Genomic DNA, 144,179 nt, shown 5'->3' on the forward strand with positions numbered 1-144,179 from the left:
GTGTAGTCGGAAGATGAGGTGCTGTCTCTCCAGTTTGCGTTCAGCTTCACTGGAACATTGCAGCAGGCCAAGGACAGACATGTGGGCATGAGAGCAGGATGGTGTGTTGAAATGGCAAGTAACAGGGAGGTCTGGTTCATGCTTGTGGACAGACCGAAGGTGATAATCTGGACATCAACTGAGACATTGGAACCGCAACGGGGAAGACAAGCAAAGATCTAGAGACAGAGATCCCTGTTGACATGGAATAGTTAATATGGCCTAAAGAATAAGGAAACATTTTAAACGATCGAGACAATAGAGAAACTGACCTCAAGAGAATTTTAGAATAATCGTGGTCAGGAGAAAAAAATCTTAGTGGTAAAAATATTTGGAATATGTAGTTGAGGCAATCAAAGGGTAAGGAGAAATAATACTTAACAACAATTTACCACAAGATGGATACAGGTAAAGGGAAAGCTGGGAAAAAGCTAAATCAATGTATTACTGACTATAGTAATGTGCCTGCGAGCTACAAAGAGTAAGACCACAGGATTAATACCTTGATGATAGGCAGTGTTAAGTGACTTCCAGAGAGAACTGCTGATGGAAGTGAAGATAGTGAGCCATTGAAAGATAGGATAAGAAGGTGCATTGTAGAGGTGTGTAGGCAGCTTAAGGAATTGAGGTCCGACATGAGACAGCAGCAGGAGACAGCAGGAAGGAGTGGGAGTGCCTACCCAGATGGATTCAGATCGGGGAACTCATTTCACAAGGAGAGTCATTAAAGAAATGTGTAAACTTATGGAGATTAAACAGAAATTCCATATTCTTTACCACCCCCAGAGTTCAGGGATGGTGGAAAGGATGAACTGAACTTTAAAAACATCTATAGCCAAGGCAATTCAGGAGACAGGGAATAGCTGGGCCACCGTATTGCCCAGCATTCTGATGCACCTTAGGGCACCAAATAGCACCACCAGGTTCACCCCATTGAATTGATAACAGGAAGGGCCATGCAATTACCTGAAGGCATTATAGTAGGAGGAGGAGGAGGTGTAGGGCCACTGAAAGGAAGAATACGGGAAAATGTGAGGGAATTAAGTAAGCAATTACATGAGTTGAGAGAGGAAGTTGGAGGCTGACAGATGTTTAAGGATATGGAAACAGGCAAATCCAAAGAGCAACAATGGACCCCCTAAGTGAAGAATAAGATGATGGTCAAGGTGAGCCCTGAGTGAACAGGGTTTGGCCCAGGTGGCATGAACCATACGAGGTAATTATGGCAGGTGATATGTGCACACTTGTAGAAATGAAAATGGGAAATAAATGGAGTCATTACACACAGTTAAACACATATAATAAATCACCAAGCGGTAACCTGGACAATGGGAGCCAATGTTAATGTTTCCACAGGTCCCTGATCCTGGCTATGGGCGTGTCAGCACTGGCATGGGAAGCACCAATGGTCAAAGTCAATAATGACACCTGCCTTCACCCTGGGTAGTACGTATTACTTCCCCAAGGAGGACGTGGGGAATGGATAAGAAAGCCCAACGCCTGGATTACGGATCAAGTCACTGCACGGACACATCAAACGAACAATTGGGAACAGGACCCCCACGTGTGATCACACAAAGAGTTGCAAGAGTACTTTACATTTAACAACACCAGGGCAGCCAGTCCAGCTAACACCACTCGAGTGTAACAACGAGAACTGGATTAGGTTGGTGGTATGGGGGATGTAGAACGTGCACGTCCCCCACCAGTTTTTCAACAAGCATTTGGATGTTCAAGAGATTAATGTGACCGCCGGATGGACAGATCTACCTCCCTTTGTTTGGGAAGTGGATCTTGAGGGACAATATTGTCAAGAAACATGTAAGTATGTAATAGGTAGGCATGATTGTTATGATACACAATGTTTCACTTTGACAACGTGTGGATATCAAAGACCCACTCAATGTCCAGATGTAGTAAGTCCTCCCACAGATGCAATAGGCAGGATAGGAAAGTCGAAACCACTATTACATGAAGTAACTATGGTCTTCTTGGAAGTAACATGTAATATCTCGGGACTACTGTCAGTATTGCATGTGACTTGTTACAGCCACCAGAATTCCATAAAATGGGCTAGAAGCCAACTGAAGAGGATAATCAGTGACCATAAATTTCGAATCGTTCCAGGAATTATAGCAAAAGCACAGGTTATGTTAAAAAGAAGAATGTTAGGAGGCATTGGAGGGCTATTTGGAAGTGCCAATTCCATACTTAAATTCAGTCAGGTCTATGACTTAAATAATTATGCCTCCTTGGTGGCTGTTGAGATTGCCTGAGGACTGCATTACAGTGTACATGGGACAGGATATACCCTGACATCCATGGAGCTACAAGGAGAACTGCTTAGGCTACGGATTCTTAGTCAGACTGCATATGGGATAATAGACACAGCTGAATCACAAGCCACAGGGAGGGCATGTGATATGCTAGCACGAGATCTAAGTGATGAGGTAAAATCCGACATTGAAGAAATCAGGTTCAGAACAATTCCTGAACACATGCTCGAGTCAGTTTACCAATTAAATCTCATAAATTTACGCAAGGAGCGGCAGGAATTGGTGGTTACGCAACCTTAAGGTGGAGGAGAGGATGGAGTTATAAAATTTATCATGGCCATTCCCCAAGAACATCATCCAAATGGGGCTTTCCTGAACAGATATAGGTTCGAGTCCCCAGGAGTAGATAAAGGGGGGGGATGGTATTCCTCATAGGGCCACATGGATATATATCCTATGTAAAAGGCATGGTACTGATGAGTACTAGAGACTGTTGTTCAGAATCAAGAAATTACATTCTATGCTCATGCCAAATGCTGGAGGTATTTACAAACACAAGCAAAGTTACATTCACTGCTTTACCGATTCAGGAAGCATTTAAGGTGATTTAGGTATCCTCAACTCAATGGTGCTTCATGACCGGCGAGGCTGAGTTCCTTTACAGGAACTTACTTAGTGCTAGCAACTCGAGTTTCTGCCAATGTGTGATCAATCCATTTACTGTAGGGGACTGCCATTGGCCAGGCAGAACCACAGGATACTTGTTCAGCCCTTGGTGGGATGACACATTGTTCATTGATCAAACTCAGAATAGCATGCTTATCCATGCAAGAAGCCATAAGAATAGCTCAATCGTACGTAGAAGCTTCTTGAGAGCAAATCGAGAGGGGGCAAGTGGATTTAGCCGCCCAATCGGCCAGGAGGTTAGCCCAATCAGCTACTTCCTATGCTACGGCCGGAAGATTGATGAATTCATGGGAGATTGTTAGAATGGTTATGACGATAGTCACAGGAATTATGCTCTTATTGGCTATCAGACTCTGCTGCTACCAATATAAAACTTGGAAAGGGACTCTCCAGGCACAGACAGTAACAAACCAAAGGTGCACATAAGTTGCCTGACCTATGCATACTCCAAGTGGGAGGACAGGGAAAGGGAAAGTTATATTGTATTGTACCATCAGGTGGTTTAGGATTCCTCTGGTGTTCTGGACGACTGGCCACCCAAAGGACCAGTAGAGGAATTCACAACTTAAGGTGTGGCAGGCTTGGGCTTTGCCAAGGGCCAAGAGGGGGGTCTGTTAGGGGGAAATTAAATATATTTATTAAAAAAGGAGAACACAGTAAGAATCTGCTGAACATACTTAAAATCTCCAGGCGGCCATTGATACTAAACATGTTAACAGTTGAGGATAAGCAGATGGACATTGCACACAAAGAGGCTTTGAGTTTTTGTGTGATTTACACAGAAGTCAAGAGATGAGCTAATGTCCAGTAACAGGGAGGACAATGCAAGTGGTTCAATGATGCGGTGAATCCTTGAGATCTAGACTGGAAATAAAGCATTACATAAAGTTAGATTAAGTGTACTCCTCTCTCAGAAAGGGAAGGGGCAGGTGGTTTTAGCTTAGATTTGGGAGGACATACAATAGACAAAGACGGGGCTTTGATGAAAAACAGACTTGAGTTATGAGAACCAAGGTCTTTGCATACATGTTTTAATTTTGATTGGATGTTATTATTATGTATACCACCTTTAGAGTAATTGGTTAGCAAAATCACGTTTATGTACTCAGTAGGATAGTGTTAACATGGGACCTGTGTGTCGGTTACTGATTGGAGGTATTCAAATATATTATGATGAGAAAAAGTACAAAAGTAATGAAATGTCATCAGTCTGGGAGCTGGGTTTTCATTCTTAGGAATGATTATGGCTCCCTTGCATATGTTTGAATAAACCTGGTTAAAGGAAGCCTGTGTCTTTGTGGTCGCTGTGTGATCGGGGATTGTAACTTCTCCTCTTCAACTGGCCTAGGTGGTAGTTGCTGGATTGGAGGGAGTACCCGCTTCACAACCAATTTAAGATAATCAATTGGGTTCATAACATGGCTCATTTACACTTGTGCGAAGTGTAAATTCGTATGTGGGGACCCATTCTCTGCAAACAAAAGGAATATGTTCAAGCCTTATGTCTTTTTTGAATTACCCAGGAGTTTGGGGAGCCTATAATTCCCCATTGCTTTCTCCAAGGCTTCAGCCAATCAGCATCGACTTGCAAACCAGTTAGCACCCTTATCTCCTGTAGTGTAAATTGTGATCGTTCGAAATTGTCATTCTTGCATTTGCCCTGATGAATGCAAGATGAAAAGCTTCATGAACATGTCTCTCTTTTCAGCTATATGTATATAATAATAAGTTGCACATCAATATTGGAGATGGGTTACGATAAATGCGGGAAATACTCAGCAGGTCTGGCAGCAATTTGCAAAGAGAAACAGAGTTAAGGGTAGGTCCACTCTGTTGCCTTCTCCATAGACACCAGACCTGCTGAGTAACTCCAGCATTTTCTGTTTTGCGGGAGCAGAGGTTATTTCCTACTCCTCCAGCCTCATCAGCTAATAGTAAAGTCAGGAATTGTCCCTGCCACCTTTACGACTATTTACAATGTAATACTCCAATAAAACTTGAGAGGAACGTGGGTCTCATGCTCTCCCACGCCGCTTACCAACGCCTATGACTGAGCGCGTGCAATAATGCACGATTCCAGGTCCAGGATAATGAATGGAACAGCTCTCTGATACCGTAATCCATCAAAACAAATGGCCCATCTATAGTACGACCTGATTTCTGTTTTTAAAGTATAGCAGCAAGAGACAGGGTAGAGAACCTGCAGGTGCGGAGAAGCATTTTTTCCCCCACAAAGGCTCAGTTTAATTTTTTTTCTGAATTCTAATAGCTTTAGGGCAAACTTGGAAAACATATGTGGTCTGAGAGAACAGCCAGAAACATTTTCCTGTATTTATTTCTAATTGTGTTGTGGGATATTTCTGCGTTCAATCTGGAAAAGTATCGAATATTCTATTTAAGAAAAAAAAATCAGTTACGCTCTGCCTGAATCGGGTCATAGAATAAAATTTGCAAACTTTAGCCTGGTTCTCATTACCTAGAGCCCCCGGGGTGTTTCCTACTTGCCAATGGTCCCTGAAGGTTTCAGCTGAATTGAAAGGCGGTGTTTTTAGGAGAGATATGGCTTTCGGGGGCCGATCACTACGTGGCAGCAGAGAGAGATTTCAGATTCTGGAAATCAGAAGCAGAAAAGCTAGGGAGAGAGGGGGAGAGAGAGAGGAACAACAAACTACCACGGATCAACAAGCGGAGTGCACCTTCCTCTTGGAGGTAAGATATCCCTTGGGTTGAGGGGTGGCTGGGCTGTCTTGAGATCTTGGTCGTGCAGAGAGAGGGACAGCGCTACTGATTGAAGAATCAGCCTGAAATCTCTGCAGCAATCAGAAATCAGGCAGAGACACCGATCGCGGTGAATGGATCTAGTCTGTAGCTCTCTCTCTCTCTCTCTCTCTTGTCCTTTGGCCGCCGTCTCGTGTACAGCGTGTTTTCAGGAGCTCTGTAGCTTCTAGAAACCTCACTACTCTCTGCCCGCAGCTCCTCGTTGAGTTGTGCTTGAAGTTAATGGGAGAGTGTCCGATCCTCTTATATAAGCAATGTTTTGGTCAGAATGTTCCTTAAATTCCCCCCATGGCCACGTTTAGTTACAAAGTGTAAGTTTGTAAACATCCCTGGCTTTGGAAATACATGTTTAATGTTCTTCTCACTGAATCTAATGATACTTGTTTGTTTTTTTGGAAAAGAAGGACCAGGAAAATTCAACTCCAGTGTTAAAAACGGTTAGTTACACCGATTTTGCTTTTATCTTGTTACATTGTTGCTTGGGTCGGTCTGGTCGTGTTTGTTTTTTTTAACCCCGTTAGCCTTTTAGCGACCTTTTTTTCTGCTGTAGCACATACAGCATTTCGTCACTTTCAGCCCAGAATGAGGTCTACACAGCAGAGATGGTTTTGCTCCAACACTTGTCCAAGCTGTTTTCAGCCGGTGAGTGGGCAAGTCTCTAGGCTACAAACACTAACATGCCCTGCTGGCGACGTTTCACTGCGCTGAACTCTCTCTCCCTCTCCCCATCCCCACCCATCTCTCTCTCCCCACCCCTCTCTCCAGGTACCATGCCCCGAGAGCAAGTTAGTGACCATGGGCTTCCATGTGTTGGGCTATGGTTCTGCTTGGCGAGGTGTTGCAGTGGTTTGCCGTTGCTCTCTGCAGATTCTGGTCGACCGGGAGACTCTCCCGCTCTTACCACCTTCCACAAGGAGTATTGGAAGGATTTGCAGGTTGGTAATCGACCTGTTTGGCCACATTATAAACGCACCTTCTGTGGCCTCCAAGTCCCAGAGCGGGAACTGGAACCTAGAGTTTCTGGCTCGGAGGTATGAAATACAGGCAGAGAAATCATCGAATGCAGCACAGCAGGACGCCATTCGGTTTCTCGAGTCTGTACTCTTTTTTTCTAAGGACAATTAGTCACACTTGCTTGTCCTTTCCCCACACCCTTGCAGTTTTCAGATTCGAAGTTGCCTCACTGTCACCCGGGCCCCGCTTTTTTTTTAAATTAGCGAACATTATCAAGTACTGCTACCAAATGGAAGACCAAATTTAGCATCACCAGTGATTTCAAATGCGCTTTTGCTTGAAGGTAGAGAGGCGGGTGGGGTGAAGTGCATGGAAGTTCCCTCGACCCAAAACAGCAGGGATCTACTCAGGCAGCACCCCTTAAAAAGATTGGATTGTTTCGGCTGCTCTGGTACCCCCTTCAACTGAGTTGGTGTCACATACGTTGATTTTGCTTTTTTTTATTTAAAGAGGTGATAGCAGAGGGCGGGGAAATGTGAGGGGAAGTCACTCTGGGCAGCTGGGTCCATATTCTTTGGGATTTCCTCCCAAAAATCTCATCTGCAACATTCCAAAACATCCTAACAACCTTGTACGAAAACACTTTTGTCCCGCGACCAATTTTTATGCCTTATTCTTTCTCTCCTCAGTGCCTTCCCCTCCGGGTGCTGTGAATATCTGTTCTATGTTTAACAAGCTTCCTTCTAAATTAGGGAGAATTTTAACCTGTAACGAGGAAGGGCTTTAGCTGTTGCCAGGGAGCGAGTGATTAAATACAGGAAATTAAAGAAAGAAATGAAGCGATTCATTTTGGTAGGAAGAACGTGGAGAGACAATATAAAACAAAGGGTGCAGCTCTAAAGGGGGTGTAGGAGCAGGGGGACCTGGATGTACATGTGCACAAATCATTGCAGGACAGGTTGAGAGCGCAGTTAGCAAGGCATATTGTGTCCTGGGCTTTATTAATTGGAGTGTAGTGTATAACAGCAAGGAAGTTATGTTAAACTTGCATAGATCACTGGTTTGACCTCAACTGGAGTATTGCGCCCAGTTCTGGGCACCACATGTTAGGAAGGATGTTAAGGCATTAGAGAGAGTGCAGAAAAGATTCACAAGAATGGTTCCAAGGGTAAGGAACTTCAGTTATGAAGGTGGATTGGAGAAGTTGGGGCTGTTTTCCTTGGGGGAAAGAATGTTGAGAGGAGATTTGATAGAGGTATTCAAAATTATGAGGGGTCTGGACAGAGTAGACGGAGAAACTTTTCCCACTGGTGGAAGGATCGAGAACAAGAGGGCATGGATTTAAGGTAATTGGCAAACGAAGCAATGGTGACATGAGGAAAACCTTCGCACAGCGAGTGGTTACGATTTGGAATGTACTGCCTAGAGTATGGTGGAGGCAGGGTCAATCGAGAGATTCAAGAGGGAGTTGGACTATTATCTGAAAAAGAATAATGTACAGGACTACAGGGAGAAGGTGGGGAAGTGGCAACAGATGAATTGCTCCTTTGGAGAGCCATCATGCCATCATGGAGATGACGGGCCGAATGGCCTCCTGCTGCATGGTGACCATCCTGTGACTCTGAAAGGAAGACTTGCCTTTATATAGCATCTTTCACAACCTTAGGACGGCTAAATTTAAGTGTCTTTTGAAGTGTAGTAATGTAGGAATTGTCACCAGCAATTTGTACACTGCAAGTCCCCATGAACAGCAATTGACTGAAAGCTGAATATTGGCTAGGAAACTGGGGAGAACTTCACTGCTGTATGTCAGATAATGCCATGTGCTCTTTTACATCCACCTGAGAGGGCAGACAGGACTTCAGTTTAACACCTCATCTAAAAGGCAGCACGTCTAGTGCACCACTCTGTCATTATTGCACTGGGAGTGTCTGCTCAAAGCCTATGGAGTGGGTCCGGAGCCCAATACTCTCTGAGTGAGAGGTGAGAGAGCTACCTAATGAGCTGAGAGTGAGCAAGAAGCTGTGAGATTGTCCTTAGTCTGCAATAGATGTAGTAGATGTAGGTTCCCTGAGTTCCTGCAACATTACATATTTTGCCCCTCAGGCTCTACTGTCTCCTATTTTCTTTCCATGTCCAAAGACAACGGCCAGGATTTTCCAGTCCAGCCCACAGTGGGAATCGTCCTGGGTGGGATAGAAAATTTGATGGACCAACCAAAGGTCCGTTGACTTCGGAGGGGAATTTCTGGTCTTACCGGAAAATCCAGGCCAATGTTCTCATTTCATTCCCTTGGCAAGACGCAAGTGCAAAGTTAACCTTATCCTTCCTGGTATTGAATCAACTGAAGAGCTTGACCTCAACAAACAGAAGAACTGCCTTTTCTTTAGACTCATTGGTGCCACCGGATTGTGCCACGAATACATGATATTTCAGATCTAGCTATGTGTTTTGATGCAGCTTCTATCAATACAGTGTGCATGTGTTTGGCAAACAAAATGGCTCCTGGAACATTTTTGCAGAAGGACACCTCTGAAGTAGAAAAATATGCTCTGTGGGTGTACACTGCAGTGGAGTAGACTATAAAAGAAGTGACCTAAAGTTTTGAGGCACTTGAAAAGAAATCACAGCTTATAAAGAAAACTGAAATGCAGCAACCCTGGCACTGTTTGCTGTAGAATAGTTATAACTGTGCCAAGCGTTGGCTGTCTCGAACTGAGAGGTGTGGCAACTGAGTTGCATTTTTGTAAAGAGGCAAGACTGAAAAGGTTGCACACAGCTTTAGAGCACACTTCAGCCAAAAGTTCCAAAACACAGCCAGGTAATTTTTGTGATCTCACTGAAACTCTTTTGAGAACTGCAATCACGTTTTAGCTCAAAATGTGGGCTATTAGAATGTTACATTTCAGTTAAAGGTGTCTATAATTAATTAACACAGATCATCAGAAGCTGGAGACTCTTGCGTACAATTGCAGATTGCAGAATATTCCCTCTCAGTTTATTTCCCATTTCTTGAAAGCGCCCTGGTGCTTGATAAAAAGAAAAGAAAAACTTGCATTTATATAGCAACATACTCAACCTCCTCAGACCATCGCAAAGCACTTTACAGCCAACAAAGTGTTCTCTCGAAGTGCAGTAACTGTTGTAGTGTAGGTGGGTGTACCTACATTATGTGGACAGCAGCGTTTCAAAAAGGCAGTTCACCACCACCTTCTCAAGGGCAATTAGGGATGGGCAATAAAAATGCTGGCCTAGCCAGCCAGGCCCATATCCCATGAAAGAATAAAACAAGGCAGCCAGTTTGTACGTAACAAGCTCCCACAAACTGCAATGTGATAATGACCAGAAAATCTCTCGTTTTTCCAAATGATGTTGGTTGAGGATAAGTTTTGGCTTGGAAACCCCCATGCACTTCTTTGAAATAGTGCCATGGAATCTTTTACTTCCAACTGCATGGTCAGATGGTGCCTTGGTTTGGCATCCTAACTTTCCGCAGGCGCGCTGCTGCCCCTCGTCAACATCATCCGAAAACACGTACGCTGATCCTACCAAAATCTACCTCACCGCTACCTCTCTCAGCTGTCCACTGCCTATAAATTACTAGTTTACTTGTCTGACATTCAACACTGGATGAGCAGGAATTTTCTTCAACTAAGTAGTGTGAAGTCTGAAGCACTGACTTCAACCCCCCCCACAAATTCTGCTCCTTAGATATCTACTCCTCTCTACTAGCAACTGTCTGAGACTCAAGCAGACTATTTGCAACTTTGGTTGTCATATTTGACCCTAGGGTGTGTTTCAGACCATACACGTGCCATCATGCAGACCACCTATTTCCAAAGCTAGGTGGGAATGTAAGCAATGAGGAGGACACAAAGAGGCTGAAAAGAGATATAGGTGGGTTAAGCGAGTGGGCAGCAAGTTGGCAGACGCAGTATAACATGGGAAAGTGTGACATTATTCACATTGGTAGTAAGTAAAGAAAAGCAGAATTTTTTTTTGAAGGCATGAAACTTTTAAATGTTAATGTTCAGAGAGGCTTGAGTGTACTTGTAAAATAAACATGAAATTAACATGCAGATACAGCCAGCAATTAGGAAGACAAATCGCACATTGGCTTTTACTGCAAGGGAGTTAGAATGCAAGAATTAAAAGTCTTGTTACAATTGTACAGGGCTTCGGTGAGACCATACCTGGGGAACTTTTTGCAGCTCTGTATCTAAGGAAGGATATACTTGCCTTGGAGGAGATACAGTGCAGGTACGTTAGATTGATTCTTGGGATGTTCTGTGATAAGAGGTTAAGTAAGTTGGGCCTGTACTCTATGGAGTTTTAAAGAATGAGAGGTGATCTCATTGAAACATACGAAGTTCAGAAGTGACGACAGGATAGACACTGAGAGGTTGTTGTTTCCCCTGGCTGGGGAATTCTTGAGTGTGGGGGCATGGCCTCAGGATAAGGGGTCGATCATTTAGGACTGAGACAAGGAGAAATTTCCTCACTCAAATTTCTGAATCTTTGGAATTTTGGTGTATAACTTCAACGCGAAGATGCACTGGAGAACCCACCCCCAAGTCTCCTGGAAGCCCCCAGATAAGAATTACACAGCTGTACTTCAAACTTCTATTGGGCAGTTGCCTTGCAGTTGGAACCATCTGAAAGTGTGATATAAATTGCAAAACTTTGGATAGTTCAGACTGTCTTATCGGAATAGTTACCCAAGAAAAGTTAGAAGAATTAAAACCACTTCTAACTCCTGGGTAACGATAATATTGTCCTCATCACCCCCCACCTCATCCCCTGACCACCCAATCCCCATCCTACTACTGACCACCCGACACCGTCACCCCCTGCCCCAACCAACTACCATCTGTCCCCCCACCACCCCTCAATCCTACTCGCTTACCTTACAAACCTACTTTCTCCCTGGCTTCTGAAAGTGGATGGACCTTCATGCTTTATGACAGCTAGTTCTGTAAAAAAAAAAGGGGGCGTGACTTCCTTACATCTGACTCTCCAACCCTTGACACAAATCCTCAGGAATGTGCTGCACTGGACAGTTGTTGCCCAGTCTGAGTTGGAAGGTCAGGCAAGAAAGGAGCGGCCGGATCTCCAGGTGAGAAACTAGGAGCGAAGTGGCAATCCGACTCTGATTGCCATTCCATGGAAGTTCAGGCCTTTTATATCCTGAGGGTTGTGAATGCTCCATCATAGTGTTTATTCAAGGCTGGGCTAGACAGATAGATAGATCGATCATCTCTCATCTTTTGGGGAACCAAGGGAGATGGGGAGTAGGTGGGGAAGTGGAGTTGAGGCAGAAGACAAGATCCTTAAAATTTACCTCTTTGACCAAGCTTTTGGTTATCTGCCTTATTACCTCCTTATTTCCTCACTTATATTTTTGTTTTATAATGCCTTTTTGAAGCACCTTTGGAAAATTTATTGCGGTAACGGCACTACATAAATACAAGTTGATGTTGATTGTACCTTCAATAGTGCGGCGCTCTCATTACTTAATTGAAAGAGACAGCCTGCGTTGTTTACAGTGGTGGTTCCTGATTGATTTTAGGGAGTGTGATTCAGCAGTACCCCACTTAAAGTCTGCCAAATGAGCTGAAATGCAGGTATTAAACTTGCAGTTTTGTTGCTATAAGTGGCTCAAGGGCAGTGTGTAACACACACAACCCTCAGTCCTGTCCATTTGACAATGGGTGGATTAGGGTGAAGTGGTCTCCATGATTCCAAAGGAAGGGAATTACATTTCCACAACTTGTACCATTCCAACAGGAGGGAGAATTGTGAAGACAGAATCACAGGAAATCACTTGCATTACAGAATTGTTGGAACCAGATGCTGGATTTAGACTGATAGGCCTTGTACATGGCAGAGCCTTTAATATAATGAGCTGCAGGCCTGAGCATGGACAGTTGGCTTGGAGCCAGTATGTGCATGCGTGGCACAATTAAAACTTCAAACCAATTGCAAGTTGCGAGAATCTACAATGCTCTACAGTTTCTTCCTGACCATTTATTGTACAAAGTTTATTGGACTTTCTGTACGTATTTTATTTTCTCTTCCCTGTCTTTAATTGGGCCCAGCTTTTCGTTCTATTGCATTCGTAACGTGGCCAAACAGGTTGAGTATCGACCTACAGATCCTTCCAACACACTAATGGCAGGGGTTAAAAGTGGGAGAGATTCCTGCTCAGCTATGTGATGGAAAGAATGATGGAGCCCCTACCATCACTATGGATAGCTCCAGGCTATAACATGCGTGTGAAAGTACAAGTTGCCACAACAAGTGTACTGAGTGAACTGTAGGACACCATTCTCACTTTGTTTTGTAGTGCAGGGGATTCTACTAAGATTTAATCACTAGTGCTGGAAATTTTCTCTGGGGTTCTCCCAATCGACTGTGGAAGCGTTATTTGGGTAGCTGAATAAAAATGTGAGATACCACATGTATCAAAGGCTGAAATGACAGATCCCCACTCAATTTTATTTTGGTTTTGTTGAGCTGATTTCCATTGATGCTTCCAAACCCGAGGGCAGAATTTTCTGCTTGGCGTGTTTTGGGGGGGGGGGGGTGCAGTGATGGTGGTGTTGGGGGTGGGGTGGGGGGGGGGGGTGGCGGGGTGGGGGCGGGGTGCAGTGATGGTGGTGTTGGGGGTGGGGTGGGGGGGGGGGGTGCGAGCCCCACCCATCAGTGTATAAAATAATGTGCGGTGATGTCAGGTGAGCGTCCCGATGTCACGGCACACCATCGCGATATTTTGCTGGGCGGGCGCGTGATGAAGTTCGACGTGCGCCCGCCATTAATTAACGGGCTAGTTAAGGCCCTTAAATCGTCAATCAGTGGTGGTTTTCAGGCGTCCGTGCGATCTTCGGGTCAACGCACGGGCGCAACGGGCAGGCGGGTGAGAGACTTTTTTATGAACCTCATCCTCGGGTGGGATAAGAGGGCTCAGTGGGGCCGTCAATCTGCTTTGTGGAGTATTTATTGGAGAAAGTATTTTAAACTTGCCTGTGTGATCTGCAGCAGTTCAGAACGAATTCCTACAGCTTTCTATATACTTTGAACCTTCAGGTCAGCACTCTGCAGTCAGTAATCTTTACCGGGCCTGCAGCTTTCCGGAGGTCTCCATTTAGCCTGGGTATGGATTCTGACATGTCCACTGGAGGCAGCTCCTCTAAGGAGGAAGGGAGGGCTAGAATAAGGAGGAGGCCAGGACTGGACATTCAGCCTCCAGGGGAGCCATCTTTGGGAGGACAGGCACATGCACAAGGGGTGCAGGGCCAAGAGGTAGTCCAAGGTGGAAGGGGCCGCAGGAGACGCCACTATTCTGCTGCTAGGGTATACAGGCAGCAAAGCAGCTACCTCAGTATTACTGAGGTGCAGTGCCGAAGGAGGCTCCAACTGTCAAGGGAGACAGTCAACCATATCTGTCAGATGATTGGCCCTGAGATCTCTCCTAACTGTGTAGGCGGACACCCCATGCCAGTGTCTCTGAAGGTCACAGTTGCCCTCAACTTCTATGCCTTTGGCTCCTTCCAGAGCTCGGTGGGTGACCTTTGCGGTGTCTCCCTTTCAGCTGTCCACACTTGTATCAAGCAGGTTACAGACGCTCTGTTCAGACGGGCATTGACCTTCATCCACTTCCGTTAGGACCAGGCAAGTCAGGCACAGCGAGCCAGAGGCTTCACAGCCATTGCTGGCTTCCCCCACGTCCAGAGTACAATAGACTGTACACATGTGGCCATCAAGGCGCCAGCAGGTGAGCCCAGCGCCTTCATCAACAGGAAGGGCTTCCACTCCATGAACGTGCAGATAATGTGTGACCACAGGATGCTAATTCTACAAGTAGAATCTGTGCAAGGTACCCAGGCAACTCCCATGACGCCTACATTCTCAGACGTTCCCAGGTGCTGGGGCTCTTCAGTGCTCCAGCCCGGCTGGATGGTTGGCTGCTGGGTGACAAGGGCTATCCCCTCAGAAGGTGGCTCATGACGCCTCTCCACCATCCAATATCAGAAGCTGAGCGGCGGTACAATAGGAACCACGCTTCCACAAGGGCTGTGGTGGAGAGAGCCATTGGTCTTCTCAAGATATGCTTTTGATGCCTGGACCGCTCAGGGAGTGCACTCCAGTACCCCTCAGATCATGTGTCACTGATAGTGGTTGTATGCTGCGCTCTCCACAATCTTGTGCTGGAAAGAGGGGACGCAGTGGACGATGAAGACATTGATGCAGTGGATGTGGCTGCACATGATGTGTCCAGCACTGTTTCTGAGGATGAGGAAGCGCAGGGGAATGCTGAGGGGCTAAATGCTGACCCGGGTCTACACCAAAGAGGCAGGGATACCCGAGAGACTTTAATCCAACAATCCTTCAGCTAATCCAACACCTCCCGCCGTGCTGCCACCTGCTCAAGGAGGGCAGCAAGGCATTCATCTGAAAAGCAAGGGGTGCATTGGCCCCCTCGCTGGCCTACACTGCAGCCTGCCCTGCTCCTGGGGCAGACCCTGCAGCCTGGCCTGCTCCTCTGCCCTTCCCTCCAGCGTGCCCTCCTCAGATGTCCCCTGGGGTGTGACGTGGAAGCGGCCATTGTCAGCAGCCTACAGTAGGCTGCCAGGCCTTCCTCTAAACAGGCTGCCGGGTCGCTATTGGACCCACTGGTCTGTGCACACCTGCTGCAGCCCGCAAACTCCCACTATTCATGGGAGTCAGCAAATGCGCTGGGCGGGCCTTAATTGGCTCGCCCGCGTAAAATGGCGGCGCGGACCCGATCGCGGGCGCCGACCAGACCCATACCTGCTGCAGCTCCGCACTCCCGACAGTTAGAAAATTCTGCCCGCATTAATACTCTTAGTGCCTAAATGCTATGGAGACTGTTGATGTTACTGAGCCATTGTGTGTGTTTTAAATGTACCATAGAAATAGGAGTAGGCCATTCAGCCTGTCGAACTTGCTCCACTATTCAATTATCGTGACTGATCACCTACCTCAATGCCACTTTCCTGCACTATTTCCATATCCTATGACGCCATTTCTCTTCAGAAATCTATCGATTTCAGTCTTGAGCGTGCTCAAGGATTCAGCCCCCACACCCCTCTGGGATAGGGAATTCCAAAGATTCAGCACCATCAGTGAAGAAATTCCTCCTCATCTCAGTCTTAAATGGCCTACCCCTTACGCTGAGATTATGTCCCCTAGTTTTAGACTCACCATTCAGGGGAAGCATCTGATCTACCTCTACCCTGTCACACCCTGTAAGAATTTTGCAAGTTTCAGTAAGGTCACCCCTCGTTCTTCGATACCCCAGGGAATACAGAAGTAGTCTCCTTAGTCTCTCCTCGTAAGACAGCCCTGCCATCCCAGGGATTAATCTGATGAATCTCTGTCACACCAGCAATTGAAATGACCCTAACATCAACCCTAGAAAGGACAGCAAATTGTTCAAAGATTTTTGCTTACTTCTGCAAATTTACTTGTCTTTCTGGCAATGTTGTCATTAAGTTCTACTACACAGTACTGAATCTAAACTGCAAAAGCTACACTTACAGTGTTATGTTGTATTTACAGCATAGAAACATTTGATCCAACAAGCTTATGCTGGTGTTTATGTGCTTCTTCCCAACTTGCCTCATTCCGCTCCATCAGCATAACTTTTTGTTCCTTCCTTCTTCATGTATTTATCTAGCTTTTCCTTAAAGCCTCAGCTACCCCATGTTGTAGGAAGTTCGACATTCTATCTACCCTCTGGATGAAGATATTTCTCCTGAATTCCTCCGTGGATTCATTTGCAACTATCTTGTATTTATGTCCCACAGTATATTTGGTTGTGAAACCAGCAGCTTCTGGCAATCTCCAGTGTGGGGCAACTGAGCTGAAACTATTTACATACAAACTTCAGGAGTGCAGCCCTCCGCCAGGAATTTCCTTGTCAAGGGCTGGGAGCTGGGAATGGTTCTCCTAACTGGTATTTAGAAGATTGGCCCAAACTCCATTTATGCCCATCCTCCAAAGTTACAGTAGCTGACCTGGAGAACTGGCAAGGACAATCCTGATGTTTGTGTCTTTAAATCCAGATAAAATCCACTGAACAATTAAAGAGGGTAGGGGGTTCAGTGGCAGAGCTGAGGGGGGAAGGGGGTTAGTATTGGTGGTGTCCTCATTTCACAGATCAGCTTGCTAAACCTTGAATTCCAATTGGGAACCATCTGTACTGAGGAGATTCAGCAACAGCTGGGGTATGCAAAACATTTCCCCATGATTAATCCATTTGTTTAAAGTTGGATCTGATTGCTGTTTGCCTGTGACTAGTGTGAACCAGAGGAAAGGCATGGATCATGAACAACCAGGAGGAAGAACGAATCCAATCTGAGGTTTATAGCTCTCTAGTCCCTCGTGATTTTGCCGTGTGTGCATTTGAGGAAGCTCAGCTATTCTGATTTTGATCCGCGGGTGTTTTATAAACTCAAATGGGAGAAATATCAGAGAGCCTCTTACACTGAAGTCTTCTGGTGCTGATCCTCGAAAACTTCAAACAATAGCCTTTTTTTTTGTCTGATTATGCTTCTGTGAGACGTTTTGAGATAATTTTTCTGTGTGAAGACACTATATGACAGCAAGTTATATAAAGGTTTGGTTAAAAGCAGTAAGTTTGTCCCCGTGCTGAGGTACAGCGAGGGCTCCTTTGCTGAAGTGAACATTTTTTGTGCCAAAAGGAAAATTACGTTGTGAAAAAAATGTATTAATAGGCAGGTATGCTGCAGTTCAGAAGCTACTGAACAGAACTGCCACAGTGTGGTAGAACTTGGGAATTCATCACACAGAACCGATCCTGTCCTTAAATGTAATAATTGTAATGTTTGATGTAGCAGGTGGTATTACCTCAGCGTATTCATTTGAGTTATAGTGAACGATACAAGCCGTGTACTTTGATCTGTTCACGAAACAGTTGTCCTCAGTAAATGCTGCTGCAGTGGGCATGACTGTGTACTTTGTTAATGTTTGTCCTGTTAGTTTTGGAATGTTGGATATTTCTGTAGTGAAAGAATGCGGTAACTTGTCTGAACTGGACAAACTAAATTGTACAAATGTCTGCACTTTCCATAGGCTGAAGCAAGATGAGCCAAGCAAAATTAACCAGGGTGGTAGGGGAACAAATCATTAGTTTCAAGGCTGAGCAAATTGCTTGCTGAGTGTAGGAGATGCTACTTTGTTCCGTGCTTTGAGGTATGGTTCTGCATTTAAAGTCTGATATTCTACAATGATATATTTCTTGTTGAGTAAGGAAAGGTGTCCTGAACACTTTTTGGGCTTGATGCCATTTGATGTTTTGTGTGGATCAAGGGTTACATTCCTCAGATGTTGGAGCTACTATTTAATGACATACTAATTAAGGAATGTGCTGTTATTTCTGCACTGAGCCCTCACTTTGAGAGCTGAGTTGGATGGGATACAATTATTAAAATCCAGTCTGTCGTACTGTTTGTGCAAGTTCAGGTTGATTTTGGCCACTTGCATGATGAGGGATATTCAAGCTGTCCATTCAACAAGGTTTATTTATCCAACCACCGCAAACAAGGATTCATGTCTCCTGATGGAAAAGTTGAATGAAAGAAAAGGTGGTTGTTTTGCTACTTAAAAAATTCTAAATTACAAGTTCTTAATGAATGGGAATAGAAAACTTGGATTTTTAAAAGCATTTTAATTTTAAGACAAAGTTCTGCCTCAGTGGATATAAGTTGGATAAATTATGACTTTTAATTTTACTTCCGCCTATTTCCTTCCGCGATTAAAATATTTTCGGATTAAAATTTGGTTTGAAAAGTCATGACCGGTGTCAGCTATAGCTCAGTTGTTTGAACTCTTCCCTCTGATTGCGATGGTTGTGGTTGATTCCCAAACCAGGGAATCAGACCTGGATTTTCGCAGAGTTGGGCTGACTGCAGAGGCAAATGGCAGGCAGGACCGGTAATTGTTACGCCCGGGGATAAGGGTGCAGTGAGTGAGCCCACACTCTGTACTCCTAACCTGGCCGGTTCCTTTGCGAGGAAAGGCAAGTCAAACTATCTCACAGTTTTCCTGGAGTCCGGCCAGCTTCTTGAGGAATCATGATTATCGGCCCCTCAGAGGAGTTGCGAACCATAGTCTGTATTCATAAACCTTTTGAAAGGTAAGTTCAAAAGCTTTTACCTGTGCCCCCTCTTATTTCCCATGCCCCCCCCTTCATACCTACCATATGCTTTTCACATGCCTTCCTGTAAGGAAGTGCCTAGAGGGGCCATTCATATGGGGATGAGTCTGCAGAGCCTTGAAATTTCCCAACTCGTTTCCTGCCTTGTTAGTGCAAATCCAGCCAAGCACGCAGCCCTTTGTTGCTTCAAGCTGCTCATCCTGGACCAGTTGACTGCCCTGGTGGCCAAGGAATTGCTGTGGCTGGCTGCCGGTGAGACCTGTGGGCTGCCGGTGAGACCTGTGGGCTGCCGGTGAGACCTGTGGGCTGCCGGTGAGACCTGTGGGCTGCCGGTGAGACCTGTGGGCTGCCGGTGAGACCTGTGGGCTGCCGGTGAGACCTGTGGGCTGCCGGTGAGACCTGTGGGCCGTCGGTGAGACCTGTGAGCTGCATGGTGCGGCGTTCCATCCGAATGTTGAGGGCCGCAATGTTTGCCAGGAAATGGATTGGATCGTGGTGGACAGCAGTCCTCTGCCCACCTTCTGAGTTCACCCTGGTGCTGAGATTAGAAGCAGGTTTGTGGTCCAAAATCCAGGACCCCTTAAGTTCAGTTACCTCATTCGGCCTCGAGTACAGAAAAGCAATTCGACTCAGTGCATGATTTAGCATCATTGATTACACAACCTAAGCTTCTACGCCAGTACAGAATGCTGTACTGGCAGAGGTACCGGCTTTCAAATAACATGTTAAATTAAGGACCCGTCTTCCCTTTCGAGTAGGGTGTAAAAGATACCACTGTGCTCCTTTGAAGAAGAGCAGGGTACCTCTCCCTAGTGTCCTGGCCAACAATTATCCCCTATACCAGCATTACTAAAGCAGATTATCTGATTGCTGTGTGCAAATTCACTGACTCATTTTGTACATTACAAAATTGACTGTGTTTCAAAAGCATTTCATTGGCTGCAGATTGCTTTGGGACGCCCTGAGGTTATGAAAGACACTTCTTTAACCACAGTCCTCAAATGTTTAAAGCAACCGTGGCTAGTCTAATCCATTTGATCCAGTCAGTTCCCAGAGTCTCCAGTGTGCAGCCTGAAAATGTCAGCTCTGTCCTTAAACCATTGTGCACAATGGGTCACAGGTCTTGGTTTCACGCTGATTTGGCTTGTGGCCCAGCCATACTTAAAGGGTTTCACCCTGCTGTATCTAAAAATGTCACATCTGAAAGTCAACGAATGGAAACCTGATCTGCTAAGTAACTAAGTTGGATACAGTGACTGTTGTTGGTGAGTTCAACGTCAGTATTTATTTTCAGGTCAATTTTTAACCAGGTAGTTGTGAGTTTGAGTAACAGGAGCTGCAATGACAGTGTTGCCACAGATTATAGCTCAAATCCTGGGACTAGGCACAAGCCAATAACCTTCTAACGCTGAGGCAGGACTGCTGCTAACTACGCAAGCTGACACCAGACCTAACACTGAGTTCTCCAGTCCATATGCCCCCTTTCTATCCTGTCTTTCCAACTGCAATATACTTCATGATGGCAAATCACTTTAGGGTGGGCCACTAGGAAAAGCATAAAAATAAAAGTTTAATTTTATTTTCTAATACACTAATAACAGAGTCTCACATTTTTGTTACTGAGTTGGCTGATCAGGTTGGCTGAAAGGAACTGAGCATCTGAATTTGGTCTTGTATCCTGCTACATTGTCAGTGCTACTCTTTTGCACGTTGGAACAGATATAGTCGTATATTCTACTCCAACCCTGTTTCCCAAAGCATTATGCCAAAGGATACAAATGTGATGTTATTATATCTTTTACTTCACTGAATAGGAAATGAGAGATTTAGGAAGGCATGTAATGCATACAGATTCATTCCAGCATCTTCCTTGGCAATGTATTGAGGGGCAAAGCAGGATATGGACCACTGCTCACTCAAGAATGGTTTCTGTTCAGGGAACTGAAAGCGACTTGCTTAGTATCTGCAACATTGGTGTGTGGCTTTGAGTATCAAGGACTCTTAACCATGGGTGAGGGGGGGTGGGGGTGGGGGGGTAGGGGGTGGGGGGCAAGGTGTACAACAACAATAACTTACAGTTATGTAACATCTTTTATTATGTGACCCTGCACAAGAACATTATCGAACAAAATTGTGCTGAACTACAATTTGTTAGTTTGACCTTTGAGAATTGATTGCCTTCTTATTCAATATAAGATATAGTTTTTAAAAGAAGTAGCCTCAGAATAAGAGTGCAATTATTAAATTATGTTAAATTTATTATTTTTTTTAGAACAGCTTTACTTTAAATTATTTGACTAAATCGTATGTGCGGAGCAAGCTTGTGGCCTAGCTGTGACAGAATAACTTGTTGGAACAAGTTTAGCTTCAGTAGTGGTGAAAGCATTCCAGTCCAGTCTAAGGTTACTGTTGGTAATGCTGCACAGTGATTTAGCTGAGGTAATGGCAAGGTTATTCCGAGTGCTCCAATACACCAGGGATCAGCGAAGATTTACTGGGAACTACTTGTTTTTATGCAATTTAGCTCATAGGTACTTGGAATAAAATCCAGGGACCACTTACAGCCCTACAAATTGTGAAATGTGACTCTTAGCAAATCATATTCCCACAAGCTCATTTTCAGTACAAATTCACAATCCACCAATTCAGTTCTGGCATTAAAGCGAGTGAGTTTTTTTTTAAAGACCGTGGAAGTAAGCCCGTACGTAGTATTGCTTTGTGGCAGAGCTACAAGAATGTTCCTCACATCAAATCACTGCTCAGGGTGAAATCCCTTTGTGGCCCTTGAATACAAGTTAGGGAGTCCTCTTGATCACAATCTGTTCCATGTTCAGTGATACTTTGCCCTTTCTTACAACCCCAGCCCACAAAATCTGCATGCCAGTCGCTGTGTCAAATATTTCATGTTCCGCCTTGCACATCCATTCATGTTCAATGTTGTGAATGTTGTTGGGTTTAGTTATGTTCCACCCAAGAGCTTTAGAATATTACAATTCAAGAAGGCCCCATTTCATCTTGTACTGAGGCGGGGTGAATGAAACTATTTATATCATGGGTCGCTAATCCAACGAACAGCAATGTAATATGTAATGAGGCAGACAGTGTCAATAAAATATTGAGTCAACCAATTCCTCAAGCATCCATTTTAAGCCACTGAACAGCTCATGCATTTTTCTCAGATTAAAAGGCAATGGTGCAATAGAGCTTAGTTTTGTTCTCTCTCTCTCCCTCTCTCCCTTCCCCCTTCTCCCCTGCCACCCCCCCCCCCCCCCCCCCCCCCCGCCACGACCACTCTCTCTATCTCTCTCCAGCATTTTAATCCTTTCTTGAAACAATTAGCTCGGTGGAACACCAAGGGTGCCAGTTATTCTATTGCCATCTGTGGACATTGATGACGAGTTATTCGTGGGCATATTAACTGCAGAGGACATCAACACTGGGCCTGATCCTAATCTTGCCGCTTATAAGCACAGCAAGGGCTGCTGATGGTGCTCAAGGTCCTGACCTCTTTTTAAATTCACAACCACAGCGTAAGGATTGAATCTGGGACCTTCTGAGAGTTCAGAGAAGTTGACATTTCTTCAAACAATCGGAAAAGCTCCAGTTTTAGCTTAATAGGTTCCGCTAATGCCCTTTAGGGAAGGAACTCTGCTGTCCTTACCTGGTCTGGCCTACATGTGACTCCAGACCCACAGCAATGTGGTTGACTGTTGGCGACCCTCTGAAATGGTCTAGCAAGGTCAGTTCAAGGGAAATTAGGGATAGGCAACAAATTCTGACCTTGCCAGTGATACCCACATCCCATAAAAGAATAAAGGAAAAAAAGACAGTTAGCTTCTGGTTGGAGGGAGGGTAGTGGCAGCAGGAGTAAATAGGGAAGAAGGCCATTGCATAAGGGATTACATTCGGGTCTCAGTTTTACTTGAAGATTTGGATATGTAAACAAAACAAAACTCCTGCTTGGAAATCGAGTTAGCAACAAGTGAACCATTATGGTAGAGAAGTGAACCTATTAAAAACCTGCTTCTGCTATGGTTGTGTCAGCATCACAGACCAACATTTACGAATGTGGTTAGCAGTGTGATAATGTGAACATAATCTGTGATATTATAATGTTGATTGACAGACAGATACTGGCTAGGATACTGAGGATAACTTCCCTCTCTCTTCTTTGAGATAGTGCCATGGGATCATTTACATCCACCTGAGCAGGCAGATGACATCTCAGTTTAAAGTCTTCTCTGAAAGATGGCACCTCCAACAGTGCAGTGCTCCCTCTGTACAGCATTGGAGTCTCAGCCTTGATTTTTTTTTTTATATGCTCAAACCCTGGAGTGGGACTTGAACCCAGAACCTTGTGGTTCAGAGGTTCAGCTGAGCTACAGCTTTACGTGCACAATATCTAGCTGAGAGATCAAATACACAATTCTCTGACAAAAGCTTTTGGACATTAATGGAATTAAGGAATAGGGGCATAGGGTGGAAAAGTAGAGTTGGGACAGATGCTCCTCCACGACCTTATTGAATGATGGAGCAGACTCGATGTATGGCCCACCCATTTTGTTTTTATGTTCTTATGTCTTAGTTACTCAATGCGAGGACATGTATCATGTGATATAATCTTTGTAGACTTTGGAAGCTCCACAATAAACTTTTTGGTTGCTCATAGCCCAAGTTACAGTCTAGTAAACAGATTTACCAACTGCTAATAAATCTTCTATTTATTGAACAGCCTTAATGACATGATATAGATTTATATTCTGTCAAGGGATAGAGAATCACAAACAATTGTGGCTGCTTATATTTAAAGCCAATCATGAAAGGAAATTACAACATGCTTGGGAGTGCAACTGTCTATAATTCTATGCTGAGCATAATTACAGGCATCTGGTATAAATTTAGCACTGCAGCCCAGTCTCTTGTCTGCTTTTTAGATGGATGTGAAATGGTGAGAAATTCAGGGGGATTTATTAACCTAAAAATAGGGTCAATTTTGTGTTCTACAAGGACTGGGAGTGGAACACATAGAATCATAGGGCCAGGGGTGGGAAGCTTGAGTTGGGAAATTTCATGACTCAGCAGACCTATCTCCTTTAAAAGGGCCCCCGCTCACCATATTTTTGTTCAGGGGAGGCAGGGGCAGGATGGAGTCAGGCTGCTGCCTCTGGATAAGTTCATCAGTTTGTAAGAATTAGAGTAGGCCATTTGGCCCATTCAATGGGTCTGTTCCACCATTCGATAAGATCATGGCTGATCTGATTGTGGCCTTAACTCCACTTTCCTGCCCATTCCCCATAACCTTTAACTCCCTTTTCAGTCAAAAATCTGTCTAATTCAGCCTTATATATATACAACGATTGGCTTCCCCTGCTCACAGCCAAGCATTCATAATGAGGCCATCTGTGAACGGTATCAACAGAAACAGATAGCCAGGCATCTGTTTCTCCAGATGGCCTTATTATGAAGGCTTGGCTGAGCTCCAAGATTCACTGATGGATTAGCTTAGCAGGGGTCTGTTTAGACAGGTGGAAGGGGTGTATTTGCTTTGATTGCTTAACATCTTTATGAAGTGATGATAAATTGTTTCTTTGAACACACTCTTTCAATGTCTTTAGGTTTATTTGGACAAGATTAAGAGGTGTGAAGTAAAGTAAACCTCAGTTATTGATATTATAATGGCTCTGTCTGACCCTTTTGTAGGGTTGTAAGAACAGCAGTCTTTTTCAAAGCAGATTTCTGAATGGATGTTTTTTATCATGAGCATTTCAAGACTTGCCTTTGTTATGAAATGGTTCATGGGTTCTATATTGGGTGAGTTGGCATAGAGCCAACTATGGTGGGAGTGAGCATGGGTATGACCTTCTTAATGTACTTTTCAAAAGGTTCGCGAATCCAGACTATGGTTCAGAATTCTCTGAGAGGCCGTGAAACATGTGCCATCGAGATGCTGGTCTGACTCGACAAAAATGGCTGGCTGGGGGTTGTGTGTGTGGGGGGGTGGGGTTGGTGGTGGGGAGTGGGTGTGCTTGGGTGGTAGGTGTGAGGTACCTACTGCCACAATGGAGCTGGCCAGGTCAGGAGTGCAGTGTGCGGACTCGCTAACTGCACCCTTATCCAATGCTGGCGAAAATTGCCAGCGCTGGGAATGGGGACAGGAGACTATTTGCCCCTTCATGCCTGTGCTGGCTTTTTGAAAGAGAAATCTAATTTTTCCTACTCTTCTTTTTCCAATAGTCATATATTTATTTCCCTTTTTGAAGTATTTATTCAATTCCCTTTTTGAAAGTTATTATTGAACCTGCTTCCAACAACCTTTCAGACAGTGCATTCCAGATCATAACAAGTAAAAACAACTAATTCCCTTCATTTGACACACACGGCTGAATTATACAAGGCCCCAAATATCCCCCCAGTCTCACCCATGGCTAAAAATTCAGTGGGGTGGGGAGGGGCCTGCATTATCATCAATCATCAGCTGTCCCGCAGCCATTTGACAGCTAGTTGGCTTTTAGTAGGCTGAAGGTGGGACTTGCACCATTCTGGATCAGGAAATCCTGCCTTGGAGAGCTGCTGGCCAATCAGAGGCCAGTGGTTCTCCAGCACAGTATCCGTGCGGTGTTGGATCACGTGCGTATGGTCGGGAGCCAACTGGGCACCAGCTTTCAGGGCCCGGTGAAGTGGGTTGGGTGGGGGGGGGGGGGGGGGGGGGGGGGGGGGGGGGCGGGGTGGGGCTGGGGTTTGAAAGACCATGGGGAGGCGTGCAACCTGAGAATGGGGTAGCACCTTAGGGGAGGGTCCAGACTATCCCCCCACCCCACCCCCACCGCCTGCCAGCCACCCTCCCTCCTGTGCAGAGAGGGTGGCCATTTGGCACGGGCCTCTCCCGGCACCTGTTAAATGCCAGTGGCGGCAGGTTGAGGCCCTTAAATGGGCATTAATTGGCCACTTAAGAGCCTCAATCGGCCCACTGGCAGTATAATTGCAGTTGGGTGGGAAGGTGGCAGATCAGCTGCCTGCTGGATTTTAGCAAGCCCCCCCCCCGCCCATCCTCCACCACTTCAAACCCATCAGCTGGGAGCATAAAATCCAGCCCACAGAGTTAGGGTTTAAAATCTCAGGCCAGACCTGACACAGTCAGCAGGTCATTTTACTGTAAATAGCTGAAATCTGAAAGTAAAAAACAAGAATGTTACAAACACCCAGCAAGCCTGCTGGCATCTGTGGAGAGAATAGATAAGTTGACATTTTGGGTTCAGACGAAGTGTCTGAAGTAGGTTTTGACAAAGGCTCCAAACCCAAGCATCAGGCTCAACACTGGCCTCAAGAAAAGCCCCTGCAAAAGATGTAACAATCCCTTTGGCATAGATTTCCCTTTCCTGATGACGGTTTTAATCTGTTGACAAGTCAAGGAGATCCCTAGGCATCCAGCAGCAATGGTGTCAGCTAGAAAGGTGAGCAACCCGTCACATTGACGTATTCTGCAGATGGCAAACCAGGAAGTTAAATTATCATTCCCTTTTCATTTAAATTTTCAAATAGTGTAATAAATTATTATAGTCGGATATAGAGGCTAAAATATCATACCTTCAAATACATTTTCTTTCAAAAAAATTCTACAGAAACCTTATCATGGAGAAATTCCACAGATTTGACATTCCACAAATATAAATGAGCTTTTCAGGGTTAGTGAGGGTGTTAAGCAGAAATTATGAAGTTGGTACGCTGGAAAAAACTCAGTTCCACCTCATTCAACAAGATGTAACATTTTCAAGGGCTTTTACGTGAAATTTTTTCAGTTCGTTATTTGCTAAGAGATTGCACCCTTTGGAGGAAAATCACTGACAGCAACGTCTGGCTCTCTGTGTTATTCTGCAAATGTGCAGACTCTGAAAGTTGCTGTCAGTTTCAAGGGAATAATGACAGTGAATGCTGAAAGGTTCGCTGCCGTTGCTGCAGCAAAAATCTGGGCCATCAGAACTCGCAAATTTATTTCCCAAGGAGCTCCTAAAGCCAAAAGAAAGAGAAGACATTAATCTGATTAGGATTGTTAAAAAAGTTCCAGGGATCAAAGTTTAACCCTTGCTGCCACCCAAAATTACTGAACTGACAAATGAAAATGCCAGTTTTGTAAATCGACAACAAGGTATTTTGTTGTTATCCCAATTTAACTGTTACAATGTCATAAATTAATGTGAATAAGGAATGTTATAAAGCCTTTTCGCTGTGAATGTAAAGGAGCAATATAAATGCAAGGATCAATTTCCCAGGCCCCTGTGTTGGGCAGGAGCAAGTGTGTTGTACATCAGTTGATGAAGAATATAACTAGAGCCAACCTTTGCATACTTTTATAAGAATTTATTTACGCGGCTACAGGTGACAAGCAAGCACCTCCAAAAACCGAAAAGCCACAATTGCAGTCTATGCGTTTCTATACCCATGTTGAACCAACCTTTCAGGTTGTCAGTCAAGAGGAACCAAGTGCCCTTTTCAAAAGGGGTAGCACTAACTTCTGTAGCAGAAAATTCAAAACTTGAACCAAATTAAAATAACATTCCCAGGGATGATGATGCACGCCTTGGCGCCCACTGGCCCTAGAAGGCCTTGAGTACTGGTGGAAACTTTGTGCTCCCTCTCCAGGGGCACCCAGGTATGGAGATAGCTGTGGCAGAGAGACAGGCAGTGGGCCTGAATGGCCCCTCTGTGTGTTTATTAAATCATTCATATGGTTGAGTTAAATGAAATTGGTGCACTTGGTGATCGCTTTCATGCCTTTGAAGACGGTGTGTTTGGCCAGATCCTTGGCAGCATGAGGCGGACGGCGCCCTGAATCTCCCTGGCCTAGATTATGTGGCCCTTGTTGTAGTGAATCAGGTGCGAGGCCTCTGAGGCGATGCGCTCAAAAATGTCGCCACCGAAGGAGCCCATTGCATCTTTGGACGAGATCCTGATGGAAAGGTGGACCTGGGTCAGCACCCTGTACACGTAAGTGGAATAGCTCTGCTTGTGAGATTTCCTCTGCTTCTTGGGCAGCTTCTTGGTGACTTTAGTCAGCGACTGCTTCGACATCGTCCTTAACTGCAGTCACCACCTCAGGCCTTCCACTCAACTTAGACCAACTCGAAGGGCACAAGTGAATCCCCGATTAATGCCCATCACCTGTATACACAATTAATGCACAATTTACACAGTGCATCAATAAGTCAAATGCAATGCCTGAAGTGGCGGCTGCAGCTAAGGGTGATGCAAGGCAGTGAAGCAGCCGCTGACTAAAGTCACGAAGAAGTCGCCCAGGAAGTGGAGGAAATCTCACAAGCAGAGCTATTCCACTTACGTGTACAGGGTGCTGACCCAGGTGGACCTTTCCACCAGGATCTCGTCCAAGGCAATGAGTGTTATGAATTCCTTCATTGCCAACATTTTCGAGCGCATTGCCTCTGAGGTCTCCCACTTGATTCACTACAAGAGCCATACCATCTCGGCCAGGGAGACCCAGAGCACCGTCCGCCTCATGCTGCTTGATGTTTATTTTGAGGCAAATTAACTTGCAACCATGTTGAAATGAGAGCAGCTTTACTAGCTATCTGCAGACCTGCAACACATACATTGGTTAAGAATCTAATCGCTTCTGATCTTGCTTGTCTAAGAACACCTGGGCCCAGAGCCATTGGTTATTGTGGGGTGGCTCATGTTTAATGAGAGGAAGCAAAAGGATAATGTTAACATTTCTCAGTCTGTGGCAGAGCTGAGGAAATGGCTCAAAACGTATGACTTTAGCGGGCATCTGGATGATGCAATAAGGGTGCCTGTGGTTGAAAGAAAATGTCAGTGCAGAGGAAGCTGTTGAGTGAAGCCAGACCCATGTGTGCTAGAGCTCTCAAAATAGCACTTGGAATGGAGACTGCTGCCAGCTAGCAAAATTTACCTCCGAGTCCAACAGTTCCATATTGAGAAGAATTGGTCGACCATGGTGTAGGTGTTATAAAAATAAGCATCTTCCAGACTAATATTTATGCGAGAAGATTACATACCATATTTGCATGTAAACTAGTGAGGGCTGCCAGAGAGGATGCAGGAGGATTTAAAAAAAAGGCCTGAGCTTATGTAATAGAACTGTGAGAATTCAACAAAAGACAATAGCCCAGTGTCCACAGTGTCAATTTTGACAAGGAACCTTAAGAAGAAACTATAAAGTGATACAGCTGAAGTGCAGTTGCCTGTTTTCTGTATATATCGATAGCAGAAAAGGGAAAAGTGCAAAGATTTAAAAACCCCACCTGGATAGAAGGTACAATGTTAGATTTTGGTTTGGGCACTAGGGCTATGGAACTGTTATACTACCAAAAATATATGAGCATAAATTTGGGAAACTTTCCCTGCAAAAAAAGAACTGACATTTTTCTGAAAATTTACTCTGGACACCTTGTGAAAATAAACTACTAAGAAAGGTATGAAAATCAGAAAACAATGGTCAGCATTTGTAATTAAAGGTAAAGGTGCCTCATTGCAAGGCTGAGATTAGTTCTGTACTAAAGTGGATGGTTAAGCAGTTAGGATTGGCATTACATATATTTATTTAAAAATCTGTATATTCATGCACTTTGATGACCTCAGAGTATACTCGGGGGCAGGATGGGATACTTGACAACCTGGAACTGTTCATAGCCCTGTGCAAACGTGAAGGAGATAAAGGAAAACAAAAACAGAATTACCTGGAAAAACTCAGCAGGTCTGGCAGCATCGACGGAGAAGAAAAGAGTTGACATTTTGAGTCCTCGTGACTCTTCAACAGAACTGAGTTATTTTCTTCTCCGCCGATGCTGCCAGACCTGCTGAGTTTTTCCAGATAATTCTGTTTTTGTTTTGGATTTCCAGCATCCGCAGTTTTTTGTTTTTATCTCTGAGATAAAGGGAATTCAATTCCAGACAGGGGAGGCCATGTATTGTCTAGCTCATTGGTCAGTTCAAAGATGGTGAATGTATCAGAATGACTAGAAATTAGTGGTTGTTTAATGAGATCTTGTAGCCTTAAGTAGTAATTTAGTAAGATCCTGTAGCCACCAGCAACTGCTAATGAAGCCTAGTAGTAATGTCTGGAAATAAGAATTATAAAAGGTGCTGTACCACTCTGATATTTTGAGGAGCTTTCCCTTACCTGACCAAGGGAGTTTCTCTCAGGCATGCTTGAATAAAGATTTTTACTCACTTGGATCTTATGGACTTCAGAATGGCTTTTCGCCACAACAGTACCCTGTTGTTAAAATGGGCAAATACTAAGATGTTCACCTGTCAAGGACTTATGGAGATACAAGCCCTTACTCAGCTTGACAAGTTCAACAAACGGCATCCAAGTAATTTAATGCGAAGGAGGCTGATTTTTTAAGATCAGAGTAGCACGCTATAAAGAACTAGATCGCATGAAGACAAGGGTATCATTCAAAGCAACTGTACAAGTCTGACTGTTCCTGCAGTAAGACTTATGATGATTTAAGGGTTTGTGGCGACTATTGAATAGTTTGGCTGTTCATGATATCCTCTGCCCAGGGCCAAAAAGTTGTTTGCCAGTCTTGTTGGAGGTTAACAACTTTCTAAATTAGAGCTTTGCCAGGCTTACTTGCAATTGGAGATTACTTCTTCTCCACTTGGACACTTACAGTCAACAGAGGAACTTGAGAGGATTGTACCTAAGTTCAAAACTTCTCTAAAGATGGCACAAGATCTTGCCAACATACTTTGGGAATTAACTGTATTTCTTTTGAGTTATCAGGCAAGCATCATACCATTATTGGTGTGCTAACTGCTGAGCTATTCACAGGAATGAATAACAAACTAGTTTGGCATTTTAAACTTGACTTGGAAACATCAGTGTCAAGAAGAAAATGTCATAATACTGGGTCACCAATTTTGAAACGATGTAATGTGGGAGTAAGAGCATTATGGCTTCAGTTTAGTGGGAATATGAGAAAATGGAGTGTTGATAATGAATAGAAGATTGGAGCTATTATGTTTTTGGTGGATAGTTTGTTTTGGAGGCACCTTGAGGACCAATTACCAGTCCTGCATTAATCTACCGTCTTCCATGTATCAAATTATTCTGCTGCGTCTGACCTACTGCCAGTGCCTCTTGCACCTAGGGAAGTAGCTGTTATCACTTCTCATATGTAGTAAACCAACAGACTCCCAGAAAATCTTCATAGTCCTCATATTGGTGTCAACACTTCAGGACAGTCTCCAAATAAGACTCCATCCTGAATGTGTTGAAACTGAGATTTTTTTAGACTATTACCTATTATATTTGACTGATTTTTTTTTAACTCAAATCAGCAATGCTTTGTAAAAGACTCAATAAACTATTTTGGTTCATACAAGACAACCAACTAAGGCAAAAGGTATATGGTAAATTTCAAAAGAAGTTTATTAAAAGTAAAAGGAATACTTATCAACTCGAGACAAACTTCTACAACTTCTTGCAGTCTGTAGAAGTGTAACCTTTGCAAGCTCCTCCTTTGACAATTGTTCCTTAGGAATGCTGCTTTGAGAGTCTTCAACTCCATCTACAACAACTGTTCACTAGGAACTCTGCCTCAGGAGATCTTCAGTATGTGGCTAGCAAGGTAGACCTACAGAACCTCTACATTTATTCCCAAAATGACCATTACTTTACACCAGAGTTGGTCCTGTTGTAACATGACACTTGGTCAATTTCTTCTAAGATTTATTTAATTGGATCCTAATTACTTACACCACCTCCTCAGATCATCTTAAGCAGGAATGCAAGAGAACTGTTTCACACTATCCCTTTATCTGGTTCTATACAATCCGCTATTCATAGAGTCTCAAATGTTCATTACTTCAGTTCTTCATAAGGTCATGTTAAACTTTTGAGGCTAATTAGAGCTTGAAGATATCTCTTATGAGTATATCCTAATTGCACTTCCTTCACACAGCAAAAAAGCTTTTACGTTTTTAAAATAAAACTCAGTCTTTCTAACATACTGATGCATTTTTAATTCGTTAATTGAGACTCAGTTAAGGTTCACTACTTATTCAATCTGTTGCCAACTGGTAGCTAATTAATACAATACTCTTTAATTAATACGTTTGCTTAATACTAGACAATAGCCTTCTTATTCAGTAATCTTGATTGAATTAAACACCACGCCTTATTCTTGAGCTAGATTTTGGCAGAATACGATGTTCTGTGACTTATCAAAATTGGCAGAGAAACAATTCTGCCTGCTCTGCAGTTTCTAGAAGCATCAGCTTTATAAAGTATTAATCTGGTCTTTAATAATTATCTATTACATCAAGACCATAAGACATAGGAGCATAAATTAGGCCATTTGGCCCATCGAGTCTGTACCACCATTCAATCATGGCTGATAAGTTTCTCAACCCCATTCTCTCGCCTTCTCCCCGTAACCTTTGATCTCCTTATCAATCAAGAACCTATCTATCTCGGTCTTAAATACACTCAGTGACCTGGCCTCCACAGCCTTCTGTGGCAATGAATCCCATAGATTCACCACTCTCTGGCTAAAGAAGTTTCTCCTCATCTCTGTTCTAAAAGGTCTTCCCTTTACTCTGAGGCTGTGCCCTCGGGTCCTAGTCTCTCCTACTAATGGAAACATCTTCCCCACGTCCACTCTATACTCTATCCAGGCCTTTCAGTATTCTGTAAGTTTCAATCAGATCCCCCTCATCCTTCTAAACTCCATCGAGTATAGACCCAGAGCCCTCAAACGTTCGTCATATATTAAGCCTTTCAGTTCACTAATTATAATTTAATCAAGGTACATTTATTTAACAATCATCTGTCTCATAACTGGCTTTTAACACCAATCAATATGTAGTTAATAAAGAAGAGTTACAGAATGTGAAATGGCTGCAGGAAGTCACAAGTTGGAGTTTAAAATGGCATCCTTGACCTTGTTACACAGTATGAAAATGATTGATTTTAAATTTGATTATCTAAGCCTACCTACAATACCAAATTGGGGAAGTTACCATTTGCCAATCCTATTATTAGTCTTATCTCGTTCATTGTCAACCCTATCAAATCCATTACAAAGGTTAAGGAAATCTCCATGTAAATAACTGTAGATAGCCATGGGTATGATGGTTTTATTATAGCTCTAGTGACGTAACCCACCTTTCCTGCAAGTTACTGAGAGAGTGCTGTGGTAATTATTTATCACGCTGTAAGATGTGGTTGCTGAATCTCTTTACTTAATAAATTTAACCAGTTCATTTTTAGAGATGATTATTTTCACCTTGTAATTCTGAGGTGAGAAAATTATGTTTATGAAAATGGGTTATATTTTGCAAAGGCATGACATCTAATGATGTCTGCTGCTAGTTTGACTTGTCCCTGTACCTTTCATCTCAAAACATTTTTGCCTACTAAGTTACTGAAAGCATGGCTGATAACAGAGCGCTAAGAAAAAGCAGGCATCTAGGGCTTGAGTGAACAGACCAACCAGCAGGGTATCTTCTTAATTTCATTGGACAATTGTGAAACTAATAATGTAAGGACTGGGAAGAAAATGAGAAAGAAAAATAGAAAATAAAAAACAGAGGAAGAAAAGAGACAGAAAAGTACAATCTAAAAAAAAATGATATTTTTAAGGTCTCCAATATTAAATAAAAGAAAGTACTGGGCTCCACACTTGTAATGGATCATTTTCAGCACCAGAGAGGTTGCTTTTGAGTAATTAACAACATTTGTTAAAAGAATACTTGCACTTGTTATGATGAGGCTTAATCTGTGAAGCATTTAGTGTGTATCGTCCGAGAAAATATAGCAACTTCACAACTTTCAATGTATTTCAATGGTGAGGCTGATAGTGAGATACCATTTTTGCAAAGCTAACAGTGCAATGGATCATTTTGGACAGCAGCTTTTAGATACTGGCATTTAACTGCACTTCTGCCCCTTGCCTGAAGGTGCTGTACCAGTTACACATTTAAAAACATCTGGCACCATTATTTGACTGACGGGTTCTTGGATATTATTAACTGAATACTAGAAGTACTCTGATGGAAGTAAATACGTCATTGCAATTGAACTTCCCTTTTATCCCTTTGTTATTCGTTGATGGGAAAGTCTGAGGCAATTGAGAAATCAAAGCAGTTAGTCGTTACCAGCAGTTTGAGTGCTTATTTGGACATAATATATGGTATTCCACCCGCTTCCTACTAACACCATTATCGTGAGGCCAAAAAGGACTTAATTCAGACTTCAGTGCACACTGTGTTGATCTGGGTCATAGAGTGATATCGTGTATGTGGTTTGTAAATTCTAAACTTAGTGCTTAAAGGGATTAAGTTGGACATGTAGTTTAAGTTGTTTCGTAATCTACCTCACTGTAGTCTGTGTTTAACAGGATTCAAGCCAGTTGGTGAAGTAAAAACTAAGACACAGCCTTTACTTGCTGAGAGAGTTTATTGACTTCGTCCAGTGTCAACACTCCTCACCTACACCCAGTGTCCCAGCTAACCCCTATTCAGATGTGTTCAAATACCTGTCCCGCTGATACTGCACAAAAAAAACTAAAAGAAATTTCTTTCTCTTTCCTTATTCCCTTGTTTAAATTCTGTGTTTTTTAACTAGAAGAATGGCTAGACTGATAAAATGGCCACCGCGGACCACGTGATGGTTGTTCTGAAAGTTTCTGAGCAGTTTAAAAATGGGCAAAGGCTAACACATCAAACCGCTGGAATGTAATACTCCTTGTATTGTATAAATATTCCAGCCAAGCCAGCACAAAGGGTAGTAGGCAAGATGGCTACACCAACCAGTTATGGACAGAGGCAGAGCTATTTGTCACTCCTCATCTCCAATGTTGTGCTAATGGTTCTACAGTTACCTGCTTAAGATGCAGTGTGTTTTAACAAGGGGCCTCGTTAGTTGAATAGCTCAACCCAAAACCATCCAGTCACATGACTGAGACTTAAGCTGTTTGAATTACTTTAATTATACAGCTTTTGGATTTTATCGTCAGTCAGTGTTTAGCCGCAGAAGATAACCAGGACTCCAAGCCAGCAGCCTGTCTCTGTCTACCATTTACCATCTAAAAGATAGCAGCAGAAAGAGTCTGTCTAGGTAAATTGCTTGGCCCTCATCTGCACTGTTTTTCTATTGGAATGCCTGAATTGCTGTACCAATGCCTATTACCAGACTAACTCACCTCTACATGCTTCTCCCATTTGAGGAAGTCAGTGGTACTGGAAAGTGGATCCCTCAGTATCAGCTTCAGCCAGTTAACCTCGCTGAAGGAATACACCACTGAACCTTTGATTCTAGACTCTGGACCCATGTGAAATAATAATTCTAATTTTTGTCCGTCGTCTTTGACCTAACTCTTTCCCTTATTGCTCTTTTATTCTATGAATGCAAAAGGTCGTGGGGGAGGGGGCATTGCAAACCCCTTTCCTGCATTTTGTGTGTGTCAAATATGTTAACCCTCCTATTTTTACCTTGTCTTGAGTTTGCTGTGGGGTTATTAATAGAGGATTGGATCAATCCAGAACTGAAGGGTTGGGTGAAAATACACCACCACTTATAAAGGGGGAGAATCAAAAGTCAAAAACACTTTTCTGTTCACGGACGGTTAGTAAGTGGAGAAACCAGGGCTGTTTAAATTAAACTCCCTCCTGTCTGTAACATACCCATCACCTGCTTCCCTGAACTGATAACACATTGACTGCCTGTCAAGCTCAATCTGGTAGCTTTGGTCAATGTTACAATTGGGATTGTAAAACTGCCACTGCTGTAACATTCTGCTCTATTTGTCAGAAAAAAAAATTATAAAGGCATTTGGATGGAGAAGATTCCACTGTGCTGGCTTTCCACTATTAGATGTCAATAGCATATTTTGTAAGTGTAATAGAAAATTTAGTGTGCTGGTGAGACACGAGGCTCTCTAATTTTGTTTATTTAAAAAAATAGCTGGGAATAGAAATTCAGGAACACTGTTCTACACTTCCGAAAAGGTAGATTCTCCAAACTTGTGTACTCTAATTTCCAGAGGAAGCACAGCTTTGAGAAAGAACTTATAGCACTGATCCTCTGACTCGTGCTCAGTTTGATTTCAGCTTATTGTTGGGAGCATGAGATCACTTCATTTGCCCTTTACTTTCCATGATGAGTACACTAGCTAATATATAAAGTGTGACAATAAGTGCCACAACTCCGAGGGAAACATTGCTTTAGCATTGGCTTTTAGATTCCCAGTTCCCACTGTCTCTCAATGGATCTGTAAATAGGTTTTGGTGTTGCACAATACTATTAGTAGCAGTGCTGTCCCTCCACAGTAGCACTACCTAAAACCACAATTCAGTCTGGCCAAAACAGACTGCTCTCAACCACAGCACTGGCTTTGCTTCTGGCATAGTGACTAAGGTTGTTAGTTCAAGTGCCACTCCAGCGACTTGAATGCAAAATCTCGCTGACACTCCAGAGAAGTACTAAGGGAGCACTGCACTGTCAGAGATGCTGTCTTTTGGATGAGACTTTAAACAGATGTACTGTCTACTGTGTCAGGTGGACATCGCACGTCACAATTTTGGTTAAGTTCTCCATGGTATATTGGCTAATATTTATGTCTTCAACTAACATCATTAAAGCAGATTATCTCATCATTTTCTCATTGCTATTGTGGGACCTTGCCATGCACACTTTGGCTGCCACATTTCCTAAGTTACATTGGTGACTGCAATTCAAACATTCATTGTTGGCTGTAAAGCTCTTCGGGATGTCCTGAGGCCATAATGCCTTCCATGTAAAAACAATTCCTTATAATTAAATGGTCTGCCTGCTGTTATGCTCAGCTGGATGGAGGAGGAAACTCCCAGCTTTGATTCCTGGTCTGTGCAGAAAACTGCATTTGCCTTGGATGCTTGGATTGGGTAGGGAGGGAATCAGCTATTATTCCCATCTTTGGGTGGGGTAGGGGGCAGTGGTTTGACCAGTGACCTTGACTGGAAAGTTCATGTTTTTGTTTCATTTTATCTTTCATGGGATTTGGGTGTCACTGACAAGGCCAACATTTGTTGCCCATCCTTAATTTCCCTTGCGAAGGTGGTGGTGAGCCACCTTCTTGAACCGCTGCAGCCCATGTAGTGTAGGTACACCCACAGTGCTGTTAGGAAGGGAGCTCCAGGATTTTGACCCAGCGACAGGAAAGAAATGAAGATATAGTTCCATGTTAGGATGGTGAGTGGCTTGAAAGGGAACTTGCAGGTGGTGGTGTTCCCATGCATCTAATGCCCTAGTCCTTTTAGGTGGTAGAGGTCATGGGTTTGGAAGATGCTGCCAAAGGAGCTCTCTTTCCCTTGAAAAGCTGTTGAGGCAGTGTCAGTTGAAGAATTTTGAATATGAGACAGATGGATTTTCATTATTAAGGGAGATAATTTCGTCAGGTAATGGAGTTGAGATATAGAACAGCCAATTTAATGGAATGATGAAAGAAGCTCAAGAGATGGAATGGCCCACTTCTGTTCCTATGTTGATCAGGTGTCTGCCTTCAGGAGTAATTCTAAGACTATTAACAAATGTGACATATATCAATGTGTACATTGCACTTGTGATGAGAAAATTCCTCTCCTGCTTTACTGTTACTTCTGCTTTTATCAACAGAGGTTTATGTTTATATAAAATAAAGAAAGAATTGAGCTTACTGAATTGCCCCATGATTCTAAATATTAATATTTACTGGTGCACCTCAGTTAACAAAAAAAGACACCGGCAGATCTCCCATGACATTGGTCACCAGTGAGTTGGAGGATAATCTAAAGTCTGATAGGGTGACTGGAAGTAGTGTGATGCTGAGAAGAAATACATCTTATGCGCAAGATTTTTAATCAGTTGCTAATTCTGAGGTAATTCAACAGGCTGTACATCACCTTTTGCTTACCATGTTCCTGAAATTGAGGCATTTGGCACTAATTATAAGCACTGACCCTTGTCTGTCAGGAGTTAGAATGTACCGGTTTCAATTTTAACATTATCTTTTCCTGGGAGTGAGTGTGGTTCAAATGTGCACAAGCCCAATTAAAGCCCCTGTTATTTGCTTCGAGTGCATTTGCAGTTGTGCAAACTATTAATCCATTTTCTTTCTGAGTACATATTGCTTCAAGAAGGAAATAATTTTTATTTATATAGCACCTTCTATGATCTCAAGACGTCCGAAGTGCTTTATAGCTAATGAAGTACTTTTACTGTCCTTTTTGTTTAAGTACCTGTTGTAACCTAGAAAATGCAACAATAGATTTGCACACAGCAAACTCTCACACACAGTAATCTGATAATGACCAAGTGATCTATTGCACTGATGTTGATTGAGGGATAAATATTGTCCAGGCCAATGATTGCTTGTTGGAACAGCTTGCAATTTCTTGAAGGAAAAACCTGACTACTTCAAGCCCAGAATGCTACTACTTTTAGTTCTGGATCTGGAATCCTTGGCCTTCCATTTGGAAGCAAAGCATTCTTATGGCTGAACTACCAGGTTTGCCTCATACTTTGATCTGAAAAGATGTTACTCTGATTTACATGGAGGCATCTTGGCATTTGCTGAATTGAATGACAATTCCCTAACGATGCCATATTTTAATTCTTTAGATTTCTCCCACGTTCATTGAAGATGAAGCATTGGATTCCTTTTCTTCTGCTGGCAATCGGGTGCTATGTCTGGCAAACACAAGCTGAATTCTTCACATCCATAGGTAAGGCTCATTAATGTTCATCATTTTGGTGGAATATAGAAAATAATGTTGTTGGTCATTTCTGCAGTTGACTTTGTTTTTGTCTCAGATCAGAGATGGTGATGTTGATGATGTTGAGCCTCAACAGTAAGGTATCGATATATTAGAGCCCTGGCAGTCTTAATGAAAATTCACTGTTTTAAGTTGGTCTATTTTTGTTTATGGCCGTAGACTCCTCCGTTTTGTCTTCCCATCTACTGATTTGAAGGGAAATATTTGGGGCTTTGGAATTTGTATCTGGTGTTCTTGAGAGGATGTCTTGAAATTGGAAGACGAATCTGGCCCACTGCATCCCGATAGTGCACAGGGGTTGGGCCCAGAGCAAGATTGGCTGGCTCAGCCTATAGCACCAGCCCTCATCTAGATCTTGGGAGGGCAAGGGGAAGTGCATGGGATGGGAACCGGATCTGTGTTGTCAGCAGCCCACAGTATTGCTGTGGACTCGGACCAATCACTGCTGCTCCCCCTGACTCCATCTCCAGTTAAGTGAAAAAAGTGCACTTACCTTGTCTTCAGTCTCTAATAGTAGGATGGTTGGTTAGGCCACTTTAATGCCTGGAAAACTAGCTGGAGCACGCGCAGCACAAACTCTCCCTTTGGTTTTAACCAATTTCAAAGCGGGGTCCTTAAACAGGCGTTAGGCCCCTCGATAGAATATCCAGGGAGCCTACAGTCTGCTCACAGAGGTCGAAAGGGACATGTGAATATCATCTGAGTTAATATTGCATCCAATGTATATGAGGCACCCTTGTTATGTGGGATATAGTCCCATAAAATCAGTCCTTATTGCCTCATTTTATGTTGTAAAAACAGGTGTAATCACATCCAATTTTTCTCTCTTTCCTTCTGCCTCTATTTTTTCTCTGTTCTGCTGGTAACATTAGGTTCTGTAGAGTGCTGTGCCATGAGTAATGTGAAATTGATGCGATTTTTGTTCTGAATGCACTGAGACTAATACACTACCAGGTTCCAAAATAACATTCCACGATCAGGTTATGGAGAGCTCGCACAGGCAAGTCGATCCTGCTCAAGTTGCCATTTTGCCCCTTTTGCTGATTCTGATTCCTTCTCTTCTCCCCACCCCCACCAAACCCACCACCATCCAAACACTTCCTCACTTAATGTCAGTAGAGTCGTTCTAAAATTAACACCAGAATCTCCTCGGGGATCTTTCTGCCAAGAAAGTCCATAAGTAAGAGTGTAAAATGTGAAACCAGGGTTTTTATTTTAATTGCCTTCAGAGTCTGAGGAATAATTATTTTGAAGACACGTTGTTTTGTTCACTGAGTCGAGATTGTCACCCAGAATTTTCGTTCTTTGGGCAGTTGTTCTGGGTTTTTTTCCCAGATCTCCTTCAGAAAAGAATACCGACAAGAATTGAATGATATTCGTCTCGTTTTCAATGCTATTATTTTATAACCAATAAAACTAGTGAGTTGCTGCCAACTCCAGCACATATTAATGAACATCTGTGTCTCATAACTGTCGAAAGTCTGGAGGTAATGAAAGAACAGATGAGGGTTTCAGTGATGGGAGGAGTTGAAATAGTTGCAGAGGTGGAAGCTGAACAATTTTGACAAGGATATGAGGATTGACACTCACCTCCAAAATGGAGCAAGAATTCTGTAGGATGCATAGCATCGAAACAGACTATTAGTCCCAACTGGTCTTTACCGGTGCTTACGCTCCACATAAGCCTCCTCTTCATCTAACTCTTAACAGCATGTTCTCTTCTCCCTCCTGAGCTTACCTCGCTTTCTATTAAATGCATCTAGGCTACTTACCTCACCTCCTTCTGGGAGTGAATTCCAAGGTACTGAGATTGTGTGCCATTTTGTCCAATCAGTCTTTACAACAAGGAGGAGGGAGGTGGAGTTCTGGGCAAGTGTACAGTTTGTCTGTCTGATTTTAATTAAGTCCCAAGATCCAATTACCTGGAAAAACTCAGCAGGTCTGGCAGCATCGGCGGAGAAGAAAAGAGTTGACGTTTCGAGTCCTCATGACCTTTCGACAGAACTAGTTCTGTCGAAGGGTCATGAGGACTCGAAACGTCAACTCTTTTCTTCTTCGCCGATGCTGCCAGACCTGCTGAGTTTTTCCAGGTAATTCTGTTTTTGTTTTGGATTTCCAGCATCCGCAGTTTTTTGTTTTTGTTTTTATCCCAAGATCCAATGTTGGGTGGGCGTTGGGCCCACCCAGTCAGCACGGAGGGTGTTTCCTGGCCTGACCATTTTCGAGACACCAGAAACTGAAAGCAACAACCTCTCTAGCATTGAAGAAAAATCTAATCACTGTAATGATATTCTGCTGGATTTGATTTAATTGGTCACATATCCCAAAGTAACACTTACTTACTTTCCCAAGGGATCTATTGAATAACATCAGTTCAGGTTCTTGGCTGGATCAGTTTTCTTTTAATCTTTTATGTGACAAACCAATCACCTTCCTCAGCAACAGTGGCGATTTTCTTTTTGAAATGAGATAGATATTCTCAGTCAGACGAGGTTATGCTTCTGAATAAAATTTCTGCGGTCCTGCTTAAGGGTGCTGAGCATTGCTAATTTGCTATCAGACTGTGGCTATTTTTGAGTTGGCCCTTTTATTCTTTGTTGCAAAATTCTGGATTGCAGCTTAGGCCCCTTCATGCCATGATTGGAAGTTTTTAAAATCCTAGTGAGACCATTGGTTGCCAGGGAAACAGTAGCCCATTACATTATGTTGTACATCTAAAAAACTGAGGGTATAGACAGAAGAGCATTCTCTATTTTGTGTAGGAGTAGCATTCATTTAAAATATCGTTTTCACATTGTGAAATGTTAGGAATCCTCACCAATTTCCACAAGGCTCTGCTGTCAAATTTATTCCTCTCAAATAAATTAATGAAGATCAAAGTTAGTCTCTCCGTCCGCCATTTTGTTCTGACTTCAGCTTTCAAGGTACAATCAAAAAGGCACTTTGGCAGTATTATATATTGGGAAATTTGAGTGAGAAGGTGAGCATCCTCTCATGATTTCCCCACCCATTCACCATCACGGACAGAAAATTGTAAACCTGAATTCTAGATTTGCATTGTGCCTGCAGATTGTGTGAAAGAAGCACTAATGCATAACATCTTATTTATTCCTGGGTTGTGGACATTACCAGCAAAGCCACCGTTTATTGCCCATCCCTGATTGCGCTTGAGAAGGCACCACCTTCCTGAACTGCTGCAGTCCTTCATAACGATTTTAATACAACTGAATGGTTTGTTAGGCCAACTAAGAGGGCCGTTAAGAGTCAACCACATTGTTGCAGGTCGGGAGTCACACCTAGGTCAGACTGGGTAAAGGCGGCAAATTTCCTTTCCTAAACGACATTAGTGAACTATCTGGGTTTTTTGCAACAATCTAGTGGTAGTTGTATGGTAGCCATTGCTGATACCAGCTTTTTATTCCAGATTTATTTAATTAAGGCACCAGCAAATGGAAGTTGCAAATGGACAGGAGATGCAGACAGGCTCATTCGACTGCAGGCATGTTTAAGTCTCCTGGTTTTTATTGGTGCGGTTTCAAAGCTCAGCCCTGTGTGGAGTAACACAGGTCGCTCAGAACCACGTTCGATAATACAGGCCTTGGAACTTGTCTGGCTGGCAAGCTTTCAGTACTCCTAACAGAGAAATTAAAAAAAAAAATAGCTAATTTGCTTTTGTTTCAAAAGCTGTCTGGATTTTGGTTCTTTCCACCAGTTTGGGGAGACAAAAGCTTTGCCCTGAAGCATATGAGTAACATTGAACTGGCTACACTAGGTAAGAATGTCTTGCACTATCGTCAAGGGCATCCCTTCGGCAAGGCTGCCTACAGATTAACAGGTTTCTCTGTGACAAGAAAAGTACGTTTTTCAGTATAGAAGCATAGTTGACTGCACTGGACAGAATTTCCCATTTTGTTGCTCTTGCATTTTCTACACAATTCACCTGAAATAGGTGTAACCCTTGCAAAAGGTTATGGAATTTTAAGCTCAAATTACCTTCAGTGCAAGTTAAGTATCCATTATGTATGCGCTGGTTTCAAAAACATCATGCTAGGATCAGGCCCCATCCACAGAGCTGGCCATATTACCAGGACAAATTAATCACCTTTCAGAGTTTTCATGAATTGCAATGTTTGCCGTCCTTCGAGGAGGCTGTGGTAATTAAACTGGACGTTTGGGGCGTAAGAATATTGATAGGCACATTCTAGAAGCTTTTGAATGTATATTTTTTAACCTACTAAGAAATTGGCTACTGTATGCCAGTATGATTAGCAAATGGTTCTGTATATTTTTTAAAAAGTAATTTTCAGTACCTTATATTGCGTAGCTGACAATTGGTGGGTTGATACAGTGACTAAAATTACTTTATGTGATAACCCCGTGTATTAACCAAACTTTACCAAGTTAACACTCTTAAATATTAAATAAGGAATACCTTTTAAAGCAGATTTTTTTTTTTTCAAACATCGTCCGATTGTATTGATTCATGGCAGGTTTTGCATTGAATGATATGTAAATGCATTGAATCAAAACTTGGTGGAGGGAAAAAAAGCCACTTTTCCAAATGGCCACAATTCTGGGTGCACATTGCAGCCGGCTCACTGACTGCATTCAATGTGGAAACCCACACCACAGATATATGGGGTTCCCCCGCAGCTTCTTTATTTCAATAACAGCATTGTAGATATAGTAAAATACTGGTCTGCAGTTTGCCTGTGGAGAAGAAAGACGCTTTTAGCAATGTTAAGAGAGTGAGCTGGCACGTCAAATTTCCTTGATGTGGATCTCTATTGAAGCAAAGTCCAGAATGTGTAGACTGGCTTCACAGTCTGTGTGTACTTAGGCAGGTCATGCATAGATTTGCCAACACATAACGTCGCATCTTCAATAGCCCTGCCTAGCCCAGCCTTTTGTTCTATCTCCAATATTTTTATAATTATTAAAGTGACGTGTTCAAAGGGAAACAAAAAAAAAACAGAATTCATTTTTGTGCCCTAAGTTTTTTTTTATTCTCCTAGGTTTCATGAAGCAAGGTCCTGGAGATCAATCTTTCATTCCTGGAGGGTTGGCAATCTAAGTAATACACTGACGTTGTTCTTGTGAAGCTGGCTCTAATGTCATACATCTAAAGTATTGAAGTCAAGACATGGAGAAATCTGTACCCATCTTTAGGGTTTCAGTTTGCTCAGGATTGAATCGTAGAATGATGGCTGCACAGCAGGAGGCCATTCAGTACATTGCGCCTATGCTGGCTCCATACAAGAGCAATTTAGCTAGTCTCACTCCCCTGCCTTTGCATGTTGCCTTGCAAATCTTGCTTCTGCAGTTGCTTATCACAACTCCCTTTTGAAAGAAACAATTGAATCTGAACGCCAGTACACACTTGGTCAGTGCACTTCAGATCTTAACCAGTTGCTATATAAAAAAAATTTATCCTCATTTCACTTTAATTCTTTTGCCATTTACCAGAAATCAGTATCTTCTGGTTCCCTACCACTAGCTATATTTTTAATAAAATGATTTTCCTCCCGTTGCATTTTGTTCTTTTGCCAATTACTTTAACTCTGAGTCCTCTGGTTCTCGACCCTGGCACATATGGGAACATTTTCTCCCTATCTACTCTTCCAGACCCCACATGGTTTTGAATACCTCTATCAAATAACTTCTCAATCTCCTCTTCTCTAAAAACAGCCCCAACTTCTCCAAACTATCCACGTAACTGAAGTCCCTTATCCCTGGACCATTCTTGGAAATTTTTTCTGCACCCTCTTGAAAACTTTCACATCTTTCCTAAAGTGTAGTGCCCAGATTTTGACACAGTTTTGTTGACAATGCAGTTGATACTGAACCAGTGTTTTATAAAGGTTCACCATAGCCTCCTTGGGTTTTGAACTTTCTCCCTCTATTTATGAAACCCAGAATCTCCTATTTCTTCTAAAGCACCTTCTAACCTGCCTTGCCACATTGAATTTGTGTTGCCTGTCCTTGTTCCTTGTATCACTCTGCACTTCCTGTTAAAATTTCAGCTGAGTGCATACTCTCTTCCCACAGGAACATGTCCCTCTTACCTCAGTCCAAAAGGTTTGGATGCTGATTGGCAGTGCCAAGGCTTACACTCTTAAATGTGTGAGATTAATCTCCTGAAACCAAATCTTTACCAGTGTTGTTTGCTCCGCTAGGACTGACCCAACTTGGGGGGGTTGGCTTTCAGGATTACCTGGGGCTGAGTGGGAAGAACCCTGGCCCCCAATGTTGGGTCTTGCCATCTAGATTTCTAGCTGGCTAGTCAATCATCAGCAGTGCCCTGGAGCACTGTGGAGCTGTCTGATTCAGTTATTGAGTTACTGAGTTCATCTCCCCGTTGTCTTAGTGCTGGAATCCCATTGTCATCTTGGAGCTATCCAATCGCCAAGGCAGGTAAATTCTTAAGGAGCTAGTCGCAACATTAAATATTAACCATGTGGCGGTCATGCACGGTAAAGACTATTAAAGATCTTGTGCATGACACTGACCGCTCTTCTTTGGACAGTTTTGTGTACTTCAAGTTTGGTTCATAATTCTCAAAGTGAATAAAAAGAACCAAAGTGATCTGAGTTTGGTAGTTTTATTTTGCAGGTGCAGGAAAATCTTAGCTTCCACCAATTAATATGATTAATATTATTTTATAATGCACATCCAAGAGAACTTAAGTATTAGCGTATTGGCATTGCTGAAGAAAGAAACATTTTTTGTCTAAGTGTTTTTTTCCTTATGAATTGTCCTGAAGAGTGCAAGATGAAAAACGTTGACAAAAAATTGCCTCTTTTTTTTTTCAGCAATACTCAGGTTTTGTACTACCAAACGACTATTAGCATTGGAATTCTTCAATTAACTTTCTTCTGAAATATTTCCTCTTTCTTTCAGGTCAGATGACAGACTTAATCTATGTGGAAAAAGACCTGGTGAAATCTCTGAAAGAATATATAAAAGCAGAAGAGAGTAAATTAACAGAAGTTAAAAGGTATTTATTGGCAATATGTTCAAATCCTATTTTAGTGACACGGGGCAGAGTTTTGTCCTTGGCGCGGAGGCTGGGTGAGGGCAGTTGGGAAGCTGACAGCCGTGCACCATCGGGCCCAGAAGGCAATTTCACGCTGGTGAGCCAATTAAGGCCCGCCCAGCGTGGAACACGAGCGGCAGCGCTCAGAACTGGCTGTGCGGGCAGGGAGAGGAGGGCAAGCCGGGTGTGTGGGACCTTCCCACATGCGCCTGAACGCGTGCTACATGGCTGCCTCCAGGGAGGTGAACCGATTTCAAAAAATAATCAAAGATTTTACAAATGTTATGAAACATGTCCCCTCATGTGACTCTGTCACATAAGCAGGGGCATTTAATTAATGAAAAGATAAGGTTTTCGTTTGTTTTTATTTGCTTTTGGAAACCTCATCCCGCTCGTGAATGAGGTTTCCAAAGAAGTGCAAGGGCCGCCTGGCCTTTTCGCCAACCCGCCAACCGTAAGGTTGGACGGGCAGCGAAAAATTTACTCTAATTAACCATTTAATGGCCTTAATAGGCCTTTTAATTATCAGTGAGCATGCTGCCGACTCCAGCGCACACCCGCCGACCAAAATATCGGGTCTTTTTACGCTCGGTCGGATCGGGCACATGCTGAGCTAAAACGTTTACCCGTAGTGACAATGCAACTACTTACTTCCTTATAACCTGCAGAAGATACGCCTCATTCATGCTTAATGTTATAAGGATTGACCCTGTGCCTCCAGTGTGAGTTGATGAAAGGACTCATGGTTACCAATCCCTGCAGGTGTCACCTTAATAATAGCTACTTCTTAAAGTTCATAATATGCATAATTAAAAGACCACCTGAGGTAAGTTACTTGAGTTTGGAGATAAAGCACATTGTCCAAGCAGAGCAGAGTTAGCTTTCCTCTCTGCATTTAACTGTATGGTCCTCAGTTCGGTTTATCGGATGCTATTAAAAGCTTTTGTTCGTCAGCGCTAATTTCTATCACACTGGCAAGCACATATGAGTCTACGACAGAAGTGAAATCATCCATTTTATGCAAATAGGGCCACAGCCTTCTTATAACTGTGTCACTGACCAAGACCTCTAGCAAATTATTCAGCCAGTGCTATAGTGCAATTTATAAGCCGGCATTTAATAGCCCCTCATTTTTTCAAAGTTGCAATGATGAATGGCTACTCCAGGATCATGGAGAAATAGGGAGTCCTGCCCCTACTAGGATTTAACAAAAAGAAAGTTGTCTTTTATGGGATACAACTTCTGGTGTAATTACAATTTCCCATCCTTAATAATAGTACCTTTTGTTACATTCATAGCTGGGCTGAAAAGCTGGATCAGCTGACACGCACATCAACCTCTGACCCAGAAGGATATCTTGGTCATCCAGTGAATGCATACAAACTCATGAAACGGCTGAACACAGATTGGCCAAAACTGGAGAGTTTGGTTCTACAGCAGACCTCTGATGGTAAGCAATGCAAGTGCTACCCGTTGGGATCTCCACTTGTTTGAAGGGAATGCAATGGGTGTATTATTTCTGGGGCATTCTTAACCACGTAGAGAGTGATAGCTATAATTTCTATTATGAATATAGTATTGGGATCACTTTATGTGGTCAAAGCAAAGCTTCACATAGCTTGGGATAGATCTTAACTCTTTGCGATAGTGTTAAACAGCTGATAGCAAGTCAATAGCCCATTTGCCTTGACATCAAATCATTGACATCAATACTTGGCATTAAAGTCCAATGACATCATTCAGACTCTGATGGATTTTTTTATTACAGCCAGCGGTGGAAGCTCCAGTAAAACCTGGGGTAGAATTTTTGGGTCGGTGAGTGGGGACGGGGCTTGCTTGCCGATGCGTAAAATTACACGTGGTGACATCAGGCGGGCATCCCGATGTCATCGCGCGCCATTTAGATTTTCAGTTCGGCGGGCGCGCAGCTGAGTAAGCTGCCAACATCAACGTGCAGTTGTGCGATGGTTTGGTCGGCGGGCGTGCGCCGGAGTCAGCAGTGTGCCCGCTGACAATTAAAAGACTTGCTCAGGCCATTAAATAATTAATTAAGGTAAAGTTTTCCTGGCCCGTCCAAGCTAACGGTTGGCAGGCAGGCGAAAAGGCCGGCCGGCCTTTGCATTTTTTTGGAAACCTCATCCACGGGCAGGATGAGGTTTCCAAAAGCAAATAAAATTTAAAAAAGTTTTCCAATTGAATTAATAACATGTCCCTGTGATAGAGTCACATGAGGGGACACGTTTTATTGGCCAGGATTTTCTCGTCGGCGATTTGGGGGCAGGGCCCGCTCGCTGAGGGGTTAAATGATGTGGGATGACGTTGGGAGGAACCCCTGATGTCATCCCGGTCCCTTTGAATTTTCAGGAAGACAGGGGGAGCAGCAAAATCAGCTGTCCGCCCGCCGACCTGTCAATGGCCAATTAAGGCCATTGACAGGCTAATTAAGATTGTGAAAGACCCTGTCCGTTTAACCTTAAGGCTGGCGGGCAGGCCAGGAGCCCCGGCGGGCTTCTGATAATACATGAAACCTCATCCACTGGTGGGATGAGGTTTCATGTCCGTTTTTAAAAAGTTTCATAAAGTTTATGTGTTTCTTATTAACATGTCCCATCTCGTGTGACGTTGTCACATGAGGGGGACATGTTAATAATTTTAATATTTTACTACTTTTGGAGTTTCTTTTATCTGTCAGTAAACTCCTGAGACAGCATTTAGTCTCAGGGAGCAGTGCGCTCTTCCGTGCGCATACGTGAAAGAGCGCACATTGATAGATGGGGAATCCCGCCCCCCCCCGGCACAGGAAGTGCATAGCGCTCCCTGTCGGGCAGGCTGCTGGGCCTTAATTGGCCCGCCCACTCAAAATGGCGGCAGGCCCCGTTTCGGCAGCGGAGTTCAGCTGCCCACCGAGCCGGTGGGGCCTGCCCGCCCACCAAGGGCAAAATTCTGCCCATTATGTTTTTAGCCTCTTTATTATTTTTGTTCTGTCTCTTCATCTCCCTGAGGCAGTTGAGTGCCTCAGGGAGATTGTGCAGCGCTCACTCACGCGCAAGTGTGAAGTTTGCGCTTGACCCGCTCACCCTTCCCCCCCCCCCCATCACCCCCCCACCCACCCCACACACCCCACACACACACACACCCACACCCACCCCACACACACACACACACACACACACACACACACAGACAGTGCTCAGCACTGCTGCTTGTGTTACATGCTGTGCAGGCTTTAATTGGCCTGCCAGTGTGAAATCGTGGTGTGATGCCGATCGCGGGTGAAGCTGACCATCCCCGCCCTCCTGGCCCTATCGGGCCTGCCAGGGGCAAAATTTTTCCCTTTGTGTTAAACATTCACCAGCAGACTCCTGTGAACGTATTTAGTAATTGTCCCCCACAGTTTCGGAAAAAAAAATTTGGAATCTATCAAACCAGATTTCACTCTGGGATCTGACTTGCCCAGCATTAACGTCAGTTGGGATGGTAACAGGTGGTCACATTGTGACAAGCTTTTGAAGGATGCGAGTCATCACAGTCAAGAATACTCTTGATGCTATCAGAGTGGCATGGAGGATTCATTCGATGTCACAAAATGCCACGATGCATCCCATGGTCAGAGAGCTGCCTCAAGCAGATGAACCGATTTAAAAAAAAAAATGAAAGATTTTATAAATGTAATGAAACGTGTCCCCTCATGCGACTCTGTCACGTGAGCAGGGACATGTTATTAATGAAAAAATAAAGTTTTTATTTGCCTTTGGAAATCTCATCCCAGCCATGGATGAGGTTTCCAAAAAGTGCAAAGGCTGCTAGGCCTTACTGCCTGCCCGGCAACCGTTAGGCTGGACAGGCAATGAAAAATTTCTTTCCATTAACTTCTTAATGGCCGGAAGAGGCCTTTTAATTATCGGCGCCAGGATCGGCAGCGCGCCCGCCGACTGAAATATCGCACAAGTGTGCAATCATGTCGGGATGCATGCCCGATGTCATCGCGCATCATTTTACACTCGATCGGGCGCACGCCCGCCCACCAAGCTAAAGATTTTACCCACAGTCTTGCTGATGTCACTTTGTACCCATTCCAGTCAACGGACCCCTTTTGAATCAGCTTGTGCCAGTATTAAATATTGTGGGTGAGAAAAGCTATTGTGACATTAAATAATTCCAGGCTGGCAAAATCAGCTGACCTCACCCATCTATTTATGCCCTTTTCATCAGTGAGAGGCAAGAAGCCTGGTTGAACTTTGCTTTCTTCCTCCTATTTTCTGGTCCAGGAAAACTTGGAACAACAATGGAACTGAAGCTACTCCAGCTGCAGTCAATCAATTTAGCATAGACTGGTGATTGAAAACAAAAATAAAAATACCTGGAAAAACTCAGCAGGTCTACAGCATCTGCGGAAAGGAACACAGTTAACGTTTCGAGTCCGTATGACTCTTCAACAGAACTAAGGAAAAATAGAAAAGAGGTGAAAGATAAGCTGGTCGAGGGCGGTGGGACAGGTAGAGCTGAGTTCACTGAGTGATTGAATCTTGGGTGCCTTGGTTTTATGATATCACGATTCATCAACTTGTTTGCTCTACTATGTAACTTGGACAGCTCTACTTTCCATTTTCTGGTTTTGCAAGCAATTGGGGCAGCATTATGTTAAATAAGACATTCATGAAGTGTACTGTTCAACTATTTGAGTTTTATTTTTGGTATTTCTCATAATTGCATTTCTTTTCTGTTGCTCGATAGCATTCATTGCTAATCTCTCGATCCAACGGGAGAACTTTCCGACAGATGAAGATGAGAGTGGAGCGGCGAAGGCCCTCTTGCGTTTGCAGGACACCTACAGACTGGATTCAGAAAGTATATCCAAGGGCAGGCTGCCAGGTACTTGGAACAGTGGGATACAGACTACTGTTGGTAAAATGTGGAAAGCACGACTTGTATTGAGTTGCATCATTGCAGCTGCTTGACCTGAATTTGGAATTTGCATCAGTGAGCTGATGCTGAAGTGTCCACCTTGGGTGGTCTGGTACTGCAGTGCATTGGCATAACAACCAAAAAATGACAAATTCCCTATTTCAGCAGCGCTGGGTAGCTGGAAGAAAATTGCAGCAAATAAAGGGCTTTTTCAGAGAAAGGGAAAAAGCAAGTTCAATTTGTATTGCCTCTTATTAGCTACCTCCAGGCTGAATTTTCCACACGGGTGTCAGGAACCCAGCAATGCCTTAGACAAGCTAATGCTCAGATTTAGTTCCTAAGCTCTCTCCCCGGGAACAAAAGAAAATACTAAAAAAAAATAGAGGTTTTCATTTTTTCTTTTACAAGCCCCTGACACCACAGGCGATACACCAGCGCAATCTTATAGAAAACGGCTAATTAAGAGGCCATGTCTGGCGTTTGCTGTCCAATTAAGGAGGGAAAATGGAACAGCAACATGGGAGGCCCAATCGGAGGGCTTGGGTATTGGATGGCCGGCAGCCCCACTGGGAGAAGTGGGCACTGCTGAGGGAGAAGGGGGAGCGTGAGGCCACCTCAAAATGGAGGCGCTCTTGAATTCCTGCAGGGAATTTAAAATTTTTTTAAAAAAGGCCCAGAGCTGTTATGGCCATCAGTGTGGAGGGCGAAACCCCTTCGACAGGATCAGTTATGGTCTCGGCTGTGACCTTTTCAGTCCTGCGGCTTTTTCACCAAGGCTTGTCTGATAGTACTCACCAGGGCTGCCGCGCTACCTAAACATCAGCTATATCCTTGAAATATTCCTTAGTTTATTGGTTGACAAGCAGTAGAGAAAATCCAAAAGCTGTAAATGAATTTCAATCATCCACCATTTATACTGTCATAAGCCCAGCTGCTTTAAGTAGTGCAGACATACTTTAATTAAAAATGAAAAACAATATTGTTTAGTATTTTCTTTTTGTTCCTGCGATGAAGCTAAGGAAGTAAATCTGAGCATTGGTTTATCAAAATGCATTGGCCTCCTCAGTAGTTTCTTATATTCCTTGATCATTAGTCAGAAAAAAGGCAGGAGAGAAAGTTCTTAATTTGGGAAATGATAAACAGGCCTTGACAGGAAGGGACAGAGAGAACAAATCTAAGAGTAAGTCAGCAGGTAAGGCTAGAGGTTACATAAATAATAAAAGGATAAAACTAAAGGCTCTGTATCTGAATGCATGTTGCATTCGAAACAAAACAGATGCACTGATAGTGCAAATAGTAACCAATAAGTATGATCTGATAGCCATTACAGAGACATGGCTGCAGAATGACATAGATTAGAACCTGAATATTGAACATGGCATTTAGGAAGGAATGGAAGCTAAGAGGAGGAGGAGGGGTGGTTCTATTAATGGTGAAATTAGCACAATAGTGAGTGATGAGCTCAGAAAACCAGGATGTAAAAGCAGTTTGGGTAGAAATGAGAAACAATAAAGGCAAGAAGTCATCTGTGGGAGTGGTGTACAGGCCTCCTGACAGTAACCACATGGTAGGATGGGGTATAAGGAAAAAATAATGGGTCAGAAAGATATGGCGGTAATCATGGGAGATTTTAGTCTACATATAGGGAAAAATTTTCCTCCCGTTGAAGGGGAGGTGCGGGAACGGGCACGGGCGGGCGCGCCTCCGATTGGTGCCCCCAATTGGGGGCACGCTGCCATTTTATGTGGGCAGGCCAATAGAGGCTATGCACTCTCTGTGAAGGCAGGGGGGGGATTCTCTCAGCTGGGAGTGCTGCCTCAGGGAGATCGGCTCAGAATTGAAATTTTTAATACAAATGATAAAAAAATTTCCCTGACATGTCCCCTCATGTGACACTATCACATGAGTTGGGACATATCCATAACTTTTACTGAAAGAGTGGATAAAAATTTAAATGTCCTCATGCCCGTGGATGAGGCTTCATGCTTTTTCCAAAGCCCACCAGGGCTCCCAGCCTGCCTGACAACTCTTAAGGTTGGACTGGCAGGTCCATTAATGACCTTAATTAGTTTGTCAATGGCCTCAATAGGCCGTTGACAGGTCGGTGGGCACGCAGCTGACTCGGCTGCGCCCCCGCTGACCTGAAAATGGAAATGACGCAGGGTGATGTCGGGAGTTCCACTGGCACTGCCCCCACTCACCGACCGGAAGGTCCTGCCCATAGACAGCAAAAATCAGGTGGGCAAAGATAGCCTAGATGAGGAAGTCATGGGGAAGGATTTTTAGGACAGTGTGCGAGCGCAATCGGTGGGCTCGGGAGTGGCCAGTGCACAGACCACCGCCCGCGATCAGCCCCCCTCACGCTGGTTAGCCAGTTAGCAGCCAGCCAGTGTGAAGCGCACGCTGAAATACTCAGCGTTGCCAGGGTGGGGGCGCGAGGAGGGCGGACACTGACATAAGCGCAGGAGAGCGCTGAATAAGAGCTCCCTGAGGGCAGAGAGCTGACTCGGGGAGCTGAAGACTTCAAAACAATTAAATAAAGATTTTAAAATCTGGAAAAAAATGTCCACGCATCACAATCAGTCACCTGAATATATACATGAAAAAAATACTGCCCATACATTTTTATTTTTTTTTATTTAATAACGGAAACCTCATCCTACCCTTGGATGTGTTTTCGTCAAAAATGCAAAGTCCGCCTGGCAGATTCACCTGTCCACCAACCATAAGGTTGGATGGACCACGAAAAATCGGGGACAATTGGAACTCTAACAACTTTAATTGTCTTCTTAATTGTTGGCGGGTGCACTTCCGACACTAGTGTGCGCCCCGCCGACTGAAATATCACACGAGCGCGTGATGACATCGGGATGCTCGCCTGACATCATCTCGTGTGATTTTGTGTCCAGTCGGGCCGGATGTGCACCCGCACGCCAACCTAAAAATTCTGCCCATAGAATGCTGTCAGGTAATTTCTTAGAATGGCACATTCTAGTGCCAACCAGAGAGCAGGCTGTACTAGACTGTTATTGTGGAAGGAGATAGGATTAATTAATGGTCGGTAGTGAAGGTGCCCCTAGGTAACAGCAATCATAATATGACTGACTTTTACATTCAGTTTGAGGGAGAGAAGAGCAGGCCTACAACTAGTATTTTAAACTTAAATAGGGCCATTGTGAGGGCATGGAAGCAGAGAGTAGGCATAAATGGGTCATTTTCTGGTTGACAAGATGTAACGAGCGGTGTGCCACAGGGATCAGTTCTGGGACCTTAACTCTTCACAATTTATGTAAATGACTTGGATGAAGGGACTGAAGATATGGTTGCTAAATTTGCTGATGACACAAAGATAGGTCGGAAAATAAGTTGTGAAGAGGACATGAGGCTACAAAGGGATATAGATAGGTTAACTGAGTGGGCAAAGATCTGGTAAATGGAGTATAATATGGGAAAATATGAAATTGTTCATTTGGACAGGAGGAATAAAAAAGAAGCATATTATCTAAATGGTGAGAGATTGCAGAGCTCTGAGATGTGGAGGGATCTGGGTGTCCTAGTGCATGAATTGCAAAGGTTAGTATGCAGGTACAGCAAATAATTAGCAAAGCTAATAGAATGTTATCATTTATTGAGAGGGGAATTGAATGCAAAAGTAGGGAGGTTATGTTTCAGTTAAACAGGACATTTGTGAGATCACATCTGGAGTACTGTGCAGTGTATTGGTCTCCTTATTTAAGGAAGGATGTGAATGCATTGGATGCAGTTCAGAGAAGGTAACTTACTAAACTAATACCTGGAATGGGTATAAGAAAAGATTGGACAGACTAGGCTTATATTCACTGGAGTTTAGAAGAGTAAGAGGCAACTTGATTGAAATACATGAGATCCTGAGGAGTTTTGACAAGGCGGATGTGGAAAGGATGTTTCCTCTTGTGGGAGAATCTAGAACTAGGGGTCAGTGTTTAAAAGTAAGGGGTCACCATTTATAACAGAGATGAGGAGAATATTTTTTGTTGAGGGTCGTGAGTCTTTGGAACTCTTCCTCAAAAGGCTGTGTAAGCAGAGAATATTTTTAAGGCAGAGGTAGATTGTTTATCAAGAATCTAAGAGGTGAAAGGTTATTGGGGGTAGGCGCAAGTGTGGAGTTGAGGTTACAATCAGATCAGGCATGATCTCATTGAATGGCAAAGCAGGCTGGAGGGGCCGAGTGACCTACTCCTGCTTCTAATTTGTAAGTAAATTGCTGTCCATTAAGATTGTATTTTCTTGATCTGTTTGGTGCTGATCTATTTATACCTCTCTGTAATCTCTAAATACCTGCCCTGCTCAAATTCTGGATTCTTGCATATCCCTGATTTTAGTCACTCCACCATTAGTGGCCATGCTTTCAACTACCTAGGCCCTATGCTCTGAAATTACCCACCTAAGCCACTCTACCTCTTTTACACTGCTCTTTAAGATCTACCTCTTTATCCAAGATCTTACTCACCTGTCTTAACATCTCCTTACCTTGCTCAGTGTCAAACATATTTGGTAAAATTCCTGCGATACACCTTGGGATGCTTTACTACTTTAAGGGTGCTGTATAAAGGCAAGTTGTTGTTGGTAGTTCATACAGTTGCCAACTTTCTCTTGCAGGCGCGCAGCATATCGTCTTCCTGACTGTCGAGGATTCCTTTGAGCTGGGGAAGATAGCATACAATGATGGTGATTACTACCACACCGTACTGTGGATGCAGCAAACCCTCAAGCAGCTGGAAGAAGGGGAGCCTAGTGCCGTAACACAGGCTGAAGCACTGGACTACCTCAGCTACTCTGTATACCAGATGGGCGACATCCATCGTGCTGTTGATCTAACAAAGCGCTTAATTGCTGCCGGTAAGAACACAGAATAACTAACACAATAGAAGGGTATGGTAGCGTCGTGGTTGTGTTACTGCACTGATGACCCAGAGGCCTAGACTGAGAAGATAGAGAACGCGTGAGTTCAAATCCCACCACGGCAATCTGAAAATGAGAATTGAGTTTAAATTAAATCTGGGAAGTAAATCTCTCCTGCCTATCGCAGACCTTTTTACATAGGGACTTAGGACTTAGGAGCAGGAATCAGGCCATTCAGCCCTTTGAGCCTGCTCCGCTATTCTATAAGATCATGGTTGATCTGGTTGCGGGTCTCAACTCAACTTTCCTATCAGTCCCCATAACCCTTGACTCCCTTGTGTAGCTATCTAACTTAGCCTTGAATAAATTCAATGACCCAGCCTCCACTGGGAACAAAATTCCACAGACTAATAACCCTCTCAGAGAAAATAATTCCCCTTATTTCCGTCTCTTCTTAAACTGTGTCCCCTCATTCTAGTTTCCTCTACAAGAGGAAACATCCTCTCGGAATCCACCCTGACAGTTCCCCTCGGGATCTTATATGTTTCAATCAGATTATCTCTCATTCTTCTAAACTCCGCTGGATATAGGCCTAGCCTGTTTTGTTCTTCTCCATTCACTTGCTCAAAATCTATTACGTTTCTAACTTTTCTTGAAATGCCACAGACCTGAAATGTTAACTGCTGTTGCTCTCTCACCGATGCTGCCTGACCTGCTGAGTATTCCCAACATTTTCAATTATTATTGTAAATAATGGCTGGTACAAACATACAAATTAGGAGCAGGAGTAGGCCATTCAGCCCTTCAACTCCTGCTCCGCCATTCACTGAGATCATGGCTGATCTGATTGTAACCTCAACTCCACATTTTCGCTTATCCCCGATAACCTTTCATCCGTTGCTTATCAAGGATCTACCTACCTCTAACTTAAAAATATTCAAAGATTCTGCTTCCACCTCCTTTTGTGGAAGAGAGTTCCAAAGACTCAGCCCTCTGAGTGTCAGGAAAAGTGACCAAGAAGCTGTTGAATTGATGTCAAAATCCAACATGGATCATTAATGGTTTTCGGGGAAGGAAACTTGCTACCTTTACCTGGTCTGGCCTATCTTTGCCTCCAGTCCTACACCACTGGACTTGACTCTTAACTCTGGATTAACCTAGTCTGCCATTCAGTTGTAACAAACAACATCCAGTCATTTAAGAAGGCGCTGAGTGCAACTAAGGGTGGGCAATAAATGGACATCCATGCCCTAAGAGTTATTTGTCTTTTAAATGCCAAAATTGTTATGTTATGCAATATTACTACAAAAAGTTTGAATTTAGATTTGTAATTAAAACAGAGCTAGAGAAAGAAGAAAGAAATCTAGCAAAAGGTTTAGGATCTAATTGAAAAGGACAAGACTAAACCTACAATAGCAATACATTTTTCTTTTTTAAAAAAAAAACTCTTGGAAAAGACCATTAAGCCAAACAGGTTTACCCATTTTTTTCCATGAATGCAGCAGGCAAGTATTTCTGAATGTGCATGTTTGCTGGTTGAAGTGGTGCTACTCGATATCTTGGCAACCTTTATTGTACAGCTATTCACCCCAGAAATCTGAGATTTATATAAACTTCCAACTCCACCATATAGACAGCTGTGAAAGCTAACACACTGGAAAGAACATGCATTTGTGCAACATTTTTCACCACTTCAGGACATGTCAGAATGTTTACAGCCAATTAAATATTTCTCAAGTGTAGTCACATTTATAAAGTAGGAAATGTGGCAGACACGTTGCACCAATGAAGGTCCCGCTTGATAATGACTTGTTATCCATTTTAATGGTCTTAACTGAGGAGTAAATATTGGCCAGAAGGGATCTCCATTTCCAGGGGGTGGGTGCGGGCTGGAGCTGTGTCATACAACCCGGGAAGAAGTAAGGAGACAGCCACAGGGGCTGCCGGGTGCCGAGGCGGGCTGTATAAAAGGTTCGCCTTGCTGCTGTGGGACTTCGTCCCAGTTAGAATAAATATAGAAAAGCCCTCCAGCCCTCACCCCTCACACCCCCTTACCAACCCACACATTCCCCATGCCCCATCCATGCCACCTCATGCCCCCCCCGGCCCATGCCCTCTGGCTTCCTTATGCCAAGCTATGGCACTTCCATGCCTATTGAGCCACTATACACTGAATAGCACCAATGAACCCCATAGTGACAATAGGACGTGCAAAAGAAAAGCTTTGTAAAAAAAACAGACATATCATTCATTATTTTAAAATAAGTTAATTTCACTACTGAAGTGTCACTTATCCAGACCCTTTCAAGTATCAATAACAGAAATCACAAACCTTGAAACCTCTTAAGCTCCTGTAAAAAAAAAAAAAATTGTAAAATTGACAGCAGAGATCAGAGAGCCAGAGGTGTCAATCAAGCAATGTTTTCCCTGGAGCTCAGGTGTTTCAACAAGAGTAATGGATTTCTGGGTTCTCAGCCAACTGATACTTTAAAGGGTCAGGATGACACTGTTATTGCCCTGTAGTGAAATGACTGCTTTTTTTTTTTACACATCCTACTGTCACTCTAGGGTTCATTGACTCACCATGTAGAACCAATGGACATGGATGTGTCCTAGCTTGGCATAGGGACCATGGGTGGCGGCTAGAGTGCCATAGCTTGGCATAAAAACAATAAGAGGCCATGGTGGGGGGTGTGTCATAGCTTGGCATGGGGGCATGAGGGGTCAAGGGGATGGCATGAGGAGTGGGGAGCTCTTACCTTAGCATAGAGGGCATGAAGAGGATCTTTTGCACTCACTTTTTTAAAGGTCCCATCATACAGACTAATGTTCACGACTCCTGAGGGGCCATGAATCATGACTGTTTAAAAACCTGGCCCAACTCCATGAAAATTGCAGGGGAGTAGGACATGCTTATCTCCACAATGGAGCGAGCCATGGACTGCAGCGGTTCAAGAGGCAGCTGAATATCACCTTCTCAAGTGCAATTAGGGATGGGCAATTATTGCTGACCCAGCCAGTGACGCCCATATCCCGTGAATGGATAAAAAAAAAAGCCAGGTTTGGAATGCTGGATGTGGCCTTTTGACCCAAACCAGTCCATGCCCTTTAGAGTCATTCCTGAAAATCAGGCAGCCCAGGAATGGGGTTGGGGCCTTTAAAGGGCTCACGAATCATCCCAAATCAATGAAAGTCCAGCCCATGGGATCTTTCACATGCACCTGAGAGGAAAGTGTGTGTGTGAACGTTTAAGCTACTTTGGCCCCCATTCATCTCTTTGCTAAATTACATGTTTTAATTCTGCTCATTTGTTAGACAATAGGTGCCAAAACTCAGAGGGAAACATTGCTTTAACATTGGGAACTGGGAATCTGAAAGCCAATGTCTCTTAGTGGATCTGTAAATAAGTTTTGGTGTTGCACAATACTATCATAGCAGTGCTATCTCTCCACCGTAACTACCTAAAACCACAATTCAGTCTGGCCAAAACAGACTACTTTCAACCACAGAGGATGCAGCTTGAATCACCCATCCAGTTAAGCCAGAAAAGTCTTGGGCTGCAGCAAGCAGTTTTATTCTGAAGTGGATTCCACCTCAGAGTGGAAGAGGGTAAAGGCCATGTGTTACACCTTTATTAAAGCTACAGCGGTTTGCCTTGTGTAATATTACTGCATTTCATACTAGACACCTATAAGGGAATGTTGCCTGGAAGGTGTTTACTTGTGGGTTTGGCCAAGTAAAGAGTTTTGGGGGAATGTTTTGTAAGTCTAACGTTAATTGTGTAAGTGTAATCTTATGTGCTTAAATTTTCTTTTATTTTGGTTAATCAAAACTTTACTTTAAATTTTTATTTAATCCCGAAAATGTTACTGGATCTCTTACTGCTGAGATTGGTATGGCGTCTTCTCGCTTCCAGAATACAAAAATAAGGCTGTGGCCCGTAAGCCAAGTTTCCGCCTGGAATTTGGTTTGCACGGAAATTAACACCGGCTGTGGTCATAACAAGTGTCAGTATAAGTTTTATGCTCTGAAATGGGACCTGAATCCACAAGTCCTTACGGTGAGGCAACCATACTATCCACTGAGCCACAGGTGACATCTTAAATTTTCAAAGATTGCTGAGGCTCTTTAAATGATTGCAGCAGCTGTACGCAGGGCTTCCTTTTCAAAGAACAACAATACCTGCTGTATAATTACATTGTACATAGTTACTTTGCCTAGACACCTCTTCTATATATATATATATATATATATGTATATATAAATATTCCATTTCATTTTAAGCGTTGCAGATCTTGCCTGCCTTTCACGAATGGTACATGTGGGTAATATGTACGTGCATGTTTGTTAGTACTAAATGGCGCCTCAGTGTATCAGAGTGTGTTTGAATTTGGTAACATAGGGCAGAATTTTACGAGTCAGCGAGCGGGCCCCGCCCCCGCTCGCCGATGTGTAAAATGACGCGCGGTGATGTCAGACGGAACCCCTGACCTCACCCCGCCCGATTTAAATTTTCAGGAAGGCGGGAGCGCAGCAAAATCAGCTGCGGGCCCGCCTCCCTGTCAATGGCCAATTGAGGCCATTGACGGGGTCAATTAACTAATTAAAGGACCTGCCCGTCCAACCTTAAGGGTCGGCCAGGAGCCTTGGCGGGAACTGGAAAAAAACATGAAACCTCATCCACCGGCAGGATGAGGCTTCATGTAGGGTTTAAACAATTTTAAATAAAGATTTTGTAAAAATTATGGACATGTCCCAACTCCTGTGACATTGTCTCATGAGGGGACATGTAAGGGAAATTTTATTTTTCTATTTTTGTCTTTTTTTACATTTACAGACAATCTCCCTGAGGCAGCACTTAGCCTCAGGGAGATGAGTGCGCTCCTTCAAGCGCATGAGCAAGAAAGCGCCCTCTCGATTTTGGGGTTTCCCTCCTCCCACCCACACAGGAAGTGTGTAATGCTTCTATGCGGATGTCATGCTAGGCGGGTAAAATGGCGCCACGCCTACAATTGGAAGCGCGCCCATACGCGCCCACTCATCAACTTCTCCCCCAACGGGGGAAAAATTCAGCCTATAATCTTCACTTACACTGCGATTCTTTAACAAATGGGAAGACATTGACCTGCAACTCGTGTGTTCATACAGCCTATCATTAATACCTCAATGATTTGAGATTAAGGCTCTGCTTTGAAACTTCAAAATGGTTTGTTTTTCTTGGACATCGAGCTTGCTTCACATTTGGATTGCTGCTTTTATTGATCTATCTCCAGAGAATAAATAAATGTTATAATGAACTAGCTTTGCCAAAAGCCACTCGCTGAGGTTTTACTTCTGTAGTTAAAAAAAGATTAGACACGAGAAGTATAATAGAGAAACCTTTCCCTATTCGCTTGTCGTGTGAAAACTGAGCTGATCCGAAGGAGCAGTTAGTACGGCTTCCAGTATATTGCTGGCCTTTAGCATCCTAGTTAAATTGAGGAGCTTAACACTGGGCAGGAATGGGATGAGAAAATAAGAAAGCTGGTTGATGTGTGGTTATGAATCTGTCTTCGCCTGTCAAACCTGAAATGGCAGCTCAGGAATCAAGAAACCATGGATAGTGCATATAAGAATTTGCAGGAGCAGTGTACATTTTGCCACAGGCAAGAACTCCCGCCGACGTTATAGATTAATAAAATGACCCCTTTTACATCGGGTTGCCAATCCTCCAGGATTGCCTGGGAATCCGATGATCTAAAGATTAATCTCCTGGCCCTGTGAACAACGGGAAGAAATTCATTAGGGACAATCAAAAAAAATAACCGGCTTTCTTTCCGTTGTCATGATAAGCTTTTGTTTATTGGAGATGGGGAATAAAAGGCTCTTCGAATGACAGACAAGCATCACCCAATCTGATAATAATGGGCTGAATTTAATGGTGCCCACCTGAGCGGGCATAGTAGGGGGGGTGGGGGGCATTGCTGGGAGAATCGGGTGGCGCATCCGTGTCGCATTCCTGGTAGGAAATCTGTCCCTAATGAGTTTGGGGGTGGGAATCCTATCAAGGGAACCTAAACTGCTGGCTGTGGGATTGGGCGAATTAATGACCCACTTGAGATTAATTTTACCCGAGCCCAGCAGAATTTTGTTGTGGCTTGGGCATTAACCAGGACTTGCACTGTTCCCCTCTGCCTCTGAAGGTCACCCCACAAACCTTGTCTTGTTTGCCAGCGGCCTGTTTGGGGGTTGGGGGGGGGGGGTTTCCCTCACTGACAGGCAATCAGTGCCCGATTTGGACCCGGCATTGGGAAGTTGAGGATGGGGGAAGTGAATGCTGAAAGCCACCCCTTTGCCTCCAACCCCGCTTCCCCCATCTCTCTCCTCCCCGCAACCCCATTGCCCCACTCACCTGTGTCCTGGGATCCAGTGGCGATCCTCTGGCTAGACTTGGGAGTATGACCGGTAGCAGCCACCACTCCCCGTGGCACTGCCAGTAATGGAGAGCTGCTAGCCTCTGCTAGCCGACTGTTCTTGGGGGCAGGATTTCCGCCCCACTGGGAGTTTGATTGCGTGGAAGGCTTGATGCTGGCCAGTTAAGTACCTGATTGGTATTTAAATAGCATCAGGCATCCTCCACAGAAGGGACACAGGTCTCCGACTAGTTCTGTAACTACTGGGGGCAGGGAAGAGGGGGGTCCTGTCACTAGAACTAAATTCCGGCCAATATGTTTGCTTTCCAGTTGGCCAGCTTCGCAGGAATGGACGTGTCAGGCAGCCGATGGTGGGAATGTCAGGTTGGGGTAGCTGCAGGCGGGGAGGACATGTGACAGAATCCCCAGGAATATGTCCAAACTCAATTTCCCGATGTGTTCGGATAAATCTATGGGAGTCCTAGCACCTTCAGTGGGATTTTCCACCCCCGCCCGCCACTGGGATCTTCCGGTCCTGCCGCAAGTCAATGGCCTCCTGGTTGGGGCCCCTCCTCGCCCACAGCGGGTCCCACCCGCGACGAGCTGGAAAATCCCGGCCGTTATGTGGGAGATTGAGGGGACTAACCATGTTAAAGTGGTGTGAGCCCAGAGGATTCCCTGCAATCCCTGGTGACTGTGTTTCAACCTCAGTATTTATCCAATCATTTCCTTTTTGTAAACACTACTGAATAAACATAATTTAGTACAACGTTTGAATATAATTAACAGTGGCATATGGTGTAATCATGCATAACATGTGTTGTCACTAATCACAATGAATTGTAGGGTTCAGTGACCCGCGTAGTAGACAGAATTTAATCCATGTGATAGAGGTCTCAATGCCTTTCCAGTGAGGCTCCTTTTATGAAGTCCCAATGTAGTAAGCGCCTCAGGCACTTAAGAGGCCAGCGGCAGGCCTTCATCAGGATGAAGGACCCCGGGGGGGAAATCCTGTCCCCAAGAACGGCCAGCTAGTCAGAGGCTGGAAGCTCCCCTTGCAGGCAGCAGCACTGGGGGTGGTGATAGCTGCAGGAATGCCAGGGGGCAACACCAGAGGCCCAGGATCAGCGAGGGACCCAGGTCACAGATCAGTGAGGGCGGGGTTGTGGAGAGAGGGTTGCTGGTTGGGATGAGGGGAGGGAGATCAGCAGTGAGCGTCGGGGTTTGGTTGTTGGTGGGCTCGCCCTTTCGCAATGCCGGGACCCTTGATCAGGCATTGAGGGCCTAACTACAAGGGACCACCCTGGGAGTCCACAAGCAAACCCGATTAATGCTTTGCTTTTCGGGCATCCAGCCTGGTGACTGCTCCACCTGCCTCTGGCTGAATAGCAGCAGTGGCCCCACTTAAGGGCCTCAATTGGTGCCAGGGTGGGAAGGTCGTACAGGAACCTTCCCACTCCAACTTAATTGGGATAGTAGTGGGGCCCCCACCCCTGATAGTCTAGCCCAATTAAATGCAGCTCCTGCTTCTAAACTCACCTTGGGGAAGGGCATTAAATTCCCTCCACTATTCGATGATGTAAAAATACATCTGTGTGCCATGAGTTGAATGGTGTAAAAGTTTATTTGTGCACTGTGTTGCATTCAACTATATGGGAGCTTCTGCCTTGTAGGGGTTGACAGGTAAATTATGAGGGCAGGTTGCGTAAATGATTTCCACTAACTTGTGTATAGAAGTTTGAAGGGTGATCTGATCGTGGTATTGAAACTGTCAAAAGGATTCGGTAGGGTAGATACAGAGAAACTATTTCCTCTGGTTGGAGTATCAGAAACAAGGGGGCATAAGCTTAACTACACTGTTTGGGAGGGACATCAGGAACCACTGTTCCACAAAGGGTACTAGGAATTTGGAAATCTGTGCCCGAGAACCTTGGATACTGGGTCAGCTGGAACTTTCAAGTCTGAATTGGATAGATTTTTGTTAGATAAAGTCTAATAAGGGATGTGGATCTAAGGCAGATAAATAGAATTCAGGTACAGATCAGTCACGATGTGATTGAGTAGTGGGGCATGCTCAGGGAGCTGAAAGGCCATTGCTGCTTATGTTTGCACATAAGGAGGACTGGGTAGGATATCTTGAGTATTGACTTGTGCACCAGGTTTTACATTACAGACGCAGGATCAAATACTAAGTGTTACAAGCTAAAAATGGGTTAGCAACAGCCTTTTCCTGTCCGTAGAATTTCTAATCTTCTTATTTATAGGCAAATGGAACTCCTAATGCAGATGCCAAGCAGCTGCACACTATATAAACCTGAAATAATATGATCAGATATGCCAAGGCAACTGGACTATAACCCTGAGAGAATAGGTTGAATTTTGTAAAGAGCACATTTAGGACAATATCAGGAATTGCTTGAAGCAGGGATTGAACAAATGTCAGAAATCATGTTTTGAGTTCAGCCCAACTAGATGATGGTTGGTATTTTGAAAGGATGAAGTAAAATAAACCATGGGACTTGTTTATTCATAGCTTTCTTATAAAGCTAATACCACTGCATAATAAATCTTCCTTGTGTTGTGTTTGTGGGGTTTAGCCATAGTTTTGTTACACTATAGGAATTTTCTGAAATAGGCTTGTGAGAACTTGTCTAATCTAAGCCAAAGCAATGTGGATTCTTTTATCCTTCATTATTGGATCCATTAATTAATGTTATGGTTTGCTGAGGTTATATTCATATAACATTCTGACAGTGAACATCTGTGAAGGAAGCAGGTCCAATTTGGAAATAGTCCAGAGTGCTTATAACTCCCAGGTCTCAGCTAAGAAATGTTCCTGTTAAGCTCACTGTGCTTTTGGATAGAACCTTTTTTAATTGTTGACCAGCAGCTGTGAAGGGGAAAATATTCAACGTTTTTAAGGGATCTAAGCATTAATGGTGAAATAATTCCTTTCATCATACTACTGCCTTTCTTCTTCTTCTTTAATGACTGCTTAAAGTGTTTTCGTATTTTCTTATTCAGCTGTTTAGAAAATGTTCTGTGCCATTTATTTAGGCCACCTGGGTTGTCATGATGGGCCCATGCTGAGAATTCTGGGAATATTATGGCTGCCAAAACCCCCATTTCCTCTGTAAAGGCCACACTTCTATCATTTACTTCATTATTTTAAACATAATGGGCTAGAAATTCATTGTTGCCATGCTATTTTACAAATCAAATGCAGGAAGGAGCCTGAAAGTCTACTATTTCAGACAGTGTGCAAGGTGTCTTGCTACTTAGCAGGAGCCCACCAAGTTGGTAGGGGCTGAAGTATAGGCGTCCAGGGACCGTGGCTGAAGCAGACATTAGGCTCTTTGCATATGCAGATAAGGGGGCTTAATGAGTGGTTCAGGACCCTACACCGAAATTGGTCTGCCCTGAACACAGCTGGTGCTGGACATGTTCTGTTCAGGACAACAAAGCCTCCATGCAGCCTGAATAGAAGAGTTCTAGGCCACCCAAAATGGTAAGCTTTCTAAAAATACTTGCCACAACCTGGCAGCCATCAAGAACAAGAATGGTCCTACCAATTCCACAGCAACCCTGAAGAACATTGACACCCGCAGTTGAGTGTCACAGGGAAGTAGTTAGACTCTCTATTTGAAGATGATTATTAGCTTCTGTGCAGCTAATGTTATTTGCCACATAACAGCCCATGCCTAGACATTGTCCAGGTCTTGCTGCACACAGGTGTGAACTGCTTCAGTATATGAGGAGTTGTGAATGCAAGTGAACACAACCCTACCATAATTTGAATGCATCTTTTTTCTGCGAAGAGTCACAAATGTAACTTTGTTAACTTTTCTTCATATTTAAGTCCTTGGTCATACAAATTAGGAGCAGGAGTAGGTCACTCGACGCCGTGAGCCTGCCCCATCATTCAATAAGATCATGGCTCATCTGATTGTAACCTCAAATCCATATTCCCACCTACGCCCAATAACCTTTCACCCCCTTGCTTATCAAGAATCTATCTACCTCTTCCTTAAAAATATTCAAAAACTTGGTTTCTACTGCCTTTTGAGGAAGAGAGTTCCAAAGACTCACGACCCTCAGCGTAAATAACCTTAGTGATTGTTCCTAATCTGGCAGATTTTGAACTTAGGTGTCAAGTATCGACCCTACAGTCCGGGCTTGTCCTGGAGGTCCATCTGTGGTGTGCTAGCTGAAGACTTGTTGGATTAAAGTCTCCCGGGTGTCCCTGCCTCCCTGCAGCATGCATGGGTCAGCGTCTAACCCCTCAGCATTTCCCTGTGCATGCTCACCCTTGGACTTACTGCTGGACTCATTGTGTGCAACCACAGTCACTGCATCGATGTCTTCATCATCCACTGCATCACCCCTTTCCAGCGCAAAATTGTGGAGAGCGCAGCATGTAACCACTATCACCGCGAAATGACCTGGGGGGAGGGGGGGGTTACTGTCGTGCACCCCAGAGCGAACCAGGCATCCGAAGTGCATCTTGAGAAGACTGATGGTTCTCTCCAACACAGCCCTTCTGCAGCCGTGGCTCCTATTGCACTGCTGCTCAGCTTCTGTTCTTGGATGGCGGAGAGGCGTCATGAGCCACCTTCTGAGGGGACAGCCCTTGTCACCCAGCAGCCATCCATCCAGCCGGGCTGGAGCACTGAAGAGTCCCAGCACCTGGGAGTGTCTGAGGATGTAGGCATTGTGCGAGCTGCCTGGGTACCTTGCACAGACTTGTAGAATCAGCATCCTGTGATCACACATTATCTGCACGTTCATGGAGTGGAAGCCCTTCCTGTTGACGAAGGCACCGAGCTCACCTGCTGGTGCCTTGATGGCCACATGTGTACAGCCTTTTGTACCCTGGACACGGGGGAAACCACCAATGGCCACAAAGCCTCTGGCTCGCTGTGCCTGACTTGCCTGGTCACAGCGGAAGTGGATGAAGGTCAATGCACGCCTGAGCATCTGTAACCTGCTTGACACAAGTGTGGACAGCTGATTGAGAGACACTGCATGGGTTACTCACCGAGCCTTGGAAGGAGCCAGAGGCATAGAAGTTGAGGGCAGCTGTGACCTTCAGAGCCACTGGCATGGGGTGTCCACCCACACGGCGGAGATCTCAGGCCCAATCACCTGACAGATATAGTTGACTGTCTGCCTTGACAGACGGAGCCTCCTTCGGCACTGCACCTCAGTCATATTGATGTAGCTGCTTCGCCGCCTGTGTACCCTGGCAGCAGGATAGTGGCGTCTTTTGCAGCCCCTTCCTCCTTGGACTACCCCTTGACCCTACACCCCTTGTGCCTGCGCCTGTCCTCCCAAAGGCAGCTCTCCTGGAGGCTGAATGTGCACTCATGCCCTCCTCCCCCTTCTAGCCCTCCCTTCCTCCTCAGAGGAGCTGCCTCCAGTGGAGAGTTTAGCTCCCATTCCCAGGCTAAGGGAAGGCTTCCAGAAACCTGCAGGCCCAGAAAAGACTCCTCACTGCAGAGTGCTGACCTAAAGGTTAAGAGTCCAGACAAAGCAGCTGGTATGCGTTTTGAAATATTGCACATCACACAGGCAAGTTTCAAAAGCTTTCAAAAATAAATACTTGACTGTGCACACTTGCGACCCCAGTGAGCCCTCTTATCCCGCCCGTGGATGAGGTTTATACAAATCTGTCCTACTCTCCTGCCCGTGCACCACCCAGAAGTTTGTACGGGCGCCGAAAAATCGTCATCTATTGGTGAGTCAAGGTCCTTGACTGGCCCATTAATTAATGACGGGTGCATGTTGAACATCATTGCGCGCCCGCCCAGCGAAATATCGCATTGGCATGCGGTGACATCAGGACGCTCGCCCGAAGTCACCGCGCATCCTTTTACGCACAGACATGCAGGGCCAGCCCCCACACACCAACGGGAAAATTCTGCCCAAATGGCCAGATAACTTTCCCCCTCCGTGATGAGTTACAATGTCTGCAGCTCAGCCTTCAGCTCAGGGCCAAAGCTCCTCAAGCCGCAGGCAGTTACTGCAGATGGGGTTGCCATGGATTGCAGTGGCATCCAGGAGCTCCCACGTGTTGTAGCCATGACACATCACCCGCCCTGCCATCTGTATTGTGTTACTTAAATACATGTAATTTTCTTAATTAATTTATAGTTCTCCTCTTCATTGAACTCCCTCACTCACCAAACTCCCAGCTTGAAGCTCTGTGCACTCAAAGCAGCACTCAGTGCAGACCATCCAGCATTGAGGAACCCCTGGTTTTATACTTGTCATGCTTATTGTTGATGCTTATAACCTCTCAATTACACTGTTTTAAAGATGACTGTAGGTGACTAGCAATGCATGCAGTAATCCAGTGGGGTATGACCCTAACAGTGTTTGCTTTTTAAGATATTCCTTGAACACTGCCATTAAAAAAAATCTTTCCCATTATAATTTAATTGTATCTTACTTCTTACCTCCATGTTTAGATCCAACACATTCAAGAGCACAGAGTAACCTCGACTACTTTAAGAACTTGATGTATGAAGAGGGGAAAAGTGATCAAAGAATGGATGAAGAATTCTATCAATCTCAGTCAAAGGAGGAGGTCTACATGCGGCCAGATAACTATCTATCTGAGCGGGATTCATATGAAGCTCTGTGTAGAGGAGAAGGAGTTAAAATGGTAAAAGCACAAAAGGAAGAAGTCAAAATAGTAAGAGTGCACGAACAAAAATGTTTAGAGTGGTGTTAAGAATTCTGTCGTGGTTGACTGGACCTGGGTTATGAAAGAGGTGGGATATGTATTTTCTAAGTCCCTTGCTGTAAAGCTCTCTACAGTCTGGTCTAATTTCTTTGTGTGGCGGGTGGGGGGTGCTCATTTAATTCTGATTTTCAAGAAGGGTAACAAGTCAGATCAAGGGAACAATAGGCTTAATAGTTTGATGTCAATTATATAATAAGGAAGATGTACTTTATCATCATCTAGATAAAGCTTCTGAACTAGAAGGCCATGTCTTGCTAATTTGCTAGAATGCCTTTATAAAGTTAGTAGCTGGAGGATGGGGGTACCCCATCTGACACCGTCTGCTTGGAATTTCAGAAAGCCTTTGATAAGGTGCCTGTAATCAGTTTCTCAACAAAGGGGAATCTTGTGAGTTTGGTGAGAAGTTGCTGCAATGGATTAGGAATTGGCTGCATTCTCCAAGGCAGAATGTTGGTTATTGATAGCTGTGGATCTGTTTGGAAGCTAGTTACGAATGGTATTCCACAAGGATAGGTGCTCCCATCATCACTTTGTAGTATCTTGATAAATGACTTAGATATATATTGGAGCAATGCTGTACATGAATGCTATAAAAATGTGTGCAGTTCTTTGAAATGTGGAGGAGAACAGATATAGATGTTCTGGAGAATGGGCCAAACTCTGGTGCTCAACCTTGATAAATGCTGTGTTACACATTTGGGAATGGCCAAGACAAAGCCTGCCCACATTGTGCATGGACTAGAAATGGAATCAGTAGAAATGGAAAGGATCATGGCATTATAGCTCCTAATTCTCTAAAGGCTCATGAGATATGCTGAGAGGCCATAACCAAGGCAAATAAGCTAGTTTATTAACAAGAGCTATTCAATGTGATGCAATATATATTATTTTTTCCTTGCACAAGACCTTGCACAAGACTGGATTTGGAATACTGTGCTCAGTTTTGGTCCCTTCATGGTGGTGTTGTAGAGGAAATGGAAAGGATTTAGAGGGTGCCATGGGGTGATGCCCATTGTAAGCTGCTTTAGTTGCCTAGCATGCTTAAAAAGCTAAAGCTGTTCACTTTAGAAATACATAAGCCTTGAGATGATTTGATGGAGGCATATAAAACTAAAGGACTAGATTTTGTTCCCATTGATAAACTATTTCAATTCAGTGAGCTGGCACAGCATAAGATGGGCTGAATGGCTTCCTTCTTTGCTGTATCTTTCTATGAACTTATATGAAACCACCTTGTGTTATTGAATTTTCCAGATTAGAACTAGTTTATCCTTATTCTAACTGTTGCCATCAACAATAGGTGAAAGCAGAATAACCAGGGATATCCCCACATGGCAAATAAAACATTTGATTTGAGAAGGGAAAGTGTGTCAGAGCTACACAGGCACTTCACTCATTAAATTTTGACTTTCCTGCAGACTACTCGAAGACAAAGAAGGCTCTTCTGCCGATATCAAAATAATAACAACCACCCGCGCTTAATTATCGCCCCAATTAAAGAAGAGGACGAGTGGGACAGTCCACACATTGTCCGTTTCCATGAGATGCTGTCCGAAACAGAAATTGGAAAAATTAAAGAGATAGCCAAGCCCTTGGTGAGTGAAGAACCCCATTCAATTTCATTTAAAGTGCATTGCAACACTGCTTTGTATATCTTCATGTGGCTAGTGGTTTGTGACCGCTGTTTTGAGGGACTGAATTGTTAATCCATTAATAAAATGGGCTGAAAAGACATCATTGTTCCTGCCTGAACCCTTAAAGATCTCTATCAAGCTGACTGGCTGTGGTATCCAACATCTCATTTCTAGTCCACATATTTTAGTACATTAGGGCCCACTTGGACCTTTCTGTGCATGATGCTTTCATCACTTATGCATTCTTATATGCGCATGAATAATCAACTGTGGAAAATATTACAACAGCTAGTTACATTAATATTTGAGTGCTGTGAAATACACAGAGCCAGCTCAGAAGAGATTGCCCTTGTCTAAATCTGACTACTTCAGTGCACCAATGTAAAATATCCTAGTTCAACTCAATGCAAGAATGCTGGTTTGGGTTTTAAAAAATTTATCTGGATCCAATGATAAACAGCCACTTCAGCAAATTCCCTGGCCTCCCTCCAACTCCCAGCATTTGTTAGTCGGATCATTGTGTGATTCTGACATTCATTTTGCATGTGTAAGTTAATCATTGTTGGCTCAACCAAAACATTGATTGTCCTTTTGTCAAAACTTGGCTGGAGGGGGTGGAAGGCTTCCAAAATAAGGGCGTGGCAAGTTCTGGAGCACTATCCTTCAGAACTATTGCCGGAATATTGTCAGGGCCCATAGCTTTTGCAGTATCCAATGCCGTCACCCGTTTCTTGATATTAACTTAAATATCTGTCCTTCTAGGTGTGTTTCACTTGTCTATTCACATGCATTGTTGAGGAAATATTGTCACATTTACTGCTAATTTGAGGCAGATTTTGTTACAACTGTGGTCCCTGATGCAATCTTGGCGATAGTAATCACAGCAAAATTATAAAATAGGGGGTGCAATGTTGGACCAAAAGAACATAAGAAATAGGTACAGGAGTAGACCATTCGGCCTCTTGAGCCTGCACCGCCATTCAGTAAGACCGTGGCTGACCTTGCATTTCGATTTCCACGTTCCCATCTAACCCTGACAACCTTTAATTCCCGTGCCTAACAAGAATCTATCTACCTCTGCCTTAAATGTGTTCAATGACCCTGCCTCCACCACCTTCTGAGGCAGAGAATTCCAAAGTCTCACAACCCTCTGAGAGAAAAAAATTCTCCTCAACTCAGTTCAAAATGGGCAACCCCTAATTTTAAAACAATGCCCCCTAGTTCTGGACTCACCCACAAGAGGAAACATCCTTTTGACATTCGTCTTGTCAGGTCCGTTCAGGATCTTGTATACTTCGATCAAATCACCCCTCACTTTTCTAAACTCCTGTGGAAACAAGCCCAGTCTGTTCAACCTTTCCTCATAAGACAACCCACTCATTCAAGGTATCAAATCTCGTAAACCTTCTTTGAACCGCCTCCAAAGTATTTACATCCTTCCTTAAATAAGGAGACCAAAACTGCATGCAATATTCGAGGTGCAGTCTACCAATGCTCTGTTTAACTGAAGCATAATATCCTTACTTTTATGTTCAATCCCTCTCGTAATAAAGGATACCATTCCATTAGCCTTCTTAATTACTTGCTGTACTTGCATACTAACTTTTTGTGACCCATGCACTAGAACACCTCGGGCTGAATTTTCTGGTTGGCAGGGAGGGGGTGGCAGAGCGGGCGCGAGTGGGCGTGGAACTGATCACCGCCATTTTATGCGGGCTGGCCAGTTAAGGCCTTCCCAGCGTGCTTCACGACTCCCGTGCACAGCGGGAGTGGGCGGGCGCCAATGGCGACCCAGCGGCCTGCATAAAGGAAGACCCTGGCAACCTCAGGCTGTTCTCAATGGCTGGGTGAAGGGCTGTGCAGAGGGGCAATGAAGTTCTCACAAGTCCAGGGCAGGGTCTAGTCTGCCCCTCGTTTTTCCGATGACTGTCTTGCTCGGCGGGAGGGGCTGGTTCCCCAGGACGGGAAGACGAGGCCCCCCACCACATGACGAAACGTGCCTGGGAGGAGATGGTGAGCTCCCACGACGTGGTGCGGCGCACCTGGATCCAGTGTCACAAGCGCTTCAACGACCTGTTGCGCTCTGGCAGGGCGAGTACCATGTTGGCATTGGTCATTTAATCCAACAGGTTGGCTTACACCCTGCTGCCCTCCCGCAAAAGTCTGAGTGTAGTGACTGCATTGAATCATTGACGGCATGTGTCCTTTGCTATGTCGTCCCAGCAAAGATGTTGCCCATTTGTACTAATCAATGTTCTCTCATTTTCAGGAGAAGAAAGCTCATAACGTGGCAAAGCATGTGAGGACTGGCAGTGGCCAGGCGCAGATCGCCATTCTTAGCCGCTTTGAGCAGGAGGCCCTGGATTTGGAGAGGTGCCGTGCACCCAGGTCCTCTGGTGTCGGTGAGGCTGGGGTGCTACGGCCAGGTATTTATGCCCAGCAGTGAGGTCAGCATTGTTCCCCAACAGCCATAGCAGTGCTGAATGTCAGTTGATTTAATTTTGCATCATGGCTTGACCATTGCTTATGGAAGGATGAGCGCACAATGATCCGGGGGACAGGGATGCACTTTGTCATTGTCTCCACATTAACTGATCCACTGTCCTTGTTCGTCCTTTCAGTATCATCGGAGCAGGGCTGGGAGGAGGAGCAGCAGAGGGCCCCTCTCACACCTGACGGGCCTGAAGTCTCACCAGTATCTCACCATCTCTGCCAGGCAGTCACCAGCACAGATACTAGCACCTCGGTGGGAACATCAGCTAGTGTCCAGGGGCACAGCGATGAGGGCATTCACAGTCGCTGGAGGAGCTGGCAGAGACAGAGAGTGCCCATGGCACCAGCAGTTGGAGGACTGTGGGGGGCCAGGCACATGCTCAGTCGGTGCATGATGATGTGCCTCTGAAGTCATCCGCAACGCGACACGTGCAGGAAATGCGGCCGGGTGTGCGGGAGCATCTGGGGGAAATACATGAGGCTATGCTTGGCTTGATCTCTACAGTGGAGGAGTCTACGTGGACTATCACCGATGCAATGAGCCACATGTCCGAAAGCCATGTATCCTCCATGGAGAGAGTGGCAACTCTGGTGGAGAGGCTCCTCCAGGATACCCATTGGGGCTCTCTGGGGATGCTCTCTGACCAGCAGGCCCTCACATCGGCATTTACCTCAACTGGTCAGTGCCAGTGTGGGAGATGGTCTGGACATCAGCTCAGTGCCCATCCATCCACGGTGAGCAGGGGGTTCCAATGTAATCTCACATCGGCACAGCAGCTGCCTGTCGTCTCTGCGGGCACCTCGCAGGGCGCTCCAGATGAGGTCAGCAGCTCCTCCGCCCCTCTCCCACTGACCATTTCATCCGGTGAGGCTGCGTTGACTGGGGAGATGCCAGCTGTAGAACTGGGAGATCCCTCCCAGGCGGGGCCTACACAGGCTGCACAGGCCAGAGGACGCCTGCCAAGGTCATCAAGGCCAACAGGGCAACAGAGTCAGCAGGCTGTCTCAGCTGTCTCTCCCAGCGATGGGGCAGCACCAAGGCGTAGCTCCCGTAAACAAAAACATAAGGCACCTTCGGCACACCACGGGTTTATCACTGCTTTTGTGAAGGTCTGAGATGAGGTCTTTATGATTTGCTTTGAATTGGAATACCATTGTCATTTTTTTGGATTAAGTTTCTTTACTTGTGATATTAAATTCAGACATGTGACCATAGCTGAGGGTGCCTCTTTTCTTCTGCATGTGTATGGTTTCCAAAAATGTTATGAGTGCCTTGTGGGACATTCAGCTTTATTAACAAAGCCCTTAGTTACTGTTCCTAACCTGGAGGATTTGGCACTGAGGTATCGAATATGGAGCCTACAGCCCAGGCTTTTCCTGGAGGTCCATCTGTGGTGTGCCTGCTGAAGGTTCATTGGATTAAAGCCTCCCGGGTGTCCCTGCCTCCCTGGAATATGTCGAGGTCAGCTTCTACCCCCTCAGCATTTCCCTGTGCATATTCATCCTCGGACTCACTGCTGGACTCATCGTGTGCAGCTGCAGCCACTGCATCTACATCTTCATCGTCCACAGCGGCCCCCCTTTCCAGCACAAGATTGTGGAGGGCGCAGCATGCAACCACTATCACCGACACACGATCTGGGGGGTATTGGAGTGCTCCCCCTGAGCAGTCTGAGCATCGGAAGTGCATCTTGAGAAGACCGATGGTTCTCTCCACCACAGCCCTTGTGGAGTTGTGGCTGCTATTGTACCGCTGCTCAGCTTCTGTTCTTGGATGGCGGAGAGGCGTCATGAGCCACCTTCTGAGGGGATAGCCCTTGTCACCCAGCAGCCATCCATCCAGCCGGGCTGGAGCAGTAAATAGCCCCGACACCTGGGAGTGTCTGAGGATGTAGGCATCGTGGGAGCTGCCTGGGTACCTTGCACAGACTTGTAGAATCAGCATTCTGTGATCACACACTATCTGCACGTTCATGGAGTGGAAGCCCTTCCTTTTGACGAGGGCACCAGTCTCACCCGCTGGCACCTTGATGGCCACATGTGTACAGCCTATTGCACCCTGACACGGGGGAAGCCAGCAATGGCCACAAAGCCTCTGGCTCGCTGTGCCTGACTTGCCTGGTCCCAACAGAAGTAGATGAAGGTCAATGCACGCCTGAACAGAGCCTCTGTAACCTGTTTTACATAAGCGTGGACAGCTGATTGGGAGACACTGCAAAGGTCACTCTCCGAGCCCTGGATGGAGCCAGAGGCATAGAAGTTGAAGGCAGCTGTGACCTTCAGAGCCACTGGCATAGGGTGTCCACCCACACAGTTAGGAGAGATCTTAGGCCCAGTCATCTGACAGATATAGTTGACCGTCTCCCTTGAGAGATGGAGCCTCCTTTGGTACCGCACCTCAGACGTATTGAGGTAGCTGTTTCGCTGCCTGTAAACCCAGGCAGCAGGATAGTGGCGTCCTCTGCGGTCCCTTCTGCCTTGGTCTACCTCTTGGCCCTGCACCCCTTGTGTCTGCGCCTGTCCTCCCAAAGGTGGCTCCCCTGGAGGCTGAATGTGCACTCCTGGCCTCCTCCCCCTTCTAGCCCTCCCTTCCTCCTCAGAAGAGCTGCCTCTTCAGATCAGCTCCCATTCCCAGGCTAAGGGAAGGCTTCCAGAAGCCTGCAGGCCCAGAAAAGATTCTTCACTGCAGAGTGCTGACCTGAAGGTTAAGAGTCCATCAAAGCAGCTGGAATGCATTTTGAAATACTGCAGATCACACAGGCAAGTTTCAATAACTTTGAAAAATAAATACTTGACTGTGCACACTCACGACCCCAGTGAGTCCTCTTATCCCGCCTGTGGATGAGTTTACACAAATATCTCCTACCCCCTGCCCGTGCGCCGACCCGAAGATTGCACGGGTGCTGAAAAACCAGTGTCGATTGGGGAGTCAAGGGCCTTAAGTGGCCCATTAATTAATGGCGGGCGCACATCGGACATCATCGTGCGCCCACCCAATGAAATATCACGATGGCGCGCAGTGACGTCGGAGCGCTCGCCCAATGTCACCTCTTGTCATTTTACGCGCAGGTGTGTGGGGCCCACCTCCGCCTGCCAAAGGGAAAATTCTGCCCCTAGATCCCTCTGTACCTCAGAATTATGCAACTGTTCTCCATTTAAATAACACTCTGCTTTTTCATTATTACTGCCAAAGTGAACAACTTCACATTTTTCCACGTTAAACTCCATTTGCCAGATCTTTGCCCACTCACTTAACCTATCTATTATCTATATTCATCTGCAACCTCCTCATGTCCTCTTCACAACCTACTTTCCTACCTATCTTTGCATCATCTGCAAACTTAGCTACCATGTCTTCATTCCCCTCATCTATGTCATTGATGTAAATTGTAAGAAGTTGAGGCCCCAGCACAGACCCTTGTGGGATTTCACTCGTTTCATCCTGCAAATCAGTAAAAGACCTATTTATACATGCTCTCTGCTTTCTGCCAGCCAGCTAATATTCTGTCTATGCTAACATTTTACCCCCTACATGCACCTTTATTTTCCGTAATGACCTTTCATGTGGCACCTTATCAAATGCCTTCTGGAAATCCAAGTACAGTACATCTACAGGCTCCCCTTTATCCACTGCATATGTTACTCCTTCAAAAAACTTGAATAAATTGGTTAAACATGATTTTCCTTTCACAAAACCATGCTGACTCTTCCCAATTGCCTTGACCTCTTCTAAATGCCCAGCTATAACCTCCATAATGATCGATGCTAATAACTTTCCCATGACAGATGTCAAGCTAACTAGCCTATAGTTTCCTGTTTTCTGCCTCCCTCTCTTGAATAGAGGGGTTATGTTTGTTACTTTCCAATCTGATGAAACCATTCCAGAACCTAGCGAATTTTAGAAAATTAACACCGACGTATCGACTACCTCATTAGCCACCTCTTTTAAGACCCTACGATGTAGTCCATTGGGACCTGGAGATTGGCCAGCCCGCAACTCCATTAATTTGCTCAGTACTGTTTCCCTAGTGATTTCAATTTCACCAAGTTCCTTTCTACCGTTCACTTCTTGATTTGCAGCTATTATTGGAATGTTTTTTGTATCCTTTATAGTGAACACAGAAGCAAAATATTTGTTCATATCTTCCACCATTTCCTTATCTACTATTAACTCCCCATTGCCACTCTTTAGAGGGCCAACATTCACTTTACTTACTCTTTTCCTTATTAAATACCTGTAGAAACATTTGCTATCCGTTTTTACATTTCTAGCTAGCTTCCTCTCATACTCTAATTTCTTCCTCCTGATTAACTTTTTAGTTGTTCTCTGCCATTCTTTATATTCTGTCCAATCATCTGTCCTGCCACTCATCTTTGCGGGGTTGTATTCTTTTTCCTTAAGTTTGATGCTTTCCTTAACATCTTTAGTTAACCACAGATGGTGGGTCCTCCCCTTAGAAGGTTTCTTTATAGTAGGAATGTACTTATTCTGAATACTCTGAAACATCTCCTCAAATGTCTGCCACTGCTTCTCTATTGATCTATCCTGTAGCCTAGTTTCCCAGTTCACGTCAGCTTTCATCCCCACATAGTTGCCCATATTTAAGTTTAAGATACTAGTCTTAGACCCACTCTTCTCCCTTTCAAACTGGATGTAATATTCAACCATATTGTGGTCGCTGCTACCTAGGGCTGCCTACGCTGAAGTCATTAATTAATTCTGTCACATTACACAACACCAAGTCTAATATAACCTGCTCTCTGGTTGATTCCAGAACATGCTGCTCTAAGAAATTATCTCAAAAGCATTCTAAGAACTCCCCATCCAGGCTAATACTGCGAATCCGATTTTTCCAGTTTGTGTGTAGTTTAAAATCATCCATGATTATTGCCATCCCTTTATCCCAAGCACACAATATTTTCTCTTGAATACTTTGTCCTACACTGTGGCTACTGTTCGGGGGCCTGTGGACCATTCCCACTAATGACTTATTTCCCCTACTATTCCTCATCTCCATCTAAACCGATTTGACATCTTGATCTCCTGAGCCAAGGTCATCTCTAACTATTGCACCAGTGCCCTCTTTGATTAACAGTGCTACCCCTCCACCTTTACCTAGTGTCCTATTCTTCTTGAGTGTCATGTACCCTTCAATATTAAGAACCCAGTCTTTGTTGTCTGCAGCCATGTCTCCATAATTGCTATCAGATCATATTTATTTACGTCAATATGGGCCAAGAATTAATTTACTTTGTTATGAATGCTACGTGCATTCAGATAGAGATGCACAGATGTAATCCAGAACTCACTTTACAGTCAAATATTCTATCCTCAAACTTTGCTTTTATACTATATTTATAGTTGAATATATATGTTGGGGTGGGGGATAGGTGGGTAGTGGGGTGGGGGGGGAAAGCTCAACTGCTGTAGAGAAACTCCTGTTCTCCAACCAACTCCACTTCTCTGCTTCCTAAATTTTCTCACCTTTTCCTGTTCAACTATAAATATAGTATAAAAGCAAAGTTTGAGGATAGAATTATTGACAGTAAAATAAGTTCTGGATTACATCTGTGCACCTTATAATAATAACAACATGCAGTTTTATAGCCAAAGTCTCTCCCATGCTCTAATTCCATTTCACTCAAAGACTGCAGTTGATCTTGACTGCCCATGTGTAGAGCCACCAGATATCACCCAATATTATATTAAGTATACTGCATACAACACTCGCTTCCTTTTATGTATCACGCTTACTTCCTGTAACTTTTCTCAAATCACACTATATCAATAACACCCCAGTACTCTATAAAGTGGATATTTCTCTAGCTCACCGTTGGCTGTGTGAAGAGAGATCTGCCAGTATCTATTAATTTTTAACACATTTATGTCCAGCCTCTCCCATTCTCTCCTTAGCCTAGGGACTCTGAAATGCCTTAACTGTGCAAGGTCAGATAACCCTGCATAGCCCTGGGACTTTCTTTTCTGCATAGTTTTAGACTTCATCTCGTGATTTACTTAACCATTGAGCTGATAGAGGAAGTTTGTGATTCCGCTCCTACAGCACCTATAACAGTATTAACCACATAGTAACATGTGGTTAACATTTCTGTCCGGCTCACCACCAGATAAGTGAAGACGTGAAGCCTCCAATTTGGGCTTCTTGCACATTCCAGATTTCCATCATTCCATCATTGTGGTGCCAGTCATAGGTGCTAGCTGTTAACCTGGTATCACAGTGGGGATGTTGGCAAGAGTACCTGGAAAATAGCACATTTTTAGGCTGCATTTTGCTACCATACACTCTTTCCTGGTGTTACAATTAAATCCCCCATTATCAGTAAGAATCTACAATGGGACAACACTTTGTGCAAATCATTACCTCACTGCACAGCTTATTTTGCTTTATTTTTTGGGGGGGTGAATTTTCGAGTCAACTGCGCACCCGCTGACCTGTCAACGGCCACTTAAGGCCCTTACAGAAGTAATTGAAGTAATCAATGGACCTGCCCGTCCAACCTGAAGGCTGGTGGGCTTCAGATAAAAGATGGAACCTCATCCATTGGCGGGATGAGGTTTCATGAGGGATTTAAAATGTTCCGGAAATTTTTAAATAAAAGTAATGGACATGTCCCAGCTCATGTGACAGTGTCACATGAAGGGGCATGTCAATAATTTTTTTTCTCATCTTTATTCAATGTTTGACACCTGAGCCGATCTCCCTGAGGCAGCACTTTGCTTCAAGGAGATATGTGTGCTCTTTAGCACGCATATGCTAAAGAGTGCACTCCTGGCTCAGGGAATCCCCCTTGCTCACACAGGGAGTGCACATCACGCTGGGTGGCCCTTAATTGGCCCGCATATGTAAAATGGCGGAGGTGGGGGGGCGCCGATCGGGAACCCGCCCGCTACCGCACAACCCCCCCAGCACACACACACCACCACCACCACCGCCCCCCCCCCCCCCCCCCCCCCCCGATGGTGGGAAGATCCTGCCCTTGGAGTTCTGTTCTTCTTTTCTTGCAGAGTATTGCCTTCACTCTTGTACCTAGATATGCACCATCTCGGCATGGGTGAGAAATGAAACCAGAAAATGCTGGAAATGCATAACCATTCCTGTTAGCGTCAGAAAAGAAGAGATAAGGCAAATGATTTGGTTGTAGATATTTTCCAAGAATTGGGGACTTTGTGTTATTTTAAGGGAGTTTCAATTATCCTCCAGTTTGCAGTGTTCCTTGGGCAGTGGGGGGGGGGTTAGACCTTCTGCTATGTTAATAATGAAGAGTCCGATATACTTCTGTTTTTTTTAAAAAAAAACCTGTTCTGAATTCAGTTGTATTTGGAAAAAATTGAACCCATTTGTACATCAACCTTTATTCCACTTGTACCTCTGCCATGAGAGGAACTTTTTGTCCTCAAAAGATGAGGTTTGATGGACTGAGGGGCCTTCCCTCCTCCTTGAATTCTGTCCCAATATCCACCAATAGGAAACAAACAACAGCATTCATTTATATAATGCCTCTAAAATATCCCAAGGCACTTCACAGGAGTGTTATCAAAAAAAATGTTATAGTAAGCCACATAAGGAGATATTAGGAAAGGGGGAAAAAATGGTTTTACGAGTAATTTAAAGAAGCAGCACGAGGTAGAGAGGCTTCAGGAGTTTTGTAGGGCCTAGGCAACAGAAGACATTTCTAAATTATCTCACAAAAATGGTGCTTTAAAGAAATCTTTAAGTCTAATTTTGATAGATCGGTGCCAGTTCCTGGGCCAGATTCCATTTTTAATGGCCTAGTGAGTTGTGCATCAGTCCTGGGTGGGAGGGGGCAAGGGGTCCTATTCTCATTGGCTGTGTTGGTGGGAGCATTGGAGAAGCATATCATCATTTTCAGACTATCGTACAGTTTTGTACAATCTAGGAAAGGCTGAACAGGCTGGGTATCTTTTTCTCTAGCAAAGAGAAAGCTGAGGGGCCTGATAGAGGTCTTTAAGACAGTGAAAGGTTGTGTTAGAGTTGATGTGGAGACAACATTTCCAATTGTGGGAACTCCATAACTAGAGGTCAAAAAGTGTAGGGCTAAGTGTATGACTAAATCCAATTGGAAACTCAGGATAAACTTCTTTACCCAAAGACTGGTGAAAAAGATGGAATTAATACCACTCGGGAGTATTTGAGGCAAATTGCATAGATGCATTTAGGGCAAAGTTAGATAAGAACATGCGGGAGAAAGGAATCGAAGAATGTGCTCATAGTGCAAGATGAAGAGGGGTAGGAGGAAACTTGTCTAGCACATAAACATCAGCACAGCCAGTTGGGCCGAATGGCCTGTTTCTGTGCTATAAATTCTGCAAAAGATCACAGTTTTTTAACGAAGAATTATAATCAGCACGACACAAGTCTCCACAATGTTTTGCACTGGTTCTTAAAAATCTAGCCCCACCCAGAAAACTGGATGCATTCCCAATCTGAATTAATCACCATTTCCTCGAATTGTCCTCGCTTGATAAGCCCCCAAAATTAAACTGCTCCTTTTGACACAAGGAAAGGTATGATTTAAAAGCCTTTGAATATAAATTACTAAGAAAGTGATGACTGCACCCCAGTATAACTAACAAAATCTTCTCTATATTTTTTTTAAGAGTAATTTTCAGTAATTTAAAGCAGGTGGTGGATTGACACTGTGATTAAAAATGTGTGATAAACACAAGTTATATTCATCAAATCAAACCGCACCTGCTATGTTGATGAATACTTTAAAGCAAAATGTCTTATTTAAAAATTTATGCTCTATGATGCTGCCTGACTGTGCTGGACAGATTTTGCTTTCAGCGGTATCCAAGTGAGTCTGAGCGAAAACTCTAGAAAGAAACCATTTCTCAAAACTGGCACCATTTCTGGCATAGTTTAAGCCCATTCTGCCAATTATGCCCAAAATGAATATTCTATCCCATAGAGTTAGCTGAACAGGAATGGGAAGGGGCTTTTGTGGAGCTTAAATACCGGCATGGACTAGTTATGCAGAACAGCCTCTTTCTCTACATAGACCTGTTGTGACTCGATGTACAATGGTGTCATTCAAGTTGCAAAAATGTAATGTTCTTTTGTTCTCTGGTTGTGGGTGACTCAGGCTATAATTATTGCCCTCCCTGGTTGCCCTCATATGGTTGTGGTAGCCCCTCTTATTCAGCTGCTGTTATACAGTGCTGATTGTGCTCCCAAAGTACATTTAGGTAGGTAATTCCAGGAATCTGACCAAGTAAGAAATACTTGGGTCATTGCCCACATACCCTTCTGCTTTCTTGCCTTATTATTGAACATCATAGCGACTGTTTATATCTCAGCAGCATTAAGAGTCAAACATGTACTGTATGACTGATCTTATATATGAAACAGAGTAAGATAGGGTGGTAGTTTCCTTTCCCTGAAGGACATTAATAAACCAAAAAGCAAAACAAAAACTGCAAATGCTGGATATCTGAAATAAGGTTGCAAAATGCTGCTAAATACCCAGGTCAGACAATTTCCGTGGAGGGAACAGATGAGTTTAACAGTGGGCTTACCCCTGAAATGAATATCTCTCGATGGATACTGACCTTGGTTGAGTTTTAATGACAGTTCAGTGGCTTTGATGGCCGTTTTTCCTGGTGTATACATGTAACGTTGTCATGAGATAGTGATTGGCTGGTGCAATGAGGGACCTGAAAAACATCCTCCCCAAAACATGAGGAAAGCTGAATCTGCCCTTCCTTCGAGTGTTTAGTATTAATTATCCGTTCAGCTGCTTTTAAAAATGGGGCCAAGTGGTCAGGATGACTTGGATCTTTGTGTTCTCTACCTTGATGGTAATGAATATCATGATCGGCAGCTGTAATTCAGTGCCAAAACCCTTGCCAACTGATGGGATAAGATTGCCTCTGTCAGAACTGCTCATTGGAGAGCCTTGGAGAAAGCCATTTCTTTTGTTGACATTCATGTAATTGAAGGCAATTATGAAACGCACTGGTCAAATGGTATTTAGGCTAGGGATTCACCTGAAAATAGTCCAAAGGTATTCACTTGTCAGCCTACTTTTTCTTGTGCAAAGAGCCAATTTATCTTCTGATCTTTCAATCTCACAGTTGGCCAGAGCCACAGTTAGGAACTCAGTCACTGGGATTCTAGAGACAGCGACCTATAGAATCAGTAAGAGGTAAGATGATTGCCATGGCAACCAAAGCAAACAGGGTCTTTGATTGGCTTTGTTTGGCTTTATAACCCCTGTTAACTGCTTTCTGTCAAAACAGATGGCCAATCAAAATAAAACCTGGAGGCTTTGCATGTTGCCTTTGGTTGTGCTTGTCCTATGATTTATCGCATTCTATTTTTTTAAACACAGCTGGCTCGAGCAACTGTGCGTGACCCTAAAACTGGTGTTCTAACTGTAGCCAATTACAGAGTGTCAAAAAGGTAAGGTTTGAACAGAAAGCCATGAGTAATCTGGGTGCCTTAGCATATTCTACTCTTAAAGGCATCTCAGGAGTATAAAAGGAGAAATGGCTTGTAGCATTCAAACAACTGCATGTGAGGATGTCAAGGTGGAGATCTTAATATTAGTGCAAAAGCTTCTTGCAAATAACAAGCATCTCTTTCAACTTCTCACTGTTTCAGTAGTATTTGGGCCAGTGTTCTTTTCTTTCTAATGAAGACCATATTAGTCTTCACACATTCAGGCACTGTATGCTTGTAAATTCTGTGTAAGTCACACTTCAGTGTATCTTTTAATGTTCTTGAAGCATTGTGACATTGAATGGTCCATTTCTGCTGTCATTCAGCCTAATAAATCTGCACCAGTATTTTTATCTTTACACGAGTCTTCTGTTTGATCCCCACACCCTTAAAGTTCCTCTTTTTTGAACAAAGTTATAAATTATATTTTAACATAATTTACAGACCCTATGTCAACAGGTTTGTGACAGTGAATTCTGCCTTTCAACACCCACTGTTTAACAAAATATTTATAACCTGCCTTGTGTGATTTATCTTTTTTTTTATGGGATATGGGTGTCACTTAGAAGGCCAGCATTTGTTGTGCATTCCTAACTGCCCTTGAGAGCAGTTAAGAGTCAACCATGTGGTTTTGGAATCACATGTAGGCCAGACCAGGTAAGGGTGGCAGATTTCCTTCCCTAAAGAACGTTAATGAACTAGATGGGTTTTTACAACAATCGATAATACTCAGTCACCATTACTGAGACTAGCTTTCAATTCCTGGCTTTTTTTCAATTGCTTTTATGCTGTCATGGTGAGATTTGAACTGTTGCCCACAGAGTAGCCTGGGCCTTTGGGTCACCAGTCCAGTGATATAACTGCTAAGCCACTTCCTCCCCTTGTCTCTTTCTTGAGGGCCGTGATTTACTCTAATATGAGCATGATTTCTTTATGAGTTTACATAATTGGAAGGTTTTAATGTATTGGATTTTGCTCCTTTTTTATTCAAGAGAATTTCACATTTTAACATTGCAAACCATTTCTACTTTGCTTTAAGCCTGGGTCAGTGCTCAAATCTTTCATTGAAGCTTATCAGCTGTTCCTGTGCGAGCTTTCTCAGTTCCCATGTTGCCTGTCAAAGTTATCACTTGGTGATAGGTACTGATCCGATCGCAGTGCTAGGGAGGTCAAAGAGGTGCCTGGGGCCCAGATTTGGTGATTCCTCAACCAAAGACAGAGGAGCAGTAACTGCAAAAAAAAAGGAGAAAAATTGTGAGATTGTGTTGAGAAATGTAAAAGCCCATTGTGTGGAATATCAAGGTTGAGAAAAACAGGAGCAGAAAATGAGGTAAATTGAGAAGTAGCAGTTAGATGATGCTTTGGGGCTTTGAAGGAGAGGACATATTGGGAGCTAAAGAGTTCCACAGTTTTATGGTACTGGGGATGATTTAGAATGAATGTGCCAGAAAATGTAGGGTATTGGTATAATTTGTGAGATTTAAGATGGGAGATTTTAATAAAAAAATACATTTTTTGGACCAGCCATATAAATATTGTGACTACAAGAGCAGGTCAGAGGTTGGAACTTGTGCAGAGAGTAACTCACTTCCGGACTCCCCAAAGCCTGCCCACCATCTGCAAGGAACAAGTCAGGAGTGTGATGGAATACTTTCCACTTGTCTGGATGAGTGCAGCTCCAACAACACTTGAGAAGCTCAACACCGTTCAGGACAAAGCAGACCGTTGATTGGCACCCCTTCCAGCACCTTCATCATTCACTCCCTCCACCACCGACGCACAGTGGCAGCAGTATGTACCATCTACAAGATGCACTGCAGCAAGTCACCAAGGCTCCTTTGATAACACCTTCCAAACCTGCGACCTCTACCACCTAGAATGACAAGGATAGCAGATACATGGGGACACCACCACCTTCAAGTTCCCCTCGAAGCCACTCACCATCCTGACTTGGAAATATATCGCCGTTCCTTCACTGTCGCTGGGTCAAAATCCTGGAACTTCTTAACAGCACTGTGGGTGTACCTACACCACATGGACTGCAGCGGTTCAAGAAGGCAGCTGAACACCACCTTCTCAAGGGCAATTAGGCGTGGGCAATAAGTGCTGGCATAGCCAGCGACACCCACATCCCATGAAAGAATTTTTTAAAACTGTCATCTTAAAGCTTACAAATTTATACCAATGTGGAGTGGAAATCAGAGGATTAAAATAATTGACAAAAGAAGTGTAGAGGGGAGAGGAAACTTTTTTTTTTGCAAGGCGAGCTGTTCTAGTCTGGAGTGCAATGCCTGAAATTATGGTAGAAGCAAATTCAGCGGTAACTTTAAGAAAATGTATCAAGTGTCTGCTCGAAAGGGAAATGTTGCAGAGATTTGGGGGAAAAAGCAGAGTTGTATGGCAGCTCTTTCAGAAAGGTGGCAGAGGTATAATGGGCCAAATGGCTTTCTTCTGTATGCTGTATGATGCTATTTTTCTTTGCCATGATAAATGAGATTTTTAATCAGTACATTCCAAAATCGTTCAGCTCACTGAATTCCAAGTAGATCTTGTGATGCCTTGGAAAATTCTGCGAAGTGGCCTTTATGATTTACATTGAGAGAAAGGTTGCCAGGGTACAAGCTGCCCATTATCAAGATCAACAGCAGATGGCAACATAAAGCTGTTCAGAGGTCTGCATTTTCTCTGGCACAGAAAACGTGGGGCCTTCCTGCTGTTAAATATTTGATCAGTTACTGGATATAGCTGCCAGTCAGCAGAGTTCAGTTTTTTCCACATCTTCTATCTAGGGCCATTTTTCCAACATGCTCTGCTCACAGCTGAATGTGCACGCAAGAAGAAGAAGTGCAGAGAATGTTGGCGTTCATACCCGTTTCATTCAGGTCAAGTCTCGTGCAGGGGCAAATTCTGTCATCATGGATGTCCACTTGTTCTGGATATCTTGCCTTGAGGTTGCCCAGTTAGTGAAGCATCTCAGGTTCGTTGTGGACTTGTGTCCACCAGGAATTGAACTGAAGACTTGTTTTAAGGAAACCGTTACTGTCTCTCTAATGTGGATTTTGGTTGATAAAAGAAAAGTATGGTGTTAATTACACTCTTTCTCTCCCCTCCTCAAATTCATGAAAATCTTCAGAAAGTCACCAAGGATATCGCTGCATTAAAGGTGCACCATCCTATTAGACGTTATGGCCAATGTTTTTTAAATTTAGAAAGATAGCTTAGAAGGTGCCCGGTGCACAAAGTGCAGGACACCAGCAAGGTTGAAAGGAGCAGATGGGAAGCCAGAGTAACTCGGGAGTTAGTCATTAGTTTGACACAAGCTTGAGTTTTGGTGAAAGAGTCCCCTGAATGCAGCTCATTTTGCTTAAGCCATCAACTAGCTAATCTGTACAGACTAGGGTGATATTTGGTCCCTGGTGAGTTAGGGGCAGTATCAGTGCTCTCGACATCTTGGGTTAGGGAAGAGAAAGTTGGCCAGGGCTTCCAGTTGGTGCAAGTGTGACTGTCTAAACATCTGGTGATCAACTGTGATGGTTCCTGTAGTCAAATAGCCCATCTGCACTTGCTGTCTAGGCTCAAATTGGAGAGTGACCACTTGGACAAGGTATCAGAGAGCAAGCAGCTTCCGTGGAATTGCACTTTGAGGTGAAGGGGGAAAATCTGGGAGAAAAACTTAAAAGCCATATGCCATGAGATTAACGATGGAGATAAAGCAGTCCAAAATGTAGCATTCGAGGGAAAGAATTACTTAATTTCCACACTGAGTATCTAGGAAGAAGGAAGAGTGTGTAGAATGACATGTTTGCAGCTTAGAAGGATGAAGAGGTAAAGGTCCAAGGGCTCAAGGCCCACAACCATATGAATAGAAATGCACCAGCAAAATTGGCGACCAGAGCTAACTGAGGGATTTCCTGTCACATGATTTTTTTTTTGTTTCCTGAAGATTCTTGAGGTATTTGGAACATGGCTTGTTTGCAAACACACAACATAATGATGTTAGCCCTCATGTGATACATGTCACTTGCGTGTGTGATTTTCATGACAAAAGTGGCACAGGACGTTCCTGTTCCTCACTGCCCCTTTGAAAAGAGCCTCTCCAAATGAAAGCTGCATGTATGTGCATTGGAGTTGCTCAGTGTCTGAAGGAGAAAGGTAGGTTTATGTTTTGTGCGAGTGAGAACCTTGAGCATCTCGTGAGAGGGCATCAACCCATCTTTCTTTTTCAGACCCCAACTGAACACTTCTGAATTTATCCAGTTTACTGAGTTTCCACAGCGTTGAAAAGGTTTTTATTTCCCGAAGGCGATAACTTCAGTCTCCCTCCGGCACTCTCCCAATCACCAACCTTCGGGGAAACACTGGGCTGGGGTTAATGCAGCCCCATCGCCGTGGGAAACGTGGTGGCCAGGCCCATTTAACATGTGACAGACCACGTATCCATCTCCTGGCAGCGGCAAAACCTCTCATCATTTAAGCCAGAGGTGGATGGAGCTGGCGCAGGATTTCCAGCCGCAGACGGCCTGACATCAATCAGGCTCATTAATGAGTCAAGTGACACCCATTGTCCCTAAGCCCACTGCAATTTAGTGGTGGCCCAGGATTTAAATGGGAGTCGCTTGGCTTTCCCACACCCTGGGAAGGCCACCTAGCAAACCCTGTTGTAGTCAGGCACCCTGTGCCCAATTGAGGGACCCGACATTGGGTGGGGAGGGGGAGTCACTGAAAGTCACCCTCCTGCCCTTGAACTGACCATGGAACTGATGGGGGTTCCCCACTGATTCTCCAACCAATGGATGTGACCACCGTTGGCCCAACAAAATCTTGACCGTTTTCCCAGCATCTACCCTGTCAAGTACCTTCAGAATTTTATACGTTTCCATGAGATTACCAGTCATTCGTCTAAATGCCACAGCAAATAGGTCTAGTCTACTCAGTCTCTCCTCATAGGGCAGCCCCTCATCCAAGGAATAGTCGAGTGCACCTTCATTGTACTCCCTCTGGGGCGAGTATATCATCCTTAGATAAGGAGAGCAGAACTGGACACATTACTCTAGGTCTGGCCTGATTAATGCCATGGATAATTAGAGGAAGACTCCTTAACTCTTATACCCCAGTCCCTTTGTAACAAAAACTAACATACGATTTACCTTCCTAATTGCTTGCTGTTACCTGCATGTCAACTTTGTGATTCATGTACAAGGACACCTGGGTCCCCCTTTGCAGCCTGCTAGCACTGCCCATACACTGGAGGCTGTGCATTTCTGGTGTCTGGCAAAGCACCTTCCTACAAACTGTGGTATTACATCGCACTGCAGGGATGGTCATCTTGACTCTGTGCTGTAGTGCAAAATGGATAATAGTGAATCAGCAGCCTGATTCACTTGACGGTGTCAATCAGGAAGGATGTAAAATGGGTTGCTGATTCAATACATTTTATACACACTTTTCTGCTTGTCGTTAAACAGCAGGTACATTGGCAGGTCACAAAATGATTAGCAGTTTTGTTTTTGAACCTTCTCCAGCATGCTACTGAAACAATGAGCTCTTAACTCACTCTGCAACTCTTTACCAACTTGCCTCCTCTTTCCTAATCTGCAATGCCAATCTGTCCACCTTGAACTTTACTGAAATCAAACAAAACGGGCACAAAGTTGGACCATATAAACTGCCGGTTTCAATTTAACAACGGCCAGAATTTTCCGTTTGGTGGGGGTGCGGGACCCGCTCGTTGATGCGTAATTGTGACGTCGTCGGGCGAGGGAGGGTCCCCATATCACCGCTCGCCATCGCGATATTTCGGTGGTGGGGGGGGGGGGTGGGCGACGATCTCTGTTGCGTGCCCGCCGTTGATTAACGGGCCACTTAAGGGCCCCTTGAGGCTCTAACTGATAGGGATTTTGCGGCGCCCGTGTGACCTTCAGCTCGTCGCATGGGCGCAACAGGCAGGCGGGTAGCAGAAATTTGTACGATCCTCATCCACGAGCGGGAGAAGAGGGCTCAATGGGGTCGCAGTTCCACAGATTTAGAACCTATTGTACGAAAGTTACTGAAATTTGCCTGTGTGAGCATGGGAATTTCAAAACGCACACCAGCCACTTGGACTGGACGCAGAGCCTTCGGGTCAGCACTTCGCAGTGAGGATTTGTTTTGGGGCCTGTAGGTTTCAGGAAGCCTCCCTGAGCCTGGGAATGGGAGCTGAGCTCTCCACTGGAGGCAACTCCTCTGAGGAGGAAGGGAGGGCTAGAAGGGGGAGGAGGCCAGGGGTGCACATTCAGCCTCCAGGGGAGCCACCTTTGGGAGGAGAGGCGCAGGCACAAGGGGCGCAGGGTCAAGAGGTAATCCAAGGTGGAAGGGGCCACAAAAGACGCCACTATCCTGCTGCCAGGGTTTACAGGCGGCAAAGCAGCTACCTCAATATGACTGAGGTGCAGTGCCAAAGGAGGCTCCAACTGTCCAGGGAAACCATAAGACATAGGAGCAGAAATTAGGCCATTCTGCCCATTGAGTCTGCTCCTCCATTCACTCATACAGTCAACTATATCTGTCAGATGATTAGGCCTGAGATCTCCACTAACTGTGTGGGTGGACACTCCATACCAGTGGCTCTAAAGGTCACAGCTGCCCTCAACTTCTATGCCTCTGGCTCCTTCCAGGGGTCGGTGGGTGATCTTTGTGGTGCCTCCCAATCAGCTGTCCACACTTGCGTCAAGCAGGTTACAGACGCTCTGTTCAGACGGGCATTGACCTTCATCCACTACCACTGGGATCAGGCAAGTCAGACACAGTGAGCCAGAGGCTTCGCGGCCATTGCTGGCTTCCCCCGTGTCCAGGGTACAATAGACTGTACACATGTGGCCATCAAGGGGCAAGCAGGTGAGCTCAGTGCCTTCATCAACAGGAAGGGCTTCCACTCCATGAATGTGCAGATAGTGTGTGACCACAGGATGCTGATTCTACAAGTCTGTGCAAGGTATCCAGGCAGCCCCCACAATGCCTACATCCTCAGACACTCCCAGGTGCCAGGGCTTTTCAGTGCTCCAGCCCGGCTTGATGGATGGCTGCTGGGTGACAAGGGATATTCCCTCAGAAGGTGGCTCATGACGCCTCTCCACCATCCAAGAACAGAAGCTGAGCACCGGTACAATAAGAGCCACGGCTCCACAAGGGCTGTGGTAGAGAGAACCATCGGTCTTCTCAAAATGCGCTTCCGATGCCTGGACCATTCCGGGAGCGCACTCCAGTACCCCCCAGATTGAGTGTCCCTGATGGTGGTAGCATGCTGCGCTCTGCACAATCTTGCACTGCAAAGTGGGGGACGCTGTGGACGAAGGAGATGTAGACACAGTGGCTGCGGCTGAACAGGATGAGTCCAGCGTGAGTCCAAGGATGAGCACACACAGGGAAATGCTGAGGGGGCAGATGTCATCCCGCGTCATTTTGCGCGTCGGCAAGCGGGCCCCACCCCCTGCTCACCGACGGCAAAATTCAGCCCATTGTGCCACTGTGGTTCCGTCTCTCACTATCTGTGTGTAACCCTGATCTAGTTTGTCACTATAGTTTGTAAGTTCTTATTACACCCTATCCCACTCAAAGGCAACATCACCCATGAGAATTTCCTGTAAATATTTTGTGGGAAATCACTATATCACATGAATTTAATTAATAATGTTAATTTTAAAAAATGGTCAATCTATCTGGTCCAACTTTGGAGCCTTGATTCTGGTGATCCACAGCAGAATGTCGGTTATGCACTGTTGCTAAAACAGCATGTCCTTTTATCATTCATTATTATATCTTCATAGAGTCCAACATTTAGCCATGTACTGCCACCAAGTTTGGATGCATCTCGCAGTAGTGTTCTGTCTTGCTCAATTTTATTTTGTGTGTCACTTCTTGTCTGTAGCGCGTGGTTGGACGACGATGAGCATCCCATTGTGAAGCGAATCAACCAACGAATAGGGGACATTACGGGTCTGGAAATGGAGACTGCAGAGTTACTTCAGGTACTCCGTTCAAATCTCTGAAACTGCATTGTAAGGCGGGCAAGGATTAAGAGATGATGGCCTATAAATATTGCTTAGTTACGGCTCTTGGAAAAAATATCCGGTGTTGCAGCTCGTCAGCTATAACCCGTATCGCGCTCTTCGTTTAAAGGCTACCCTGGCTTCTTTAGCAGCGCAATGCAGAAATGGACCTCTCTGCCTGGGGTCTCAGGTTCTTAAATCATTAAGTCCATATACATCCACTTCTTCCATGAAGCACTTCCAGCAGCTCAAGGAAACTGAACAGCCAAGATTTAACTCTGCCCTCAGACAACCCACCATTACAGCCTGCCTGATGAAAAAATGGGAAATACAGCTAGCATAAATCCCACTCTGAAAAGGTTTTATTCCATTCTGCACATATGGTAATGGTTTGCCTTTTTAATGAGTACAACTAGCCTATTAGTTTCAACTTGCACAGCACGGGCTGGCTCCAAATTTCCAGGCCTTCCCACTAGCTGCATTACCCCAGACTGGCGTAATGACGCCAGGAAACCCGACCTGATGTCTTTGCGCTCAATGATACGTTGGCGTGTGTGTGTTTCACTCCCTTTTTCAGAGCGTATTATCCAGGTCATGGTGAATGGCAAAAGAAGAGGTAGCTGAAGAAAAAGGTTTGAATGCAACAGGTTGCTAGATCAGGAATTCAATGTCTGAAATACTGGTGGGAGCAGATTCAATAGTAGCACTCAAAAGGGAATTGGATAAGCACTTGAAGGTGGAAAATTTTCAGGGCTTTCGGGAATGGGATTAATTAACTATTATTTTCAGAAAACAGGAAGAGACAAGACAGGTCGAATGGCCTCCTTCTCCCCTGTATCATTCTGATCCTGACTTAAACTGTTCGATTCAGAAAAGGTATCCCAGCCAAGGATGATTCTGTCCTCGCCTGACATCCACACATGACACGTTTTGCAGCAGAGGTCATCAGATAGTGAGAACAAAACGAGGGAGGCCTGACCAATTACTATGGGGAGGAAATAAACTTTCAGGACACATTGCTAACAGTGAGACTGAAACAAAAGCTTCACCTCTTTTTATATTCATTCTTGGGATATGGACTTCGCTGGCTGGGCCAGCACTTATTGCCCTTGAGAAGCTGGTGGTGAGCTGGCTTCTTGAAGCGCTGCAGTCCAGGTGGTGTAGGTACACCCACAGTGCTGTTAGGTAGGCAGTTCCAGGATTTTGACCCAGCAACAATGAAGGAACGGCGATATATTTCAAAGACGGGATGGTGTGTGGCTTGGAGGGGAACTTCCAGGTGGTGGTGTTCCCATCTACCTGCAGCCCTTGCCCTTCTAGATGGTAATGATCATGGGTTTGGAAGGTGCTGTCCAAGGAGCCTTGGTGAATTCTTGAACCTTGAGAATATGTGATTGGCATTCTCTCAGTCTAAAAGAAGTTATTTTATGCAACTGAGATTGTTTTAGTGCTCACATGATAAGATGCTGGAAATCTGCTTGTCCTCTGAATATGTGAAGTGGCTAAACCAGCAGTCAGTCAGATGAGTTGTGTGTTTACAAGCCAGTGGGTACTTGACCTTGCTGATGCAGTCTTGAATGGAAATTGCCTCTACCAGAGGAATCCTGAATCGAGATATTATCACAGATAGAGGCTAGTTGGCCAACTGTCTCTGTGCCAAGCTCTTTGCAAGAAGTTGGCTTTGTTGAACGTAGGCAGGTTTTCTCATTTCATCCTTCAATATTCAACACACCCAAACAAAGGATTGGCAGAAAACCTATAGGCCACCTTTTAAAATGTTTTCATTGTCAAATGGTTAAATGGGGGTTGGGGGTGGAGGTGGGACAGGGCACACACATGACTCAGCTACAAGTGAAGGCAACCACAAAACGTTCGCTCAAATAATGTTGTGTGGTCGGAAAGGCTCCTGTATGTGGTGTGGCATTTACACCACAGACGAAATGTGTTTCTGTGTAAGCTGCTGGCTGTGTTGACTCTGAGCACTCCCAAGCCCGACAGCCTCTCACCGGTTTGTCTCTTTGTTGCAGGTGGCCAATTACGGGGTCGGAGGGCAGTATGAGCCTCATTTCGATTTCTCCAGAGTAAGTGGCCATAATAGCCCTTCAGATCTAGAGTTACAGCGTTATTCCTTTAATCAGATATCTGCTCTGGAGTGCAGCTGTTCAGACTCTGAAACCTCAGGCCACGGTTCGAAATCATATCACGGCCCAACGTTTCGAACTCAGTTTGTGATGAATGACCTTTCCAAAATCTAAATCATGGATAAAAATGTGGAATAAAAGTAAATGTTGTCCTTTTTTTTAAAAAAACCATAGGACACAATTTGTTGAAACTGGATGAAGCTGTGGTTGAAGTAGTGAAACCCATTAGCTTCACACCACATGGAAGCATTGATTCAACTAATACGTATTATTTGCACTCGGTTTTTACCATATTCATACAACGTCCATTTATTCTCACGTTTTCCTGGTGTCAGGACCCAAAATTTCCCAAGTCCTCCTCTTGTTAGCTCAGTTCTGGGTTGCCAACACTCCAGGATTGCCCTGGAGTCATCTGGATGCTGAGGTGAGCAACAGCAGAGAGAAAAACTAAAGTGGCATAAACAAATTATACGTTTAATTCATTTTTGTTGAATAATTTTTCTCCTTAGTAATAAAAACATTCAAGATGAGGGAAGGAGGAAGTTTGACTGGGCAGGGAAGTTGTTGGGGGGTTGGTGGGGTGGGGGTCGGTGGTCGGTGGGGGTGAGAGGTCATGTGATATGTGATGAAACCTCCAGGAATATATCCAACCAGAGTTGGTAACCCTTGCAGCATATGGTTTGTCACTCTGAGCTTTCCTCACACTGGAAAATAAGAAAAGAAGGCGGCCGTTTAGTCCCTCGAGGCTGTACTACTATTGAATGAGATCATGGCTGACCTAACTCCGTATACCCACCTTTGCTCCATATCCCTCAATATCTTTAACTAACAAAAAAAATCTATCAATTCGGTTTTAATTAACAATCGATCGAGCATCAATTGCCATTTGCAGAAAAGAGTTCTAAACTTCGACCACATTTCATGGATAGAAATGTTTCCTAATTTCACTCCTGTAAGGTCGGGATCTATTTTAAAACTATGCTCCTTAGTTGTAGACTTCCTAACCCGCGTGAAAAATTTCCCCTAATCTACCCAATGAATTGAAGAAAAAAATCAGATTGCACTGTGAGATGACAATGAAAGAGGTGCCTCTGATGTAGTTGGGCTCCTACTGCCTAACTTACAGCTAGAAGAGCATTGAATTATTTCCTGTTAATGTACAACTAATCTCCACACCCTCAGTAAATACAAAATCAAGGAGCACATTGCGATCAGAGTGACATAGCAGTGAGGCGGTTCTGGTCCTTAGAAAGGATGAACAGACCATGGAGGGAGTGCAGCCTAGATTTACCAGAACACATATGGATAATCTGTTCCCCTTAAAATCGTGAAAGCTATAATCAAATTATCCCTTAACTTTCTTAGTTCCAGGGAATACCACCCTACTTTCTTTTAATCTCAACTTGTAGCTTAACCCTTGGAGTCCAGTTTTATTCTGGTAAATCAGAGGCCGGCCGCTCTCCAGCACTTCGAAACGCTAATGAGCAGCATTTAATCAGGATTTGGTTGAGTTTTTGGGGTCTCGCCAGGTGCCAAGGTGGCAGGCCCTGGCATGGGGGTTGGAGGGCTGGGGTTTGAGAGGTCAATTTTGAGGCGGGGGTGACAGCCTTGGGGGGAGTAAAACCTTGAGGGGGCTGTCTGCTGGACCCTGCAGGCCCATTAAGGAGGGACATCTCCTCCCTACCCATTGCCGTCAGCCCACAGAGGGAAACCCCAGGCTGGATGCTTGGCATGGGCCTCACTGGTCGCTGGTTAAACTCCAGCAACAGCAGGATGAGGCCTTTAAGTGGGGATTAATTGGCCACTTAAGCGCCTCCATTGGCCAATTGGCAGGCAGGTCGTCCAACGCCAAATCTGCTGCTGGTATAATTGCAGTTCGTTGGCGGGCAGGCTGTCTGTTCGATTGCCCCCCTCCTTCAAACCCTCCTGCGTGGAGCTGTAAAATCCAGCCCCAAAGTTCAGAATGAGTGTATGACAAATCGATCAGTAAGATTAGATTTTAGAATGAGAGACCTTGGATTAGTGCGATCAGCAAGAAGAGAATGTGAATTGACAGGTCATATAAGAGCAGTGATAGTAAGAGAAGTCACTGAATCACATGTCATATGAACATTGGAATAATACCCTTGGTCCCATCCAGCCTGTCTCAAACATTTTCATTGCCTGTACATCACAATACTGTTTAAGACACTACCTGAAACCATGTGATCTCATGGGCGAGGCGACAAACTCAGGAAAATTTGGCGAAAAATCATCTAGTAAATTCTTGACTCCCTTAGGTGACTGTAGCCAGCCAACTAATCAAGATGCAGGAAACATTTACGAGAATGGTCACAGGGGTGAGGGATTTCAGTTACAGGGATAGATTGAGAAGTTAGGCGATTCTCCTTGGAGAAGAGAAGATTGAGAGGAGATTTGTTAGAGGGATTTAAAATCCACGAGAATTTTAGACAGAGAAGATAGATAGAAACTGTTTCCATTGGTGAAAGGTTTGAGACCAGACTACACCAATTTAAAGTGAATGGCAAAAGAATCAAAGTGAATTGAGGAGAAACTTTTTTTATGCAGCAAGTAGTTAGGATCTGGAGTGCACTGCCCGATAGCGTGATGGAAGCAGATACACTAATGGCTTTCAAAAGAGGATTGGATAAGCATCTGAAGAGAGAAATTGTGTAGAGCTATAGGGAAGGGAGCAGGGTGGGGAGTGGACTTAGTTAAATTGCTCTCGCAGACAGCTGGCATGGTCTCGATGAGTTAGTTGGCCTCCTTCTGTGCTGTAACCTTTCCCTGATTCTAGGAGATCACTTTGATCCCAGATGCTATGCAGTACCAACCTTTTGTATGAAGTGCTTTCTCCGCCCCAAACAGAAACAGGACTAGATTTTGCTTGGAGGGATTCACTGAATCGGCATTCACCATGCGAGCTGATAATCTGTTCCACCTGTCCACTGTTCTCTGGGAAATACATGTATGAGTGGAGTAAGAGGGTGAAACGGTGGGGCCTGTGTGAGAGACAGAAGAGCTCAGAATGGATAAGCTCTGTATGAATAAAATCAGGAGGAGGGCAAGTGAAGGGCATTAGTTGATTCAGTAAGTGGTTAGTTGCAGCTCAATTTTAATGGATTTCACTACCACTTATGTCCAGTTCCAACAATAGCTCAACTGTTTAAAAACGATCTCATAACTTCACTATTGGGCCTTTCATGGAACCTCTTCATTTGGACTTCCTGCTGTAGTGAAAAAAAAACTAAAGTAGCAGATGTGTGCCTGTTGAACACAAGTCCTATTCAGTGTGGTCAAGAGCTGGGCAGGGAGAAACATTCTTTAAACAGTTAAAGAGACGAAACCAAAATATTCTTAAAAAGACAAATAAAAGAAACGTGGCCATCAATTTGAGTTTATCATTCAGTTAGGATTTTGCCTCTCTTTGCATCTTTTAATTCAGCCAGTAGTTCCTAGAGGCAGAAACCTTTCAGCTTTTTTAGTAAGAAAGGCATTTTATTGTCCCATTCCTTATGTCTGGAGTAGCAAAAGTAAGAGACAATAAATATGAACTAATCATTGTAATCACTTAAAACTACCTCCTCGCCGTAAGGAGCAAGTTGGATTTTGCTTGGCGTCCTGAATTCTTGACACACTCCTTGATAGTGAATGAAGCGTTCAGTTATCCACAGTGAGCTTTGTCGAGTTTATCAGAGTTTTGTTATGCTAGCCTTCTTTTGGACTTATTATAGGACTTAGGCCATTAAGAAACTTGAATGACAATTGTAGTGCAACAATTTCCCCCTACCCCCCAACAAAAGCAGCCATGCTACTCTCTTGTGTGGTACTTTTGTAATATTTGGTACACTGCCTTTTAAATACACCTGAATGCAGTCCTACCTGGCTGAAATTTCCTGCTGATAGATCTGGAAAGAACCCAAAGATCTAACAGTGCTGACTTTGCCAAATAATTTCCTGGTGCTATTTGTTGATCTGATCTCTGAATTAATTGAGAACCTATTGACAGAATTGAATCTGAATACCATCATGCCCTGTCTTTTACAAAGCCCCCAGTCTAAATGGTTTGTTTTGTTGTCACAGTTAATATCATCTGTTGTTGACGATTAAGATGAGAGAGATTTATGTTGTTCAGCTGTGCTGGTAATGCAATCTGACTGCTTCCCAAATTGAAATGCATCATTTGAGAATTAAATATGGTATTGACTCTTCCAGTCTCACAGGAGGCTTCTAATCTCCCAATCTCTAAATCATCAAATGAAACTTCCTAAGTATTTTTTCTTGATTTCTGTGATGGCTATTTAAATGGATGTTGGGACATTAAATTAGCTCTGTTATGTTTAACTTATAAGGATGTTATAAATCAAGAAAGCTGTGGTTCTGTATGTGTCCCAGTCCATAACAAATTCTAGGAAATTCTGTCCATGTAGGATTCCCTGAATTTTATGAGAAATCTCCAGAGATCTAGAAAATGAACTGCTCATATTTAAGAGTTGACGTTTCGAGTCCTCATGACCCTTCGACAGAACTTGAGTTCGAGTCCAGGAAAGAGCTGAAATATAAGCTGGTTTAAGGAGGACTCGAAACGTCAACTCTTTTCTTCTCCGCCGATGCTGCCAGACCTGCTGAGTTTTTCCAGGTAATTCTGTTTTTGTTTTGGATTTCCAGCATCCGCAGTTTTTTTGTTTTTATTTTTGCTCATATTTAAGAATGTTATTCCATTGCATCTGCGTCCAGGCAGTGCCTGGAAGTTATAAGGGAAACAGCTTCTTTCCTTGGCTGCCTTGACAGACTGATTGGAATAACCTTTAAAGGAGTTTTGCACAAACTAATCAACTGTCTTCTCCAGTGTCAAGGTATGATTGAATAGTAATTTAAAACAGTATGTTAAATCTTTAACCTCTTCCAGTCCAGCTGCCTGTCATCAGCTGAAGGGTGTTGGCCTATGCTTCTTAGTAGATGGTTGAATAAAAGCGGGGGTTGTGATGGGCTGGCATCCATCTATTCATGTCATTGACCATGACTTTAACCATTCTGTAAATGGAAGAAAGGAAAATCTATTAAAACACTCAAATTCCTGTCAACAAAACAAATGTGTTAAGCCTGATTTGCGTCAGTAGAACAACCATCAACTATGGTTCATAGCCATGCCTGAGTGGCTCATACTTTGAAATAGAGGACTCCAAAGCCTTCAGCAGTCATCTCACTGGTTCCCTATTGCTGTGATGTGGCTGCTGAGTCACACGATATCGAATCATTGTGTAATTCCATTGCCTATTTACATTCATCGATTAACCCATTCACCAGCACAAATCCACATGAAAGTTGGAATAAAATGTCTTCCTTGAGAGAATATTTATTGGAAAAATTCAGATTGAATCCACTCAGGTTTCCATCTTTGGTAACGCTGTGTTAATTCTTTATTATCCTTTGGTTTCTTGCAACAATCCTAAACCAAAATGTCCTTTTGTGCAAGATGAGGAATATCCATTTGTCTGCATTCAGTCAATGCCTGCAGCCACAGAACCAATTTCATAAATTGAGACCTGGTCAAAATTATTAAAGCAGAACTTCAAGTACAACTTTTTGCTGGGACTTGTGTGGTGAAAGCAGCCAATGAGGGTTTGAAGCCTTAACAGGAAGACATCTAGGATAAACTTGTTTTTTAAAATAAAATCTGTTGCAGCGCCCTTTCGACAGCAATCTTGCGACGCTGGGGAATAGACTAGCCACCTTTCTAAATTATGTAAGTACCCATGAGTGGTCGTCCATGGTGCGTGCTCTTGCTGTGCGTGTATTCATTCTCATTTCATTTTATAGAAAGATGAACCTGATGCTTTCAAAGAATTAGGCACTGGGAATCGTCTTGCCACTTTTTTAAACTATGTAAGTATGTGTGATGATCATTTGGGTAGGAGGTACACTTAGTAACCAAATGAATCACCAGGTAAGCCGATCCCATTGTTCTGGGGCGTCCAGTGTATCTTTGTGGATTCTTGTGCTCATCAACATGAGAGGAGCCGAAGATGAGGGAAGACGTTCCTGTTATTGCGCTTAGACATATTGGATCAGTTGGATGCAGTGCAAGGAGGGAAAGCCGGCACATCCGTAAGGATGCCTAGTCATTCAAAAGGAACAAAAAATTGACCATGCTGCATTTACATGCATGTGATTCTTTGTATTACTGTAAGCACTGTGCGGTAGGCAATCTAATGTGGGCATCTCAACAGCTGGAACATCTAGTAATAGTACCAAATACTTCCTGGATGTGCGTTGTGGGGTTACTACATTCCTCTAGCCAGCTATCCAAAGCCCAAAATGTGACATGTCCATTTGAATAATTTTTACATTTGTACGGCGCTCCTCTCATTTCAGAGTGCTTTACAAAATGGGACAGGTAAACACCAAGCTGAATTTGAAGGAATATAGGGCATGAGGCCAAAGACACTGTTGAAGAGACAGGTTTCTAAGAAGCGTTTGATGGCACAGGGAAAGGTAGTAAGGGAAGGCAGTTCCAGAGGTAGTGAAGCAGTGGGAGCAAGCACAAGCGAAGATTCTACACGCAGGCTGGAGTGAATTTGACCCAACACCATCTATCTGTATAATCTCTGAGTTGGGATTTAATTGTGTCAAAACTTTTAGAGTTATCATGAGGTAACAGAATGATATAGAACTCAACAGTACAGAAAGAAGCCATCATTCCCCTTCAGACTTTCTGAAGAAGAGATCCACTTTGTTTTATTTCAAATAACCTTTACAAATTGGGTCAGATGTTTGCCTGAGACCCTCATGGTGACCTTACCTTGATAATTTCCCATGAGCAGTGCCTGCATGGGTTCACAGCTAACAAACAAACAACAGCAATAGCGGATCTGAAATTTCCGCTTCCAACAGCCTCTGAGACCCAAGTTTTAATGGATTCCAGCGGAGGCAGAGTAAATGGACCTCCGTTTCTGATGGGCCTCCGATTAGTTCAGCAGGAACTGGCAGCACGCTGTAAGGTGGGGGAAAACAGGAAGAGCAACACTCAGGTCACTGGTCTCCATTTGAGGATTGCCCCTCTGCCCTTAACCCATCGCACTTTATCCAGCATCGTAAAATCATGAACTGTCAGAAAGGAACCATTCTGTTTGGCCTGAATCTTGAGGGGTTTTAGTACAGCTATAACGTTAATCAAGTAACTGATTGTCATGATTAGTTATCAAAGCACGGATATATATTTGTATTAATAAATAATGAATGGTGTGAGTGGTTCACCTCCTGAATGCAGGCTTCCAAGCATCCATTATCAGTGGAAAGGATATTAATAATTCAATAAATAAACTTTGAATCTTTCCTGGCTCCCTGTTCTCTGCAGGATTTTACTTTTAGCAGGAAAATGTTCTGTACTAATGTTAAAAAGTGGTTTGCTGATGCTGGAATATTGGCTGTTTAGTTGGTCGTACGAAAATATGCACATCTACACAAATGTTTAGTCAGAATCGCCCCTGCCTATCTGTAGCCCAGTCCACCATTTAGAATGGCCCAAAACAGCACTGTGTACAATATCCCAAAGCACGGGGAGCCACCTTCAGTTAACATAGCACTTAACTTTCTTTTGCTTTTAGCTGATTTTACTGTTGTTGGTTCGGTAAGATCGCCCTGGTTTATTGATTTGCCAATGTGCCACTGCTCTGGGTTACTTCGGTATACCATGGGAACCTTATCCATTTTGCAAGGCCAACTGAAGAGTGAATTAAAGGGCTTCCTAGCATTTTCAAAGTTGGAAAGGTGGAAGAAAAGATCTGCAGTGCAAAAGCTTTCTGAAACTTCAAGCCACTCCTCAGTGGCATGCTGAAGGGGAAAGGAAGAGACATTATCCCAGAAGATGGAGAGCTAACGATGCTTTTGTATTTGATGCTTGGATCACAGGACTGTGACCTTTGTGTACTGAAATGCCACATTTACGTTGCTAAATATTGCCTTTTCCTCAATGGCAGAACTTCAGGCCTGTTAAAATAGTTCCGGCAATGTATACTTGGAGTGCCCTCACATGGCTCTCCCACACACTGAACTACGGAAGCATATATATAGAAGTGCCTTATGACAACTTGATCACTGAACTCAGATCCATGTGGTCAGGCTGAATGCAGTTACCCCATCCCCAGCCCATGATAAGGAATGTACTTTTTGATTGTAGCCTCTGCACGTGTACCGTGTCTTGAACACATCTGATGCGCTGAGCCGCCATCCCAGAGTATGCTGTTATTAGTCAGTGCCAGGTAGAATCAAGGAAGCAGTAACAATTCCAGTAAAAATTTACATCCTCTAAAATGAACCCACGTAAAACCTACTGCTGAGATGAGGACTGGACCTTGATGTTGGCAAATAGAGTCTATCTTTAGACCTAAGCATGCAAGTTACTTGTTTCTTTCTAAGAAAACTTATGCCAAATGGTGTAGTAATGATTATTTAGTGCGTGCTGTCCAATTTCTTTCCATTCTTGTAAGTTTGGATAATCCAGCTGCACCCTTTGTGCACTGACTTCACTAACAAACTTTTGCCCACTGACTTTAAGCCTCACCTGCAAAGAGGCCTAGTTATTGCTACTAAATCTTCACTTCAAGAGGTTATTGTGAAACTGAAATAGCTCTTCATCATCTAATGGGGGATCTTCCCCTCACTTTTACATTTCAATCTTTCTCCATTGCAGTCTTTTTAATCTCTTCAATGCTTAGTTGCTGTACCTTAGAACTTTCCTTTTCACCAAGCACCTAGATCCATGAGCTTAAAATCTTTCCATACCCTCCCTATTTTGCAATTAGTCTCACTGGACTCATTCTTTCTCAGAAGCTCAAAGGTTATGGAACTCCAAACCACCCCCGGTCTTTTCTATTCCTCAGACAGCCTTCAGCAATTTAAAAGCTCGGAGGTGGGGTAACTTTCAACATCATTGAAAGAAGAAAGAGAGAGACTGGGAATGGGGTGAAAATCTGGTGGTAGGCTTCCCATTGACTTCAATGGAAAGAAGTTGACCGTTGTGTATAAGACCTAATTAATCAGCCTCCAGCAACACCAACTTGTATTTAAATAGCACCTTTAACATAGCAAAGCATTGTAATGCACTTCATAGGACTTTTATCATCCAAAATTTGACACCAAGCCACATAAGGAGACATTAGAACAAGCGACCAAAAGCTTGGTCAGAGAGAGACGGGTTTTAAGGTTCGTCTTAAAGGAGGAAAGAGCGGTGAAGAGGTTTAAGGAGGGAATTTCAGAGTCCAAGGCCTGAGCAGCTGAAGGCTCCGCTGTCGATGGTGGACCAGTAGAAATTGGGGATGTGCAAAAGGTCAGAATCCGAGGAACGCAGAGATCTTGGGAGGTTGTGGGGCACAAGGAAGTTAGAGGAATGGAGAGGGGCAAAGGCATGTAGGGATTTGAAAACCACAATGAGAATTTTAAAATTGATGTGTTGCTGCACTGGGAGCCAATGTATCACCCTCACTGAAGTTATCCCATTGGTGTCACAATTCCCTACTTCTTGATGCACTTTACCTGCCTTTCAGTCCTGCTGGTATCCTGGACTTAGCACCTTGCCCCTTATTTTCTCAAATGAAAAAAATAACTTCCCATTAGCCCTTTGTGCTGTGAACTGTTTTATTGTGGGGAAAGGAGGTGAGAGGAGAAAAATACATAGAATTACAAAGATTAAACAGAATCTACAGCGCAGAAGCAGTCCATTAGACCCTACATGAGCCTCCAGCCACCATAATTCATGTAACTCTATGAGCACATTCTTCTAGTCCTTTCTCCTTCATGTTTTTATCTCGCTTTCCCTTAAATACATTTATGTTATTCTCCTTTACCAGCATCACAGTGTAAAAGACTTGTGAAGCAGTTTGTGAAGCAAAGAGTTAAGCTTCCCATGGGAAGCTTTCCATTTAATTGCCAGTTTCACAGTTCAGCAAAGTTACCAGTCCTAGGTTTTTTTCTCTCTCGAAAGTCGAATGCAACCACTTGAAAAAGTCCATGTGCCGGTTCACCTTCTGCAGAAGCGTGACTCTTGTTGCCTTTGCTGCTTGTTGACCCTGCAGTTTGCTAGGAACTGATAAAATCAGACTGCTGCAAGTTCAACTAGTCAACCCGTCCTTTTTTATTAAAGCTGTGCCTTTCTCTGTCCACATTTCCCTGTCCATATGAAGGAACCAAAGGACTCTGTGCAGTTGTACTTGCTGGGTGGCAATCTCTTAACTAAGGTCTTACTCATGGAGTAAGTGGTTTTCTTACATTTCCATTTTCCACCGTCTTTTCCAGAAGAGCTACAGCTCCACAATTTCTGCAGCCTTTAAATTGCTAACTTATTCAGTCATCAGCAGCCTGTTTGGTTGTAGAAAAGGGAAACATGTACAGCTCTCTCCTGATGTCCTTATGCCTTCTGACACGCGTCAGTGTACAGCGATCATGTGTTTAACCCTTGGCTTCCCAAAGTGCTTCATAAGTGTTTTCACAGTGGTGCTGGTTGAGGAGAAGAGCATAGATTATTCTTTTTTCCCCTCACCCTTCCCAGCCATGCATTGTTGAGGCCAACTAAAGCAAACAAGCTGTTGCTATAATCAACTTAAAATCACCTACCCCGACAAACAGTCAAGACCTTCAGAAGAGAGTTTTTTTTGGAAATTAAGTTTTATTATCCATCCAGCAACACAAGCTGTCATTGTATTCCGCTGCTGTGATGTACAGGAATGCTATTAATATCCATGCTGAGGCTAACGTAAATAAATGTTCCGTATTGAAGGTGCTGGATTCCATCTGCCTGCAGCCGAATTTTGACCACATCAGAAAATGCCCTGAAACCCGTAATAGGACCACAAAGCACCCACAGTTAATGACACGGTCAGAAATCCTGCTGCAAGCCTGTTGCCTCATTTCCTTGTTGTCAGTGTGGTTTATATTAAAAATAGTTTCCCTTTTATCTTTCTTGAGAATCGCCGTCGACCCTGCGCCGCATCCTCGGAAAGGGAAACTCGAGTGGAAGTACTCAGGAGTGCTGCCTTTTCCCAAGAATGAACATTCTCCCAACTGAAATGTGGCGTCTGATGGCCCCTGGGTAATTGGCTCTTAGCGGCTTTCTGGTTGAGGGGAAGACATATTTTCCTCTCATACTACTGAGCTCGTGATTCAAGTCATGCAGGGTGGAGTGTGGCGTGATTGTTAGTGCGTTTGAAGTTAAGAGGTTTCTTTTCAGTGCACAAAAGAGATTTACTAGAATGGTGCCATGGTGAAGGGATTAAGGTTACATGGAGAGAGACTGAAGAAGCTGAGGTTGTTCCTCTTGGAGCAGAGGAACCAAAGAGGAGATTTGATAGAGGTGTTTTGATTGATTAAATAAGGATACGTTGTTTCTAACGGCTGAAGGATCAATAACTAGGGGCCACAGATTTAAGACAACCGGCAAAGAAACCGGAGGAATGAGGACATGAGAAATAACTGGTTTAATCAACGTTGGTTAGAATTTGGAATGCACTGCCTAATAGAGTGATGGAAACAGATTCAATAGTAACTTTCAAAAGAATATTGAAAAAGTATTTGCAGGAGAAAGAATTGCAGGAGTCTGGGGAAAGAGCAGGAGAGTGGGGCTGACTGGACTGTTCTTTGAAAGAGTCTGTGCAGACTCGATGGGCTGAATGGCCTCCTTCAGTGCTGTAGTATTCTATTATTCTCCTCCTCCCCACACCCCCAACCCTGGTGATTTCTTTAAGACAAATTTCACCAGTTCCTTCTGAATGAATTCTTCTCAGAAAGGCTTCATTAGGATTGCTTGGTTTAGCACATTGTCTACTCCTTCCAAGTCAACCAATTCTCCCAGAAAATTGAAGGGTAACTAGGAAATACAGCCTAACAGTCAAGTAAGTAGAGCAGCACGCAGAGTGACATAAAAATAACAAGGAAATTTAAGGCTTGGTGAGCTTAGGCCACTTAAATCTCATAAGCCTGGTAGCTTTGGTGTGGGGAGGTGGATGGGTGTTGGGGGGAGTTGCTTAGTGAACTCAACGATGGTGTAAGCTTACCATCCCCGAGGAGAGAGCATTAATGGTGAATGTGGACACGTCACAATAGCAGAAGGAGAGGAAATAGAAAAAACCTGAATGGAGGTGGCAGAAAGTCAGACCCGTTGAAACAAGTAGGGCAAAATGTCTGTAGTAATTGGTGTCCAATGATCAGAAAATGACTACATGTCAGCTGTATTCAGGCTCTTGAGTTTCGTGTTCCCTCCTTTAAGGTTTTTAGCTCCTGTTCTATTTTTGCATGATTTTTGCTGGAGTTAATGATAATGTGCAAGATAACACCTACAATGTAGTTTGCCATATGGGCTATAAACTGACTCTAATTTGATAATTTTTCTCATTGCATGTGTGTGCGCATCAGTGCCTGGAGCTTCTTATGCCCAACATGTTTGATCTTTTTTTAAAGTCATTTTGCATCTTATTATCTTTGTGCTGAATTGATACTGCAGCAATGGAGGTTTTTTTTTGAAAAGGCAAATAGCAATTGCTGGAGTCTGGAAATAACAGCAGAAAATGCACAACGGGCAGCCAGCATCTGAGAGAGAACTTTAGGTTAGCGTATTGGATAACACCTGTCAGACGGTCAGCTCAAAGGATCCCCTTTAAAGGACTGACCTAAAGTATAAAGGGAGAAGGTCAAGGTGAAGAGCTGACATCTATTTTCACAGCGAGGTAGGACCTGACTTTAACTCACTGGAAGCTCGTAGAGTTAAAACAGGTCCATTGTGTCAGTCGCATTGTGCGGCTTTCCTTCTGTTGTAAGGCAATGACTAATTCATATCTTGTGGCTTGCCTTTGTATAACAACAACTTGCATTTATATAGTGCCTTTAATGTCAGAAGATACCCCACGGGGCCTCACAGAAGTATAATGTTGCATATTAACATGGATTCAAAGAAGAAATTATGAAGATGTGTACTACGACAGTGGGGACTTATAAACTAGCCCACCCAAGTCTCATAATTTGGCCTTCAAAGTCTAAGCAACTTGGTCTTATTGAAGCCTAGCTTTCTTATCCACTAGCTTGTCTCTTTTGGGTTTTGTAGGTCGAAATAGGGCATCCTGGCTAAGTTTGCAGATGTTGTAAAGATAAGTGGAGGGACAGGTAGTATTGAGGAGGCGGGGAGGCTGCAGATGGATTTGGACAGGTTAGGAGAATGGGCAAAGAAGTGGCAGATAGAATACAATGTGGGGAATTGTGAGGTCATGCACTTTGGTAGGAAGAATAGAGGCATAGACTATTTTCTAAATGGGGAGAGAATTCAGAAATCTGGAGTGCAAAGGGACTTGGGAGTCCTAGTCCAGGATTCTCTTAAGGTTAACTTGCAGGTTGAGTCAGTAGTTAAGAAGGCAAATTCAATGTTGGCATTTATTTCGAGAGGACTAGAATATAAAAGTAGGGATGTGCTGCCGAGGCTTCATAAGGCTCTGGTCAGACCATATTTAGAATATTGTGAGCAATTTTGGGCCCCGTATCTCAGGAAGGATATGCTGGCCCTGGAGAGGGTCCAGAGGAGGTTCACAAAAACAATCCCACGAATGAAAGGCTTAATATATGACGAACGTTTGAGGACTCTGGGTCTATACTTGATGGAGTTTAGAAGGATGAGGGGGGATCGGATTGAAACTTACAGAATTCTGAAAGGCCTCGATAGAGTGGACGTGGGGAAAATGTTTCTATTGGTAGGAGAGACTAGGACCCGAGGGCAGAGCCTCAGAGTAAAGGGAAGACCTTTTAGAACAGAGATGAGGAGAAGCTTCTTTAGCCAGAGAGTGGTGAATCTATGGAATTCATTGCCACAGAGGGCTGTGGAGGCCAGGTCATTGAGTGTATTTAGAACTGAGATAGATAGGTTCTTGATTGGTAAGGGGATCAAAGGTTACGGGGAGAAGGCGGGAGAATGGGGTTGAGAAACTTATCAGCCATGATTGAATGGCAGAGCAGACTTGATGGGCCGAAAGGCCTAATTTCTGCTCCTATGTCTTATGGAAATATCTGGCATGGCCTTATTTTGAGTTCATCTCATTGGTGGTTGAATCCTGAATCAAAAAATGATTCTTTTTGATCTTTAACATTTCTCCTTATCCCTCTCGGTTCCCCTGTATACATCCTAGTTTATCCTCAGCAGTGTCATTAAGTGGCTTTCCGGTTTGACCGCACAAATTCTGACAAAGACTCCTGGCGACAAATTAACTTATAAGATTCAGATGCTGCCTTTTTCCGTGCTTTTCTGGGAGTTTCCATTTTTGATATTGTGTACCGCTAATTTTTAATCTAAAAAGGTTCCTTGTTCATGTGGAGGGTAAATGCCAACACGAACTGGTTGGGCTGAACCCCCTCTTTCTGTGTTGTAACTTTTATGTATTCTGTGTAGAATCCTGCATTTTTTATTTGAAGTGCTGTGATATGTGAAAACCTTCAGGAATTCGTTCCCAGCAACTGTTGGTGTAAAATGCACTGAGTAAATGCTATGTAATTGTGACCTTCCTTTGAAGTGGGGTTTTGCACAGGCACTGAAATCATGCATTGTGCATCATGACAGTTGTTCATTGCCAAGTCAATACTAACAGTTACCTTTACGATGGGTTTGTCCAACAGTTGGGATGAATGGACATTTTTTTTTACTTGCTGCCGTCAAGGGATGTTTACTGCAATGTTTTTTCAGCACTCAGAAAGTTACTTCGTTGTGGAATGCTTCTTGTTAAATGTAGAGTTTCTTTGTGTAATGTCTAGAGCTCTGTTGTCCCACCAGTGTTCACTGCCTGTCCTGTTGGCTGCTCAATGCCAGAATTTGCTACGTCAGTTGTCTGTTTCATTTCATTGTTCCATGTTTTTTTCTCAAAATGCAGCACCTTAGAAATCTTTGTCATGTTTACAATGTCTGACCTCAACATGCCTCAAAGCATCAGAAAAGTGTTCTAAATACCCATTGAAATTATTTTTAAAAGGCCTATTGTTGAATTCAACAAAGCCTACGTGGGCAATGATAAGTTTCAGGTGACATTACGCAGTACTTTCAGATCCATATAGTGCAGATTATAGCAAATATTAAAAGACTTAGCATTACTTAGTGAAGGGTAAGAAGATCAGGACTTTTTTCTTTTGCAAAGGAAGCCTTGGGTTGGGAATGAGAGGGTGGATAAGGTTAGGACATGTGGAGTATGTCATTTCTCTGGACACTGATATGAATCATAAGAAGCAGGGATCTCTATTTGCTTATACTGCCCATCAAACTGAACTGAACCAAGCAGTAGCCAAAGGCCAACCATCCTTCCTTACTATGGCTTAGCTTGTCAAACTTCCAAATGTTCACTTAGTCTGTCTGAATGCGTGCCAAAGGTCAATGAGCCATTTAGTGGCAAGGACCATTTTTGCGGAACCAGTATTTATAGCCTCAGTAACCGAGGTCTTGTAATTCAGTGAGTCGATGTTCTAGTTCCACATTCACAGGCCTGTAATTAAAAACTTATTATCGTTAGACTAAAATTCCTAGGGTAGGGGTGAGAATAGTCAATTTGGGTTTACACTTCTGAACACAATCCAGTGAGACCTGATAGTGTGCATACATATAAGAGATAAAAACAAAAAACTGCAGATGCTGGAAATCCAAAACAAAGACAGAATTACCTGGAAAAACTCAGCAGGTCTGGCAGCATCGGCGGAGAAGAAAAGAGTTGACGTTTCGAGTCCTCATGACCCTTCAACAGAACCAGTTCTGCTGAAGGGTCATGAGGACTCGAAACGTCAACTCTTTTCTTCTTCGCCGATGCTGCCAGACCTGCTGAGTTTTTCCAGGTAATTCTATTTTTGTTAGTGTGCATACATACTCATTTCATGACAGCTTTGGTTGAGGTCACATTTAATACCCGGACTTCCACATGAAGAATAGAGATGTGTAAAATACCTGCAGTTACCTTCGGAACCATCTCCAGCAGGGACTCAATGCCGTAAAAACAGAGTAAAAAAAAAATTAATGAAGCAAAAAGAATAATTTGGAATGATGCCAGACTGTAAACCCTTAATGCATTGCTGCCATAGCTGTGAATGATGGAGGTTTATCCTTCTCCCCACCAAACTCTCGAGCCTAACTGTGCTGCTGTGTGGGTGTGAGGTGTGGAAGCTAGACACCTCCTCAGTTCACGAGCTGATCGGACCGTTGCTGAGCCATAATTGTATGTTTCTGCAGCATCCTGCAAAGCCAGGACTGAACCCTGCAAAGGTCACCTGCACTCAGTTTCTCAGCCATGGGAGATGCACCAGCTGAAGTCAAGGGAGATGGAGTTGCGAGAGGGGAAAACAGTAGGGTACATACCTACATTTAACAAGAGGAAGAAAATTTAGCAGTAAAAAGCACTGTAGGACAATTGACCTCTGAAAAGGAAGGATAGGCTGGTGAAACATGTGACTCTCCATCGGAGAGTAAAACAAAAATTGAGGGCCTTTTAAGGTTTGGGATACAAAGGCAGGAGTTTGAGCTGCATCCTCTCAATCATTTACTGAGCCGTGCTGTCATCTGTTGTTTTATACGTGTTGCATATGGTGATGTTGATTGTGCAGCTTCAGCCTCTGTAACTGCTGGGTTATGTTGCATCAGCTGCATGTGCTTAATTTAAAAGTGATTGTGTCAAATCAAGATTTCCATAGCTTCAGCTGCACTCATTTAACATGAAAGCAGCCTCTCGAAACAGTCGCTTGGCACCGTATTTACAAATCTGTTTGCAATTCTATATACCAGATGAGTGACGTTCCAGCAGGAGGAGCCACGGTATTTCCTGACTTTGGTGCTGCCATATACCCAAAAAAGGTAACTATTTACACCAAGCTTTGCATTGCCAATTAATTATTTGTTTTCTGCACTAGATTAAGTGTGAAGTGAGTGGATAAGTTGTGTTCTGTCAAATCTGTGGGAAATCCGCCTCGTTACAATCATTCATTCTTCCTTCATTAGCAAAAGTGGAAATTTTTCTCAGCTTTCATGGTAGGCCCAAGCCTGTCACTAAATTGGTTCATCAAAAATGTCCATCTCCTGATAAATCTCACCCTTCAAACTTGGGTTCCTGCATATACCTAAGGGTAGAGAGTCATGATCTGTAATATTAGTGTGACTTCAGACCCATTCACTGCCAAAATTATAAGGTCATGCGGAGATCTAGAAGAAAAATAGCAGGACTGACAGATCTTTTAAGTTGCGTGTTTTTCCTACTTTTAAGATTAAATCTAGAAAGTGAGTAATTGAGCATTTTGCAGAGAAGCCGCTAGATAGGCAGTTATGATTCAGGTGATGGAGTTTGATCTGAACCATTAAGTAGTGGGAATAGAACCCTTTTAACACCAAGGGTGGTGGAAATCTGCAACTTGCAACCCCACCCACAAAACGAAAGACTGAATGCTTTGACGAGTGAAATTTTTCAAGATTGGCATCAATACAGTTTTCTAAGATAAGGGATATGGTACGAAAGAGGGTAAATGGAATTGAGGCACAGATCAGCTTCATCTTGCTTCATGGCAGAACAGCTCCAGAAGCTGAATGTCCTTCTCTCATCCCTATGACTATGTTTGAAACCAGCTTATAGATGTAAAGTATAGCTTTTAGCAGATTATGTTGTCGACTGCCTATTCCACAGAAAATTCGCAATTCCATTGGCTGGACTGGATTTGAATCCAAACCCCAAATAAAATTCTAAACTCACGCTGCTGCAGCCTATATTTTGGTGGAAATTTCCTGTCGACTCTATGACCTGGGTTCGATTTCAATCCAGTTCTTAGCTATGTCAAATGAGTTCTCTAACACTACCAAAGCACAAGTCAGGAGTGTGATGGAATGCTCTCCACTTGCTTGGATGAGTACAGCTCCAACAGCACACAAGAAGCTCGACACAGTCCAAGGCAAAGCGGCCCGCTTGATCAGCCCCCAGTCCCCACCAGCTTAAACAATCACTTCCTCCACCGCCGATGCACAGTGGCAGCAGTTTGTACTGCGGCAACTCACCAAGGCTGCTTCGACAGCAGCTCAAACCTGCACCCTTTACCACCTGAAAGGACGAGGGTAGCAGATGCATGGTAACACCACCACCTGCAAATTCCCCTCCAAGCCACACACCATCCTGACATGGAACTATTTCGCCATTCCTCCAGTATTGCTGGATCAAAACCTGTGGAGGAACCAGATGGACTGCAGTGGCTCGAGAAGGAGGCTCACCACCATCTTCTCAGAGGCAATTAGGAATGGGCAACAAATGCTGGCATTGACAGAGACACCTACGTCCCGTGGAAAAAAAAGTGCAGCCTTCACTTGATCGAAAATTTGTTCCATTTCGTAGTGTAAAGGGAATTGGGAACCAATCTTTCACTTTAACTCTTAAAGATACAGGACGGGCTTCACCATTACTCCTAAAAAAAAAACATTTTATCTGTCTATCAGAAGGTTGTGTGAGTTTGGAACTCTGCCTCAGAAGGCAGTGGAGGCGGGGTCACTGAATATTTTTAAGGGAGAGGTAGATGGACTCTTGTTAGGCAAGGGAATCAAAGGTTATCGGGGGGTAGATGGGAATGTGATATGTCGAAACAAAAGATCAGCCATGATCTTAATGAGGGGCCGAATGGCCTACTTCTGTTCCTATTTCGTATGTGACACATTATAATTTTAAGCTGACAATTAAAACATGGTTTTGTTATTTTCAGGGCACGGCAGTCTTTTGGTATAACCTTTTTAGAAGTGGAGAAGGTGATTATAGAACACGGCACGCAGCCTGCCCAGTATTAGTAGGAAGTAAATGGGGTAAGTGCTTACGCTATGGGCAGGATTTTGAGGTCTTCGGGCGGGCGGGCGCAGCTGGTGGACCTGGGAGTAGCCGGGAAACAGTCTACCGCCGGTGATCGGCCCCTGGCGATGATTTCACGCTGGCTGGCCAATTAATGAACAACCAGCCTGAAAGGTGCGCTGAGAAGCTCAGCGGTGCCAGAGTGGGGGGGTGGGGGGAGGGCGAATGCTGAAGGCAGGGAGCTGAACAACTTTAAAATGAAGAATAAAGGTTTTTAAAACCTGAAAAGAATGTCCCGACATGGGATTCACCCACAATGACAGAAGCAGAATAAAGATTCTGCCCAAAAATTTATATTTATTTTTTATTTTAATTGTGGGAATCTCATCCTGCCCGTGGATGAGGTGTGCTGAAAAATCAAAAGGCCGCCTGGCCGATTCGCCCGCCAACCGTGAGGTTGGACGGGCAGCGAAAAATAGGCTTAAATTAATTGATTAAGAGCCTCAATAGGCCTCTTAATTGTCGGCAGGATCACTGCCAACTCTCGCATGCGCCCGCCGACTGAAATATCGCGCGAGTGCACGGTGATGTCAGGGACGCTAGCCCGCTTTATCACGTCTATCTTATGCACAATTGGGTCAGGAGCGCCCCCGCCTGTGGGGCGTAAAACCCTGCCCCATGTCCTGCTGTTGATAGCCATGTGCTTTGTTTGTTTATTGTGGTTTGCGTGTAAAGTGAATGAAGAACGAGGGCTGTTTCAATTTACCTCTCAGGTTCTGTCAGAATGTGGCACATATTTTTTGTGAAAAAGATCTCTTTTTAAAAGTTTTTATTTAAGTTTTATTGATAGCTATATCCAGGTGAGACACACCTGTGTTCAGTAATGGAGTGTTTTCTTCTCTGTTTTTGGCACTCAGTGGCAATATCAAACACTCCCGAGTCAAATATAGGAAAGCCCAAATGCAGAATAAAGCTCCCCATATACTCAACACCAACAATGTACCTTAGCTTAAGAGGATATTTCTGACTCCATCAACTCACCCTTCGTTTTCATTTCTCACACCAATTATCCATGTGACCTCTCTGAATGAAACAGACACTCTCTTGACTGCTTATCGGCACCTCTCTATTAGGAGCACCACACCCATTTGAACTGTCCAACTTCGTCTTTAGCTGAGCTTGGCAGCTGATTTATTTTTTATTCAGTCATGGAATATGAGCGTCACTGGCTAGGCCAACATTTATTGTCCATCCCTAATTGCCCTTGAGAAGGTGGTGGTGAGCCACCTTCTTGAACTACCGAGTCCATGTGGGTACACCCACAGTGCGGTCACGCCCTTGATTTTAACCTTAACCTAACGGGTGAAAAGCTAATGTGCCCATACAAACAATTCATTCTCACGATGTCAACATTTATTGCCCATCCCTAGTTTGATCACACTGAGCATCTTGTTAGACAATTTATAGGGCAGTTAAGAGTCAAAAATAGATGAGAGCAGGGAAATCTGTTTCCTAAAAGACATTAATAAACTAATTGGGGTTTTGCAACAACGTAACAGCTTAATGTTGACTTTTACTGATACGAGCTTTTAATTTCAGATCTATTTATTTACCATTTAAACTGAACTTGATTTCTCAATCCGCCAGGGTGAGAATTGATCTCGCACTCTGTAAATTATTAGTCCAGTAACATAACCACTACACCACCATACCCATATCCTTACATTCCTTCAAGGATCCCTCAGGTGACTAGAGTTAACTTTGCAAAGTGGCTACTTCATCACTTATCTAAACCAGTGTATTTATTGGGTAATGGGAGTGTTCAGAGATAACTGGGGTGCATCCAAAACAGACCTCATTGCCTTGTGGTGAGAAAACAGGAGCATCATAGATTAATTAATATCCATGTTAAGGCTGGATTGTAAAACACTCCATTACTGAACACAGGTGTGTCTCACCTGGATATAGCTATCAATAAAACTTAAATAAAAACTTTTAAAAAGAGATCTTTTTCACAAATGAATAAGGAACAAAACCGCCAGGAATCCTGGTTCCCAGTCACTCACTTGCTATATCAGGAAACAGCTTTCTCCTTCGTTTGTAAACTGTGGAAGTAGTGGCTGAATACATTACTCAAAAATAATGGTGGAAAACAACATGGAAGAAAGAAAATGTGAAAGAGTCATGATTAATGCATTTTCATTTTTTGAGGACTATAAATTACAATTCTTAAACTAGGTGATTATGATGTGTTGCAGATCTTTAACCTCTCATTAACTGTTGTTTTGTTTCATTTCCAGTTTCCAACAAATGGATACATGAGAGGGGACAAGAGTTCAAGAGACCGTGTGGATTGACAGAGGTGGATTGATTTTATGGACCACCATGCTGTTATCCCTGTTTATACCTTTCTGTTCTTTTATCAGGACAAGCAAACAGTCAGGATTTGATTTTTCCCCTTCAAATGCCAATCACCTCATGCATTCCTGTTTGATCAGATCATTGCTGTTATTTTCATTCCATTTGATGTTTTTTTCTCCCCCACCCCACCACCTCCAGGCCCTCCCAGAAACTCGATGAGAAAAAGCCCTTCTTGTATTTTCAGTTGGTTGGTCATCCCCTGCAAGAAGCTAATTCAATCTAAATGGCAACGAATAAAGTAATAGAGCAGAGTACTCATGTAGTGCTCTCTGGGAGAAGACAGCAATATCCTTTCACTCTAGAGAAAGAAGTGGGTGAAAATATCAGAGCATTCATTCATCCTCTGTCCTACTGTCTTACAAATTGGAATAGAGAAAAATGTGCAGTTTGGACCCATCATTCTTCCGCATGGATACAGCTCCATGCTTCTCCCATTCTTCACACCCCTCAGCCGCAACGCACTTGGGCAATCTCTGCCTTTTGAGATGTTCAAAACCCTGTTGAAACACCCCAGTTAAGGAGAACGTTCATGTGAAAGCTGATTGTCCATTCTGACCATTTACTTACCTATTTACCTGAGGAGGATTTCATACTGTCATTTTGACTGCTTATTTTCGCTTTGAGGAGCTCTTCAACAGACTTCCATTCCTATGTCAGCGTCTGATTGTCATATTCAAATCATCTTTTTTCTAAATTGCAGATGTCAAGTTCTGCCTTTAAGTACCAAATTGACCCAAATCCATTCTAAGTTGCAGTAAGACAAATGTGCGAACAGAGTGTGTCCAGGCTTTTTTTTAGTAACAATCTAAACTGTTTCCCTGAGAAACTCCAATGCAATGAAAATGAGCCATGGTTCAGAGGTTAATATGTAGCAGCCTAAGAAGAGGGCCCACTGCCACCTTCTTGGGACATTAGGTGTAATAGGCAAAAGATGCTGCTTTGTCAGCGTTACCCACATCCAGAGGACAAATGAAAATACAAAGAACTGGGCCCTGTTGTCAATGTTAACCTGGATAATTTGGTGGAAAAACATCGCTGGCTCCAACTTGATCAATATTTTTGAGCAAGGTCAGCACAGGTTCATGCTGGGAAAAGGATGCAACTTTGTGCAAAGTGCATTCCTGCGAAGTTCCTTCTTGCCTTGGTACTTGACCCAACAACTGGGGGGGGGGGCAAGGATATTTCGGATGGCAGGGTTTTCCGTCACGCCGTGCCCACTGACACTCCCTGCCCTGCGGCCATTTCACGCTCCAGTGAGTGGGAATTAACTGCAGACGGGACTGCCGCCCCCTCACTCGGGAGGCAAGGCTCTCTGGTCCCTGCAGCAACAGAAGCTGCAATGGACAAGAAACGGAAGTTGATGAAGTCGATGGAGCCGAAGCCCCAGGAGTAACACAGATAGGTGCATTTTTGCGATCTCAGAACAGGGAGCGTCAGGAAAGCCTGGGGAGTGTGTTTGGGAGGGGATGAGGTTGGATTGTGGGAGAATGGGGTGTCAGGGGAGAGGCTGGGGGTGGGGGGGCTAGTGGTGGGAGGTCCAGCAGCCACCAGACATTAAGGGGAGGGGTGGGAGGCCTGAAGTTAGAAGGGGGCTTCTGATGGAGGCACCGCCACCCCTCCCCCGTCTTCCCCCCCCCCCCCCCCCCCCCCAATCCCCAACTTCCCACCTGAGGCATAAAACTGATCTTTTTTGGTCTTCCTCCACACCTGAGAAATCCTCCCGCCAGCCGAAAGATTGAAGCTGGGTGGACAACGGCCCTTAGGCAGCCAATAATTGGCCACTTAAGGGCCTCAACTGGGGCAAAGGCAGGCGGCCCATCTGAGGCCTGGCCTGTCCCAGCATAAAATTGCTGAGAGGTCAGGGCGGGTGGGAAACCAGTGGGCAGCCCATCCGTGCCAATTCATACTACCCCACTCCCCACCCCATCTGGCAGGGAGAGCGTGAAATTCAGGCTCTAGAAACAAAATCTCGCAGAGGCTGTCTCAAACCTGTAGAATTAAACACTAAGGGCAACGTTCTCCCCTTGTCGGTGGGGGATGTATGGGAGTGGGCGCGGGTGGGTGGGTTCCCGATCGGTGCCCCCAGTCGGGGTCATGCCGCCATTTTAAATGGCATCCGCCATGCGCTCCCTGAGCTGGGAGTGTGCGTGTACGTGGGCAAAAGAGCGCACAGATCTTCCTGAGGCAAAGTGCTGCCTCAGGGAGATCGGCTCAGATTTGAAACTTAAAATAAAAATGAGAAAAATTTTGCTGCCATGACCCCTCATGTGACACTGTCACTTGAGTTGGGACATGTCCATAACTTTAATTTGAAATATTCTGAGATTTTTTAATCACTCATGAAACCTCATCCTGCCCGTAGTTGAGGTTTCATGTTTTTTCACTGGAATCATTGTTGTTCACTTTTTACATCAAGCATTTGGACTCAAGGATGAGAAGTACAACTTCAAAATTTGCAGGTTTGGGTTGCCTTTCACTGTGTGGGGAGACAGAAAGCGGGAAACTATAGGCCAGTTAGCCTAACATCTGTCATAGGGAAAATGTTAGAAGCTATTGTTAAAGATGTTATAGCAGGACACCTAGAAAAATTCAAGGCAATTAGGCAGAATCAACGTGTTTTTGTAAAAGGGAAATCGTGTTTAATCAATCTATTGGAGTTCTTTTAAGGAGTCACGTGTTCTGTGGATAAAGGGGAACCGGTGGATATACTGTGCTATGATTTCCAGAAGGCATTTGATAAAGTGCCACATCAAAGGTTATTACAGAAAATAAAGCTCATGGTGTAGGTGGTAACATATTGGCATGGATAGAAGCTTGATTAGCTAACAGGAGGCAGAGAGTTGGCATAAATGTGTCTTTTTTCTGTTTGACAGGATGTGCCACAGGGATCAGTGCTGGGGCCTCAACTTTTAACAATTTATATAAACGACCTGGATGAAGGGATTGAAGGGACGGTTGCTAGATTTGCTGACAACACAAAGATAGGTAGGAAAGTAAATTGTGAAGAGGACATGAGACTATAAAGTGACATAGATAGTTTAATTGAGTGAGCAAAGATCTGGCAGATGGAGCATAATATGAGCAAATGTGAAATTGTTCATTTTGGCAGGGAGAATAAAAAAGACTTATCTAAGCAGTGAGAGATTGTAGAGCTCTGAGATTCGGAGGGATCTGGGTGTCCTAGTGCATGAATCACAAAAGATTAGTATGAGGGTACAGCAGATAATTAGGAAAGCTAGGGATCACTATTTAAAAGTAAGAGGTTGCTCATTTAAGACAGAGATGATGAGAAATTTTTTCTCTCAGAGCTTTGTGCATCTTTGGAACTCTCTTCCTCAAAAGGCAGTGGAAGTAGAATCTGAATATTTTTAAGGCAGAGCTAGATAGATTCTTGCTTATCAAGGGGCTGACAGGTTATCGGGGAGGAGGGGGTGCTTAGGCAGGAATATGGGGTTGAAGTTACATTCAAATCAGCCTTAATCTTATTGAATGGTAGCAGACCAGGGTTGACGGGCTGAGTGGCCTGCTCCTGTTCCAGATTCATATGTTCGTATATACCTACCAGCCTCACAGCAGGCCCCAGGGGACAGAGGGACACCTCATTTTTGGGTAGTCTTTAGCCCAAGAGCCCCCCCTTCCCCTCACCCGAGACACCCCACCCCCTCCTTCCTCCACTCCTGTGCCAATGGCTAGCTCTGTGGCAAAAGTGATGCTTGCTCACAGCGACTCCTGCATCCTTTTTGCCATGCTCTCTGCCTGACTGGCCCTGCTTACCCCCCCACCCCCCGCACAGCCATCGATATGTCCTCATCCTCCAGCTGCGGTCCCAGCAGTGGCCACCACTAGGGTCGTTCACCCCTCCTGCCACTGCCTCCCCCCGCCTCCCTTCTCTCTCCTCAACCTTTGGCCTCAGGGTCAGAACCCCCAATGCCTACATAAAATTCAGCCCATTAATAAATTTGCAGAATTGGCGTGCCATTGGCAAATAAATTTCAGTCTAGATAAATGTGAGGCATTATATCCCGGTAGGAAGAATTAAGAAGATTTCAGGCATCTTGGGAAAGGAGTCCAAATGAGGGAGAGAAGCAAAGGGATCTACGAGTACAAATGCACAGATTACTACATGTAGTGATGTGGGTGAATAAAGCTGTTAAGAATAGCAAACAAAATACCAGAGTTCATTTCTACAGGGATAACATTGAGAAGCAGTGAATCAAATGAGGTCCTGATGATAAATTCCATTTAAGCCTCCACATTAACTGCATTTCCAGACTTCCTGGCCCCTACAACCAAAGAGTGATTAGAGTGTGGGACTCGTCACCACAAGGAATAATCGAGGTAAATAGCATACATCCGTTTAAGGGGAAGCTAGTTAAGCGCATGAGAGAGAAAGCAATAGAAGAATACGCTGATGGGCAAGATGAAGAGAGGTAGCGGGAGGGTCTTGTGGAGCATAAATGCTTTGCAGCCCAATTGGCAGACTGGCCCATTTCTTCCTCTTTTTATTTCTTCACGGGATGTGAGCTTCACTGACAAGGTCAGCATTATTGATCATCCCTTGACAAGGTGGTGATGAGAATCCTCAATTCTGTGCAGTAAATTCTATGTAGTTCACTCTCTGCCCTGAAGGGATAATTAAAATGACCACAATAGCTTTCACTTTTACAGAAGATGAACAAAATGCTGAAAACAAAATGGATTTCTGCTTTTGTGGATTCTTCAGAAGCATTCGGGTGATTCCTTCAGTTAAGAAGGGCTTTGCTGAGACACAATTTAAGGCCTTAAGCCCTTAAACGGTTACTAACTCATATCTCCCTGCACTCTTGTATATTAAACTTCACCTCGTGAAGGGCACGATGCTTAGCCACCACATGATATCAAAGTTATAAATTCTCTTTTGTTCCTCTCGTGTAACTGAACTGGAATCTAGAAACCAATAGCTATAATGTGGCTGATAATTTCTATCCTCCAAAAGCTGCATAATTCATCTTGATCCTTTTACAAGCCTGAAACCAACCTCAATTGCTTCTCTAAGTCTTCCTGTCATCTGTTGGGGCAATCGAGCAGATTGTGTCGGAAACCCAAAGAAGCACAGAATTGCCTGTGTAATTCTTTCTATGCTGCTTTAACCAGTTTCACTCCAAAGATCAGGGAGGGGAAAGATTTTATTTTCCTACCTGAATATTAAATTTGTTTGGGTCGTTGCAATTGCAGAATATTATTGATGTTTGATTTCATTTGCCTTTTTACCTCTGGCGTATTCGTTGCATATATTTTCTTTAAATACAGAGTGGTTTTATTAATGTTTAAAAAAAAAGTTAATGTTATTAAATTTGTTTTAGTATTTTTTGTATGGAGCACAAATGGCTCAAACTGATTGGAGGAAGTCGTGGTCCAACTGTTTACTGTGTTACTGTGTTAGGATGAATGAATAAAATAAGAAAATCAGGTCAATACTTGTCTCTGGGCTTTTCTGTTGAACTTTAAAATGTACTTAAACCCTGCAACCGATGACATGATCCAAATGCTGTCTTGTTGATGTTATACTCCAGATAGCCAGTTGGTGAACGAAGAATCCAAAGCCAGCCTTTACATGGAATAGATTTATTCACAGAGCGAAACTTTACAGGTATATATCTCCTGAGTGCACTCCACTCCTGTTTCAGTAGGTGCCTCTTTATCTGTGCTCAAGTAACCATGCCCCCCGCCTGTGTGTCCTTAAATTCAACAGATACTATTAACAGTTGAGCACACCTTTCTAAATCAAAGGATGTAATTTTAACTGGACGGTTAAAATGACAGCAGTCACTTACCACCTCTGATCCCACTGCCTTTCCATTCGTTGGGTCCTGATATTAACCTGCTAATTTAGGCAGGTGAAGTCTTTCTTGAAATATGGTGCAGCATAAGTCAGTGATGTGAGCTGGGAACAGTGACGGCTTCTCTGTCAGGCCAGGCCTACCAGGATGTGAACCATGGACCAAAAGAGGCCTAAGGCGGCATTTTCGGGAATTTAGCCTTCCAGGAGAGACAGGAGTGCTACTCCCAGCTTTACAAGGAAGTTTTAGGCCTCCTTAGCCCCAGTTACCACTCCTCCTACCGATGGTGATTGGAATGACTAGCCCCTCCCATGCCCTACAGATCATTTCCAAAGCCCCACCTGACCTTGACAGACAGCTGGGGATCATAACCATGGATCTCCGGTTATGGCCTCTGGCCACCAAGCATCTAAGCAATTCGCCTCGCTTCCCAAGTTCCACATTCTAACCACTCTCTGCGTAAAGACGTTCATCTTTATCTCCTTATTGAGTTTATTTGTAACTATCTTGTATTTAATGACCCCCAGTTTGGATTCTCCCACAAGTAGAAGCATTCTGTCCACATTTACCCTATTCGTCGCATTATTGGCACCACAACGTCTTCTTTTCCCAAGAGAAAAAGTTCAACCTTTTCAAGCTTTCCTGAAACCTGTAACCTCTGTTCTGGTACCATCCTTGTAAACCCTTTTGTGCCTTTTCTGCAGGCTTCTATTTCGTTTTCGTGACCAGAGTACAGGGAGACAGCACAGTCTAAGTGCAGCCTAACCAGAGTCGTGTACGTGAGCTGAGAGCTGGTGGAACAGTTTTCTCCCCTTCCCCAGGCTCCAGTCAAACTTTAAATTCTTGGCAGTGTGTGTTTTGGAAACAGATGTGCCTAATCCATTGCTATATCTGACTGTACCTGACAAAGAGCCAAGGATCTGTGCTGCGGCTTTTGACACATAAATCAATGAACTCTCAGTGGGATAAGTGTACTTGTACAGTTCTTCTTACAAACTAATATAAAAACAAAAAACTGCGGATGCTGGAAATCCAAAACAAAAACAGAATTACCTGGAAAAGCTCAGCAGGTCTGGCAGCATCGGCGGAGAAGAAAAGAGTTGACGTTTCGAGTCCTCATGACCCTTCGACAGAACTTGAGTTCGAGTCCAAGAAAGAGCTGAAATATAAGCTGGTTTAAGGTGTGTGTGTGGGGGGGCGGAGAGATAGAGAGACAGAGAGGTGGAGCTGGGAACTATCACTGCTTGTTTGTCCCTACAACCACACCCCACCCCACCCCTACCTCTCTATCTCTCTGCCCCCCACACACACACCTTAAACCAGCTTATATTTCAGCTCTTTCTTGGACTCGAACTCAAGTTCTGTCGAAGGGTCATGAGGACTCGAAACGTCAACTCTTTTCTTCTCCACCGATGCTGCCAGACCTGCTGAGTTTTTCCAGGTAATTCTGTTTTTGTCTTCTTACAAACTGTTGTCCAGGTAGACTTTGCAGTTCCACTATCACAGTGAATGAACATTGCACCAAAATCAAAACCAGAGGCATATTGTTTGGGACCAAAACCCATCCAAGCAGTTTCAATTAGCAAGAAGAAGCCAACATGAACTTTTTCTTTGCTATCTGGAGCTATTTTTTTTAAGAAAGGGAGTCACTATAGAAACCAATGCTATCTGGCAGCAAATGTGTGTTCCAGGCCTCTCAATGTTCAACAAGAGTGACCAGCGAATTACAGCTTGGACGGATAGCACTCAGAATGGCAGTTTATAATGATGGATGGCTCCCCAGAAGCTGTTTTCCCCAGCTGGAGAGCCTAGAACTATGGGTCATAGTCTCAGGATAAGGGGTCAGCCAGTATGACTGAGACAAGCAGAAATTTCTCCACCCAGGGAGTTGTGAATCTTTGGAATGTCTTCACAGTCTACCAAAGTGCTTCAGAGCCATAAACTAATTTGATGCAAATGTGGCTGCCAATTTATGCACAGTAAGACCCCACAAAGAGTAATAAAAGACCAGGGGGAGGATTTTTCCCTCGTAGGGTGGGCGCGATTTCACGCTGGCTGGCCAATTAAGGCTCACCCAGCGTGAAACACGTGCTGTGGCGCTCAGCGCTGCCTGTATTGCAAGGGGGGTGGTGGGGAGGAGGGAGAGCAGGAACTTCGCTGGAAAAGCTCCCTGAGGCACAGGGCTGCTCAGGGAGATTAACATTTTTCAGAATAGAAAATAAAGATTTCTAAAATGTTATAAAGCATGTCCCCTCATGTGACAGATGAGCAGGGACATGTAATTAATTAAATCTTAAAAAATGTTATTTTATTTTTATTCTTGTTGGAAACCTCATCCCGCCCGTGGATGAGGTTTCCTAAAAAAAAAAGTGCGACAGTAAGGTTGGACAGGCCGCGAAACATTTCTTTCAATTAACTTTTCAATGGCCTTAATAGGCCTTTTAATTGACGGCGTATGTGCTACCGACACCGCCTTGCGTCCACCGACCGATATATCGCGTGAGTGCGTGATGACGTTGGGACACTCGCCCGACATCATCGTGTGCCATTTTATGCTCAGTTGGGTCAGGCACTTGCCCGCCCACCAAGCTAAAAATTCCCCCCTATATGCTTTATGAATTGTTCTCTCAACATGCCCTGCCATCTTCAATGACCTATGTACGTACACACCAAGGTCCCTCTGTTCCTGCACCTTGTTTAGAGGCTCTCTCTTTATTTTATACTAACTCGCCATATCTTTCCTGCCAAAATGAATCACCTCACACTGTTCTGCATTAAACATCATCTGCCACTTGTCTGCCAAATCCACTAACATGTCTATGTGCTTTTGAAGTTCAAGACTATCCCCATCACAGTTCTGACTCGGAAACAGTGAGCCAAGGCTGACACCTAGGTGGGTTTACTGGATAAGGTAGGTTTTTTTAATGCTATTTTGAATTTAGACCTCTGAACCTTTATAGGAAACTTAAAGAGAAAAGTGCTGAAAACATCCAGCAGAGATATTAATGTTTCAGGTTTACAACCCTTTGTCAGAACTGGACAATATTCCAGATAAACAATATAAAAGGAGACACTTGTTTTTATTGCCCTTAGTGGGAACATTTACTTTAATACTTAAGCATTGGGTCAAAAAATATTTCATGCGATTGTAACCTCAAAGTACATCTCTCTTGGTTTTAAGCCCAACCATTCAATTTTGTATCGTGTTGCCTCCTCCTGCTGTTTAAGGTAGAGGCCGAGAGATTGTACACACTGGGCAGCATCTTGATTGAAGCAGCCAGCCTTAAACCAATAACAAGTTCATAGATCCATGTTTTCCTACGTCTGTCATGCCTTTGGCTCCCTGTCTGGCAATGCCTAGATTTTAAAGTACTTATCCTTGTTTTCGTATCCCTCCAAGACCTCGCTCCTCCCTGTCTCTGTGATTTCCTCCAATCCTGCAGCCCTCCAAGATCTCTGCACTCCTTGAATTCAGGCCCTTTGGCATGTCCACGATTTGAATCACTCCAACATAGGCAGCTGCGCCGAAGCTGTCTGAGCCCTTATTTAAAATGCTCCTTAGAACCTGCCTCATTAACAAAGTTTTCGGTCACCTGTCCCAATATCTCCTTGTATGGTTCAGTGTCAAACGTCATTTGGTGGCGCTCCTGTGAAGCACTTTGGGATTTTTTACTACATTACAGAGGCTCTACAAATGCAGATCGTTGAGTGCCAAGTGATGCACAATGATGGGTGCAGCAAGCAGCTTGAGAACTGAACTTTGGTATCAGAGTGTGTTCCACCAGTGTAAAAGTATCTTGTTTATCTGCTAGCTTTGAAACAATGAAGTAAAGAGTGCCCCAGTCACCTCTGTGGTTTACAGAATGCAGTGTGTAATTGTCCATTAAGGTACTTCAGTAATTTCTTCAGTCTATCACTATCCATTAACTAGCATTCAGTATTTACTCAGCCTGTCACACCATCCTGAAGCCAAGTGACGACAGTGATCTGTATTGCTTTATTTAACTTGACCACCTGTCAGCGTAGGCTGACAAGTATTTGTGAGAGATAAAAACAAAGGTACATTGACAAATATGACTCCCAACATGGATTTCAACAATATTTTTCTGTTGTTCCTACTTTTTTCCATTGGGGAATTTCTCATACGTGTAGTCAAACATCCCAGAGTAACCTACTGGAAAATAATCTTGCGCATGTCGTTTGCTGCACTTCTGAAGAGCAATTGAGGTAGCTAGCTCACCGCTGTCATTTAACTGAATGTCCATATTTATTTTTAGTCTTTATTTGATAAGGGCAATATGTTGATTAGCTTGCTTAACCTGTTGTTCAAAATGTTGAGATACTTTGCCTTTCCAGGGTAATTGAGGTAGATTGGGCATTTTCAGGTCCAGAATTGGCAGCATTTGGCTCCACATAAAGCTCCACGTGCTATAAGATTGGTCTTATCATCAATCTTGTAAATAAGGCCCTAGCCATTTGCTCAATTTGCCAGCTAGACAGCATCAAAGCTATCCTGCAGATCAATGGCTATCTTGATCAGATCATCGTTCACTGTATATCGCGCAAACTCGCAAATGTTCCCCACTGCTTTCTCCATGGCAACGCCACAGCCAATCAGAGTCAACTTGCCCTGAAATCAGCATCCTTTTCTCCTGTGGTATAAATTGTAATCATTTGAAATTTGGCATTCTTGCATTTGTCCTGATGAGTGCAAGATGAAAAGCTTCAGCAACACATCTCTCTTTTCAACAGCATTCAGGAAAATCAATTTTAGTCTACCTGAGCCCTTAGTACCAAATAATCACTTCTGTCCAATATGTAATTAGTATTTCTGTGGTGAAAAGAAAAAACACATGGGGCAGAATTTTCCCCCCAGTTGTGGGGGAAGTGCAGGAGCGGGCACGTGGAGGCGCGCCTCTGATCGGCGCCCCCAATTGGGGTCGTGCTGCCATTTTATGTGGGCGGGCCAATTAAGGCCTGCCTAGCATGACGTCCGCAAGGAAGCCTCAGGGAGATCAGCTCTACGTTAAAAAATGTTAAAAACAGAAAAAAAAATTCCCCTGACATGTCCCCTCATGTGACACTGCCACATGAGTTGGGACATGTCCATAACTTTTAGTTAGGTTTTTATTAAATTTTTAAAAACCTACATGAAACTTCATCCCGCCCGTAGATGAGGTTTCATGCTTTTTCCAATGCCCGCCAGGGTTCCCAGCCTGCCCGCCAACCTTAAGGTTGGACAGACAGGTCCATTAATTACATAAATTACTCTGTCAATGGTCTCAATAAGTCATTGACAGATCGGTGGGCACACAGCTGATTCGGCTGAGCCCCCGCCGACCTGAAAATTGAAATGAGGCGGGGGTGACGTCAGGAGTTCCGCCCAATATTATCCCACATCACTTTACGCGTCAGCGAGCGGGCCCTGACCCCCCACCCCTCCCCCCCCCCGCTCGCCGACTGGGAAATCCTGGCCATGGGAAATCTTATCAAACCTTATTTATTCCCTTTATTGAAATGAAATGAAAATCTTGTGATCAGACTGATCCTCGATTCCTCGATTCTTTGCATCAAGTAAACATGTTTTTTTTTTAAAAATGGGAATTTAAGATTTAATGCAGACTGATAGTGTTTGTAATGGGGGTGAGAACATGACTGAAATGATACAATTGATTAGAGGAGCTCCCCAGAATAATCCCCCCTGGCACTCACTTATTAAAAGACTACTCCATAGCAATTCTCCAGTGCAACAACTTGCAGTTAATAGGGTATAATTATATTTAGACGATAGTAGCATGTTGGCTATGTTACTGGACTAGTAATCCAGAGCCCTGGACTAAAGGTCAGAGGTGACAGAGTCAAAACGTTCACTCTGTTTCTTCATGGATGCTGCTAGAGCTGCTGTGTATTTCCAACATTTTCTGTTTTGATTCCTTGTCAACTGAACTGGAAATATTAGTTCAAATCATACCGCAGCAGCTGGGGAATGTAAATGCAGTTAATAAATAAAACTATAATTTTAAAAACTAGTATCATAATAGTGACCATGTAACTCCCAGATTGTCATAAATTCCAATCTGGTTCACTAATGTCGTCTAGGGAAGGAAATGTGCAGTCCTTGTCTGGTCTGGTCTATATAGGACCAGGTGAACAGGAGTGAACTGGCTCCCCTCTATTCAGCCTCCTCAGTTGGTCGCACCAAATATTTTTAAATTTCTTTTCTCTGTGGATGCCTTTTTCCAAAGCCAAATGTATTTTTTACTATCTATGCATTTTGCAATAAGGAGCTAATCAATGGGGTTTTCTTGAGTTAAAGAAAGAGCAAGCTCATTAGCCACTAAACCTAAAGGCAACATTTCCCCCCTTTTGGGGGGTGGGGGTGGAGGGGGTAAGTGCCAATTAAGGCCCGCCCAGCGTGACGTGCGCTATACAAGTCAGATGCGTGCCCGCTGAACTGACAATCTAAATTGTGGGATGCACGCCCAACGTCACCCCGCGTCATTTCACATGTCGGTGAGTGGACCCTGGACCCGCTCGCCAACCGGAAGATGCTGGCCCAAGAAAAAATAATTTAAGATGTGACATCATACACCTACAAGTATCAGAAGTAAGGAAAGTTAGATTCCAAATATAAGTTAAGAGAATATACGGTTAGAGGTGTAGATTATTAAATGTTGTGGCTGATTGAAGTTATTTGGTTCCTTAGTGCAGGTAGGTATAGAAGATTTTGCATTTCATACAAGATCTTGGTTCATTGATAGGTCTGGGTTACACTGATTTCTTGAACTGGGTGCTGTGTTTATTCCCAGGGAGAGAGAGAGAGAGAGAGAGATATCTCTTCAGCGTGTTTCTCTGCTGAAGTCTTTTTCCAAAATCTCCCTATTGGTGTCTCTTTTGGCTTGGTAAAAGCATTTTTTTCCAAGCCCTGCTCGCTGTATATTCCAAAGGAATTTGATTACAATGTCTGCTTGATGTAGACAAGTAATCACATTTTGATGTTTCATCTCAGAAACTATTGTCACATTTCAAGATAGTGGAAGCCAACAGGATGTAGGGCTCTTTCATCCTCCGCAGGAGGGGTTTTGAGTGACTGTTGGTTGTATATCCTGGCTGGCTTGCAGTTCCCCATTGGCTTGATGGTTCTTTTTGAAGTGGACCTTGACACCCCCAGGTGTGACATTCCATGAGCAATCATGTCAGGCCGTGTCTGCTGTGTAATCCATATAATAATTTAGCGATCGATTTACATTTCCAGACATCAGGCAACTTGTGGCAGCCATCTTAGTCAGTGCTATTTTTCTTGTCTTTTAAAATAAAGGTCCTTTTTTTAACAATTCAGTATGTTTTTGGTTAGCTGGTGGAATTATCGGTCAACATCACTCCATCACAATTTCCTCTCATTGTAACAATACCCATAGCAATGCAGTTAACTTTTAACTGCCCACTGAAATGGCCTCACAAGCCACTCAGTTAAGGGCAATTAGGGATGGGCAAAAGATGTTAATCTTATCCTGTGAATAAATTTTTAAAAATTCAAGGAGCTTCATTGTAAGCAGAAAGAAATGTGTACCCAGTAACATAAGGAGACATTAGAACAGGTCAGGAATAGCTTGGTCAAAGAGCGTTAAGCAGCGTCTTAAAGGCAGAGAGGTTCCTGGAGGGAATTCTAGACCTTAAAGCTCAAACACTGAAGGCATGCCCACCAATGGGTGGGCAAGGGAAGTAAGGTAATGGATATTGCTAAAGAGCTCAGAGTCGGAGGAGCTGCAGAGGTCTTTATGGATTGTAGGTCTGGTGGCTGTAACAGAGATAGGGAGGGATGAGTCCATGGAGGGATTTAAACAGTAAGATAAGAATTTTAAAATGAAACTGTTGGTATAGCAGATGCCAAAGTCCCAAAAGCTGTTCAATTGCATAATCAAGCCTCATTGCTGTACATGAATTTTGGCATTTTCTAATAACACTCCACGGCCTGAATCTTTGGATCGGCGAGCGGGGGTGGGGCTCGCTTGCCGAGACGTAACATGACGCGCGGTGATGTCGGGCGGACGTCCCAACGTCCCCACATGTCATTTAGGTTTTCTGCATGCCCGCTGAACTGTCAAAGGCCTGTTAAGGCCATTTAAATATCAGTTGAACTAATAAACTGAGCTGCCCGTCCAATCTTAAGGTTGGCAGGGGGGCAGGCAAAGAGCCCAGGAGGCCTTCACATTTTTTTGGGACCTCATCCATGGGCGGGATGAGGTTTCATGAAGGGTTTAGAAATTAAGTAAATTGTTTCATTAATGTTCATTGACATGTCCCAGCGCATGCGACACTGTCACATGAGGGGGCCTGCCCTAAAATTTTTTCTTTTATTAAAATTTTGGGAACTTAAACTAATCTCCCTGAGGCAGCTCTGTGCCTCAGGGAGATTTCTGCACTCTTTCATGCGCATGCGCGAAAGATCGCAGACCCCGACTCAGGGAGCGCCCCCCCCCCCCCCCCCCCCAACCAGGGATGTCATGGTGGGTGGGCCTTAATTGGCCCGCCCACATAAAATGGTGGCGTGGACCCGACTGGGGGCAACTGGGTCCGCGCCCATCCCCGCCCGCCCCAACACGACCCCCCAACGAGGGGAAAATTCTCCCCCATATTTCCAAAATGTGTTGTCATCTCCTCTGACAATGTTTATGGATATAAGACAATAAGGTTTCGAGGCGGGGGTGGGAGTCAACAGTTCTAGGTAAAGGAGCTAGCCCACAGCTTTTCATCTGCTTCTTGGCTCCAATTAACTGAATATAAAATGTAGTTTGTGTGTCTTGGCCAGATTGACAGTAATGCTTATAGCAATTGATTTTAAATGATGAAAGATCAGTGTTACTTAATGCTAATGAATGTCATAATGAATGCAGTTTTCTTTCTGTCCCATTTGCTCCTGGTTTCCTGCCCTTAGAGCCTACTTCTTTAAAAATTCATTCTCAGGATGTGGGTGCCATGGCAAGCTCAGCAATTACTGCACATCCAGAGTTGTCAGGGTTTAATACAACTGAATGACTCACTCAGCCATTTCAGGATTTTCTGAAGAGTGAACTATATATGTTTCTCACCTCCAACCAGTAAGAAAGGGAAATGTAGGGTCCAGGTGTTTTCACTGCTATAGTCAATGGGAGCTGAATTGGTACTTAACAACTTGATGGCAACAGATCCCAAAAAATGGCAGAAATGGAAAATCTGCTATCCCAATCCCACTCTCCACGTTGCACATATCTCCTTTTGACCCCTCCACACTTGAAGGTATTTTTCAGCATAGGCAATGAATACCAACAAGCTTTCCTCCCATGCGCTGTATTATAGTTAAACCCTGCCCAGTCTGCAATCAGCAGTCATGCATGCATGAGTACTTTCCAGTAGAAGCCACACAATGGAAGTAAATGTTGTGAGAGATGAAGTCTCGCTATCACAGGTTTTACACATTTACACGAAGATAAAATTGCCCTTATTGTGTCATACCTCCAAACTTATAAAAGTGTACTGACAGCACCAATGAAAGATAACCATTTCCACTCCAACCATCCATGTGACCTTTTGTATTGTTGGCCAAATAGGAAGAGAAACTTCCTGACGATACTGAAAACTGGTAGGTAATGGAAACACCTCAACATTTGGCCTTGCCTATATGAAAGAGCAGCTATTCTACGCACGAAAGCAGAAACAAAATAACAGAACAAACATAATTTGGTTTGCTCTACCAAAAATTATTAAATTCAAATAGCAAAAAGTACATGAACAGACTGTATAACAAGGTCAAATTTATCACAATTGTTTGCCCTGAGAAAACTAGCAGGTAACTATATAGTTAGTAATGTTGAATTATAGAAATTTATGTTGGGGCTTGTGACCATCATTAATAATATATCAATATTTGGTTCTCACATTTGTTATGACATAGCAGATGATGTGTATCACATGGAGCAAGTCCACAAGAGAAACTTGGCCACGCTATCACAAGAGTTTTGCAATTTGTATGTATTATGGGAAATTGTGTGCACTGAATTCAGACGTAATGAGTACACCAAGACCTTTAGAGATTTTAAAAGTTAAATTAAAATACTTATTAACAGAAGAAAAAATTTCAAGCACATACATAAGACTTTACTTATTAATATAGCAAACCCTAAAATTCCCCATGAACCTGACTCAGAATTACACAAACCTTTTAAGGCAACAGTCCAAAATAAATTTCAGATTTTGAAAAAAGCACGTTAACACAGTACCCACTTCACAGTGGAATTCTAAATGGTTTTCACCAACTTCAGTTACTGGACCCAATAGACTTATACAAAAATGGCTGGAGGCTCTTCAAGGCTGTTTCACACTCCTGTTAGATCTTACATGGTCTTCCAAATAGCCTTTCATTCTCCTTTATATATGTTTCTCTCTCTTTAATATATAAATTCTATTGTTCCATATACCTTTGGAACTGTACCTTTCCCATAATATAAAAACTTTCATGTTGCCAATATTGTCAGTAACGTTTGGGAGAAATAAACACACTCCTTAGCCTTGCTTATCTGGCTAGTTGTAATAGGCTAACATCTCTTTGAAATCCAAACAATCCCTTCACTTATCTAAAAATGCAAATTCTCTTCATACCTTACTTGCTAAGACCCCATCCATATTTACTCATTAGCATTTCAAGTACATTTCTACACCTAGCTTCTTTTGATAATTACAAGCTTGCAGCCTACCTGACTCGAAATGTAATTAAATCATACTGACAGAATCATCTACACTCAAACCCATAAACCAACAGCAACAAACCAGAAAAATATTATGAAAATTATTATACTTCTGTAACATATTAACATTTTCAGCTGCTTCATCAATGACCTTCCCTCCATCATAAAGTCAGAAGTGCAAGCTTGGGCTATTAAGTAGCAAGTAACATTCGCGCCACAAAAGTGCCAGGCAATGGCCATCTCCAACAAGAGAGAATATAACCATCTCCCCTTGACATTCAATGGCATTAATATCAATGAATCCCTACCATCAACATCCTAGGACTAGAATTGACTAGGAACTGAACTAAATTGGCCATAGAAATACTGTGGCTGCAAAAGCAGGTCAGAAGCTGGGAATTCTGAGGAGAGTAAATCACCTCCTCACTCCCCAAAGCCTGTCCACCATATACAAGTCAGGAGTGTGATGGAATACTTAGTCTGGATCAACCCAGCTTCAACAACACTCAAGAAGTTTGACATTATCCAGGACAAGGCAGCCCAATTGATTGACACCCCATCTCCTTAAACATTCACCACCAATGCACAGTGGTACCATCTACAAGATGTACTGCAGAAACTCACCAAGACTCCTTTGACAGCAACTTCCAAACTCACAACCTCAACCACCTAGAAGGACAAGGGCAGCAGGCACATGGGAACACCATCACCTGCAAGTTCCCCTCCAAGTTACACACCATCCTGACATGAAACAATATCGTCTTTCTTTCACTGTCACCTGAGTCAAAATCCTGGAACTCTTTCCTTAATAGCATTGTGGGTGTACCTATGTCAAATGGACTACAGTGATTCAAGAAGGCAGCTCACCACCATTTTGCCAAGGGCAATAAGGGATGGGCTATAAGTGCTGGTCTAGCCAGCAACAACCACATCCCATGAATTAATTTTTAAAAATTGCCCTGGTGTTTATTAAAATCAAATCTTGAGTGATGAAATAAAAGGTATGAAAAATTGCAAGCAGCAGTATGCAGTAATTTTACTAGTTATATGAGTAATCTCATTGGTTGATTAGCTTGTTCATTTAACTTGCTGAATAATTGTAACATTCATACAACATTGATGGTGACAGTGGGACATTTCTAAATTCTCATTCTCAAATGTATGTACCATTACACAGGATAACAGCTCAATGTTCTCTACAAGACAACAGTATATTCAACATTTAAAGTCATATCCTAAGCTACAATAACAAAAATGGAACATTTTCTTATTGAGACATTACATCACAAACTTTTAGCACAATCTAAGCTATTTTATTCTCAAATTTTTAATGATGTATTGTCACACTTCTTAGGTTTTTGTGTTAGATATTCATGGTTGAGTATCACTGATCAATCTCATAGGTAGATCTCAAGTCTCTTATTATCAAGAGAGCATCTTTTTCCGCTAAATATCTATCTAAATGACAACATGATCAAGGGATTGTAATATCCATTTGGCAGCTGTTAAAAGTATTAAGAAACAGTTCTTCACACAGAGGTAGAAGTATGAAACCATCTTCTGCCAAAAAAACAGCAGATGCTAACTCAACTAATACATTTAAATTGGAGATCAATAGATTTTGTTGCAGCTAAGGGTATTAAGAAATCCAAAGCCAAGATGGGTGAATTAAGTTAGGAGCAATGATTTCATTGAATGGTAGAACAGGAATGAAGGACTGAATGGCCTACTCTCTTATTACGACCTTATGTATTATGCGTTCACCTGTGAATTATTTTCTTTTTGAAAAGCAGTCCATGGATACATGGCACAATTTCATGCCAACACTTGGTGTATTTTACATAAAACACGTGAATGTATAGAAGAGGATGCTTAGAATCAGCTGGCTGGACAGAAAGTCAAATGAGTGGGTTAGATCAAGGGTAGAAGTTCAGGAATCAAAAGGGTTGCTATGTACAGTTAGTGAGAGAAAGGTAGTCAAGTACGGAGATTGGGCACAAAGACCCGACAACTTCCTCCTGGAAGCCATTGAAGATGAGATGAGGCAAAAAACAGAAGAGGTAGAAGAAAAATCTGATGAGTGGATAACATTGAGATCTGGACTGAGAGACCCTTGAAGAAAGCCAGAGATAGAGATTTAGAGTTATACAGCACAGAAACAGGCCCTTCAGCCCATCGTGTCCATGCTGGCCATCAAGCACCTATCTATTCTAATCCCATTTTCCAGCACTTGGCCCGTAACCCTGTATGCTACGGCATTTCAAGCGCTCATCGAAATAATTTCTAAATGTTAAGGGTTCCTGCCTCGACTGCCCCCTCAAACAGAATGTCCAGATTTTAACCATCCTCTGGGTGAATTTTTTTTTCTTCAAATCCCCCCTAAAAATGTTTTCCTCACCTCTGTCCTAAAAGGGCGACCCCTAATTTTAAACAGTGCCCCCTAGTTCTGGACTCACCCACAAGAGAAAACATCATTTTCTCATCTACCTTATCAAGGCCGTTCAGGATCTTATACACTTCAGTCAAGTCACCTCCTGCCCCTTATCTAAAATGTATGGCCCCTGGTGATTGGCACCTCCGCTAAGGGGAAAAGTTTCTTCTCATCTGCCCTATCTATGCCCCTCATAATTTTGTATACCTCTATCAGGTACCCCCTCAGCCTTCTGTGCTCCAAGGAAAACAACCCTAGCCTATCTAGTCTCTCTTCAGTTGGCCATCAGCATTTTATGTTGGTTTTAGAACTGAGTGACATCCAGAACAATGCAATGCCTGCACTGCCCCATGAATGGGACTACCCTAGGCAGCAAGTGAGCTTTCAATCTCCACGTCCCGTTGTACTAACCGTTATTGGAAATCAACAGCCGCTGTTATTTTTAAAGTTTCCTCCAGCCTTCTAGATGTTACAAGATTCCACCCTCCCAGTGCTTCATGTCTGTCTTTGTTTCCACTGGGTGATGTCATCCAACAGTGTGAAACAGGAACTAAAGAAGGATTGCGCATCATGGGTTGGGGGACAGAAAATCATAATCATGTACAATACCCGAGTACTGTTTTGTCTCAGCCTTCAAAATGCAGCCCCAGAAAGGCCTCTTCCCCCCAACCCGCCCCGTTTATTCCACGGGCTGAATTTTGCCATTGGCAAGCAGGGGGCGGGGCACACTCGCCGACGGCAAAATGACGCGGGATGATATCGGATGGAACTCCCGACGTCACCCCGCCCCATTTAAATTTTCAGGAAGGCGGGGGCGCAGCCAAATCAGCTGTGTGCCCGCCGACCTGTCAATGTCCACTTGAGGCCATTGACAGGATAATTAAAACAATTGAAGGACCTGCCCGTCCAACATTAAAGTTGGCGGGCAGGCCAGGAACCCTGGCAGCAAATAGAGAACACATGAAACCTCATCCACCAGGGGGATGAGGTATCATGTCGGGTTTAAAAAACTTTAATAAAGTTTTAGTGAAATTTATTAACATGTCCCGTCTCATGTGACATTGTCACATGAGGGGGACATGTCAAGGATTTTTAAATTTATTTTCTATTTCTAATGTTTGAACAACTTTGAGTGATCTCCCTGAGGCAGCACTTAGCCTCAGGGAGTTGTGCGCTGTTTCGTGCGTATGCACGAAGGAGTGCACTCTTGCATTTGGGGAATCCCCCCCACCCCCCCCCCACCACCACCACACACCTGCACAGGAAGCGCATAGTGCTTCCCACCGAGCATCATGCTGGGCGGGCCTTAATTGGCCCACCCACTTAAAATGGAGGCGGGGTCCGCTTCTCCGGCGGGGTTCAGCTCCCTGCCCGCCGGAGATTGGGTTGGACCCGCCCACACGACAGGCAGAAAATTCTGCCCCATGTTCCTGCTCCGTCCTGCCTCTCAGAAACAGCTCCATATTTCTGCTGAATTTAGCTAGTGTGAAGTGGGAGTGAATGACGATTTCGGAGTTCCTCTGCAGACAGACATCCAAGGGGATAAGCTGCTGGCAGGCTACTGCTGCTTGCTCGCTTTCCCTGGGACTCGAATGTCCCCATTACGCTGTTTCGAACAAACCTCTTCCACTCACTGAATGAATGCCTCTCAAGGGCGGAATGAAGCAAGACAATGCCAATATCACCACTAAGACCATGAAGGCAACAAACAAATGAATGAACAGTGTACAGTCTCTAGTTCTATCTTATGCAAAATAACATAGACTCAATTTACTAACTTGCTAAATAGGGACTCACATTCTCAAGCTTAACTTCTCTCAAACTGCTTCAGGTTTTTAAAATGCAAACACCTCTCTATTGCTGTGCACGTGCTAACCTCAAAGCTAGCGCCTCTGAGATAAAAAGAGAGTGCCCCCTTATGCCTGTGCAATGGTGAGTGAGTCCGCCAATCTGTCCGTTACAGAGATCGGAAAGTGGAATGGAATGGCTGTTGGGCACTTGGGGCATTGCAAAGAGTACTCTTCTCAGCAATATTTCAGATTTGTGCAAAATGATCCTCCTTTCAAATAGCTAATTAAAACATTAAGTTACTACAGTAACCGGCCTTGTTCCAGACTGCTACTTTATGGTTTATAAAAAGAACTTAGCATTCGAGGAATATCGGTAGTTAAAAAAAACTGAACCAATGCATGTAAATTGGATTTTCCAAAATAAATACACATTTATGGATTTGATTTTAACTATTTTTTAAGTATTCCTCAAAATGGAGAGTGAAGAAATCATCATGATATATAGGCCAGAATTTTACTGTTATTGGAATTTATTGTAAGATAGAAATAATGTGTCTGTGTGTGGGGGACTTAATTGAATTAGAGACAGCTGGTCTGAATGCTTTGATGTATCAAGAAGAGGGTCTAGGTTTGAAATGTTAAATAGGTAGACATGGCTGGAATTTTAGAATGTGATGTGTAAAGGGAACATTTGCATTTTAGAAAAATTAGAGCAGTGAATTTCAAAGAGATGGTAAGGTGTTACACCTAGCCAACAGAGGCTAAGCCAAACAGTGTGTTTACTTTTCCCACATACTACTGATAAAATTAGATAGATTTTTATTATCAGAAAGTAGAGTTGAAAAGATACATTGAAACAATGGGATTTACATTGAAAAGGGAGAAATCTGTACAAAGGAGATGAGGTTATGTGTAAGGGGCAGGCATTTTAAGACCTAACACAAGTGTGAAAAGTCTCAAGTTGCTGTCTACCAGGAACTGAAGCTGAGGAAAACTCACCTTGAATTCAATTGTCCTGGGTGTGTGCTTTGCCTGGGTCTGTTTAAATCTATGTATTTTACTGTTGCCTTAACAGAGTTGTAACTGGGAGCCAAATTAATTAGAGGATTTAAGAGTTATTATTGTATTAATTTGGAGACATATGTATGTGCTTAAAATCTTTTTATTTTGTTAATAAATGTTTAATTTAATTTTATAAGAAATCTCTAAGCCTCAGTGGCCTTTTTACTGATTCAAAGCGCGCATCTTGAAATAAATACAAATTAAAAATAGTTGTGGCAGCTGCTTCAAGTTTCCCTCTGGGATTTGAGCAGCTTGGTATTTACCATACGCTGGCCATAACAGTTGGATTTTTTAAATGTTTTTTTCTGTAAGGAGAAATTGTAAAATAATAAAGGGGGCGGAAATGTGGTAATTGGATGTATAGTCATGCCCTTCTGTCAATCACAAGTCATGTGATGTACTGTGGGGTCTCCGACCAGTAAGCTGCTAATACGGGCAATCCACGGAGCGGGGCTTTCCAATGAGAGAGCTGGTAGAGCATGCAGGCACTAAAAATGTCTCTAATAAAGTTTACTGTTTATTGATGTAACCAGCCTGCTCCAGTGAGTCAACACAAGTATTTTTTTTTTATTTGAGGTGCTCATGATTTTGAGAATAAAAGCTTTCCCTCTGTCCCTAACCCACACCCCCATCCTTCCCACCCCTCACCCCTGCAATTTACAAACTATTCTAACAGGGGAAGTTAACAGTTTGAAATAATAAAGCAGAGGATTTAGATAACCAATTTTTTTATTTGTTCATGGGATGTGGGTGTCTCTGGCTAGGCCAGCATTTATTACCCATCCCTAGTTGCCCTTGAGAGGGTGGTGGTGAGCTGCCTCTTGAACTGCTGCAGTCCATGTGCTGTAGGCACACCCACAGAGCTGTTACAAAGGGAGTTCCAGGAATTTGACTAGTGACAGTGAAGGAACAGCGATATATTTTGAAGTCAGGATGGTGTGTGGCTTGGAGGGGAACTTCCAGCTGGTGGTGTTCCCATGCATCTATAGCCCTTGTCCTTCTAGATGGTGGCAGCTGTGGGTTTGGAAGATGCTGCCTAAGGAACCTTGGCGAGTTGCTGTAGTGCATCTTGTAGATGGTACACACTACTGCCACTGAGCGTCGGTGGTGGAGGGAGTGAATGTTTGTGGATGGGGTGTCAATCAAGCAGACAGTTTTGTTCTGGATGGTGTCAAGCTTCTTGAGTGTTGTTGGAGCTGTGTTCATCCAGGCAAGTGGAGAGTATTCCACCACACTCCCGACTTGTGCCTTGTAGATGGTGGATAGGCTTTGGGGAGTCAGGAGGTGAGTTACTCGCCACAGGTTTCCCGGTGTCTGATCTACTCTTATAGCCACTGTATTTATATGGCTAGTCCAGTTCAGTTTCTGGTCAATAGTAAATCTCAGGATGTTGATAGTGGGGCCTTAGAAACTTGAGGAATATTATACTGCAACATAATTTCCAAGCGCATGATGTAATGCTGGTCTTGCCTGCCAAGCTCACGTCCCATGAAAGGATAAAAGAATGAAAAAAAAACTTACTTGTGATTTTGAATCATGAACAGAGGAGTGTGTGGCTTTAGAATTCCTCCCTGTTCTATTTTTAGTTAATATGTTTGCATCAAATACTTTAATAAATTTGCAAAGCCATTATTCACTTCAATTGAGCTCAACCAGTAAAAATATGAGCAGATAGAAATCCAACAGAAATGTGTTGACCGGTGTACCAGAAGTTTGTGGATGAAATGAGCCTCTGCAGCTATACTTACCATCTCGCTCACTCAGTTTGCAAATTATAACTGGTTTGCAAATGGAAGTATGAGCTCGAAATTGGAGCAGCAAAGCAAACAAGTTGTAAGTATCATGTGGCACATACTGATAAAAGAGAAACAAAAAAGTGTGTGATACTAACAGGGAGAGAGAAAGAGAGAGAGAGAGAGGCTCAAAGAAAATAATTTCCAATCAGGCAAGCTTTGTTGGTTCCTACCACTGAGGTCTCTCTCCATTGGAGGAGTTTCCAATTCAGAAAGTAAGGTTACATTTTGTGCATCCGACACTTAGCTGGTCAAATGACTTTGGAAGTTTGAAGTTATGAGTCACAACGAGCCCCATTAATGTGTATCAGTGATATCTCGCCTAGCCAGCCTGCATAATGGCCTTCAAGCATATCCTGTTTACACCACATGCTAAATGCTAATCTGATAATGAATAAGTTAAGTAAGTTATGAGGCATTAAAAATGTTTTTAATGGTATCGGCTGCATTCCTTGTGTGGGCTCTAAGTAAATGCTGTCGTGTTGTGGTTTTTTAATGTTGGCACTCTGAGCCTTTGCTTTAAAGCAATTTTCTTCGGGCCTGGGCAATGTTGGCAAGGTCACATTGGTGGCCCGGTCCTATAGGTGCCCTGAGAAGAAATGGTGGTGAGTCTTCTCCTTGAAGAGGAGTGTGGAGATGGTCCAACTGTATTAAGCAGGGTAATGAAGTCATCTTAAGGAACAAAAGATAAATTAGATGGAAGTGATTTTTCACTGGCCTTATATTTATTGGAAAATATGAGCTAAGTACGAGAATTTAAAAACTCTTTACAACGATTTCTAAGCTCTGGAGTTCCTCCCTCAGCCTGTCCACCTCTCTCTCTCCATCTTTTGGTCACTCCAGGTCTGCTTATGTGGCTCAGTATCAAATTTTGTTTGATTACAATCCTGTAAAGCACCATGGGAGATATTGCCGCTTTAAAGGCGCTAAATAAATGTTGTTGTTAACTGCAAGACTTTGTTTTATATCACTGGATTAGATAGCTGGCCTGAAAGTTCAGAATGCTCTACTGATAACACTTTGCCCTGTATGGTAAAGGTGACGTTCTGTACCTTTGAAAATAAAAGTGCGCTTTGGTCACTAAAAAAATAAAACATTCTCTACTTTGCTGCTACAGACTTTTAAGCACCAGGGCCCCATACCTACACATTACATGGATGAGAGCTTCCCCGTGTATATGGCCAGAACTTTCGGGTCATCAAGTGGGGGCGGGGCCGGCTCGCTGGCCCGTAAAATGATGCGCAGTGATGTCGGGCGTGCGCCCCAAAATCACCGCGCATCATTCAGGTTTTCAGTTCGGCGGGCGAGCACCCAAGTTGGCTGCGTGCCCGCTGCACTGTCAAAGGCATGTTAAGGCCATTTAAATATCAACTAAAACAATAAACTGAGCTGCCCGTCCAGCCTTAAGGTTGTCGGGGGTGGGGCAGGCGAAGAGCCCAGGCGGCCTTCGCATTTATCATGGAACCTCATCCACGGGCGGTTTCATGAAGATATTTAAAGTTTTATAAAAAAATTTTTAATAACATTCATCGACATGTCCCAGCTCATGTGACACTGTCACACGAGGGGACATGTCTTAATTTTTTTTTCTTCATCAAAATTTTCAGAACTTAAACTAATCTCGCTGGGGCAGCTCTGTGCCTCAGGGACATTTCTGCCTACATAAGTGAAAGAGCGCACTTCCCGGAAGCTGGCAACGTCCCCGCCCCCCACCCCCAACCCCACCCCCCCTCCCCCCCCACCCGCACAAGGAGCGCACAGCGTTCCGGGTTGTGTGTCTCGCCGGGCAGACCTTAATTGGCCCGCCCACGTAAATTGGCGGCGTCCAGCCAACCGCAGGTGGCGATCACGCCCGCTCCCGAACCGCCCGCCTGACGGGGAGAAAATTTCCCCCGGTGGGATGAGCAAAATATACAGAGGCTCGGGTGGGAATATGCAACACGTCAGGCATTGCTGTCCCATATCAAGAGCACACAGTTTGAGATTTTTCTTTAGGGAGTAGAAATAACTGAAAAGAATCAAGGCTCAGCACCTGAATTTGTAGATGGACTCAGTTATAACTCCAGCAGGAAGCTGGCATTAACTCAAGAGTACAGAATTCAGAGCACTTCACAATCAGTATATTGGATTGAACTGCAGTTATCAGTAAATTTGCTCCCAAATTTCACTTGGAGACAACAGTATATTGAGAATGCAACTGGTGGTTGGCAGGTAGGTTGCATAATTTTAGCCCTTAAATCAAAGAGATTGTGGGTGTTGAAATATGCCTTTAAAGGAATATCTGCATGACAACACAACAAGGGAAATGTGTCAAGTGATCAAGTCTGAGTTTCACTTTTTTTTTTGAGCAGAGCACACCTGGAGCCCTGATGCCTTCAGGCTTTATACCTAGAGATAACTGCTCTCATGTGCCTGGTCTTAATAAACGTGAGTGCATCATGCTTACCCAATCCCTTATGAGTTATTGAAGCTTTATTTATTTGGGTAAATAAGCCCAAGGTATTATCATTATAATAACACCATGTTGGGGTGATCTGATCAGTCTAAGACATAAAATAACTTGATAGGGTCCATATGGAGAAAGTAGTTTTCTATTTGAGGAACCAAGCCCATGATGACTTGAATGAAGGGACCGAATGATTGGTTGTTAAATTTGTTGACGGTACAAAGATAGGTAGGAAAGTAAATTGTGAAGAGGACATAAGGACATAGATAGTTTAAGTGAGTGGGCAAAGATCTGGCAAATGGAGTGCAATGTGGGCAAATATGAGATCATTCATTTTGGCAAAGAGACTAAAAAAGAAGCTTATTATCTAAATGGTGAGAGATTACAGAGCTCTGAGATTCAGAGGGATCTGGGTGTCCTAGTGCATGAATCACAAAAGGTACAACAGGTAATTAGGAAAGCAAAAGAATGTTATCATTTATTGTGAGGGGAATTGATTACTGGAGTAGGGAGGTTATGCTTCAGTTGTACAGAGCATTGGTGAGATCACATCTGGAGTATTGTGTACAGTACTGGTCTCCTTCTTTAATGAAAGATGTAAATGCATTAGAAGCAATACAGAGAGCACAACCACTACTAGGAGTGGGTGGGTTGTTTTATGAGGAAAGGCTGGATAGATTAGGTTTGTACCCTTTGGAATTTAGAAGAGTAAGAGGTGACTTAACTGAAACCTTTAAGATCCTGAGGAGCCTTGACAGGGTGGATCTGGAGAGGATGCGAAAAAGGGGTGAAAGGTTATTGGGGGTATGCAGAAATGTGGGGTTGAGGCTACATTCAGATCAGCCATGACCTTATTGAATGGTGGAGCAGGATCGAGGAGCCAAGTGGCCTACTCCTAATCAGCATATTTGAATGTTCGTATGATCTTAAAATTAGGGCTAAACCATTCAGGAATGAAATCAGGAAGCGTTACTTCACAGACTGGATTGCAGGAACCTGGAACTGTCCTGCAAAAACCTTTGGATGTGAGAGTAATTAGAGCTTTCAAGGCTTGGTAGTAATAATTAGAGCTCATGTACAGAACAACCATGTTCTAATTGAATGGCAGAACATGTCTGAAGGGCTGAGTGACCTACTCCTGTTCCAAGTTGCTACATTTTTCAAAGTCTGGTCATTTGTACGTAAAATAATTCATTAGGAGTTAATCGCATGGCTTACTTTGACATTCAGCACTCTTAAAAATAATCAGTATTGAGGGAAAAATTCAACTGTATTTTTTAAAAATAACTTAACAATTTAAATTTAGTTGGTACACAGAATAAATCTTCCTCCATATATTTAAATATTTAACTTATATTATTTACACAAATTGCACGTCCTGATCTTAATGGACCTCAATCACTTTTGTGTAAAGTATCTTTCCCCTTTTAAACTGGATACTTTAGATCTTATGTAGAAAAATATTGATTCAAGTACAAGATGGTTGAAAACAAGTTGTGATGAAACATTTTTCAGAAGATTATGTTTGCAAATTGCTTTCCAATTTATGTCAGTGGAGAAAGAAATCTATGAATATAACGGACTAATGCGATTCCTTACATAATGATCTAATTGGATCTAATGTTGTAATTGGTGGGTAGGGAGAGATTTAACATCCATTATCTTCAAGTTTAATTGTTTAAAAACCTGCTCAATGTAGTATTAATAGGGGTGTTAAATATAATGCTGCATCAATAACATGCATTTGCGTAGTTGCTTTCCTGAAGTTAAAGAATCTAAAGAGCATCATTGATGTGAAAAATGTTGATGTGAACAATGTTGATGAGCAAGAGCAGAGAGCTAAGGGAGGTGATGGAATGCATGGCTGAGAAAATAGGTTTGAAGAGACCTTTGTGAGAGGCAAGAGATGTGACAAGGCTAAAGGGCTTAGGTAAAGGGGTTTCCAGAGTGCGGGGCCAAGACAGCTCTAGTACTGCCTTCAAGAACTGCCAATCAGTGCATCAGCTGTTTTTTCAGTCCTAGCAGTGCCTTTGGGAGCAGTGGCTTCTGGGTCATCAGTCCAGGTTGCCAGAGAAGGAGGTAAGTGGGAGCAAAATACTGCAGATATTGGAAATTTGAAATAAAAACAGAAAATGCTGGAAGATCTTAGCAGGTCTGGCAGCTCCTCTAGAGAGAGAAACAGTTAACATTTTGAGTCCGTATGAATTCTTCAGAGCTAAAGAGGAGTAGAAATGTGATGGATTTTATACTGTTTAAGAGGGGATGGAGCAGGTGGAGCAAAATAGAAGGTCAGGGAGCTCAGGGGAAATTTGACAAAGATGTCATGGACAAAAAACAAAGGGAGTGTTAATGGTAGTGTTGAAGACTAAAGAAAGTGTTGATAGTGGCATAAAGGTAAGATAGCAGAATGTTTTAATAGCAGGACAAGGGTCAGCATTCTGTGAAAGCAAAACATAAGAACAAGTGATAGCTGACCCTGTGGGTTGGAGGGGGGGGTGGTGGTCATAGTGGTGGGGATTGGGAAAAATAATTGAATTTAAAAAGGGGTCAAGATGGAGGAGAGCGTTAATGATCTAAAGTTGTTAAATGCAATGTTAAGTCCAGAAATCTATCAAGTGTCTAATCAGTAGATGAGGTGCTCTTCCTCGAGTTTCCATTGGGACTGTTGCCTCTGTTATGACACTCTGGTCATGACACCCCATCACCAGGCTGCACCCCCCAACCCCCAAACTCCTCATCCCCAACCCATGCAATTACAGAAGGTGTAACACCTACCCCTTTATCTCCTTCCTTCATACCATCCAAGGTCCCAAATGCTCCTTTCAGGTGAAACAGCACTTCTTTTGCATCTTTTTCAATTTGGTCTACTGCATTCACTGCTCCCAGTGTGGCCTCCTCTACACTGGGGAGACTAGACACAGGCTGGGTGATCTCTTTGCAGAACATCTTCACTCAAGCATGACCCAGACCTTGTTGTCACTTGCCATTTCAACTCACAATCTTGCTGTCTTGCCCACATGCCTATCCTTGACCTACTGTAATGTTCCAGTTAAGCTCTACACAAACAGGAGGAATAGCACTGGAGCTTGCAGTGGACCGCTGCTTTGGACTGCATTTGCATGCTTCAGTTTAGTTTTGTGAGTGAAGGAGCTTTGAGGGTTAATTTAATTTAAGGGTTAATTTCTATCTACAGTCTAGTCTTTCTTTAATTACACAATTTGCTCAAAGTTGCTCTTGGGTTGGGAGAAGGTGAGTTTTAGTCCAGCTTTAAAACAGGGCACATTCAGGCTCTGCTTGCAACAATTTAATTAGCTAACTGGCTTAAAGAGGTTTTCAGAAACTAGATTCAGACAGCATAAAAGCAAGCCATCTACAGTTATCCTTTGAGCTGCATTTGATTGCTTCAGTTGGAGTTTGATGAGTGAGAGAGTTCAGTGAAG

The 144,179-nt window shown here is 43.7% G+C and overlaps 1 protein-coding gene across 11 annotated transcripts; it reads left to right on the top strand.

Moving 5' to 3' along the window:
- Window positions 1-5,627: 5,627 nt before the first annotated feature.
- On the top strand, window positions 5,628-116,163 carry LOC121281082 (prolyl 4-hydroxylase subunit alpha-2-like). 11 transcript variants are annotated; one of them, XR_005943808.1, is made up of 17 exons: window positions 5,628-5,711; window positions 6,182-6,217; window positions 38,558-38,661; window positions 45,613-45,709; window positions 47,047-47,198; window positions 50,483-50,620; window positions 55,292-55,531; window positions 68,397-68,593; window positions 70,093-70,269; window positions 83,176-83,246; window positions 91,189-91,288; window positions 93,337-93,390; window positions 99,137-99,196; window positions 99,271-99,336; window positions 104,413-104,536; window positions 110,231-110,299; window positions 112,177-112,193. XR_005943808.1 is itself a non-coding variant. In XM_041193722.1 (17 exons), exons 3-17 carry the CDS (start codon window positions 38,580-38,582, stop codon window positions 114,625-114,627), a joined length of 1,671 nt encoding a protein of 556 aa, XP_041049656.1. In that variant the 5' UTR covers window positions 5,628-5,711; window positions 6,182-6,217; window positions 38,558-38,579; the 3' UTR covers window positions 114,628-116,163. The 11 variants fall into 11 exon arrangements, 10 of the variants coding, with proteins under 10 accessions (XP_041049656.1, XP_041049655.1, XP_041049664.1 ...); XM_041193722.1 differs by lacking the exons at window positions 83,176-83,246; window positions 104,413-104,536 and adding exons at window positions 82,919-82,989; window positions 114,557-116,163 and having other exon boundaries at window positions 112,177-112,273; XM_041193721.1 differs by lacking the exon at window positions 104,413-104,536 and adding an exon at window positions 114,557-116,163 and having other exon boundaries at window positions 112,177-112,273.
- The last annotated feature ends 28,016 nt before the right edge of the window (window positions 116,164-144,179 follow it).

The sequence above is a fragment of the Carcharodon carcharias genome, chromosome 8 (assembly GCF_017639515.1).
Source record: "Carcharodon carcharias isolate sCarCar2 chromosome 8, sCarCar2.pri, whole genome shotgun sequence".
Taxonomy (NCBI): Eukaryota; Metazoa; Chordata; class Chondrichthyes; order Lamniformes; family Lamnidae; genus Carcharodon; species Carcharodon carcharias.

What these genes read in the sequence shown, in the direction of transcription:
- LOC121281082 (XM_041193722.1), top strand. Translation starts at nt 38,580, where the DNA reads ATGAAGCATTGGATTCCTTTTCTTCTGCTGGCAATCGGGTGCTATGTC. An exon ending in ATCCAAGGGCAGGCTGCCAG is followed by an intron (nt 50,621 to 55,291) that starts GTACTTGGAACA and finishes TTTCTCTTGCAG; the next exon opens with GCGCGCAGCATATCGTCTTC. An exon ending in TTGCCACTTTTTTAAACTAT is followed by an intron (nt 99,337 to 110,230) that starts GTAAGTATGTGT and finishes TCTATATACCAG; the next exon opens with ATGAGTGACGTTCCAGCAGG.